Source organism: Protopterus annectens, chromosome 8.part0 (genome assembly GCF_019279795.1).
Source record: "Protopterus annectens isolate FY-2018-M chromosome 8.part0, PAN1.0, whole genome shotgun sequence".
NCBI lineage: Eukaryota > Metazoa > Chordata > Ceratodontiformes > Protopteridae > Protopterus > Protopterus annectens.
In genome coordinates this window covers 1,318,342,068-1,318,486,246 of record NC_056741.1, presented here as the reverse complement: position 1 = coordinate 1,318,486,246, position 144,179 = coordinate 1,318,342,068, and the positions used below count along the sequence as shown (strand labels likewise).

At 40.3% G+C, this 144,179-nt stretch overlaps 1 protein-coding gene across 1 annotated transcript; it reads left to right on the top strand.

Annotated features, from left to right (window-relative positions):
- The first annotated feature begins 33,589 nt into the window (after positions 1-33,589).
- Positions 33,590-140,721, top strand: LOC122809382 (myb-related transcription factor, partner of profilin-like). The gene is made up of 4 exons (XM_044080837.1): positions 33,590-33,673; positions 48,168-48,633; positions 122,057-122,446; positions 140,154-140,721. The coding sequence occupies exons 2-4, from the start codon at positions 48,192-48,194 to the stop codon at positions 140,582-140,584; spliced, it is 1,263 nt and encodes a 420-aa protein (XP_043936772.1). The 5' UTR covers positions 33,590-33,673; positions 48,168-48,191; the 3' UTR covers positions 140,585-140,721.
- The last annotated feature ends 3,458 nt before the right edge of the window (positions 140,722-144,179 follow it).

Here is a 144,179-nt window from a genome sequence, read left to right as displayed (position 1 = left end):
CTTTGTTTGTCGGTAAAAATTTAGTAAATGATTTTTAATGCATAAAAACTGCTTAAGCTCTACACATATAAAATACTTGGTGTGATAAATCACTCCACATTATGAGATTTGTCTGCATTAGTACTAACTTCAATCAGCAACTATATTAGGAATAAACTTCAGTTTGTGTCAAATTTACACATTTTTTGGGGGATGGGATATTTGTTGGTAAGTTGACTTTGAAAGGCCAGATCTTATCCACCATCAGATTATCCTGCTTCTACTTTAGGCACACAGACCTCCCTATAGTGACACATGCTTTGGTGTCCTCCTAGTTGCACTGTTAAAATACCATGTTCCGAGGGCTTCCAGACTCATACCATGATTACTTGCAGTGATGTAGAATTCCACAGCCTGGCTAGTGAATAGGGTGTCTCATTGCCAGCATATTATGCTGGTAATGTGTAGTCTGCACTGGCTATCAGTCAGATATTACATCTTCAAAGTTCTGTTTTTTTCTCTATCTAGCCCTACATGATTTAAGTCCACCTTATCTGAGAGAACTTCCAGTTGCTGATCAGACCCTAGTCTCATCCATCTTGGGGCTAGTGGTGGTTCTGGTAGCTTGGCTAAAATGATTTGATGGTCAATACTTTGCTTATCAATGGCTACACTTCTGGAATCTACTACCTGAGGGCATTATCCATATTTGGTGGTTTTAAACAGTCTTTAAAAAAAATCTTTAATAATCTAGCATTCAGTGACTGGCATTGTTCTTCTGTAAGCTGTAGTATCTGTTGCCTTACCATGTACCTTATGTTCTAGCAGATCTGTTTTTAATTCATTAGGTTTAATTCTTCCTTTAAACTTTGCATTTTAATTTTACTGTATTTTTTTCTCTACGATTTTTGCCTCTGTGCCTGTTGACCATCTAATTGGCTTTAAGCCTATTCCTTCTCCTGTACTGGGTGTCCCCAGAATGGTTGAGGGGAGTTGAAAAAAGGGCCCACCATCCAAGCAGCCATAGAGGTGGTTCATGCCCATCTTGAAAATGGAGATGTTTTTACTAGATCCCTAACCCCACAGTTGGTGGCTGAAAAGAACACCTGCATAATCTCATCATCTATGCTAATAAGGCCACTGTCACTAGTTAAGGGATTGCCAAGCCCATATCCCCATCCCTGGCCATTTTATGCTGCATAAGCACCTGCTTCTGTGGCGATGACTGGCCAGATGGAAGCCATCACTCTATTCCCCAGAATGGGTGAGCCATCATAAGCTGTTCTGTCTTCTGCCCCTGTTTAGGTCTTTCAGTACCTGAGTTGCTAGTTTCTGGATCATGATCAGGGCTTTATCCTTGTGCACAGTAAAACTTGGCTTAATTTTACTGTATTTTAATTGGTATTTATTGCATTTGTACAACACTTCTAACACTTCAACAAACCTGAATTTGAGACACAATTCACATGCAGGAATACTATGTACCATATCAGACATCCAGCAGTGCATTTCAACATAATTTCAAAGATGGACAAGCCATGTCATAGACTCTAAGCTGCACATTTAACATCATCAACAAAGTGATCAGTGCATTATTAAAAAGACCACACTTAGGAGTCAACCCCCAGATAAAGGATCATGTACATGCACAGACAGATGTAGAAAAAGAGATGTAATTATACAAATCACATGAGCATATATATGTGCATAGACAATATTGTGCATATATAAAGAGTTCCTATTAGAACGAAACCACACGGTTCAAAAACTGAAATCCTTATAACCTGCTGTTGTTTGCGTTCATGGACATCTGCTCTGGTGCTGCAATGACATGCCACTGTGGGTTGTCTTTCCTGGTGTGCAGCCTAATACGGCTAGGATTTGTATTACATCCCTTATGGAGTACAGAACCATATCAAGATGGAAATGGTGGCTCTAGAAAGGTTTAAAAAAAACAACCATTTATTTACTACCATTTGTTAACCTGGGTAGTGTGCTGCTCCCAGTGCACCATGCTGCTCCCAGGTTACACATCAACCAATAAAGACAATAATTTGAAAACATGGAAACTTTACAATCATGGCATTCATTGATACACGTAAATAATGGTCATGCAAAAGCACAGATATTTTCAATCAAGGAAAATTTACATTCATGACATTTGCTAGATATACATGAATGATAATCCAGAAAAGACAAAATGAAAGCAGTATTGCAAATCTCCACTCCTGTCTGATCATGTTCTCATATGTTGTGATGCACAGTTCTGGAAGCTGTAAAGTAGTGATAAAAACACACAAAATGAAACATGGAGATACATTTGTGTTTGTATGTGTGAGAGAGAGAGAGAGAGAGACAGACTGCAAGCATAAGCACTCTTTGTACATTCCAGCAGTACAGTTCCATAACAAGTACATAATCCACATATACAACCTTGTACAGTGCAGTGCACAAAGGTTGCCTTGCTATATGTCATTGCCCTCCCCTGTTCAAGTTGCTCATTGTTGTGAAATTCCAAACATTATGGTCAAAGGCTGTGCACCCTTGACCTATCATGTAGTGACACTTGAGAGGTCAATGTGCAGTCCATATGAAGGAAGCACAGGCTGCTACTGCTATGCAGTCCTGGTCTAACATGTAGTCCTACTGGAGTGTTCAAAGCTCAGTAAATCTGGAGATGCCAAAGGTTGTACTAATGTGTGCCTTTGGTTATACTATGAGTAATCAAAATGTTTAAATGTTCAAAAGAAAACACTGGTGCTAAACACACTGAACATTAATACAATGAAAAACCTACATAACTGCTCAAAAGAAAAACAGTGAATTTGTCCTTTGTCCCCTAGTAAACTTTAGTAATGCATGCTAACCCTAACTATAACTCTAATCCTAACCCTACACCTTACCTTAAAAAACTTACCGTAACACTGGCACTATACAAGACAAGCTGAGACATGCACACACTCACCATACTAGATCTAACCCCTTACCTAACCCCCATCTCTAACCCTAACTCTCATATACTCACATACACACACTAACGCTAACTTTTACCCTAACCTTGAAAAAACACACACTTTCCTGTACACACACACACACACACACACACACACACACACACACACACACACACACACACACACACACACACACACACACACACACACACACACTAAAGCTATCCTCTTACATAACCCTCACCCTAACCATAACAGACATAAAGTTGTACTATATATACACACACACACTCCTCCTCACATCCACATACTTACTTGTTTTGACAAAACTGCTATCCTATGTACTGAACATTCAAAATTTGAATGTTCTCTTAAAAACATTGATTTCAGCTTTCTTTGAGCAAAAGTTCCTTCAATTAAAGCACCAGTTTCTGTGCCTTATGTTACTGTAATTTTTGGCTGCTCCATAGCACCCTCTTGAGGAATGCACAGAAATTCTGTACTCTGTGTTCTGAGTTGCATATTGTCAGTGTTGATTCCTGCTGGCAGCCATAGCTATCAACCTCATAGGACAAAAAAATATGGAAAAGCCAAAAACAATGGGAGCAGAGGACAAAGCCCCCAGCATAGGGACCATTTTTAAATATTGCTGTTATAAACTTGGATAGTTGCTAGAATCAAAGGTCTTGTGTTACCATACATTTTCTGAAAGATATGAAGTCTGAAACTAAATTACCAGGCATTATGTAGTGAATTCAGTCCTCCCTGATTTGCCACAAAAATCCATAAAACCACAAATTTTATGAGGAACAGGCTAAAAAATATGAAGCAAAAATCTGGACAGTCTGCGAAAATCTGGCCGCACACAGCACACTGCACATAACTATCTATAGTTGTATACTGACCTTGGCACATCAGTCTGCACATGTGACCCTGTGGTGTACTGGGCATGCACTGACAGCCATTCCATTCTTCTTCTGAATTAAAAAGCTTTCAGTGCAATAGACTAGATGGCCTCTGTAATGCTTCTGACATGTAGTACAAGACAATCTTTGGGTGTGGCTGTCTTATTACAGAAAACAAATCACCTCATATTGCTTTTAAATAAATATTTGCATGCATAAGCTACTCTGTATGAATTATTTGAATGCTTGTTTTCCGTAACCTAAGTGATTGTTAGGAAAAATCGTTATAGAGGTATATAGAAAATGAATGTGCACATATTGGGGGTTACCATACAGCAGATACAGGCTCTCTGAAAGCATAAACAGTAAAAATAAACCAGAATAGGCACATACACCCCAAGTCAACTTCACTGAAAGAGTGACACAAAATTATGACATACTACATTACTTCTAAAAGCTAGTATCCAAAATGCACAACACTTCTCTTTTAAAACTGTCTGAATATACACTTCTCTTTTAAAACTGTCTGAAAAGTCCAATAAAGAACATAAATGAGTTTTGGGCAAATGGCTGAAGGGTATATAATTAGCCTCATGCATAATTCATTAGCTATACTTCCTGTCCTGTACTTTATAATTCATCATTTAACTGGCCCTTTCTTGATTTCTTATATTCAAAAGCATCTAATGTTATTCAAGTAGAAAATAACTTCCAGCACTATATTAATTCTTCTCAGAGAAAGCAACTGCCAAAAGCTTCTTGGCCTTCTGTTTGGAGTCCAAAGTACCAGTCAAATGCGTAGTCTCCCAGATCACTTTCTTTTGAATTTTACAACTTTTGATCAAATATGTTAAGGAGAACCTACACACCAGCTGTGAAGTACCCAGGTTTCATTTTATAACATTATAGGATAATCACTCTGTATTGTTTTGTTTAAATAATTTATATGTATAAGTTAATTCATGCAAATAAATTCCATGTACAGATTATTTCTACTGCTTTTAAGTAAATTATTTTATGCATCAGTAAACAACCCTTTATTATGGAAAATCATTCTATATTGATTAATATAAATTGTTTTATGACACAAAATTACCCTATAAAATTGTCCAGGGAAGTAAATAGTGTAGGAAGAAATAGGTTCGTAGGTTAGTACTAAGCTAACTGCCCTTGCGAGCCATTTTAAGCCTAGCCAATAATCCTTTGTGAGACTCTAACCCTGCACCTTGTGTTTGCAAGGCAAACACTTTAACCATTAGGCCACCCTCCCAACTAGCCAGGGAATTGTTATGGCTAGGCTTGTATAGGCCCTAGGGCTGATAGCCTAGTACCAACCTATGAACCTATTATATCTCACTGAATGGCATTTTTTCAGAAAGGCTTCTACTGCTGAAAGCTGCTTGGTGTATTAACAACCACTCATAAAAATTTATTTATTACATAATATATAAGTATAGGGATTCCCTTTCAAACTTGACCTAATCAGTCTATTCTAGAAGAGTCTCTTACTGTCTGATAAGTTTGATCTATACCATTATCTATTTACTTTTGCTGTTCATGTATGTATGTATGTATCTATGTAAGTATTTATTTATTTATCAGGAAAGTATGACAGGGCAATGGCCTTTTTCATTGTAGCTCCGTTTTACATTCATTCTGTAAATAATTTAGCATAAGTAATGTTTATGTTCGTATTTTTTATTGTTTGACATGAGTAAATTGAATAATTATTTGCATTTATTAATTTATTTTATATTTATCTGAATTTGTTAACCAGGGTAGAGCACTCATTACAAATGACCATTTCCAGTCCAAGTCCAGCAGAGGCCATATAATCATTATTTATACTTTTCCATAAACTCTTATGTTAAAATATGCTCTGCTATAGCCTAGAACTTTGTTAGAATTGTGACAGTACTGCTATGGCATTTTGTTTCTACCATTATAGCCCATTTTTGTTTGCTGGTAGCTCTAAGATTCCCGTTTCCCTCGTAGGTTGACCTCATCGCCTGTGGTTGTTTCCATATGTTGACTTTGATCTACTAATAATAATGTCAGTACCAGGATCCAGAGCACATTTCATCTGTCAGTTTACTGTGAGCTTATATACTGCAATGGCACAGTCAAGAAGGTATGCATTTTACATGTTCACATTCCCACTAACATTATATATGATACAAAAAAAGAATTGAAAATGTAGTAACCGGATTCCATTTAGATTATACTACATATGTATTTTGTATATTCTTTGTTTTAGTATTTAATAATATGTAAAATCTGGACAGACAACTGTTTTCATTAAATTTGTATTTTCTTATTTTTTTCCTTTGTGATTTTTATTCCCATGCCGATTGACCATCATCCCATGCCTACTGACCATCAAGACTCTCCCAGTCAGACATGGCACATTCATTTTTTTACCTGGGAACGTCACCCTGGATAGCTGTCCATAGGGGCCTTCTTCAAGCAGCTATAACAATGTTTTATGCTCTCACTGGTATCCTGGCAATTAAAACATTTTGTACTGGCCTAATCTCACCCCGGGATGGGGGAATGTATGACCTATTGTCTCTGTGGAGGCCCACAGTGCCTTCCCCAAAGAGGTACATGCTTCATTGCACCTATTTTTGAAGACTATCACCAGGCAGTGGCTTGGTGATTCTAATGCCAGCTCAGTGGCTTCACATTTGTGTCACTGCCCTCTCCCCCTAGGGACTGTGGCAGCATGTGGCTGATTCTGCCTTGCTCTTCCCCCTGCATGGCAGGCCCATCCTCCCCTGTCTGCTCCATCAGGCACCTAAGCCAATAACTGAACACAGTTCAACAGGGTCATAGTCAAGGCTTTATCCCATTAATGCCATCTGAGATGGCAGTTTTTCTTTTAGTTTGCCAACGGTACCAGCACTGCTACAGAGGACAAGATTAGGCGACCAAGCTTTATTGACATTCTGCAAATCTAGCTCAGTCAACAGCTAGATGATAGTCTGGACTTCAAGAGGTGGCACTGGGGAATCTAAGAGATAAAAGACATGTTTGACACTGAGTGAATCTAGAGAGAATTATGAGAAAGAAGACTAGGAGTAATTGTCATCATCATTATTTCTATGTTCTGTCATACAGTCCAGTGGGAGTGAAATGTGGCAAAGGCCAATAACATGCTGATTAACGTGATAACAAGAGAGAAATCAAGGGAGAAAGATATCAGTGGTCTGTAGAAAGAACACGTGGAGTACTGCATATAGCTTTGGTGACATTTTATTTTATTTTGCTTTTATTTACTAGGTTTGTCCAGCTAGGTTTAGTCAAAAACCAAAACAAAAACACTGAATGAATAACCATGTGTTCCAAATGATAAAACCACAAAAACACTAAAAGAAGACTCAAATGTAGGAAGGGGGTTTATTTCAAAGTTTCAAATGGCCGACAATTCAGTCCGTCTAACTGTTTTAACTTAGATCGCAGTAGAGTAGGGATCAGGTAATTTGCCCCTTTCCTCATTGTAGTGCGATCTCAGAGTTAGTATATATAATTAGTAGGGGGTGTGGGGGTGCAGGGGGCTTGCCCCCCACAAAAGCATTGGTTTTGTTGTTTGCAGGTGTTATTTGAGTGTATGTTATTTATCAATGGACTGAATTGTTGACCATATGGTCTTGACCATATCAGGTTTGACAATCTGGCCAGTCAATACTTTGAAATAGATCCGATGTAAATGTGTTAATGATTTAGTGTTTTTGTCCTTTTTAATGAAGAATTTCTTCAAAATGCATACAACACACCCTCAGCAACTTAAACACTTTACAAACAAGTAAAATGTGTTGTGATTGATTAATTCCTTAACCTTAATCAACTTTAACTTTTAAAACAGGTGACAAAGACACATGATAATTCAGTACTAAGGAAACATTCAAGAAAACTTGACAATTTAATTCTCTGTACAAGAGCTTGTTCTACCAATCACCCCTCATCAGACTTTTGCTGACCTCCAAAATAAAAAATAAAAACTGTTTAAAACTTTCAAATTCCAAAGACTGTCTATATATTATCCATGTTTCTAATATATAAAAGATGTTCATATATTCTTTTTCTTAAAATTTGGTCTGTTTTGCCAATGTAAAATCCTGATCACATTGAACTCAGAGCAATATAAATCACACCACTGGTACTACAATTAAATTTCTTCTGACATGCTAAAACTCTGTGAAAGACATGCACAGTCTCATTGGGCCCTACATGAATGTAATGGCAATAAGACCATTCACCATACTTAACCATGTAAGCATTAATAACACCACTGTCATGCTTGTTCTCAAAAATTCCTTTAAAATTATATGTGGGCTTATAACTAAACTTGGGCATAGGTCCCAACTTCTGGAACTCAAAATGAGTGCTATAAATAACATCCCAGTTCCTCTAAATTATGCCCCTCACCTCAGAGGTATCTGTTAGAGTGGTACATAAAGTACAGTTGTGTAAAATCAGTAGATGTCCTTCACTGCTGCAGTATTCATAACTTATGGGATTCCCTGCTATGAAGCCCATAGTCGGGCCAGTCTACTATTGCTTTAAGGTACGCTGAAGCATAGGGAATAAAGGTGATGTTCAGGCATACCATCCTCAAAACAGATTGCCCCAGTAGGAACAGCATTCCAAGGAAAACCAAGGAGAACCTGCACATCCAGGAAGGAAAAAACTAGAGTGATGGAGATGGAGCGAGGGAGTGAATACTGCAGTGGTGAAGGCAAGGACATCTACCATTATGTTAAGATTTTACACAACTGTACTATGTGCTTACATTCACCACTGCAGTATTCATAACTTATGGGAGAGTACCAAAGCTCAAGACGAAACCTGGGAGGAGGAAGTAGCAGAGAGCCCTCTAAGAAGCCATGAAGAATGGCATTAGCAAAACCAGTTCTATCTCTGGAGATACCATCCAACTGGTAATGTTTGGTAAAGGTGTGCACAGAAGTCCAGGTAGCAGCTTCAAGAATAGAATTAGCGTCTAAGCCTTTGAAAAAAGCACCAGAAGAAGTTACAGCTCTAGTAGAATGAGCCTTTACAGAAGAAGGAAGGCTCTCACCATGAAAAGTGTAACAAAAAGAAATAGCCTTTGAAATCTAAGTAGAAGTAGTTTGCTTGGAAGCAACCAATCCTAAAGACCTAGGATAAAAGGCAAGAAAAAACAACTGATCAGATTTTCTGTAGGCAAAAATTAATAGACTGATTAGGTGACAACTCATTAACCACCTTGAGCATAAAAGAAGAATTAGTATGCAAGGACATCCTGTCCTCATGAAATATCAAAAAAGGCGGACAAGCCATAAGGGCTTGCAACACAGACACCCGTATATCAGAAGTGTGAGCTAACAAAAGAACTGTCTTCCATGAACAATGTTACAAGGAACCTGAAACAGCAGGCTCAAAAGGAGCCTGAGTCAATTTCTCCAGAATGAAATTAAGATCCCAGGGAGGAGGAACAGGTTTCCTGGGAGGTCTAATATTAAGGACACCTTTTAAGAAATTCTTAGCCTCAAATCTAGACACTAACAGGGGAGTTAAAGGCAGACAAGCAGAAGGAGCTGATAAGTGGGCCTTAATAGAAGAATAGGCCAAACCAGCATTGCGCAACTCACACAAATAAGAGAGAACCAAAGGAACATCCACAGTAAGTGGGTCCAGGTCATGAGAAAGACACCAAATAGAAAAATCTCTTCCATTTAGATAAGTAGGATTTCCTAGTAGTAAGTTTCTAGGCCTCCTGTGAATACCTTGAGAGGCCCCAGAGAAAAAAAGAGGATGAAAGGCCTGAAGAGCCAGCATAAGAGCTCTCATCTCTTTGATGTTGATGTGCTCCTTCTGCTGACGAGGTGACCACACTCCCTGAACCTTCTGGGAGTCAAACGTTGCTCCCCATCCCACGTCTGAAGCTTCTGTGAACAGATCCTGAGAGGGAAGAGGAGGATGAAAAGGGAGCCATGGATTCAGAGACAACTGCTGAATCTGCCACTGAAGTTCCTTCTTGAGACAAGGTAGAAGAGGAACTGTAAAGTCTAGAGGATGCGCATGTTGAAGCCAAACACTGGAACTTCCTCATGTGGCTTCCACCATCAAACCCAGAGCTCTCAGAAACTCCTTGGCTGTAATGGAGGACAGGGGAAGAAGAGTTTGAAAGTAAGAAATGAGAGTTAAGGCATTTGGAGGAGGTAGGGATGCCAGCACTGGCACTGTCTAAATCCTGCAACCCAGAAAGACATGATCCTGAGTAAGAGTCAGAGAAGAATTTTTTAAGTTTATCATGAGCCCAGAGTTCTGAAGAACAGAAATGTTAAAATGAAGATTTTGCAAAAGGACCTCTGGAGAGGATACCTGGATCAGCAGGTCATCTAAGTAAGGAAATATTTGGATCCCTTAAAGCCTGCAAAGAGCGAGGCATTTGGTGAACACCCTTGGGGAATTAGAAAGGCCAAAGGGAAAATGCTAGGAAACAACAGAGAAATGCAAAAACATCCTGAAAATAGGATGGATTGGAATATGGAGATAAGCATCCTTGAGATGCAGAGACACCAGAAAGGCCTGAGGGAGGAAGAGAGGAAAAATGCTCTGAAGGGGCAACATCCTCAATGAGGAGCAGGAACCAAAACTCTTGAGGAGGCCTTAATGACAGTAAAGCATTAAATAACCCCTAAGTAAAGGCCTGCCACTCACTTTGTGGATCCCTAGGAGCAAAAGAAACCTGCTTAGATTTCTGTTTCTTTTTAAAGGGGACGTCCGTCCTAGAAAACTGAGAAGGCCCTGACTCAGGATGGCATTCCACAACTGTAGTAGGAGCTTCTTCCCTAACAAGAAACTGATGAACCCCCCCCCAGACCCCTCAGAAACAATAAACTGTGGTTGCCCTGAATGCCTGAAATGGATGCCTGCAAAGCTTCGTCAGATGTGCTGTCCATCAGATTCACACCGGCCTCCAACCCGGACATGGCAGAGGAATCTGACAGCACAACCAGATGAGTCTCTGGGTTTGTAATAACCTCTGGAGAAACACCTGGTAGAGGCTGGACCGTGGACGATTCCAGTCTTACCTTTTTCACCTTCTTCTTCCCTGATGGCTGACTCTCAGGGCAGGAAGTTCCGTCCATAGTATATTTAGCAAGAAGCTTAAGACGCTGGTTCTCAACATACAATGAAAGGGAAGAAAGCCCACTACACATGGTTTTTAGGACAAATGCCTGACAAATTGAACAAGATGTATGGTCGTGAGAAGCTCCTAGGCAAAAAAGGCAGTTATCATGGTGGTCTTTATGGGAAATACGTTTCTCACACTGGCATTTACCATTCCTGGATAACATTAACTGCCAAACAGCACAAACAAAATCAAGAAAAAGAATCAAAACACCAATAGGGCACTTATCTGCAATGGTGAGGACTTCAGCAAACAGGGGTAATCACCAGAATTCCAACATACAGAATAAAACGGCAAAAAAAAAATCGACAAAAGCAAACAGACTGACGTTTAAAAACAGTGTTCAGACTGGCGGCAAAGAAGTTTTGAAGATGGAATGCCTGAAAGTCACCTTTATGCACTATGCTACACGAGGAGTATTTAGGTGACATTCAGCATACCTTAAAGCAATGGTAGACTTTGTTAGACTGGCTGGATGATAGGCTTCATGGCAGAGAATCCTATAAGTTATGAATACTGCAGTGGTGAATGTAAAGACATCCATTGTTTTGCCAAGCCCTTTGTTTACCCTCTTTAAACCACTAACAATAGGCTTTAATAGGATGGGTGCGCACCTACTTCCCTTTCCATCTACCATCAAAGATATCCCTTCAGAAATTGTCAAGAGGGCAATTCTTAGCCAGAAACATTTGTTTCAAAATGTCATAGTGTTACATTTAAGTTTGATCATTTGATACCAGCCTGAACAGTCTAATGAACTGCCCTTTGATGATAATTTCCTTCTGTTCCAGGGTATGAGCACTACTAAAGTGCAAATAATTGTTGTAAAAAGTGGATTTCCTGAAAATGTCAGAATCACAGTGCCCAGAAATAATATTCTTCCACAAATTGACATCCAGAAAATATATAGACACAGAATTTCTGGTGGAAGTGAATTTAAGAAAGTCAGTAAATGGCTGAAAGTGTCCGCAAATTTATTTAATTTATCTGGATCACTTTGTCAGATAAAAAAAAATGTCATCCTGGAATCTTACACAAGGTTTTCAAGCATATAAATGTACCCACTAATACAGTGCAATGTTAGCAAAAATGGGAACACAGGATGCTTCCACTGAAACCACTCACAAAATCTGTCTGAAGTGTTCAAATTCTAATGTAAAAAAACTGTATCTCAACACTAATTCTATAAAAAAGACATAAATTGTTGACCAGAGCATTATTCAACCCAGTGTGAGGTGTAATAAATTCTCTGAACCACTCAAGGCCCTGTTCCTGGGTAATGACTTTAAACAAATTCTTGACGTCACTCATCAGTAGAATGTCCTGCTGTTCACACTTCAAACCACAATCCCATGAATCCTTCAGGATATTGGGGAAGGGGTCTACTTTTCTTGATTGAAATTTCAAAATCTTGAACAAGAAAAGTAGAAACCCACTTAAGCGAAAGTGCACTACATCGAAAGCACACTTTCGCAAAAGTCGATTCACCGAATCCAAAAAAAACAAAACAAACAAAACAAATTACTTTAAACACTATTTTGCAGGGGGGGGGGCAAGCCCCCCTGCACACCCCATGTGGGGGGCTCTACCCCCACACCTCTCCACTTAAATATACTAACTCCAAGATCACACTACAGTGTGTTTTTTAACTGTGTGGCCATTATTACCGGAATTTGGCAATCTTCCAGTATTGAGATGGGCCATTTAGGGGGTGGGGGGGTGAAGTTGGCACTGAATCGATCTGCCAGGATATTGGCAATATCCTTGGAATCAGTATATTTAATGCCATTCTGTTGTAGCTCAGAGCAGATCTGAGCATTGCCATTTAGATTCTTGACATAGTTATAGAATGCCTTGTGGTTGTCTTTGGAATCTTTGGCAATTTTATTTTCGGGACAGGTTCATAACCCAAGAGACTGCCCATGCTATGGAATAGACTTCCCATACATGTCAAGCAGAACACCTCACTGGCCCACTTCAAGAGAAATCTTGATGAGTGGATGGGAAATAGAAAATTCACCCTAGGGATCACTCCAGTGGCTTTACTCGACAGATGCACTGGGAACTAAGGTCGGGTGGCATGATGCCAAGGTAATCCTAAGGGCTAGGCTTGTAAAGGCTCCAGGGCCATTAGCCTAGTACACACCTATGAATCTATGTTTTAACTATTAATATTAATATTATTACTGTTATTAGTATAGGAAGTGATCTGGCAGTGAAAAGTGACAAGTCCTGAGAACCATCTTTATTGATTAACCTACTGTAAAATAATAGCAAAAATGGACATCATCTTAGACTCCATTTATTCTGTTGAACTTATCAACCTCATCTTCTATGCTATGTATCAGATCAGAACAAAAGGTTAATTTTTTAGAGAAATTGCCAAGCTTACAATTTGTGGGCAAAATACTAATGTGTTCCTCTTTTCTTTTATCTGCTAACCATGTAGATGGGCTGGTCTGGGAACTGTAGTGATTGGAAGACTTTGATTGCTCAAATAAGTATCAATGGCTTAGCATTTTGGAAACAGGAAGTCAGTCTGAAGAGTAGCTCAGACTCAAAGCCAAAACTGTCTGTTTCTTACTTCAAAATCTGTTTAGGAAAAAATCAGATAATCAGAATGAAGGCATTATTTATTTCATATTTTTAGCTGGGTAGGTGAGCTTGTTTAAGAGAGGACTCTTTTCAAGCATGACCCATGTACTGTAATATGCATGTATAAAGCAGTGAGTATTGGCTTTATCGGGACCTATATGCAGTGGTAGACAGTGACTTTAAAGCAAAGGGGGATTGCAGGAAGCAACTGAATGGAAAAGACTAATTGGAATGGAGTTGGGCTCTATTACAGGAGGTCAATGACCATTGTCTGTAATCAAACTACAGGTGGAGTCATTCAGTGTCATCCATTGACTCTTGTCAATATGCGCCCACCGCCCACTCATTATAGCCACTATATTGACTATATACACCTCAGATATCTGACAGCAATCAACAAGGTCAGCATTAGATGAAAGTGAGCCCTAGATAAATGACTCCCACTGCACCTCCCCACTGCTCCACCTCTGTTTTCCCCTCATTATGGCCCCACACTATCCAGACAGATTACTTCTTTCTTGTTTTTATTTCACACTTTTCTTACTTCATCACTTCTCTCCATCCTTTTAATATATTCTAATTGGCAAAGACTGTAATGTAATAAATGAGGAAGAAGTAACTGAATGAAGCTGGTGTTCTGAGAGCGCTTGGCCCCCAGAAGTCACAGGTTTCTAGATGGTCTGAAGTGCATTTTAGAGCTTTTTTGTAACATTTTTGATCTAATGATGGCCTAAGCAAAAAGAGCATGAATAAAAAAAGAGATTCAGTCTTATTTTTTTTTTCTTTCAAGGAACAATAAATTGTATATTGAGCTTAATGTTCAAAGCTAACATGCTAACAGTTCCCAATCAACTGAGAAGACAAATGCTTGCAAGGATATATAAATCCTATCTGGGAATAGTGCTTGCCTTTCTATCCTTCTCAAAAAACTACCACAGGCAGCTACTTATTGAGTACAATGCTAATATTTGACTGTGATCCTGTGATCAAAAGTGAAATATTATGGGCAACTTACTACTTTTAGATAAACTATAACACCCCCCTCGCCTCACACAGTAATTTTCATCACAGTTGGTCCTCATACTCATCAATTACAGCTACTTTACTGACTGCACACACCACAGATATCTGATTGTTTTAAAAAATAACCACTACAATATTTCACTTGGTTTCACACAAATGCTCATTAATTCTGCAAATCCAAAATAATGACTTCTTATCTTAAGAAAATGATAGATTTTCACCCACACAGACAGATCCTGTACCCTGCAATTAAGACCAGCTTTATTGACTGTGTATAATTAGATGTCAGATTGTAATACAATAAAAATATTGGCAACAATAATGTATTTTAGCCCCCCAACATATACACACACACACACACACACACACACACACACACACACACACACACACACACACACACAGAGCTAAACTTCATCACACACACGCGCACACACACACACACACACACACACACACACACACACACACACACACACACACACACACACACATAGTGTGTGTGTGTGTGTGTGTGTGTGTGTGTGTGTGTGTGTGTGTGTGTGTGTCTGTGTGTGTCTGTGCCCTGCACAGTTAAATTAAGTACTTAACCTTTTGCATGCTGGCAGTAGCAGGCATGGTGCTTGTAAAAAAATAGTAAAACAAAAAGAAAACTTGCTCCAGTGCTTGTGCCCCTGTACTTGTATGTTTCCTTATTTCCTTCTTTCACTTTCAGTCTCAGGGTGTCTCGGTTACTTAAGACAAAAGGAAGGCCTACTTGTAGCTTTGTACAGCAGCATTCCTGACTCTCTCAATGGGAATAAAGCACTGTACAGATTGATGGATTAATTGTAAAACCAGACTGTTTTAAAACGGGTTCACTACGAAATTTCGAAATCCCCAAATCTCGAGTTTCAGAATACCGAGTTCAGAATCTCGAGATCTTGGAATCTCGAAATTGTGAACTGTTAAGAGAAAAGTTTTAAAAACATACTGTTATTTGTCTTTTTCCTCTTCTTGCAAAGTAAACATGTTATTTGTTGTGATATGCCTATCAAAGATGGGCCTCATCTGTGAACAAAATGCAGCATTGCTTATAAACCTGAATAATATCTGTTTTCTGCTTTTCAGAATAAAGAGATTTGGTTATAGCTTAGTGAAGCCTGGGATAAGGACGCACGGCCGAGTAAGAGTTAATTTACTGAAGCAGGCTGTGTGTCCTGGAAAATTTGAGCTACCATTATTGAACTGAACATTCTGTACTTCTTGAACATTCTGCACTAACTGTTGGTTTGAGGTAATTTTGATAAACATGTTTACCACAGGTGTTTTTCCATAGCCAACTGTCAACGGTCAGAAATGTAACAAAAAGTTGTTTTGCTTGCAGTATAAAAGTTGATGTCAGTAAACAAGTTGACCAGAGGAGGAGATCATCTTGGCCAACATGATGTGTAATCTGGTTAGCTGCTAATAAAGAAGTTTTTCATCACCTGAGGCAGATGTGACTCATCTGAATTTTTCTTCTGACATTTTGGTCCTTCGGACCGGAAACCTCTACGAAGATACGGATAAGACCAACAGAGAGACCGAAAAACCTGTGCAGGTGAGGGTTTCTCATCTTAAGATTCCCTCGACTGAAAGCCATCCGACTGATTTGTTGTTGAAAGGAGGCCGGCTGCTCTCTGATCCCTATCCGAGGGACGGTTTCTGAACGAAAAGGGGAAGCGGAGTCTCATCTGGTTCAGGTAGGATGAAAAATAAAATTTCTTTTAATTTAATTTAACCTTGTCGACAAGGGTTTTATTTTTAGTTAAGGGTGGGTAGGATTACTTGTTAAGATTATTTTGTTAGGATCACCCGTTAAGATAGTCCCATTTTATAATAAGCCCTGTAAAATAACTTTGATACAGTCCTAAAGTAAGAAATCTAGGGGAAACATGGGCACGAGTTGCTGCAAGTGTGAGAGTGATGTCTGTTTAAATGTTGATGCTAAGTATATGAAAGGTTTAAACAAAAATAATGTTAAATTTTTGAAAAAGTGGAAGTTGAAATATGATTTTGACGGTACCCTGAATAAGAATGCCTGTGCAAAATTGGTAAGAGATTTAAAAAGAGATGCGGGAACTAGAACTAAGAAGCAAAGACAATTGGGATTTCCCCAAGCACAAAAATGGTTAGAAGAGGCAAATAAACGAGCTATAAAAGAAAAACAGTGCCAGGAAAAATCAAAAGGGATCACTGGTGCCAAGTGGAAAAGTAGCTTTATTTTTAGATAAGGAGGATGAGCATACAGTTTGTGCAGTACAAAGGCAGGCAACTGCCCCACCGTATGGGGAAATTGCTGCTGCCTTACTGGCAGAACCTCCTCAATATCAGTCTGAAGATGTGGGATCTGTACAGCAGGGTGGGTTATTGGCTGCTCAAGGAAGTGTTGTGACCCCTCCAATTTACCTGCAAATTCCCGTAGTACCCAAGATTGCTTTGCAACAGGTAGACCGATCTATGCAGTTAAGGTCGGGACCAGCAGGGCAAGGACGTTGGGCCATTAAACTTTCTGACTACTCAGAAGCTCTTCCCTTAATACAAGTTACAAACCCACAAGCAGGGGATGTTGGACAAGAACCAACTATTTTAGTTTATCGTCCCTGGGCTAGAGAGGATATAAAATGAGCTACAGATGGTATTCCTCATCCCAAGGTTAATTTTCAAAAGTTTTCTGAGGACATAGTTGGTATGCGTTTAAGTTATCATCTAAATGGTTTAGAAGTAGAACAAGTAGTGCCACAAATCCTGGGTCCAGATTGGCACTTAGTTTGTGGTACTTGGACATGTAAGGCAGATGACGGAACTACATTAAAGCATAATTCTGGGGTGTTAGACACGCGAGTCACTGATCTGTTAAAGAAAATTTCTGATAAGTGGCATCCAAGAGCAGATTGGACAGTAATAAATCAGTGCATCCAAAAACGATGATGAATCTGTAGATCACTATATTGTGAGATTGACAGAAGTGTTCAATAACCATTGTGGAATGATGATTCAGCAGGATCAGACCAATGATAGTCCGTATGAACAGGAATTGAAAAATGCTTTTCTTAAAGGTTGTAAGGCTCTGATAAGTAGTTTTATAACTAAGCATATGGTAGATCATAGAACATGTAGACTGCAACCTTTGTTTGAATATGCACGGCATGCTGAGCAACATTTCAATTTAAAAAAGAAAAAGAAAGTACAAGTGTTAGCAGTAGGGGATGATGGTGGTATATTCTTGGTACAGGACCAAAGGGGGCAAGGGCACCGTGGTGGCGTAAAAAAACATGGGGGCCCAAAATGGGACACGTTAAATGAACCGGGTGGACATTCAGAGGAATATGAGGGAAGGTTAAAACGTGGAGAATGTTTTAAGTGCGGTAGACGTGGGCACTTCGCTGCCAACTGTGAAGAGTGGCAACACCCCCCACAGCTTACGAACAAGGGCTCCGCATGACTATATGATAGTAAAGGAAGGCGCCAAATTCATTATTGTGATTATTGTAGAGAAGAAGAAAGTGAGAATGATTGTGATGATGATGAGGCAGATACTCTCTGCGATGAATGTCAGAACACTCATAAGGAAGGGCGGGATTGTGACTGTGAAGTCATAAACCTGGCAAATTTGGGTATTGCTATGCATCTAGATCAAAAACCCATGATAAAGTTTTTGGTTGAGGGACAAAAAGTGGACTTTTTTATGTGATTCAAGTGCATCGCGTACATTTTTGGGTCCAGCAGTTCTGCCTCCGAACTGCGAAACAGATGAGTTTGTCCTTGTGAAAGCGGCAAACGGGAAAATCTATAAGGAACCACTGTCTCTTCCTCTATTGTTCACAGATCCGCAAACAAACCAAACTGTTAGGTGTAGGGTAATTATATCGAAAGTTTGTCCAGTTAATTTGCTGGGAAGAGATTTGATGCATTTGTTTGGAATAGCGGCAATTCCCACACCTAATGGCATTGAGGCGAAAAAGTTAGCGGATGGCTTGGTGGTACAGCGAGTACAAGACTTGTTTTACTGGTATAGCCAGGACTTGATTTCAAATGGCCCGGGGAGGGTTGATACAGATTTGATCAACCTAGCTTTAAGTAAATCTAGGAGCGGGTCACCACAGGTTGCGGCGCACTTACATTGTACAATGCTCTACAGAAAGGCCTCTGGACCGGATAAAGAATTTGAAAGATAATTCTTTAAGCACAAACGTGCAAGGATAATTTTGAATGATATGTTTTGGGATACGCAAGGTAATACAGTAGTGACCTGTACTTTGACCAAGGAAATGAGTTCTTTATATCGCTCAGGTTATAGCCCACATATTTCAATTACTAAAGCGGTGGGGACACATTGGGTAGATTTGGCAAAAAAGGTAACGAATTGAGACACAATGTCTGAAAGTCAGTTGAAGGATCAACAGATCCAGGTACAAAGATTAAATTGGGTGACTTGGGCACAACCAAGTGTGCACTTCAGGGATGACAAAACAGAAAGGGCATGACAAATCCTCCTAACTCAAGAGGAAGATAGTGTGTTAAGTGCCTTACCTGTAGATTTATGGTCAAAACGTAAAGGGGATGTGGGACTGATGAAAACAGCAGGTGGAGTTTGTATAACTCCAAAGTCAGGTTTTAGACCTCGTAAGCACCAATACCCGCTAAGTAAACAAGCAGAGGAAGGAATTAAGCCAGTTATTGAGCAGCTAAAACAGGTAGGAATTCTTGTTGAATGCCCAGATTCACCCTGCAATACTCCGTTGTTTCCTGTAAAGAAACCGGATGGGTCATGGAGGTTGGTTCAGGATTTACAAGCAGTTAATTCGGCTGTGATCCCAAGAGCACCGGTGGTCCCTGACCCCTATACATTACTTAATGATTTACTACCTCAGAACAGATATTTTTCTGTCATAGATATAAGCAATGCTTTTTTCTCCATACCACTACATAAGGAGAGTAGATTTTGGTTTGCATTCACTTATCAAGGTAAAAGATACACCTACGCCAGATTGCCACAGGGTTATTGTGAGAGTCCGACAATATTCACACAAGAAATGGCTGCAAATTTGGCTCAGTTTGTTCCCCCAGAGGGAAGCCAGGTTCTGTTGTATGTAGATTATATTTTGTTGGCCTCACCCACGCAGGAAAGTTGTAGAAAGGATACCCTAGCCCTTCTTAGTTTTTTAGCTGAGCAAGGACATAAGGTAAATAAAGAAAAATTAACAAAAGAAAACAAGCAATTCTTGAGGCACCTATGCCCACAACTAAGCGGGAGATGATGTCCTTTTTAGGTGTGACTAATTTTTGTAGAAGTTGGATCCCTAACTATGCTGAGGAAGTAGGGCCATTGACCGCACTAATCTATGACACTCCCATGGCAGCTAAGAATAATATACAGTGGACAAATACGGCAATACAAGCATTTAATAGAATTAAGCAATTGATAGCAGGATCCTCTGTTTTGGGTTTTCCGAACTATTCTAAACCGTTTGCACAAATGGTTGATTGTAAGGGAGGATATATGACTTCGGTTCTGGTACAAGTACATGGGGATAAACAGAGACCGATAGCTTTCTACTCCTCCAGATTAGATCCTGTTGCAAGGGCATTGCCGCATTGTGTTCAAGCTGTAGTGGCAGCCGCCATGGCAGTACAAGCCTCAGCATCATTAGTTTTGTTTCACCCATTACAATTGCGGGTTCCACATTCAGTAGCTACTATACTTTTGCAAGATAAGATAACCTTTTTATCTCCTAGTCGACATTTGTCATGTATGACAGTGCTGCTAACACAGCCTCATATGACCATAGAAAGATGTACTACTCTTAATCCGGCAACACTTTTGCCGACTCCAGAAGAAGGTAATCCACACATTTGTTTAGAGAGCATTCATGACAAAGTGCTTCCCCGACCAGATTTAATGGATATTCTGTTGGTAGATTCTGATCTCGTTTTGTTTGTAGACGGATCAGCAAAGAAAGACACTTTAGGAAAAACACTAGTAGGGTATGCTGTCACCACAGAAACTGAAGTTTTGGAGGCAAAGAGATTGTCAAACATTTATTCTGCACCAGCAGCTGAGTTGGTGGCTTTGACTCGAGCTTGTACCTTAGGGGAGGGTAAAAAAGTGACAATTTATACAGATAGTCAATATGCTTTCTCCACTGTGCATGTTTTCGCTCAACAATGGAAGAATAGGGGAATGGTTACTGCCACAGGCAAACCAATAAATCACAGAGATTTAATTTTACAATTGTTAGATGCAGTGCAACTACCACTTCAGATAGCGATATGTAAATGTTCCAGACATACCAATAGAAAAGATCCTGTCTCCAGGGGAAATGCCCTTGCTGATATGGCTGCAAAAAAAGCAGCTCAAGAAAATGACTTGCTTTTACATGACAATGATTTAGAGCCCGGACACCTCTTAGACTTAGAGACACTAAAAGTAATGCAAACATTGACAACACAGAAGGAAAAATGTCGTTGGGTAAAATATGGTCTCACTCAACAGGATGGGTTGTATAGGGCATCAGATGGCAAAATGATATTACCCTCAAACCTTTTTAGGTATGCGGCATTGGTTAGCCATGGACCTGCCCATTTAGGAATACAGACAATGATTCAAATAGTGTCTAAGGTGTTTTGGTGTAAGGGGTTTTCAACTTATGCAAAGCAATTCTGTTTATCTTGTTTATTGTGTGCAAAGTATCATGCTCAGGGGGGAGTTAAAAAGTCTCAGCAGGCATTCCCCACCCCTCCATATCCATTCCACACACTCTGTATGGACTTTATTGAATTGACACCCTCAGAGGGAAAAAGGTTCTGTTTAGTCATTATTGATGCTTTTTCTAAATGGGTAGAAGCTTTTCCAGTAAAGCATCTGAATGCACAAACAGTAGCAAAGCTTTTGACTACAGAAATAATTCCCCAATTTGGTTTACCAAGACGCATTTACAGTGATAATGGGTCTTATTTTGTTAACCAGATTGTTCAGAAGTTGGGTCAAGTGTTTCAAATTGATCTCAAGTACCATTGTGCTTACCATCCCCAGTCAGCTGGACTGCTGGAAAGACACAACGGTGTCTTGAAGAGTAAACTCCACAAACTGATGGCAGAAACACATAGATCATGGACTGCGTGCCTTCCTTTGGCACTCCTGTATATGTGAATCTCACCCTCCTACAAAGGACTTACACCATTTGAACTTTTGTTTGCGAGACCATATTACGTCCCGCAGTGGCAAGGATTGTTGCCAGCGGAATGTGAGGGGGGTGAGGATCTAGCGGATTATATGAAGAAGCTGCTAAATGTCAAGTCTCTTGTAACCAATGACTCCTTTGCAGATTCTAGAAATGAAACCTTGTTAAGCGTGGCACCCGGGGACTGGGTGTGGATCCAAATTGTGAAGAGAAAGAATTGGTCATCCCCCAGGTGGGAAGGCCCATACCAAGTACTTATCTCGACACCTACGGCTGTAAAGATCGCTGAGAGGACTTCATGGATTCATATCACCCACTGTAAAAAACTCAAGACTCTTCCTTCTGCCATTGATATTGGTCAAACTCCACCGGACCTCTGAGTGCAAAGTCTGGCTACAAAGGGGGATTAGCTCAATAGGGGTTAGTTCGTCTCAAACCCAGTGAAGAAACCAATGGCGCGAGGTAGTCCTTAGGGAGGATGGCCATGTTCACCTGGTACTTGAACTGTTACATGATGATGATTTTGGTGGTGAAAGTAAATATGTCCATGTGAGAAGGAACAGTTGCAAGAGGAAAAAGGAATGGTGGTGCTGCAAGCGCAAACAGGTGTTACTACTGTGTTTAAGGTGAAACTTTGTGAAGGAATTTTGGACTGTTCTAAATGGAACAATAATGATTTCTTGACTCGTGCAAAATACTTGTGCAATAGAGACTGTACGTCCTGGTCAAATGTTTGGTGGTCAACACATGTGAATGGCAATGAGAATCCATTTCTGGAGAACCAAACTCCTAGTTTAGCAGACGTATGGTGGTTATGTGGAGACAACAAACTCAGATCAAGGCTTACGATTCCCTGGAAGGGAACTTGTGCACTTGTAAAGTTAATTCTGCCATTCTACATTTTCCCAGTTCCAGCAAGCAATTTCGTAAGAGAACAACCTGAAATAAAGCTGAAGTGGTTGAGTAGGAGAAAAAGAGAGGCACCAAAGCAATCCTTCAATACATCGATAGCACTGGCGTACCAAGAGGCGTACCTGATGAATACAAAGCAATAAACCAAATAGCAGCTGGTTTTACATCCATCTTTGTCTGGATTCAACCTAATAAGAATGTGGACTGGATCAACTACATTTACTATAACTAGCAGCGTTTTGTGAACTATACCAAAGATGCATTGAAAGGAATTGCTGAACAACTAGATGCCACTTTGCATTTGGCATGGCAGAATCGAATTGCGTTGGATATGCTCCTGGCCAAAGAAGGAGGATGTTTGGGACTTTCTGTTGTACGTACATTCCAAACAACACTGCGCCTGACGGAAGTATCACTCGAGCTTTGAAAGGTTTGGAAATGTTATCCGAAGAATTGGTAGAGAACCCTGGGGTAAATAATCCCTTTACAGACTTTCTACAAGCGTGGTTTGGAAAATGGAGTCATCTCATCAGCAGTTTCCTGGTGTCCGTTGGAGTCGCTGTGGCTATTGTGGTGGTATGTCGTTGCTGTTGTATACCCTGTATCAGAGGTCTTCTACAAAGACTGGTTGATACTGCTGTTACGAAGACGATGTACCAGCAATTGCAATAGACTGGTGAAAGTGAATACATTGAAATGTGACTTTTGCAAATGTTTTTGAAGTTTAAAAGTTTGTCTTGCCAATGAAGTAATGTATGCAAAGAAAAACTTAGTTTTTACCATATATTGCTGAAATAAAAAGACAAATAAAAGGTGTTTTCAGGGGGGGAATGTTAAGAGAAAAGTTTTAAAAACATACTGTTATTTGTCTTTTTCCTCTTCTTGCAAAGTGAACATGTTATTTGTTGGGATATGCCTATCAAAGATGGGCCTCATCTGTGAACAAAATGCAGCATTGCTTATAAACCTGAATAATATCTGTTTTCTGCTTTTCAGAATAAAGAGATTTGGTTATAGCTTAGTGAAGCCTGGGATAAGGACGCACGGCCGAGTAAGAGTTAATTTACTGAAGCAGGCTGTGTGTCCTGGAAAATTTGAGCTACCATTGTTGAACTGAACATTCTGTACTTCTTGAACATTCTGCACTAACTGTTGGTTTGAGGTAATTTTCGATAAACATGTTTACCACAGGTGTTTTTCCATAGCCAACTGTCAACGGTCAGAAATGTAACAAAAAGGTGTTTTGCTTGCAGTATAAATGTTGATGCCAGTAAACAAGTTGACCAGAGGAGGAGATCATCTTGGCCAACATGATGTGTAATCTGGTTAGCTGCTAATAAAAAAGTTTTTCATCACCTGAGGCAGATGTGACTCATCTGAATTTTTCTTCTGACATGAACCCCCTCCCGAAACACCACCCAACACTGTAAAAACATGTGTATGCAGGGGGAAAGCCCCCCTGCACCCCCCCATGTAGAGGGCTGTGCCCCCACACCTCCACAACTTAAATATGCCAACTCCGAGATCACACTACAGTGAGGAGAAGGGAAATCTTCCAGTCCGCGCTGTATGCCGATCTCCGTTCAGGATTTTGAAGTTTTAAAACTTTGAACATATGATCTTCAATCATATGAAATTTGAAGTTTTGAGCTTTGAAATTCAGAAGGTAACCCTTTAAAACAGCCCAGAGCAGACTGACCTAATTATTTTGTCTTGGATTTCCCCTGAAATTTGTGCATGTGCATACATGGAGTTCTGATCACCAACAATAAAACAGAAAGTTGGAAAGTCAACTATTATTTTTAATTTAAAAATTTTGGTAAACTTTCAGACTTTAATATTATTTTTAATTTAGGAACTGCAGACCATGAGGCAGTACCAAAAGCCAACCCTGTGAATCACACTTAATATCTCTGCTACAGTATGATTAGTGGTCATCTAAACATGGATTACTGACCTGCACACTTGTATCTTGATGCCAAGAGTGACAGTCAGGTCTATGACTGGTCTGGAGTCATGGTGGTGATAGCCACCTACACTGCTATTCCCTACATGTGTGCTTTCCTCCAGTACAATATATTATAGTGACTCCTATGTAATAATTCCTGTTATCCCTCACCAGGGTAGGTGGGGCTGACATGGACAGGATGTTCTGCACTGAACACTGTTATCTCAGCTGTGATAGATGTGAATGTGCCTTCCACTATTAGTGTTGCTGGCAGTGCCACATTGTCATTGGACTTTTCATTGGCCATGGTATCATCATCATCAGCTACCAGTGACCCGCTTGCATTAGGCATGTTCCAGCCTCTTGTGGTGTTTCTTCTATAAGTAGAACCTGTGAATGCATATGGATGACATACCTGTGGTAATGCTGGATCATATATGGGCTCCAACCACTGTGACACACCGGCTGTTTCATGGCAGTCAAATACATAGAATATGAGCAGAGATATACCATGCAAGTTGTTTATGTTGCAATCCTGATGTCCCTAAATGGCAGCTATGCATACGGTTGTTTAAGTAATCCATTCATGATTGTAAACCAATGTAGTACAGAAATGGCACATTTTTCAATTAACCTGGTGCATAGTCTACAGATACATGGGCAGTCTTCTCCAGCCCAACTTCCACTTCCAAGCCGCCAACATTTATGAGGATTCTTTTACCTAACCTGATGAGGGATGCCTCAAATTCTTCCATCTCTTTGAGATGTCTCTGTGTACTGGTCTACACAAAGTAGTCAGCCTGTTTCTGTCAGTTTCCTCTGCCCTGGCAGAGAGTAACAATCAGTGATACTGTGACACACCATTACTGTTGTTCTGCTATGGACACCTATTGCATATGTGACTTGCACTAGTCTTGGGCACACCTAGCCCCAGAATGCCTTGTCTGCTTTGCTCTTTTCAAAGATATGTATGTCATGTGTGCAGAGGGATTGCTGTAGTACCTCCACGCTCTTTTGCTGAACTTTTCCAGACATTGCCACTCTTTTGGTCCCATGACAATGTATGTACATGTGTGTGGGTTACATAGGTGGATCAGTGTGTGTTTGTATGACTGTCCATGCCATCCAACAATTGTCTCTGTACTGTCCTCAGCTTGCTTTCAGTGGCCACAGCCCTGTGTGCTATTGTGGTGTAACCATTCTGACCCTTTGCCATAGTGTAGCATCAGTAAGTATGTTAGCTGTGCTTGCTGTCCTTCAGGCCTGCATTGACAGCACAGTCTGCCCCAGGTGTATGGAGGCTTCATATCCCCTGTAGCATATCATGCATTCCATGTGAATATGGTACATTGTAGTGAAAGTACACAGCTGGACAGTGACCAGGCCAAACATGTTCCTTGTGCCCTATCAGGTTGCATCCCTCCTAACAGTAGGACTCCAGCCTGTTCTTCCCTGTACTCTGTACCTGGTCAGGTTGAAATATCCAGCAGGTGTCCTACCTGTCCTGCCCTACCCTATGTGCCTTATGAGGTTGACCCCCCCCCTCAGCATGTCAGTCTTCTGCCATGCCCTGTGTTAATTCACCCAACACACTGTCCTTCTCAGTTACTGTCTCTGATGATTCCATGCATACTTGTGTGCTCTTAGCCCTGAGTTCCATTACCAGTAGTCCTGTCAAAAATAATAGGGGGGGGGGGCAGGTACTAAGAGACAAAATCAGGGAAATCGTCTGATTCACTTAAAAATTTCATAAAACAACGGGTTTTGCATCAGCATGTCTTTTATGAAAAATAAGAAGTATGAAACTGTAATGCCTAGCATTATTGACTGATTGCAATCCTCAGGGATTTACCAGAAAATCAAGATTTTTACGAGGGACAGGGCAAAAACATGAGGAAAAACCAGGACTATTCTGCAAAATTCTGGACAGGTGAGAGTTATGATTTTAATTCTCTGAGTTGCCTGCCATAACCTAGTCTGCCAAAGTATGGCAACTGCAGTTTTTATCATGCTAAAACAGGCCTTATAATGCAGTAGTTATGCTAATGAGGTGATTTAGTACAGCTGTCTCTGAATTTTGGCTATAATTCAATGTGCTGTCAGCCATAGTTGGTGCTAAAGTGTTCATATCTGCCAATTCCCAGTCTAGGAGATCATGTAGTGTGTGTGTGTGTGTGTGTGTGTGTGTGTGTGTGTGTGTGTGTGTGTGTGTGTGTGTGTATGCACAGCCACTGTGAAATTTGGCCATACTATTTTTAATTTGCTTTGTGCTATTATACTGCTAGGCAATGCATCTCATGTAGTGTCCTGTACAGTCCTGTACATGCAACTATGCACACTAGGCTACCATTATTCACCTCATTTAGATCTAGAGAGTGGACATGGCCTTTTCAGGGACTGAGTTCAACAGAGATCCTGCAGAGTGCAACAAAAAGAGTAAAGATATTCCTACATCTACTGCAAAGTGACCAGAAGGAGCACCTGCTGGGGGATTATGAGGACCCACTATGCAAAATTGATAACTGTCACCAGCGTGCTAGGGCAGTGAATGATGTCACTGGCATCGCTTGCACTAGTGAGCAGTACAACACAAGTATTATGTGTCAAGGAGACACTACCCCAACAATCTGTACCATTGGGAAGAAGAGATTAGGGAGATGGAGACACCTACTTATTGCAAACATTCTCCACCTAGTCTGGCACTGTGCATTAGGCCTATCACACATAACTGTAATTGTCTTCTGTTGTCAGAGATATACTGCACTTATTATCATTATTGTTTGTTTTAAATTCCTATCAGCCAAGGAGGAAGAGCTTATGGAGGCATGACATGCAGTGAGGTAACTCTAGTGTATTTTTGCCCGTACTGTACTATTTTTAATAACATGTTACTACTCTGTTCTATTTGTTTCTCTTCTTTCATTGTTTTTCTTTGGTATGTTGGTATCTTTGCTTCATTTTATTTCTTTTTCTACAGGAACTAGGATGGTGTAGACTGTGGTGAGGTGGCAACCACAAATTATCTACACTGATCACTGTTCCTACTGATAGGTTATCAATGGTCCCTAGGCCAGGATGGCCCCATTGACACTCTGGAACATCTCCTTGTGCAGTTGATTGGGTTGCACTGACAGCCCTATTCATCAGGTCACCAGAGATGTTACCTGGCTATGACATCTGCTATGGAGGCTGTCTTGTGCCAGGAATCCTTCAACACTCCAGTTGGAGTCAGTGGTGCTGTGGATCACACCACCTCCCTTCCACAGGATGGACAAGGTGCCAAGTCGACATCCAGCTAGTGATCCACCTTGGTTCTCATCAATCTCAACACTTCCTGTTTGGTGACCCAAGAGGGCCCATTTGCACCACTGTCAAATGAGGATTCTTCTTCCTCTCCTGAGAGGTGACTACAAAGGCCACTATCAAGCCCTTCAGTTCACCTTCCACTATGTGACATCTGAATGGACTCCCTTCTGGGCTTCAAGAACATTACTGAAGCAATGGATGAGGGCAAATCAGTACACACTGCATATTTAGACCCAGCAAAGGCATTCAATACCATCCCACACTCAGGTATTATAGATGAACTATCCCAACTTAATGTTAATCCCTATGTAATTCACTGGATAGCAAATTGGCTCACAAGCAGAACCCAGAAAGTTAGGGTGGGCTGCTCCACCTCCTCTAAAAGTCCCATCACTAGCAATGTATCCCATGGTTCAGTCCTTGTGCCTCTCCTCTTTGGCATTTACTTCTAAGAGGTCAAAGCTACTGTTAAGGATTTATGGCTGACCAGGTTTGCACATTACTGGTAACCTGCTACCATCGTAAACTCCCCAAAGGACAACAAGAACCTCCAAGAGTGCCATTACATAACCAATAGTTGATGTCCAAACCATAGACTAAAACTAAATGCCAAGAAATCCCACATTGACAACACACCCTAAAAACTGATCCAGTTGTTAGGGACTTGGGAACTTATGTAGAGAAGGAACTGTCCATTGATCACCACATATCCACTGTTAAAAGAAAGTAATTTTGTATTACGCAACTTGCTATTGAAAATATGGTCCAGGGATGTGATCATTCCACTGTATTCTGCACTCATCAGCCTGATCACTTTGTATATTGCCCCCTTTGGTATGTACCTGTCCAAACATGTGACACAACTTGAACACCCACAATGCTTTCTTACTAAGAAAATCAAGGGCCTAAATCATAAAAAAAGACGTGGACCATCTCAACGCCTTGTCCCCCTTCTCAGTGTTGTAGTGAATATGTATTTTCTTAATGTTTGTTTTATAAAACTTCTAGCTTAAAACTGCTGCAGTGTTTTCACATATTCCTTTCTCAAAGAACAGCTTGACTTTTGTTAGAGTTCATTAGAGCTTAGAATGCAGGTGGTAAATGTTTCTTCTAATAATGCAACCTTGTAAGAAATGTATGTATCCTGTACTTTATGGAACATGTACTTGCATGGAACATAGTTGGAGATATGCTTGTTGAAAGTGGACACATAAACCATGTCAAGATAATAAACAGCATGGCAAATGTTTAAAGTCATTCTCCCATCTGTATCTGTTCACTCCTTTTACCTTGAAAAAGTGGTTATGGCTTTTATCACAGTTATGAAAGCTTTGATCCTTGTATGTTTCTTTTATTTTAGAAAATATAACAGGGTTTATATCTGTGCATATGGCTGAATTTTTGTCTGTACTGAGGTATTCTGTATCATTATACTGTTCTCATAAATAATGTGTTTGCATGTAGAATCTTTGACAGTCTGGGTATTGAACTTAATAGCTGCGTGATATTAGGTGTTGACAAATATTCCATTTCAGTGTCATATAGGCTAGCAGACTACTGTCCTGTTAGACCTACTGCACATTTGCAAGTCCATTGGAGGCATAACATGTTGGAGGATAGTTACGTAGCACATGGAAAATACCACATCCTTGGAATCTTCTTTGTGTAAAGCAAAGTACTTCTCTTAAACTATTCAAATGTAATCTAGGCGAATAGATGAGTTAGTGCAAACTCACTGCTGGTTCAGCAACCTTGTCCCTCATGGATAGGGGCTGCACGTAAATGTTTTACTCATTTCTAGGTAATTTGCATTTTAAATATAAGGGCTAAAAACTTCATGGGAATATATGACTAGGTTTGTAAAGATCCTCAAAGATCAATAGCCTAGTAAATTAAATCCATCAAAAGTATACTCTTCTCCCCACCTATCTTCCGTTGCTTTCCTTTTGTCCTTCTGTGTGTTATTCTGCTTGCTGTCCACCAGTGTCTGCCTTTCTTAGCCCCACATTTCCTTCATATTTATATGAGGATATGAGCTGCTCTCGGTACTTGTGTCATATGGCTATGAGGTACTTTGTTGCATGTGTAAATACACATAGAATTAGGAATGTCACCTTAAAATAATCTACAATTTGCATGTCAGGAATTTTGTAACTTTTCACAGGAATGGTATTGAATTATATCATGACCTGTCCAGCACAACCACAATCTAATAGGCATGTAGAGAGAGAGCGCTGTACAGATGGTCAAAAGCAGTATGACAATATGAAGAAATAATGCTCAGTCACTGGAAGGGTTGAGGCAGGGAAAGATGGGAGTGATCAGCTCTTGCTGGCTTGTGCATCTGGTGGGGCGGGTGTTGATTTGCCATATCACTGAATCGAATAGAAAGCTGAGGGACTGCTGGTAGCCACTACTGGACTGAATGGGTCATGCCACATAAAATCCAGGGAGAACTATTCCAAAACATGGGGAGTCATGCATAGGGAGCCTTTCTGAACACTGGCTTCAGCAGAGGTTACCAACCACCATGGGGAAGGGAGTCACTTATGTGGAGAGTGGGGACACCGCATATAAATAAAGTCCTGCTGGCTCCAGAATCTTGCCTCCAAAGGGGGAACAAATGGACTGAGAAGCACTCTCCCCAGTCAGGAAACTAATGAGCTGTAGGGTTCTTGCCTTGACTAAGAAAAGACTAGGGTAACAGTTGCCCTGAAGGGTGGTAATAAATATGTTGAAAGGGGCTTGTGGGAGAGGGCAGAAGGAAAGGGAGTGAAAAGCTGGGTTATCATCTTCAAAGATGTTCATGGAGAGAAGTGTGAAGTTAAAGTTGTCAACTTCATTGGTACTATTACAGCCAGAGCAATCTACCAAATGTTAGATCAGCTTGGCAAAAAGCTCCACAAAAGCAAATGTATTACTATGATAAGGTAGCTAGGAAATTGTCTACACTTCTTCCAAGAGTGCAAAGCTCAAATGACAACACACTGAGGTAAGGAAGAAGCCGCTGTCATCAAATCAACAGATACCCCAGGATCCTACATAACAAAGACTAAGGAAGGACATCTTCAGAGATGGAACAGGAGACAGTTCTGTAAAACAAGACTGTTTTCATTTCAGTGCTCTCAGTGCTCCCAAAAGCTGTCACTGTATGACATGATAGGTTTACACCAAGAGTTGACACAAGTGCCTGACAGTCAGACTGTGCCTGATTTGCAAGATTATTCACAACATGACATACTTGTATGTGTTACTAGATTTAGAAGACTATTCAAGATGCTTAGACAATGGAAAGACTATATTAGCTATTATGGTAATTAATACATAAGTTCAACTGCAATATATAATTGAATACATAATGAATGCTTAATTGATGATACGCCCCACTGTGTGGATTGAAGTCTACATGACAATCCTCGTAGAGTACAGTAGTGTTAGTACTTTTTATAAGTTGTGCAAGTAAAATATGTAGCTTAAAGTGATTTTTTGATGTTTTCTAATCTTACCTTAGTACCACGGCATGTTGTGCAAAAACTGCTGAACAGCTCCTTTACCTGTTAGGGAGCATTTTTCTTCTTGTTTTTTTAACAAGAAAGCACTTTAAAGAAATATGATTTCCATACACTGATGTCACTCAGGAAAAACAGTAAACCTTAACCATAGTGATAGCAATGTAGGGAAAATGTGTATTGCATCCATAGGCTTTAATGAGAGCACCATGCGGGAAGATGGCCCATTACAGTCTAAGGATGCAACATACGTTACCCCAAGTTAACATCACAGTAGGAAATGCTAAACTTATTTGGGCTGTCATTTAATAAAAAGTTCATGAAGTTTTTTTTATTAAACAATATTCCAAATACATAACTATACACAAGTGTAAAAATACATAGTGGCACTTGATTCATCCTAACATCAGAAAACTCCCTTTTAGGGAGGGATGTAATGTATATCACAGTGAGAACCACTTTAAATTGCAGTACCCAGGCTAGCCTGTGTGTTAGGTGTTACATGGTTCTTACTTGTTCAGCAGCTGCTACCATTACAATAAATGATAAGGACATATAACTGGGTACGGTTTGTCTTTGTTACAACCTGTTGCAGGGGTACAATTAGCACTAAAAAACTACATATATATATATATATATATATATATATATATATATATATATATATATATAAATATATATATACATACAGAAATGGAACAGTAAAGACATAAAAGTGGAAAAGTGGGAAAAAAAAGGAGTTATCAACAGTGTCCAAGCACATTATTTAGAATTTGAGAAATGTTTTAATCAAAGAGTAACAAAATTTGAGTATGGTGAAGTCATTGGGCATCAGATATTTGAAACAGGTGTTAGAAGGATACTACATTGATGGTGGGTTAGTGTCAGATGAGTTCAGATAGCTGAAAGTTTGGGGTTAGTAGGGTCTTGAAATGGGAGCTAGGTATAGAATCAAAGAAAAGAAAAGATGTATTGAACCAAATAGATCAGGAAATAGTCACTGTATTATGATATCAGAAGAAGAGAAGGTAGAGGAAAGAGAGCTGATAAGGGTCTACACTGACACATCAAAATTTATTAATTTCACATTTCAGTGTATCGACCCAATAAATTGAAAGACTCAAAACATTGACAAAAATAAGAATAAATAAATAAATAAATTGTGCAAGGGGCAAGCCCTTCTTCCCCCACACCTCCTGCTAATTGAATATACTAACTCCAAGATCACAGAACAGTGGGGAATAAGGAAAAAACTCCTTTACCCTATTGTCAGCGATCTCACACTACTATTAGCGATCTCACACTACTTGCCAACAACTCACACACACACACACACACACACACACACACACACACACACACACACACACACACACACACACACACACACACACACACACATTCACTTATGTACATATAAAACACATTCAAACACAGAAGCAAATAATTCATTTTAACATTGTTCTACATTCACCGACCAAACAAGATGCAATACAGCATGATAAAATGAACTCTGACAAAATGATCAGCTCCCACACTTAATATTAAAATAAGGCAAACATTGTCTAAATATGCTTTTTCAATAAAGCACTTGAAAGGGTGTCAGTTTTTCTGTTCAGTCAACCAAATTATATTTGTTTAGTAAGAGAGGACACACACACACACACACACACACACACAAACACACATAATTTAGGCTAGAGCAAGATCTTGGTGCTATTAAAGAGCTGAAGATCTAAATATGAATAATAAAACCATTAGCTTTGGATATAAAAGTTAATGTGAACATTTTTTTCTGAGTCCCTGTCAAACTACAAATAATTTGAATAAATTGCTTTTATTATATAAAGAAATAAAGAGTGCTATGTCAGAAATAATTGCATAATAACTTGGTGAGAATATACTTTTTATAATTACATATGAACATGAGACTGTCAGCTTTGCAGTATGTTATTGCCTGCTGAGATTTTAAAAGGCCTTAGTATACAGTAACTACATTTCCCATCAGACATTTTGCAGTGAGGTAGTTCTCTTGGATTGTCATCATTTTCTCTCCCCACCCATCCACCCACCCACGACACTGACACCCAGGCCTGCCCCTTGTGATGTCAAGTCTGTGAGACATGAAACTGTGTAGCTGGCAGGCACTGCAAGTTGGTGAGTCTAAGTTAAAAGATTCGTCTTCTCTGTTTTTTTAATCTGCAGAAAGCAGGGGGTTAAAGGGGAAGTAGCACTGTTTTAATAGATGGAACAGGGAGGGGTGAGAGAAAGATAAGCTGCATGAATGTCTCAGCAGGGGAATGAGTTCAGCGGAAGAGAAGGCTCAGCTGATCAGAGTAGGAAAAGCCAGTCCACACAGAGCAAACATGTGAAATGAGGTTAGCTGCTTTGAACTGCATGAAAGGTGTCGTGCTTCAGTCAGACTAGAGTAAGAGTAGAGATGCCCTGATGCTTCCTGGACCTATTGATGAGGCAGGAGGCTTGGCCTGTGCTGCACTGGGGGGGGGGGGGTATTGAGGTAGGGTGCAACACATATATGATCACATGGAAATAACAGGACACTGTGGTGGGTGGGGTGCTACAAAGGTGAGAGGTGAACCAGGAAGAAAAAAGAATTATAACTGGCTTGTCAGTATATTTAAAGAAAAGCATGTTACAGCTGCATACCCCTTCTCTTTCACCAGCTCTGTGTGAATACTGCAACAGTGGAGGTGAAGCAGAAAGTATTGTGAAGAATGTGCAGGAAGAGGCTACAAATGATCAGTTTTGTTTATTTGCCTTCAGTTTGAGAACTGTGTAAAATCAATGTGCTGCAGCACAGGCAGATAATAAAGAAAGCACAGCAACAGGAAATCTGTTGTAAGCTCACTACAGGTATTAGTTTGAAAATAGTTTTCATTAGCTAACATTCTCTGCTTCAGGTGTAACACACTTGAGCAGAGCTGTTCTTCGTGAAAACCTGTCTGAAAAACAGTATTGCTAACCCATCAAATATTGTCACTTGAATTCACTGATATTTTATATTGATTGCTGAACAAAACTACTGCTGCTCTAATTGTAAGTGTGTAATGTTGGATTTACAGGATGGGGGCGGTTTTGCAGTGGTCTTGGAACACTGCTGTTCTTGAGCAATAGGCTCTCTCTCTCATGCTGTCATGTGGCAGTCTCCTAACCCTGGCATGTATCCCCTGATGCTCTGATCCAGTCCTTGTAATATCCTGCTATAAGGCACAAATGGCAGAAGTTGCCACCTTGATGGTACATTTGGACAGTCTCCTGCCCCCCAAAACACACACACATACTATATTTTGGTCATTTGTCTTACAGTTGCCCCCTGTGGTAGAATTAGGGGGCTTGCTTAGAGTGAGTGAAGTGAGTTCAAAAGCATTGACATGTTTTGTATGTGTGAATGTGTGTGTGTGTGTGTGTGTGTGTGTGTGTGTGTGTGTGTGTGTGTGTGTGTGTGTGTGTGTAGCCCTGAGGGATAGCACTGTGCAAAGATTAAGTGCCTGAACTGTATTATTTGAAATTACTAGTATAGGAATGCACACCAATAATTAAGTCCTTTGCTCTAGTACAAAATGCAAATTTGTAGTTACAGCCACCAAACATGTACATCACGATGGTGTGTGTCTGTTCTTTTATACTGAAACTTGTTCAGTGCATTCCTTAGGTTTCTGTGCTGAACATTTCTGAATTATTATTCCTCGTGATACCTGTCCTGTGCACTTCATAGGTCTCTGCTGAGCCTCTCTAGTGGAGGTGACATTCCCTAGGGCTTTTACAAAACTTTAAGCTGAAAGGGAGGCAAATTTAAAACCCTTGCTATTGCTCTTGCAGAGTGTTGGCTAAATATATTCTAATGGAAGAAATAATTTGGTATATGTTTTTGCTTTCTGGGTGATTGTGTGACAGGGGTGTTTTTAGGAGTAGCGACTGTCCATGAATTATTTGGATGGTGTATTTAGAAAGTGCTTTCAGTGCTCATGAGTGACAACTGAGTACACTGAACTACAGTTATATTAAGGGAAAAAAAACATGTGTAAAAACAAATTAAAGACTGCTGAAACAAGGAACTGAATAAAATGTACAGTTGTATACCCTGTTCTGAATGCTCAATATTTATCATTCTCCTTTGCATACTAAGCTATAAAAATGAACTCTTCAGTGTGTGTATGTTGCACATCATTCAACAAGAGACTGTTGGAAGTAATGTTTAGGTCCAATGCAGTATAATTCAGCATGCTGGGTACCTTCTATAAATTGTGGGAACTGGGAATCAACCTCACGTCAAATGAAGGTACCACACTTACTCACTGCTTCCTATTGCCAATCCCTTAACCAAGGCCTCTGTCATATATTTTGGATGCTAATCATAAAGGAGCATCTGTGCTTTTTGCCTCAGCTGTCAAGATGTGGTGAACTGTAAAAGTCAAAGCACATGTTGCATAGTGCATTTCTACTTCCAGGCTGTTATAACTGTAAATACTGGTTGTTTGTCATGGTGATCCTAAAAAAAATGAAACATGGGGTATAGTTGCAGTTACAGAGTCTTGCCTTACCTAAGCATAGATGGCATTTCATTTTGTCTGAATGTCTCAGTATAGCATACAATTTCTGTTTGTGATTCTGTTTTCAGTATTTGATCCTTGTGCAGTGTTGTGAGGGGGAGCTGTGTGTGTATACTGCTTTTCTCGCTACTTATTTCCTTTAATGCATAAATGATTAAGGTAGCTATATGGTATGATGACCTCTCTCCCCTCTCCATCTGTATATATAGTGGAGACCTTACCATGCCTGACCCACTACAGGCAATGTTTCATGCATTTTGCAGATGGCTGCAGTTGGGTGAGTATGTGACAATGACTGGTTGTACATACCTCATTATTGATTATATACCATGTTCTGTCCATATTATCTGTTTATGTCTTTGAAGTGGAATATTGCAGTGGCACAGTGACTTTTTTATCCATGTGATAGGGATGCAAGGACATGAGGTTGGCTGTAAAAGCAACTGCGCTGCTAATATTGCAGAATAATAAATGTCACTCTGCTGCTGGTGCAGTGCCTTGCTGTGTGTTAGTTGGCTGTGTGTGAATACCTCATCACTGCTGATTCAATCCCCTTTGTGTGTGCCTTTGATGGGGATACTATGTTGTGTGTCAGTGCTTGAACTCTTCTCCAGCTGTCTGCTACGTCTTTAAAGGGAATACATAGTTGGATCTGTGTAGAGATGGCTTTTTTAAAATATAGTGAGAGCTTCTGCTGTTAATATTCATCATGGCAATCTGTACATTTGCCAACTGTTTATAAAACCCATGTGCTGCTTATGAATATTTTCTTTTTTGGCATTTATGATGGTGGTTACTTAATGGGAGATTGTTATTGTATTTCCAGTTTAGGTTGTCTCCATTATTTAGGATGGAGGAACTTGGGAAAGGGACTTACTTCTGTAAATTCCTTAATTATTAAGTCCGTTCTGAACATAGCATGTATGAAGTAACACTGGAGTTGGTGAGGTTCTGTTTACTTTTATCACCCATGCCACACCCAGTGCCCTTGTAGGATATAATGCCTTTCCTGATTGTTAGAGTGAAAAATGTTGCAGAATATTTCTTTCACTATTGTCACTTCTTTAAAAAATAACTTTATGGTGGTGACACATTAGTGCTCAATAAGAGTCCATCCTCACAGTCTTTGGTTGCTGGGTCACATGGTCAGCCTCAGTCTGACAGCCTTATTGAAGCCCCACATCACTACAGCTTGGCTTCTACGGGATACTGTGAATTTTTGAAGCTTTGCCTGAGTTAAAAAACAGAAGCCCCCCCTTCTGTTTTTCTCTTTCCCTCCCTCTGTGTGTGTGTGTGTGTGTGTGTATATATATATATATATATATATATATATATATATAATTAGATGCACAAATCAGGTTATCCATTTTGTGTTGATAAATCAACAGCAAATAAAAATGTGTCATAAAAGTGAAGCACCCCGTATCTTAAGAGATCTCAGTTGTGAAATGTCTGCTTCTCAGTGTACACGTGTCTGTGTATATATAAATATGCAAGTGACAGAGTGTGTGTGTGTGTTTGTGTGTGTGTGTGTATAAATCTGTGTGTGCCGACTTGTGTGTGACTGTCTATGTATATGTATGTATGTAAGTAAATGTATATGTACATCTCAAACAGTAAAGAAGAAAGGAAATTTATTAGGCTGTTTTCCTTTTGCCGATCATTCAAGAGCTTAGAGCAGCAGTTCCTAAGCCTTGTGCCATAGTACCACTTCAGGGTGATTTGGTAAAGTGATGAATTTGTTTTTTTGAATTTTTTTCTTTTTATCCTTTTACTACCACTGTGTAGTTATGTGGTAAAATTGTCTGTGAAAAGTACAGCTTTCTCACTCTGTGATGCGATGCATTCAAATCTGAGCTGTAGTCTTGAGGTCAAACTTACATGTGCTTCATAGTAGGGGAGAAGTTTGTTGATTTCCTCTGCATAGCTACATAGCAGTGGTATCTTTATCTACGTTACCTTCATCAACTAGCCATCAGTCATAGTTTAGCATGGGAAACCCAACCATGAGAGGTAGCTGGTTGGTGTAGCCTTAAATTATAGAAAGGCATGGCAAGTTTCAGTTTTCTGTGCCTCATTGTAAGTTGTTGTCTCTTGTTTAGTATCTTTACATTCTTTGTTAACTGAACAAGTAGACTAATCTAAGGTAGACCTCACAGGTTCATACTTCATAGTTATATGCTAGGCTAATGACCACTAGGGCCTTTATAAGCCTAGCCATGCAATCCAACCCAATTGTGTCCCTGTGTATCATGGACATTTATTAGGAGGGGATATGTTAGTTAGTACGTTTCTAGATATTATGTGGGGTATGTTAGTTTGGACATTACTGCCTACCTCTGTCTATTAAAGACTTGGGGGCCAGACTCAGGTGAATTTCCAATTTCTCATCCATTGAGCAAGGTTACACTTAAGTAGGGTCAGTGATGAACTCTGCTTCACACAGATGAGAAGCCTGTTCCAGAGCATGGGGATCCTCTGAGACATATATTTGTATTGCCAACATGTCTTATTTATGTCACAAGCCAGATTTAATTATTCAGATCTAGTGGTTCTGATGCTATTTGTTTTGTGGCTGTACAAAAGGTCCATCAGAGCTGGATCCGAGGATGCCTTGTATGCCAGGCATAGACTGCCTGTCAGTAACATTTAGGCGGTAGAGTATAGAGATAGGACTTTAAGGTGATCTGTATAGGACAATATATTTATACTCTGGATCCTTCTGGTAAGGAACTTTTGTGGTCATTCCAGCTGTTCCATATCTCTGGTCAGGTAAATGCAGAAGGGGGCATTATACTCAATGACTGGTCTGATGAAGGCCGAATAAAGTGGCTGTATAGCTTCCTTGGATCTGGATGCCATGCCCTTACTTATAAGCTGGGCAACATACAATAATTTTCTTACTACCTTGGCCACATGTTGGTCAAAGGCCAGATTACTGTCTACGTATGCTCCCAGATCCCTTACTACTGGTTCAACATTTAGGGGTGTCTTATTGATGGAGCAATTAGCCTGTGTAACAATTTTCCCAAAAGGCACTTTAATGCATTTCTTGGCATTGAGTTTTAGTCTGTGACTTTGGCAGTAGTCATTGTCTGTGTTAAAAGCTCTTGTAAGATGTTTGTGTCTTGGGGGGAATCTATGATAGCTCCCAGTTTGCAGTTAGCCTTTACCTCTGAGAAGTAGATTCCAAATAGGAGCTGTCTCCGTGTGGAGCCCTGAGGTATTCTGCTGGTGACTGGTCTCTTAGTGGAAGTGGTATCACCAATCCTGACTTGCTGGGTCCTGTCTTTGAGCCAGCTGGCAATAAGGTGAGTTATATAGGAGGTTTATGCTCAGTTCTGTGAGTTTCTCACCTATACCTGAGTGGGGTATTGTACTGAATGCCTTAGCCAGGTCACGGTATGTAGTATGTGCCATTTTCCCCTTATCCATTGCCTTGGTGACCACAAAGAAGTCCACGAGGTTTAGTAGGCATAAGTTTCCCTTGACAAAGCCAAACTGGATTGGGTCCAGTGTATTAATAAAGTTCAGGAATTGTTGTGCCTATTGAGTCAGTGTATGTTTCCCAGTCTATAGAGGGATAGTTAAAGTCTCTCATGAATAGGGTATTTGGTTTAATGGTGAGTGTCTCCAGTAGGCCTAGGTATGAGCTGTGGGATTCTATGAACATAGAGGGTGACCTATAACTTGCTAGGATTTTGTATGCGACTTTGTCTATGGTGATTTGCATATGGATAATTTCCATGGCATCGTCATGTTTAACCAACTTAGAGTTATGCTTGTTGCTAATATAGATTGAAACTCCTCCACCATTTGTCTGTGTCTGTGCAGCTGATGGTCTAACTGTGTGGAAGGCAGTGAAGCCTTGCACTGCCATAGTACTTTCTGTGTATTTAAACCATGTGTCAGTAATGGCAGAGATGTCTATATTCTCCAGAGTGAGGAGAGCTTGTAAGGTGTGGTGTTTCTTGTCTAGGCTCCTAGCATTGAGCAGTAATACCTTTAGGTTTCTTTGGGTTTTATTTGCTGTGTCGGTAGGTTTGTAAATTTGGCATTGACTAAAAAGGCTCTAAGGGGTGAATGAAGTTTTAGCCAATATTAAGAAGCCAAGGGGATACATGCAGACCATCCTTTACAAAGGAACATGGTCTGTTAACCATGTTCTTCCATGCTGACAGATATTGAATCCCTGTGGAAAGACACCAGAAACTCAGCCAGTTATTGAATTCAGTCATCCTTAGTGAAGGTAGAATGCTAGTCAATGCAAGGCACATATTTGCCTGAGAAACATATTCAGAGAGATCAACAATGTCTTCCATCATATAGTCCAGGGAAGTACATCTCAGGACATTAATGTCCACGTGAGTGACAGTCATACTGGCACCTGTGATGTAGTGACTTGAGTGTATGTATAACTCAGTGGATCCTGGCTCCAGATAAGCAGCTAATCATCATCATCTCCTTGTTCAGTCTGGTTAGTGGGGCATGTGCGTGTCATACAATGGACTTCCCTATTGGCTTGCCTTCTGGGCTTTGCACTTGGGGCTCCACTGGGTGTAGGAGTAAGCGTGGTGTTTGGTGTTACTTTTGGTGAGTGCTTTAGAGATGGCTGAGGAGAGCTTTTACCATTTTGTAGGCTTAGGAGGTCTTTGAGGTTTGGGAAGATTGCTGTTTAGTGCCTCAGAATAGGTTGGTTTATGTGTGTGGTGAACATTGTGTGGTGGATGTAGTGTGTGTGTGCTCTTACAACCTTGTTTGTATGCGAGATTATTCCTCTGGTGAAATTGTATGTGTCCATCTCTTGCATACTGTATTTATTTTTTTAGGGATTAAATGGTTGTCTGTAAACATGAGGCAATTGTTAGATTGTCTCAGGATGCCCATATCTACCAAGCTGGCTATGGGCTGGGCTACTATAGTTTGTGGACTGCATCATATAGAGGTTTTATGGTGTGGTCTCTGGATCTTACCACTAGACTAGGCTAGATTGTGCTAAGGTTTGATAGTAGTGCTGTTTAATGTGCAAACTAGCTGCTGTAAGCTTGTCTCTGGACAATGGCTATGTTTTAGCTGGAATAAGTTATAGGTTTTAGTTATAAGGGAAGTTTTATAGATAAAATTTACTTTCTGGGTATTTGTGTCCGTACGGGACATTGCTAACCTCTTGATGTAATAACACCAAGAAAGATTTCTTGTGAGTGTAATGTTACATCAAAACAACTTAAACAAACTACCTTGACAAGGCAGTTTCAAGTATTAGAGACCTTTAGAATGATTTAAAGACAAAATCAACAAATAAAGCTGAAATAAAGTATCACTTAAACAGTTAACTGAAGTGTAAAACAATAAAGTAAATATTTTGTCCATGAAGGATGGAGCAGGATTAACTCAAGACCCCCTCAGAGTATGGCTGAGATGCCAAGCAGATGGGAGATCTGGGAAAATAGAGCAGGAGACAATTTTAAGTATGGAAGGTTTGCTCAAGTACAATACTGGTTTGCTGGGTGGGAACTTAGTATTATGGTTATATGGAAAACAATGGCTGGGAAAGTACTTTAATAGGTTACACAACAGACAATGAAAGAGGGGATGGAGGGACTTTGGAGGTCAAATTACCATAAGGACGGAAGCCAGAGACAGACAGGCTGGAGCTAAATTCCTGTGGTTAGGATTTGAGAAACTTTTGGCTTAATGCCTTAGTGGGAGGTGGGGCAGACTCAAATAACAGGAAAAAAACAGTAGCAAGGTAAACAGAAATGCACCCAGGTCATGTCTTGCAAGACATGACCTGGGTACTTGGCAACTAGATGTGTGGAGTGTATTTAAACTTAGCCAGTTGTGAAATTGTAAATAAATAAATAAAAACAGTAATACTACAAAGAGGTAGAATTTGTCTTATTTAAGTTTAAAACTATCATATTTACCTAATCTAAACGTCATAAGTAGCATAGAGATGTTATTTGGTCATTAATGAGTGCATTGATGTTAAGGCTCTCATATGTAAAGAAGGGGGAATATTTTTGTGAGTTGAAAAATGATTACATTCAGGTATTAAAGTACGTTCTGAAAGGCTAAAAGAAGATCCATTAGCCACATATAACATTTCTTTTCAGTTTAATTGAATTCTATGCCATTCATTACACTGGAATAACAAGCAATATCAGTCATTATGGCTGGAACTAGGGTAGAAGACTGGCTGAGGAAGCAGGTTACCAACTAAAGTGTTTGCTTATATTATTTAAAGACTACAACAGGCTCAGCTCTGCTGTTTGATTATGTTATGTTTTGGAAGAAGGAATATTGGTGTTGCAAAACAGAATAACTGTGATACGAGCTAAGGACAGGTTACGCTGAGACAAATTGATACAGGGATTAAGATGAACTGATAGAAGTCTGGCTAAGATCTTAACAAGCTGAGTTTCTTCTTCTTTCCTGTCCGTCTAGCATTTCTTCCTGCACAAAAATGCTGTACCTCTTCCCTTAGTGTGGCAGTCAACATTAAACACACTACTGTACCCCTCTCTCTCTGCAGCAATCAGTGTTAAACACACTGCATCACTCTCTGTACGTAGCAGTCCATGTTAAACACGCATTTGAGCATTTAACATGGGCTTTGTTTTTTATTTTTTTTTACATTTTACATTCCTTTCTCTTAATTTTATTAACTGCATCAAAAGGCTGGGGGAAATTCTAAGATGCAATACAGGCTTTATAGTCTGTATTTGACAGTGTGTTTACTGAAACTTGAGTGCCTTATGCAACTGTTTTCTGGGGAGATGGTTAGGATTTTGCAGGAGATGCAGAAGTTTGACACCAGTAAGTCATACGTATTTGAGTATAAAAGATTCCTTTAGTGATGCCCTGTGGAAGGTTTTGCAATTGGTCTGCTTGACTGTGGTTTAAGTGTGTTTGATACACTTGCTGGGTCAGAATGTATTCTTCTATAAAGGTACATACTTCTGATTTCTTGCCTTGTTTTTCACTGGAGACATGCTTTACTCTCCTTCCCTAACAGTTTATCTGTTTTTGAGGAGAATGTCACATCTTAAGCCTTACATTGTTTAATGAAATTTTGGAGTCAGAGGATGCCTGAGGAGTGGAGAAAAAGTGTTTTGGTACCTTTCTTTAAGAATAAGGGTGATGTGTAGAGCTGCATTAACTACATAGGGATAAAATTGATCAGTCACAGCTTGAAGTTATGGGAAAGAGTAGTAGAAGCTAGGTTAAGAAGGGAGGTGATGATTAGTGATCAGCAGTATGGTTTCATGCCAGGCAAGAGCACTACAGATGCAATGTTTGCTCTGAGAGTGTTATTGGAGAAATACAGAGAAGGTCAGAAGGAGTTGCATTGTGTCTTTGTAGACTTAGAGAAAGCATATGACAGGGTGCCTAGAGAAGAGTTGTGGTATTGTATGAGGAAGTCGGGAGTGGCACAGAAGTATGTAAGAGTGGTACAGGATATGTACGAGGGTAGTATGACAGTGGTGAGGACTGCAGTGGGAGTGACAGATCCATTTAAGGTGGAGGTGGGATTACATCAAGGATCAGCTCTGAGTTCTTTCTTATTTGCAGTGGTGATGGACAGGTTGACAGATAAGATCAGACAGGACGCTCCGCGGACTATGATGTTTGCAGATGACATTGTGATCTGTAGTGAGAGTAGGAATCAGGTTGAGGAGACTCTGGAGAGGTGAAGATATGCTCTAGAGAGCAGAGGAATGAAGGTCAGCAGGGCTAAGACAGAATATATATGTATAAATGAGAGGGAGGGTAGAGGAATGGTGAGGATGCAGGGAGTAAAGTTGGTAAAGGTGGACGTGTTTAAGTACTTCGGATCAACAAGTCAGAGTAATGGTGAATGTGGAAGAGAGGTGAAGAAGAGAGTACAGGCAGGGTGGAATGAGTGGAGAAGAGTGTCAGGAGTGATTTGTGACAGATGGGTACCAGTAAGAGTGAAAGGGAAGGTCTACAAGAGGGTAGTGAGATCAGCTATGTTATATGGGTTGGAGACGTGGCATTGACAAAAAGGCAGGAGTCAGAGCTGGATGTGGCAGAGTTAAAGATGTTAAGATTTGCACTTGGTGTGACTAGGATGGATAGGATTAGGAATCAGTATATTAGAGGGTCAGCTCATGTTGGACAGTTTGGAGACAAAGCAAGAGAGACGAGATTGCATTGGTTTGGATATGTGCTGAGGAGGGTTGATGGGTATATTGGGAAAAAGATGCTAAGGATGGAGCTGCCAGGTAAGAGGAAAAGAGGAAGGCCTAAGATAAGGTTTATGGACGTGGTGAGAGAGGACATGCAGGCGGTTGGTGTGACAGAGCAAGATGCAGAGGATAGGAAGAAATGGAAAGAGATGATCCGCTGTGGCGACCCCTAACGGGAAAAGCCGAAAGATGATGATGTCACATCTTAAGCCTTACAAAGTTTTCATCCCTCAGTGTAACTTCTCCAAGTGTTGTGGGCTTCCAGTACCATTATGGGAATGGATCCATTCCATATCAGGGTATGATTAAAGTTCATTAAATCAGTTTTACTTCAGTCTTTAATGTTTGTCAGAAGTGTACTTCTCGGCAGCTGAAATGTGCCCAGAATTACCTCTTTCTGTAGTTCATAAGGGTTACACATATCGGGGGATGTTTAAGTATAATATTGTTTAAGTAAATTTTATTTTTTTAGTCCATCCTGTTTTTCCTATTAGTACTGGAACTGTCTGGGTATCTTTCTTTCACAATGATCTAATGTTTGCTTGTAAATCCAAATGTTTAAGACTTTGTGTCTCTTGGTATGTAAAACACTGTACAGGGTGGGTTTAGTATTTTGTGGGATCAACACTCCCTTTGTCTTTTTTCTTGGGCTACTCTATCTGGTTTTCTTGCATCTATTTTTGAACTGTCGGTAATGGGTGATCCCATGTGATATAAACATCATTGTCAATATTGCTTTGTGGCTCATGTTTCCAGTGCTTCTCAGTTACTTCTATTTTGTAGCGTTTGCACAATCCCCAGTGCAGGAGTCTTGCCACATTATTTTGCTTCAAAGTATACAGATCCTCAGCCATTACTGTATCATACTCAGCAATGAGACGTGCACCTGCTTTCTGTTATGTTTTACAGAATGTGTATTTGTCTGTTCCTCCCACTTTTGCCGTAGACTTTGTAAACCAGTATGTATGCAGCCCACTATCTTGGGCTGCCATTATTAACCTTTCATCTTTTGGTTGTGTTCCACTTCCACCGCTCCTTGACCATTCCTGCATCAAATCCTGATCAGCATGAGGTTGTTTTCTATACTTGCCACTGTATTTGTGGACTTTCGTATTTTCTTTCCTTTTCTTCTTGCCCTTTCCAGTATGTTCTTTTTTTTGCACTTTCAGTTGCTGTCTGATTTTTGTCAACTTCTAGTTTGATTTCCATTCCCACTTTCTACAAAAATACTTCTGCTAAACTAAGCAAAGATGTCATTTGCACATTTCTCAGAACCAAATGTTGGTCTTATATTATCTGAAACAAAACAGTGTAAGAAACTTCTCTGTGTGGAAGATTTTCAGTCCATATATCTAGTGTTAATCACTGTATATTAATCAGATCAGACAATAGTAGTAGAAGTAGTGAACTTAAACTCGTCTTAGTAAAATAAATAATAAAAAGTATATAATTGTACAGAATTACTAAGTATTCGAAAGTAATTCAAGCATGGCTGGCAGTCTGTTTCCAGTGGAAAATCCTTTATTAAGCACATAGACCACCATAGGTAGGTACTAGGCTATTGGTCCTAGGGCCTATATAAGCCTGTAAAAACACGAAACGACTAGGCGATTTAAATGAACCACCGATTTATTTAAACAAAAATAAAAACTTTAAGCGCTTTTTGTGTGGTTATATACATACAGACTTCTTCAGAAGGTACCATTACATAAACTAAGCCCTGTTTAAATACTCAGCAGCTGAAAAAGTGCGGGAAAATTAGTGACATCTATTAGATCTACTTAATATAGTCAGACATGAACATTGATCCTTATATGAAAAACAATAAAACTGTACATAGCCTGTACATGATTATATATACTTAAAATCAGAACTGTTTAAAGATGTCAAATACACATAATGATATTGCATACTAAAACAGTGAGACACAATTATTTACTATGTAAACATTTTACTCATAAATATTGAATATCATCTGAATGTTTATGTTTGCAAGCTTTTAAGCTTTAATATGCTCCTAATAGAGCTGCTCTTGACAATTGGATGGGAAATAGGAAATTCACCCTGAGGATCACTTCTGCAACTCTGTTAGACAGGTGCACAGGAAAATAACTTTCTTGGGTGACAAAAGCCAGGGAACTTTTTTGGCTAGACTTATATAGGCCCCAGGGCCGATAGACTAGTACCTACCTATGAACACCCCCCGCTATTTAAATATACCAACTCCGAGATCGCACTACATTGCGGTAAAGGGAAGTCTTCCCATTCCACGCTCTATGGAGATCCCCATTCAGACCGTTCAAACTTTTAAAAGTTCGATCATATGGTCTCGGCCATATGAAAGTCGAGCTTTTAAAAGTTCGACCATCTGAAGGGACCCATATATATATATATATATATATATATATATATATATATATATGTGTGTGTGTGTATTTTTTTTCTGCTTGCTCCCCTTGGACTGCTTATTCATCCCCACTTACCTGCTGTTTCACAAAGTTCCACAAATTTATATACATGTAAGTGTGTGTGTGTGTGTGTGTGTGTGTGTATTTGAATGGACGGGTGCCTGTCTGTTATCTTTTTCAGCTTGTGCAGTACATAACTGGAAAATGAGTAAATTTATAAATAAGTGAGTGGTCCAAGACAGGAGGCAGAGAAGTATGTGAGTCATCGGAAGGAGCATTAGGTGTATGTATGTAATGTGGTAGGTCAAGTACAAAGCCAGTAAAAACATGATCACTTGTGCAGCAAGAATTGCACAAAAATGTGACTGTGCAAAATCTACTAATACTAGTGGCTAGGAAGACATGATGAGCAAACTGCTGAATGTGTCACAATGGAGGGCAGTCTTCCATTTGTTTAATCTTTAGAGTCAAGTTATAGAGTGAAATGTTGCAAATTTGTCATCTCTTCAGTAGAAAAGCTGCCCATTTTACAATTCCATGGAGTAACAAATAAAAGTAGTAGTGTATTTCAGCAGTGGTTATGTAAGTGATTAATGCAGGCACAGTCTACTCATTATTCAGCAAGGAGGCAGACTGCTTTTATCTCTCTATTGGCCCATGAAGGGTGTCTCTTACAATGTGCCATTTTCTTCCAACACACCCTACTCTTTCCTTCGTACTAGCTCACCTGTCAGGTGTCTTTGTAAATTACTTGTTTTAATGCAAAAATGGCAAAAGGAATGTAAAGGCAAAAGTAATAATCTGAATAAGTGAGCATACTTTTGTTTCCTTTGACTTATTAGAAGTGTGTTGGTTTCTTATAAAAGCATTAACCTGGATTGTGAATAACTGAATAAGTGGATTGGAGGAACAGCGTTCCTTAACATTTATTTCATATGTGAAGTGTAGGTTGTGATTTGTATTGCTTTAACAGATTTTCTGTAGAAAAAGAGGAGGAGGAGAAGGACTTGATGGTATGTCTATATTCTGAAGCTCCCACACAGGGATGGTGAAGTCTTGGTACAGGTTTATAGTCTGAAGTCCCCACACAACATGGCACCATGCTCAGAATAGTGGCCGAGGGTATGGAGCAGAAAGGGTGGAGGGGCAGTTGATGGGTGTAAGTTTAGCTTTGTCGTTAGGCTCAGATATATAAATAACTCCAACCCAGTGATGCTGCAGTTCCTCCTAGCATGGCTGATTGGTCAGAGCACACAAGGTAAAGCTACACATCTTAGGAGTAAAGGCATGAGGACAGAGGATATAGAACTTGAAGGTGGGTTGTTTTAGCTTGGTGGGACTTCAGGAATGGGCAGGTGACACTGACAGAAATTAATGGGGCTCCTTAGTGTAATGACAGACTGAACACTTAAAAAAATAAAAACATTGGCTTGCTTTTCCTTTCCCTTCTTGTCTACAGCTGAGCGGTGAGGCACTGGCAGTCATGTCACAGTTGCAGAGGCATGCTCGACACCCTTTGAAGAACTCCATTTGTGCTGAAAGGACTGTGTGCTCAAAAGAGGGGATCCCAGCTTCAGTGCACTTTCATTGTGTGGAGGGAGAGGAGTCCCCTTCATTGAGATCAACATACTGTAGTGAGAAGGAGGTCTGTGACTTGGTCCCTTTGTCTGGCAAACCTGAGGTGTACGGGCTGGAACCTGTACATGTCAAGGAGGAGACTCCTGAGCTGTCAACTGCTAAAATCAAAGAAGAAGTCTTTGATTTGGATCCAGGACATGTACGAGTTTCAGAGCTGGACTCTATCCATATTAAGAAAGAAGTTTGTGATCTAGAATCTCTCTATATAAAAGATGGAGTCCTGGAGCGGTTGCCAATGAGCTGTGAAGAAAGAGTTCACTCTATTCAAACCACAAAGCCTAGATCAGGTAAGAAGTGTGGCACTTTCAGTAGGAATTTGTAGTAATTTTGCTACCACCTCATGATATTGCTTGTTTATTATTTATAGTTTCTATGTGTTTGCTTTTGTATCTGACATTTATTTATCTGTTTATTCACTGCTTTCTTCTGCCGTGTAGGATTCATGACTCATAAAGGGATTACCTGAGATGTGCAGTCCTGTGTTAATGGAACTACTCATTACCTCTTTTTGGCCTACTGAAAGAGCAGTCGATTTATTTTTACTTTATGCACCACTGATCTACTTATCCATTTTTGTCACTGTGGTAATGACCTTAGTGTTGATTCTCAGATGCCTGGCTTAGTGTGGGAGTCTCCTAACTGTGGAATTCCTGTTGGCCTGGCTCAAAGCAGAAATGACCTTATTTTGCTACCACCTCATGATATTGCTTGTTTACTGTTTACTCACTGCTTTCTTCTGCTATGACCTCATTGTGGAAGCCTAGCTTAGTATGTCACTGTGGATTCCTAGCTGCCTGGGTCACCATGAGAATGACCTCAGCATAGAGTCTGGCTCATTGTGGGAAGAAGCTCTCTGCACATGTTTAGCTGGCTGCCTCATAAAATGAAGGAGATTATTGTGGAAGCCTGGCTTCCCGGGGGGGGGGGGGGGTGGAGATGTTAAAAGAATTATAAGCAGAACTGGGAGACAGAGGAAAAAGGATTTCCATCATATTAAGGAGAATTAAGCTTTCTTTGAGTAAATTTTGAGATGCCCATTTCCAGGATATGGCTGTAGATTTATTTTTATTTATTTATTTACATTTGTTGACCGGGAGTGTCCGACTGGACGTAGCTCCATTTTCAGTGGAGGCCTGGGGAGAAAAGCACCACAGTTAAAATAAACAGACAGTAGTTACATTGGATTACATAGCGATTAACGATTTAACACAGCAATTACTTACAACATATTTACAGATGAAGAACATAGTACATCAGTAGACAACTAGAATCTTTATCCATGGAGTTCATAACAGACATTAACAAATGTTACAATAAGAAGTTCCTGCTGTATAATAAGTACTAGGCTTATGAGAATCTGAGCTTGCTATAATCAAGGTAGTTAGTGGAGTCGAAAGAAAGGTAGTGGTAGTAGATGTAACTGCTGGAACTACAATTGTAAGTATAACTGAAGTTAGTCAGGAGGCCATTTTGTGAAAGTAATGTACTAGTGCTACTCTTCACCAGGGGGGCAAGAATTACAAGAATACAGTTGGAGAGTTTGGTGTAGAAGAGTAATTACACCACTTTGTAGTTTGCGGTGTCTAACGTCAGGACAATTTTAAAAGGACACAAAGAAAGGAGTTTAATTATGGATTTTGATCTGTTAGGCAAGCATGAAGCACTGTATGAGAAGGGAAGGGATTGCAATAAACTGGTGGAACATACTTGACAGGACTACATAAAGCACTAGGGGTAAAGTATCAGTAAAAAGAGGCAACGTAGTAGGTAGAGGTGAACTGACTTGCCTGAAGAACATGAGGGGGGCTGTAAAAGTAGACAGAAGAATGAGATGGATGGGGAAGCAAACTGAGGGAAAGAATACCTCTCAAATGTACAGATTTTCATTATGGTTTTAGGAAATATCAATGTGGATTTAAAAAAAAACAGTTCAGTGGAAGATAGCAGGTGATCATAAAAGGCTGTTTAGATTTGTAAAGGAAAGAACTCGGCAAATAATTTGCAGGTTGGAAGCAAGAGAGACTAGGGAATGAAGAAGCCAGAACAAAGGTACCCAATATATTCTTCTTTTTCCACAAAACACAGACAGGGCAGGGTTATAATAATGGGAAAAGGGTTTAGGTAGGAATATAAAGAGGATGCTAGACATACATACAGACAGACCAGGGACTATGTCACAGCAGAAAAATTAGGTAAATTGACAATTCCTGACAAGGTAAAAGTTTGAGTGAATTGCCACTTTAGATACTTAACTGTTTGAAGTTCTTGACTGAACCTCACTCAGCAAGATTTTTTAGACTCTGTTTAGGTCAGAGTGTCATACTGAAAAACTAGAAGATGCCTATGGTATTGCAACTGCATAACAGGAAATGGAGTGAAAAGACTGGGAAGAAATAACAATGTAATTCAAGAAAGAGCCAGGCACAGGCATGCTAGCTTCACTTTTATGCCTGGAAATGTGACATAAAATGAAGGATTGTTAAGTCTAATAAACAGTTTCTCACCTGATTACAAATGGGACATTTTAAATTTAATACTATGAAAAGACTTCATCAAGGTTCATGATGCCTTGGTGCCACACAGAAGGATGCTGGTGCATAAACCCCCATAGACCTCTTCAGGTAGCTAAGCACCTGGTTATTAAATAGGAAACTGAAGGTAAAAACTAGAGGGGAGTAGACTAGTGAAAGCCAGTAACCTAATGGATACTGCAAGGCTCAATGCTGGGTCCAGTTTTGTTTTCAGTACTTTTATTATTTCTAAATAATAAAGGGAGCATAGACCAGGCACATTACACCTTCTTCAACAGGTTAGAGGAAACAAATAACACAACTGCAGTGAAAGTCCCTACCAGTCAAGGGGATGAAATACCACATCTCAAACCTACTGATGTTAGAAGAACTCTACGCAGGGTTAACTGAAGGAAGGCGGCTGAACTGACAACATCCTGTGATGGGTGCTCAGAAAATGCACTGACCAACTGACACATGTTCTTACAGATATCTACAGCATCTCACTAAGTCTGACTATCGTACCCAAATGCTTTATAACTATAAGACCTGTCCCAAAGAAGTCCACACCATTGGACCTAAATGACTGTCGCCCCATAGCACCACCTCGGTAGTAATGAAGTGCTTTGAGAGGCTGGTCTAGGACCATATGACATCCAGTCTCCTTGCATCCCTTGATCTATTCCAATTTGCATATCGACCAAATTTCTCCACAGAAGGTGCTATCTCAATGGCGCCACAAGTATCTATGGCCCATCTGGAAAACAAGAATTGTTACGCATGAATGTTGTTTATTGACTTTAGCTCTGCCTTCAACGCAGTGATCCCCCAACACCTGATAATAAAGCTTGGCCAACTGGGAATAAACACACCCCCTATGCAACTGGATACTGGACTTCCTCAAACAGCAGGTGTTGGAAATAGCACCTCCGAGAGTATCACTATGAAGGGTCTATATTACAACGTCGAACTTGTAAAAGTTCAAACGTTGTAATATTGAACCTGAAAGTCTGAAATCCAAAAATAGCGAAGCCATGGCGCATCAATTTTTTTCCCAGGGAAAAAAATTGGTGATCTGTTTTTGGGCTTTGCTATTTCCTCCACTGTGGTGCGATCTTGGAGTTGGTATATTTAAGTAGGGGGGATGTGGGGGGCACACTTTAGTTTAAGTTTAAGGTTTAATTTTTTGTTTGTTACGGAACAGCAATTTTTTCCCCTGGGAAAAAAAATCGCTGTTCTGTGTTTTCGTTATTCTTGGGTTTCGGACTTTAGGGTTCGAGATTACAACGCTCAACTTATGTTAGTTCGACATTGTGATATAGTCCCCACTATGAATACAGGGGTTCCTCAGGGCTGTGTACTGAGCCCTCTGTTGTTCACCTTGTTAACTCAAGAGTACACAGTCAAGTTTAACTCGAACCAAATAATCAAGTTTGCAGATGACACAACTGTTGTAGGTCTCATCAGCAACAGTGACGAATCAGCCTGTAGAGAGGAAGTTAGTCAACTCATTGTTTGATGCGACAACAACAATCTCTCATTAAATGTGAACAAACCAAAGAGATCATTGTTGACTTCAGAAGAAGGCATAAAAAACACTCTCCACTAACAATCCACAATGAAATAGTAGAGAGTGGAAAGCATAAAATTCTTGGAGGTACATATCACGGATGGCATAACATCGAGCATAAATACTACTGTCATTATAAAGAAAGTGCAGCAACGTCTTCATTTCCTGTGAAAGATGAGAAAGGCAAACCTCCCCTCTCCAGTCCTTATTATCTTTTACAGAGGTACCATAGAGAGTATACTAACCAATGGTCTCCCACTTGGTCCAGTAACTGTTCCACCTCGGACAATAAGGCCCATAGCAGAGAAAAATCATTGGAACCACATTCCCTGCCATTCAAGAAATATACCTGTCATGATGTGTCAGTAGGGCCAACAAGATTATCAGAGACACTACCCACCCTGCCCATGGACTGTTCACCTATTTATCTTCTCGTAAATGTTACCGCAGTACGAGATGCAAAACAGCCAGATACAACAAGAGTTTTTTTCCACAGGCCATCAGACTACTAAACTCATACTAACTCCACACTGCTGAACTCTGAACTCTGAAAAGGCTGTTGGAATTTCCAACCATAGTATTGCATATTTTTGTGCAATAACTTTGATGAAATAATCCCACTGGAATTCTCTTAATTCATATTCTTATGCAATCCTAAATGTGCAATAATAATTACAGCAATGCTAAATGTGCAATAATGATTACAGCAATCCTAATTGTGCAATGATTACAGCAAGCCTAAATGTTCAGTAATAATTACAGCAAAAAGTTCCCCCTTTCTGTGCAATTTTTATGTATAGAGTCTAAGACCATAATGTGTGTCACGTCAGTAGTAGCTGTTGTAATACAGATTGTCTATATGTGAAAATGCCTCTACTTTGAGAAGGATTAATGAAATTTTGTTCAGTGATGCACAGGTTGTATAATCTGAATGACAATAAAGTTTACTTTGACTTTGATATTATGTTTGCTGATGGCATAGATATTGGAACAACACTTTAGTGGCCTCCAAAAGACATGCTTGAATGGGCATGCTTTCGCTGAAGGTTGGGCTGGCAACTTGGCATCTTAAAAATCTACTGCCAATCATTAGTGGACCGTAGTTCCGCTGTGGCTACCCCTAACCGGGAAAAGCCGAAAAGACAAACAACAACTCATGGATGGGAGGGGTGATAGGAAGCAGCTTGCAACAAGATCTTCAAAAACTGGCAATGTGGAAAGGTAGCGACATAAACCAATCTCGCTGGAGGTCCTCATCCTGCCCCCACCTGAAACAAAAAGACCACAGTGAAAAACTTCTCAAAAGCCGATTTCACACTTCTAAAAACTAGTGTGGTCTCCTTTAAGGCCCCTGAGCCAGTGGTAAACATTACTCAAACCGCTGAATCACTTACAAATGCCTTCTACCAGCACCTACAGGACTGCATGGATCAGGCAATCCCAAACAAAACTAAGACTCTCTGTACCAAAGGCAAGCATCCAGTCTGGTGGACCCCAGCCATAAACAAGCTCTACAACAAAAGGAGGAAGCTACTACAAGACAGAGCAAAATCCTTGAAAGGTAAGACACCTTTGATCATTATAAGTAAAAAACTAAGAGCTCTCATAAAATCATCCAAGGCAAATTTTGAGAGAAAAATCGCCAAGGACTCTAAAGAGAATCATAAGGCCTTCTTTAGCTATGTTAGAAACCTAGGAGGAAACTCCCAGATATGCTCAGAATTAGTTCAAATGATGTGAAAATTACTGAACCTACACACATTGCCAACATACTGGCTGACAGGTTCAGTGCAAACTTCTCCCCCCCGCCTCCTCAAAAGGAGAGATATCTATTTCAGAGGATTGTAGCCCCCCAAACATCTCCAACGCCCAGGTGAGGACTGGCCTCACTAAGGCAAAAAACACAGCATCCATGGGACCGGATGGTGTCCCCGGCTGTGTGCTTCATGAACTCAATGAGGAATTAAACCCACAGTTAGGACAGCTGTTTAATCTTAGCCTCACCTCAGGATACGTGCCCAAGGAGTGGCGACGGCGACTGTGGTCCCACTTCATAAGGGCGGTGCCTCCACAGACCCTGGAAATTACCGCCCATTAGCTTGACAAGCCTTATCTGCAAAGCCATGGAGAGGATCATAATGGAACTCATAAATAAAGACATAGGAACTTGCAGACTTTGGATCCAACTCAGTTTGGCTTTGTCAAAGGCAGATCCTGCCTCTTAAACTTGGTTGACTTTTTGAGACAGTCACCAAGGCCATTGATGAGGGAAAGGCAGTCCATACAGCCTACCTCGACCTGGCAAAGGCCTTGACACAATACCCCACTCAGGTATCATCGAAAAACTCATCAGCTTGAATGTAAACCCATACATCACAAGATGGGTTGCAAACTGGCTAAGTGACAGAACCCACAGGGTCAGAGTTGCTGGAGCCATGTCAGACTCAAAGCCTGTCACAAGTGGTGTCCCACAGGGCTCAGTCCTGGGTCCACTCTTGTTCGGCATCTACTTTTCTGAAGTACAAGCAAACACAGGAGGGTTATGGCTGACAAAGTTTGCAGATGACTGCAAACTGGGCGCCATAGTCGAAAACACATCTGACACAGATATCCTCCAGAAGGGCCTCACAGAAATGGATAACTGGTGCCAGAGCCATGGCCTGAAGTTAAACGCCAAAAATGCATAGTCATACCCTTTGGGAAAAACAAGGCTACCCTAGCTACCATATAGGTGGCAATCCACTGAGCACAGAAAAAGTCATCAGAGATCTGGGGACCCAGGTTGACAGTAGCCTTTCGCTTGACACTCATGTTGCTAAAGTAGTTAGGAAAACCTTCTATATCACCCACCTGATCATGAAGGGATTCACATCTAGATCAAGGGAGGTCATCGTCCCCTGTACTCATCACTTATTAGACCTATGATTGAGTACAATGCCCCGCTCGGAATGTATCTGACCAGACACCTGCTGCAGCTTGAAAGGCCCCAAAAGTTCCTCACCAAAAGGATAAAGGGTCTCAAAATATGTCTTATGCTGCCCGACTGAAAGAACTCCAGCTCTATTCAGTCTCATACCGCTTGCTCAGAGGTGACCTGTGCCTGACATATAAGGCCATGTCAAACCCAGATTTGATGAATATGCTTCACCTCAAAAATCTAGATCCCTCAGAACCACAAGGGCGGAGACTTAAACCTTGACACGGTTATAAATAGAACGTGCTGGAGGGACAGATTCATCACCCAGAGACTCCCTATGCTGTGGAACAAAATCCCGGTACATGTGAGGCAGAGCACCTCTCTGGTCTTGTTCAAGAGGAATCTTGACCAATGGATGGGAGATTGCAGATATACCCCAGGGATTACTTCAGCGTCACTGCTTGACAGAGGCACAGCAAAATGATAGGCATAGTTTTTATTCAAACTAAAGGGGTGGCGAAAGCCACATAACTATGGGCTAGGCTTATAAATGCCCTTGGGCAGATAGCCTAGTATGAACCTATGAACCTATGAACCTATGAATATAAAGAGGATGCTAGACATACATACAGACAGACCAGGGACTATGTCACAGCAGAAAAATTAGGTAAATTGACAATTCCTGACAAGGTAAAAGTTTGAGTGAATTGCCACTTTAGATACTTAACTGTTTGAAGTTCTTGACTGAACCTCACTCAGCAAGATTTTTTAGACTCTGTTTAGGTCAGAGTGTCATACTGAAAAACTAGAAGATGCCTATGGTATTGCAACTGCATAACAGGAAATGGAGTGAAAAGACTGGGAAGAAATAACAATGTAATTCAAGAAAGAGCCAGGCACAGGCATGCTAGCTTCACTTTTATGCCTGGAAATGTGACATAAAATGAAGGATTGTTAAGTCTAATAAACAGTTTCTCACCTGATTACAAATGGGACATTTTAAATTTAATACTATGAAAAGACTTCATCAAGGTCTGCGATGCCTTGGTGCCACACAGAAGGATGCTGGGGTGCATAAACCCCCATAGACCTCTTCAGGTAGCTAAGCACCTGGTTATTAAATAGGAAACTGAAGGTAAAAACTAGAGGGGAGTAGACTAGTGAAAGCCAGTAACCTAATGGATACTGCAAGGCTCAATGCTGGGTCCAGTTTTTGTTTTCAGTACTTTTATTATTTCTAAATAATAAAGGGAGCATAGACCAGGCACATTACACCTTCTTCAACAGGTTAGAGGAAACAAATAACACAACTGCAGTGAAAGTCCCTACCAGTCAAGGGGATGAAATACCACATCTCAAACCTACTGATGTTAGAAGAACTCTACGCAGGGTTAACTGAAGGAAGGCGGCTGAATCCGACAACATCCTGTGATGGGTGCTCAGAAAATGCACTGACCAACTGACACATGTTCTTACAGATATCTACAGCATCTCACTAAGTCTGACTATCGTACCCAAATGCTTTATAACTATAAGACCTGTCCCAAAGAAGTCCACACCATTGGACCTAAATGACTGTCGCCCCATAGCACCACCTCGGTAGTAATGAAGTGCTTTGAGAGGCTGGTCTAGGACCATATGACATCCAGTCTCCTTGCATCCCTTGATCTATTCCAATTTGCATATCGACCAAATTTCTCCACAGAAGGTGCTATCTCAATGGCGCTTCAAGTATCTATGGCCCATCTGGAAAACAAGAATTGTTACGCATGAATGTTGTTTATTGACTTTAGCTCTGCCTTCAACGCAGTGATCCCCCAACACCTGATAATAAAGCTTGGCCAACTGGGAATAAACACACCCCCTATGCAACTGGATACTGGACTTCCTCAAACAGCAGGTGTTGGAAATAGCACCTCCGAGAGTATCACTATGAAGGGTCTATATTACAACGTCGAACTTGTAAAAGTTCAAATGTTGTAATATTGAACCTGAAAGTCTGAAATCCAAAAATAGCGAAGCCATGGCGCATCAATTTTTTTCCCAGGGAAAAAAATTGGTGATCTGTTTTTGGGCTTTGCTATTTCCTCCACTGTGGTGCGATCTTGGAGTTGGTATATTTAAGTAGGGGGGATGTGGGGGGCACACTTTAGTTTAAGTTTAAGGTTTAATTTTTTGTTTGTTACGGAACAGCAATTTTTTCCCCTGGGAAAAAAAAATCGCTGTTCTGTGTTTTCGTTATTCTTGGGTTTCGGACTTTAGGGTTCAATATTACAACGTTCGAACTTATGTTAGTTCGACATTGTGATATAGTCCCCACTATGAATACAGGGGTTCCTCAGGGCTGTGTACCGAGCCCTCTGTTGTTCACCTTGTTGACTCAAGAGTACACAGTCAAGTTTAACTCGAACCAAATAATCAAGTTTGCAGATGACACAACTGTTGTAGGTCTCATCAGCAACAGTGACGAATCAGCCTGTAGAGAGGAAGTTAGTCAACTCATTGTTTGATGCGACAACAACAATCTCTCATTAAATGTGAACAAACCAAAGAGATCATTGTTGACTTCAGAAGAAGGCATAAAAAACACTCTCCACTAACAATCCACAATGAAATAGTAGAGAGTGGAAAGCATAAAATTCTTGGAGGTACATATCACGGATGGCATAACATCGAGCATAAATACTACTGTCATTATAAAGAAAGTGCAGCAACGTCTTCATTTCCTGTGAAAGATGAGAAAGGCAAACCTCCCCTCTCCAGTCCTTATTATCTTTTACAGAGGTACCATAGAGAGTATACTAACCAATGGTCTCCCACTTGGTCCAGTAACTGTTCCACCTCGGACAATAAGGCCCATAGCAGAGAAAAATCATTGGAACCACATTCCCTGCCATCCAAGAAATATACCTGTCATGATGTGTCAGTAGGGCCAACTAGATTATCAGAGACACTACCCACCCTGCCCATGGACTGTTCACCTATTTATCTTCTCGTAAATGTTACCGCAGTACGAGATGCAAAACAGCCAGATACAACAAGAGTTTTTTTCCACAGGCCATCAGACTACTAAACTCATACTAACTCCACACTGCTGAACTCTGAACTCTGAAAAGGCTGTTGGAATTTCCAACCATAGTATTGCATATTTTTGTGCAATAACTTTGATGAAATAATCCCACTGGAATTCTCTTAATTCATATTCTTATGCAATCCTAAATGTGCAATAATAATTACAGCAATGCTAAATGTGCAATAATGATTACAGCAATCCTAGTTGTGCAATGATTACAGCAAGCCTAAATGTTCAGTAATAATTACAGCAAAAAGTTCCCCCTTTCTGTGCAATTTTTATGTATAGAGTCTAAGACCATAATGTGTGTCACGTCAGTAGTAGCTGTTGTAATACAGATTGTCTATATGTGAAAATGCCTCTATTTTGAGAAGGATTAATGAAATTTTGTTCAGTGATGCACAGGTTGTATAATCTGAATGACAATAAAGTTTACTTTGACTTTGATATTATGTTTGCTGATGGCATAGATATTGGAACAACACTTTAGTGGCCTCCGAAAGACATGCTTGAATGGGCATGCTTTCGCTGAAGGTTGGGCTGGCAACTTGGCATCTTAAAAATCTACTGCCAATCATTAGTGGACCGTAGTTCCGCTGTGGCTACCCCTAACCGGGAAAAGCCGAAAAGACAAACAACAACTCATGGATGGGAGGGGTGATAGGAAGCAGCTTGCAACAAGATCTTCAAAAACTGGCAATGTGGAAAGGTAGCATCTAACTTTGTTGAAAAGAACATCATAATCATGCAGTTCATGACGAGTGGCTCTGGAATTTAGTGCAGGGTAGAGGAACAGATCTTGAAAAGACTGAGGGAAAAAGGCTTTGCCTGATTATCCCATTATCCCATGTGAATTCACTGCTGCAGAACAATTCATGTTAATGAAAGTGATAAGGTGATCTTGTATTGTATGACATGTATGGGTTAGAGGCACAAAAACATGCTTTTCTTCCACTGTTCTGCACTACTAAGGCATACTTGGAGTTGTAGCTACAGTTCTGTGCGGAGTGGGAGGCTCACATGAAATTTAAGGAAACATAGAAATTAGGCTTTGTAAAAATGCTGCAAGCACTGTGCAGGTCCACCGTGGTTTAAGGAAAGAAACATAATATGAATTCTGCTTTAACTTGTGAGAGTGGTCATATGATAGGCTGGAGTTCAGATGAATGGGCATATGGAATTGAGGAGACACAAGTAGGAGGTTAAATGTGTAGCAGAGAATATATTACTAATTCTGTAGTACTGGCAGTCAGTAGCAGTGATGGGAAAGGAGAGCAGTAGTGGACTGAACTGGTGTTGGTGCTCAGAAAAATAATTGCTAAGTAAAACTAAAGAATAATTGATAATTAATGTTAGAAGTAAGGCTAACAGAGTCTTGATGGTTGTTACTTCTATTACACCAGAGCTCTGTTAGTGTTGTTTGAGTGACCTTGAAGGCCCATTGTTTGGCATTATAGATTTGACACATGGCAGAGGAACAGTGTACACTCGCCATCACTTTCACAGAAGTCCAAATGTGGAAAGATGAACTAGACTATACAAGCAGCCGAAAAATGTTGAAATCATTCTTTGACAAATGTTGGATACGTGTGAGTTAGTACTGTTATGCTGGAGGGTATTTGTCAGTGTTCTGATGTGTACATTAGCCCCTTCTACACTACCACAGCAAAGATGTAAAACAGAAATATATTTTTGGATTTGATGGCCAGTATGTGAGAAAACAGTGAATATATGCTAACAAGCTCCCCAACTTCTGACTCTCTTGCTGTTCAGTATTCTGACTTCACTGTTGCTGGACTTCAGAGTTTGAGGACGAGAGATAACTGGTTCTGTTGGAAAACAAAGTATTTAATTTTCCCTGAGACTGTGCATCCAAAGGGCAGGAATATTTAGGTGAGAGTGGCGCTGGCAGGATCAGGCCACACAAAAAAAAAAAAATATTATATGGGCTGTTAGATTTCAGTAGTTAGTTTTAGTTGAGTGTTTTTATCCTACTCTTTGAGATCTTGTCTATGATTTTATAGCTTTCCCATTTGCTAATATTGGCTTTTCCATTCAGGATTGTATGGAATAAGGCTATAAATGTCAGGCTAGTCCCATTTTTCCCAGCTGGTAGGCTATCCGAAGACCCAACTTCACAAAGGCATGTTCAGCTGTGTGGAAGTTCCATTGTAATTTCTTAAGCACAGTAATACCGCACTTCTTCATGCTTTTGCACTCAGATTTAAGAAAATTCTTTTTATAAGGTTGGTTAGCCCAGCAAATGAATTCAAGAAATTCCTAGATGAAGCACAGCATAGCTGTATAGGGAGCTTGCTATAATATGCAGCTTCACAGAACCATTTGTTTTCTGTAGCATCTCCCTATGTTTGTATCAGCTCACTGTGGAGGTTTCCTCCCTGGCTTAGTCCATGTGTTAGCTCATTATATGGCTCTGTGGCTGAGTCTGTGACAGAGCTTGATGAGGACATCACTTGGTATAAGTCTACATTTTCTGAGATTGTATGATTTCCTTACTTAGTACACAAGTAAGGAGTCTAAGAACACGCTGGAGGTGTAACTGCTTTGCTTAGCATAGAATTAAGCTTGAAGCATTTGCAGAGTTTTCTGTTTTTGTGCTGAAGCTAAACCACTGTGACTTCCTGGTTTCTTTTTTCAGCACAGGAATGAGCTGTCTGCAGATTTTTATTTTTTTTATTGTTGGAAGGAGTTCATTAGGGAGATTTAGAGTCAATATTCAGAATAGGAATGAGCTTGCTTTGAAGACCTGGCTAAGCACACGAATGAGATTGCTATGGAGATATGACTTAGTGTGTGTGTGTGTGTGTGTGTGTGTGTGTGGGGGGGGGGGGGGGGGGGCAGGATACTTACTTCAGCAAAGGAATGAACTAGCTGTGGAAGCCTGGCTCTGTTATGAGGTAGGCTTTAACAGAGACCTGGCATTAGATAGTAAATGTCTAGCTCCATAACTTAGTGCAAGAATAGATTCACACAGAGCATGTCTAATTCTCACTCTTCTCTCTCTTTGTGGGAATAAGCTTGTTATGGTGACTGGCTGAAGTGGCTATCTAAATTATGTAAGGAAGTTGTTTATTTGCATGTGTGTGTGTGTGTGTGTGTGTGTGTGTGTGTGTGTGTGGGGGGGGTTCAAGATCCAGAATCTCTTACATGGGCATAGTTGCTAGCCAAACTGTATAAGATGAGTTAGTGGAATTGGCTATTACGTGATGTCATAAATGACAATACCAATTTGCTATTACTAAGTTCATGTTTGTGTTATAAAAACAACTCTTTCATTCCTTCCTTCTTTTGAGAGAAAAGTAGAGCAACTCTTTGTGTAGAGGTTCGTGTCACCACACTGTCTATTGTTGACAGCTAGGACAGTAATTTCAGTCCCACCAGGGCCCAAATCCCATCTTTCAGATGCACAAATAAAACTCGGCATTAAGCAGCTAGCAGTATGTTATTTATTTCTTCATTGTGGTGTAGACCTTGTTCTTTAAAGGTCTGATACAGCATCAGCTTTATGGTAATGAAGTATTCCTCTGGTGTCTTCAGAAACCGGCCATAATGTCACATGGCCTGGCATATAATGTCACATGGCCTGGCATATAATGTCACATGGCCTGATCTTGCATTGACATAGAGACTTTGTTTAAAAAGTGGCCCTGTAGGTTTAGACTGTATTTAAGCCTGATGATGTAATTAACATTTGACAAATGCAGAATGATGTGATTTATAATTAACATTTGACAAATGCAGAATGATGTGATTTATAATTAACATTTGACAAATGCAGAATGATGTGATTTATAATTAACATTTGATAAATGCAGAATGATGTGATTTACCTTCCATTATTACAAGGGGGATGTGAACTTCTGCTTCAGTGGTATTTTTTTTTATTTTACTTGTATCATTCTTTTAAGTCATTCTAGTTAAATGTGACTGAGCCTATTTTATTGGGACAAAAGAGGTCAAGCCTGCATAGTGAGAAAGACCTACAAGTGCAAGTAGTCTGAAGGTATGGCTAGTTAAGAAAGGAGTCTAGAGGCCTGGCAATGCTGTCTTAATATGGAACACAGTGGAGGGGCTTAAGTAATGCAGCAGGGAGAGAAATGTAGCTAATGCTTCTGACAATGAAGCGTAGATTGGCATCGTGGCTAAGCACAATTATTGGTTGGTTGGTCGGTAATATTGCTGAAGCCAGAAAGTCAAGGCTTGATAATCAAATTTGTACAGACTTCTTAGAAACTGTTGTAAGACTCTCATCAAGTAATGTAAAAGAAGATTCTTCCAGAAAAGCAATCTAATTCATCAGTCAAAGAACTTTTAAAGATACAATGCTGCCAGACTTTGTAGGATATTTCCTATGGTTGGCTCATCTTGCTGGAGATGTAGGGCGTGTGATCATGCTGATTAGGTACATGTGTTCTGGGACCATACAACACTGGATAACTTTCAGAGTGAGAGAGGTACGAAGCCTGTGCTACTATCTGGTTTTTGAATACTTTGTAGTTTTTAAGCCCAGTTTTTAATTAGATGGCCACCAGACTTGGGAGCAAGCAGCTGAAAAGTAAAGCTTTTGAACTTCTTCTTGTTACCAACAAAAAAGGCCTGCATAAAATTTTGGAAGTGTCATCAACCCCCTCAGATTTCAGAAGTCACTGCTGTGATGAATGAGATTAGGGAACTAGAGATGACATATCTCTGAAAATCACTTGAATCAAAAGGCCATAGAGAAATGGTGTGCTTGGTCTCTTCATTTTAATAATCAAACGTCTTTCCTTAGGGGATATTAACATCAGTTTTGGTCCAGAGTTTTTGTTTTCTCTATATGTTTTACTGTTACTATTACTGTTTTATATATTGTAGTCTTTTGCATGTAATTCTGCACTCTGGTATATTGAAACACTTCAATTGAACACTGGCAATATTGATATGTTTATGTGTACTATGTGTTTGTTAAATTGTTCATTAATAAAGGCTTTGTTTAAAACAAATAGTTTTGGAGAAGTATTTATAAACTCAATAACCCTGGCCATTTAGTGAGATTATCTCCACTACCCATACCTCTCAACGGTCTGTTCCTCATAAAATTTCTGGTTATCTGTCAAATGACTGGGATGATCTGAGGACTGAAGTGACTAAATAATATGCATTTGAATTTCAGACTTCAGATCCTTCAAAAAATGTATGTTAACACAAAATCTGTTATTGTATCACCTTACTAAGTTTATGAGTAATATTTAAAATGTGTTGCTAGTTTTGTTCCTTTGTCCCCCCATTTAGTCAGACTTTGTCCAGATTTCTTACACTAAGAGGTTAAGAGGCATGCCATTCCATCTACCCCCCCCCCCGGATTTTCACAATGGACCCCATTTCATGCACCTCATTGGCTCATTTGTTCCTTCCTTGGAAGCAGGAACCAGGTATCCCCAGACAGAATGAGAAACAGCCAATTCATTCTATAGCTGTAGTGAATTATATTACTTTTTCTTCTTCTGGGATGCAAGAGTGTGGTGGGGTGGTAGGGAGTGAACTAGAAGAGCCCACATAATTTCCATCCAGCTTAACCCCACCCCTATACACAGCTGGCAGACTGAATGGCTGCCACTCAGGGAGAAATATGCATGCTACCAATATTTTTCCCCTGACATCTCACTCAGTGCAAGTGTACTTGGCTGCTTGTGCAAGCGGTCATCTACCCTTCAATAGGCTTTGCTAATGTAATGAGCTGAATCACCTCTCTCCCACCATGAGGGTTTTATAGTGTATTTCAGCTAGGTATTAGTATCGTACCGTACTATTTCTTTCTCTTTATTGTTTGGTGTTTACAACTCCTAAAGCGAATGTTTGTTACATTTTTATTTGCTGTGCACTGTAGCATCCAAGGTATCTGGATGGTCCTCTTTTACCATTCATATACCAGTGTCTATTTATTGAGTTATCTTTGAATTCTCCCTAGATTATTACTAATTTTCTTAAAGTACGGGTGCCATACTATGTCTCCAGACTGCGTAATGGGCAGCACCCATATGGTATACAGGAAGCCATGACCTGGGGAAGTATATGTTTAATGTAAGTGGGTGTGACAGTCTTTCTAGACTTTTTAAGCATCTTTGTCACTGACAAAGGTTCCCTCCTGGCTAAATGCATATCTGGAGAGTAATTGTGGGCATTCCTACACTATGTGCGGTAGTGCAGTGTTTGCTTGTCGCCTCACAGCAAGAGGTTGTCTGGTTCAATTCATGGCTGGGGTGTATTCTGTGCAGAGTCTGCACGTTCTCCTGCATTAATTTGTGTTTTCTCCAGGTGCTCTGGTTTCCTCCCATGTTTCAAAGACGTGTCTGGAGCATTTCTCCCCTTGCCTCCACTGAGGAGTCACTTACTTAGAAGACAGACAAACAGAGCTGAGTGGGAGTATACCTTGTTTTACATATGCTGTGTTAAGAGGTATGCAGCAAGGTTTGCTGATGGAACCCCTTTTGTTCACTTGGTAAGCAGCGCAGTTATCATGGCAAGCTTCTTGTGTTGTACTATGCAGACGAATTTACTTTCCTTGCATTTGATAGTACTGTTTCTAATATCAGAGAGGAACTGAGGAAAGGTATCATAACCTGAAGCATCATTTGAAAGTCTCTGGTCTGCACATTAATACTGCAAAAACTAAGGTTATGGCGTTCTCCAGCAAACACCTTAGAGAACTAATCATACATATGTATTTCCTATATCCTCTCTTAAAGGCAAGTCCCTTGAGCTCTTTAGCTCACTTGGCTAACTCACCATTTGACTGAGCAATTGCCTGTATTTTGAAGAACATGTTTCTTATGTGGTTAAAAACATAAACATTAAGCTGTCTTGGATGGCTGAGTCCATACATACTGAATTCATGTATCAAGCTGATCGTCAGTGTCTTATTTGCAGGGTTTTATCAAGCTTCCAACTGTACTCAGATATGTCAGCTGGGCTGCTGGGAAAACTAGAAATTACCCATTACAAGGCATCAATACTTGTTAACAAGTCTGGCTCACAGCTGCATTGCTCTGAAATTCTGGGATGGACTGAATTTAGAAGCTGCTAATACTGTATGATGACCTTACATTTACTGCAGCAGTATTCTCAACAGATAGGATTCCCTTCCATGGAAGACTGAATGTCCGGCCAGCCTACCAAAGACTACTTGTTGCTTTTAAAAGGTACACTGAACCTCACCCAAGAGCTTTTTGCATAGTGTAGGGCATAAAGGTGGCATTCAGGCCTACCATAATCAGAACTTCTTTTCAGCCAGTCTGAACTTATCTTTTTACCATCAGTCTGTTTACATGCTCTGTTTTCTGCCAGTTGAATGCATTTTCATTCTCCAATGACTACCTATGCCTGTTTGCTGACTTCTTTTGCAGTTGCAGATAAGTGTCCCATTGGGGATTTTGTTTTTTTCTTACTTTTCTGTGCTCCTTGGGGTTAATGTCATCTAGGAAGGGTAAATGCCAGTGTGGGAGACAGATTCCCCATAAAGACTTCCACGATAAGTGTCTTTTTTGTGTAGGAGCTTCTTATGACCATACATCTTGTTCTATTTGTCAAGCGTTTGTCCCAAAAGCCCTTCGCAGTAGACTTTCTTCCCTTTCCTTGTATCTTGAGAAGCAGCGCCTTAAGCTTCTCACTAAGGATACAATGGAAGGAATCTCCTGCCCAGAGGATCAGCCACTAGGGAAGAAGAAGGTGAAAAGGTATCACCAGAATTTTCCACTTTCCAGCCTCTGCCAGGTGTTTCTCCTGAGGTCATTACAAACCCAAAGGCTCGCCCAGCTGTGTTGTCGGATTTCTCTGCTGTGACAGTGCCAGAGGCTGGTGAGGGTCTGGCTGGCAGCACATCCGAAGAGGCTTTGCAGGCATCCACCTCAGATGTTCAGGGGAACCATGGCTGATGTTTTTCCCCGAGGGGCCTAGGGGAGTTCCTCAGTTTTTGTTTGGGGGAGAAGTTCCTATTACGGTTCTCAACTGCTATCCTTGGTCTGAGTCTTCTCAACTTTCTGGAGGGTATGTTCCCTTAAAGAAGAAACAAAAAGTTAAACATGTTTTTTCTGCTCCTAGGGATCCACAAAGTGAGTGGCAGGCTTTCACTCAGGGGCTGTTTGCAGCTTAATGTCCTTACAGCTTCCTCAAGGGGTTTCAGTTTCTGCTCCTCCTTGGTCCTCTACTCCCCTTAAAAGGCCTAGAGTACAGGATTCTTCTGAGGCTAGGTTGGATTCAGATAATGAATCCCTGACTTATTTTCCTCAAATTCTTCCTCCTTTAGACTACAGGTCAGTGGAGGAGGAATCAATTAGTCCAGATGTTCCTCTTCAACAAATTTCCTTTGGGGACACACTCTCTAGGATGATGGATTTTTAAGTGGGATTGTGCTGAAGTCTCTGATATCCATAAGAGGTACTATGAGTTGCTGCAGTTGGACTTCCCTAAACCTGTGGCTCTTCCTCCTGTTTGGCTGCTTTGCTGGATGCTTTTTTCAATGCCTTTCACATGCTTGATTCTCTGCCCTCTGCTCCCAAGAAGCCTGACAAGTTTTATAGGGTGTCTGAGGAATGTTCTTTCCTATATAAATGTCCTGCTGCTGACCCCTCTCTTGTGTCTGTACCCTCTGATAAGCTCTCTCAGTTGCTTCCTTCGCCCAAGTTATTGCCTTCTGACCAGGATAGCAGAACTATGGAAGATTTGGATAAGAAGGTTTACACTTCTGCTACCGTAGCTTTCAAGGCTATTACTTATCAGACCCATTTGTCTAGGTATGTGTTGACTTTTATTTTCTCAGGCCTGTCAACTTATTTCTGATTTTCTACACTCTGAGGGTACAAGTTCTATTCTTTCCTTGCTAGGGACTTCCCTCAAGTCATTCATCATTCTATTAAACGTAGTTTTGATGCAGCCTCATGTAGGATTGCTATTTTTGGTTCAGTGCTGAGGAGGTATTCTTGGTTTACGCTTCAACCTCTACCTGATGATATTAAGGCTAGGCTGATGGATGCTCCTCTGGATTCTAAACTTTTGTTTGGAGAAGTTACTGATGGTCTGTTTAAGTCCCTTTAGGATAAGGGTAAGGCTTTGCAAGATCTTAAACGTGTTTGTTTCTCCTGTGAAAAATTTCAGAGAAACTACCCTGCTAAACCTGCCTTTGCTCGTAGGCAATCCTGCTCTTCTATTAAAGGTAGGAAGAGTGGCAAACAGGCTCCTGTTGCTAATGCTTCTCAGTTTTCAGGGACTCTGAATCGTTTCTTTCCAGACAAACCAGGAACTGTACGACTCTCCATCTCTTCCCTGCCACATTCCTCTTTCTCTTCGCCTTTCTCTTTCTCTTCCTGTTTGGCTTCAGATCACTCAGGATTCTTGGATTCTATCAATTATTTGTCGGGGGTACTTCATGGTGTAGAAATCCCATCTTCCTTTTTTGGGCATTCCATGGCCTCCTCAGGAACAACCTTTTTCACAGAGGTTCTTTAAAATCTCTTGACTCAGGGTACTATTCAAGAAGTGCCTGTGTTCCAAATGGGGGGAGGGTTCTACTCCAGACTGGCTTACTTCTGCCAGATGGGTGTCTGAGTTGCAGGCCCTTATGGCTTGTACTCCTTTTGGTCTTTCATGAGGACAGGGTGTCCTTGTGCACTAGCCCTTCTTTTATGGCTAAGATGGTTAATGAGCTATCACTTAATCAGTCTATTAATCTTCCTACTTTTTCCCCTCTTTTTCACCCATCTGACAGTGAGAGGGTGCTGCATACTTTGGTCATGTATAGGCAACTCAGGGTTTATTTGGATAAGACTAAGGCTATTAGAAAATCTCATCAGTTATATGTTTTTTTCCGTCCTAGATCTTTGGGACTTGCTGTATCCAAACAAAGTATTACTTCTTGGATTTCTGAGGCTCTTTCCTTTTGTTATTCTTTTCCAGGCAAGGACCTTCCTTCTTCAGTTAATGTTCATTCTACTGGAGCTGTGGCATCATCGGGTGCTTTTTTTTAAGGACTAAGATACTAATTCTGTTCTTGAGGCAGCTACCTGGACTTCTATGCATACCTTTATTAAGCACTACATGTTAGATGGCATTTGTAGAGCTAGGGCTGGTTTTGCTAGTGCCATTCTTCATGTCTTTTTAGAGGGCTCTTCTGTGCCTTCCCCCTCCCAAGTTTCCTCTTGAGCTTTAGCACTCTCCCATCTGTTAAGAATACTGCAGCAGTGAGTGTAAGGACATTGTACAGCTGTGTGAAATCTTACCACAATGGTAGAGGCCCTTGCCTTCACTGCTGCATTTGCTCCCTGTCTCCATCCCCCTAGTTTTTTGCGTTCCTGGATGTACAGGTTATTTCTTGGATTTCTTGGACTGTGCTCCTACTGGGGCATTCATTTCTGATTTGTGGTAGGCCTGAACATCCCCTTTAAAAACAACAAGTAGTCTCTGGTAGGCTGGAAGGACGTTCGGCTTCCACAACAGAGAATCCCATCTGTTCAGAATACTGCAGCAGTGAAGGCAAAGACATCTATTATTATGGTAAGATTTTACACAACTGTATTTTCTTGTTTTTGGAGATATCTCCCCAGGACTCCACTGAAAATGGCACTTCTCATCTGGACATAAACTTTGCATTCTAACTTCTACACAGTGATAGCAGGTCCTCTTTAACCAGTTGTACATACTTGTGATCTTTACTCTTAAAACATTTGTCCATAGTGGAAACTCCATGAGGGATTGTTCTATGATTACTTGGCTAAAATGTTGATTCCTTACAATGTAAAAATCACTTGGAATTTAAGGCAAAGAGCAAAATTTGATTTTATAGTAGTTAGTTTTACGGTTTTTGTTATAACCTGACATTTCTTCTTTCTATATAGACTGAGGACTTCCTCCTGTTTACAGATTTTGCTTATAGTTAGATATAAACCCCAAACATTTATTGCTTTTCTTGCTGTCCATTATATATTCTTTTTATTTTTGTTTCCTATTTGTCAAGTCTTCCTGTTGTGTATTTCCTCTGCTTCAATTCTAGTCATTTAACTGTTTGTATAGCAAAGTTCAAAACCATGCTACTATTAACCTTTATTTGCTTTTTGTGTGCCTGGCAGCAGAAATTCTTAACCTTATGGCTAATTAAATTCATAGGTATGTACTAGGCTAATAGTCCTGGAGCCTTTACAAGGCTAGCCCATAGGATTACTCTGACATCGTGCCACCCGACCTTAGTTTCCAGTGCCTCTGTCGAGTAGAACCACTGGAGTGATCCCCGGGGTGAATTTTCTATTTCCCATTCACTCATCAAGATTTCTCTTGAAGAGAGCCAGTGAGGTGCTGTGTGTGACATGTATAGGATGTCTATTCCATAGCATGGGCAGTCTCTGGGTTATGAATCTCTCTCTCCAGCACGTTCTGTTGATTGTGATAATGAGGTTGAGGTCTATGGAGCAGTAGTGTGGAGGGATTGGGATTTCTTTAGATGTAGCATTTTTAACAGAGCTAGGTCAGACATGGCTTTATAAGTCAAGCAGGGATCGCTTCTAAGTAGGCGATATGAGACAGAGAATAGTTGCAGTTTTTTTGAGTCTGTCCATATAGGACAAGTGTTTCAAGGCCTAGGATCCTCTTTGTGAGGTACTTCTGTGGCCTCTCCATTTGTTACAGGTGTCTAGTGAGGTACATGCCAAATGGGGCATTGTACTCGATGACGGGCTTAATGAGGGAAGAGTAGAGGGAGACAATGACCTCTCTTCCTGGATGCAAAACCCTTAGTAATGAGATGTGCCACATAGAAGGACTTTCTGACCACAGTGGCAGTGTGGTGGTCAAAAGAGAGGTTGCTGTCAACCTGTGTTCCCAGATCTCTTATAAGGCCTTCTGTGTTCAGTAGACTACCATCGATGTGCTAGTTCATGGGAACTGGGTTTTTCCCAAAGGGGATGACGACACATTTTTTGGCATTGAGCTTAAGGCCATGGTTCTGACACCAGTCGTTGGTCTCAGTGAGGCCTTTCTGTAGGATGTCAACATCACTTGGGGAGTTAATAATGGCTTCCAACTTACAATCATTTGTGAACTTTGTCAGCCAGAGTCCCTTCATGTTGGACTGGACTTCTGAGAAGTAGATAACAAACAGGAGAGGACTCAGGATGGATCCCTGTGGGACTCCACTCTTGACTGGTCGGCAGTCTGACTTGGAGTCAGCTACTTTCACACTGTGGGTTCTGTCTGTGAGCCAGTTTGCAACCCACCTAGTGATTTGAGGTTTATGCCTAGCTTAGTGAGTTTTTCTATGATTCCTGAGTTGGGAATGGTATCAAAGGCCTTGGCCAGATCAAGGTAGGCTGTATGAACCACCTTGCCTTCATCCACAGCTCTGGTGACTGACTCAAAGAAGTCGACCAAGTTGAGCAGGTATGATCCACCCTTCACAAAACCAAACTGTGTGGGATCCAGAGTTTGGAGATTCCCTATATCCTTGTTTATCAGGTCCATGATGATGCATTTCAAAGCTTTGCATATCAGACTTATCAGGCTAATGGGGGCGATAGTTCCCAGCGTCTGTAGTCGCTCCTCCTTTGCGGAGAGGGATGACTATAGCAGTGCACCATTCGGTAGGGACAAAGCCTGAGATGAGGCTGTGATTGAACAGGGCACACAGGTGAGGTGCCAGTTCACTCTGTAGTTCATGTAGAACACAGCCAGGGATATTGTCAGGTCCCATAGAAGCTGTATTCTTGGTCTTGGACAGTGCTGTTTTAACCTGTGCAGCAGCAATACTGGGTGCCTGGCAATCTACTGGTATTGTTATTGCTCCTATGGGGGAGAGGGGTAAAGTTGGCACTGAATCTGTCAGCCAGTATATTGACAATATCTGTTGTCTTGGTATAGGAGGTAACATTGTGCAGTAGCTCAGAGCAAATTTGGGTATTGCCGTGTAGGTTCTTTACATAACTATAGAAGGCCTTGTGGTTGTCTTTACTATCTGCTGAAATTCTGTTTTCATAGCTAGCTTTAGAGGATTTGATGAGGGATCTCAACTTTTTGTTGAGGCTGATAAGGGAGCTTTTCCATTCTTGGGACTTCACCTCATTCTGCATCAGTTTCCTCCTTCTGTTGTAGGGTTTGTTTATGCCAGGGGACCAGACTGGCTTTCTTTTTTTGGAAGAGAGCGTCTTGGTTCTATTGGGTATGGTGAGATCCATGTATTTGTGTACATGTTTGTACAGTGCATTGGTGTATGATTCGGCGGTCATGCAGCTATTCTCCATTTGCATGGGTGCCTTGAAGTTTGCCACCTCTGTTCTTAGGAACCCAAAGTTAGCTTTGGAGAAGTTTTTCGTGGTAGTTACCTTTGTGGGGGTGGGAGGGATGTGGCTTTCCAAGGTGATTAGTTTGTGGTCGGATCTAACCAGGGAGGAGTTGACTATTGGTGTAGAACAATCGCCCATGTTAGTAATGACTAGGTCAAGGATGTTGCTACCTCTAGTGGGGGTAAGAATGATCTGGTCCAGGGCATTGGAATTAATGAATTCCAGGAAACGTTGGGCAAGTGTATTGGTACATGAGTAGTTTTCCCAGTTAATGGAGGGGTAGTTGAAATCACCCAGTATGAGAGTGTTAGGTTGGACCCTAATATTCTCCAGGGTGCTTAGGAACATGGAGTGTGAGTCTTGGGACATGGTTGTGGACCTACAGCAGGCTACGACCTGAATTGCTGTCTTACCCAGTGTTAGCTGCACCTGAAGTGTCTCAAATTCTTTATGTTGGTCTACCAGTCTGGAGGTGTGCGCATCCTTTATGAATATGGAAACACCAACGCCTTTGGCGCTTTGGTCCAAGTTCAGGGGTGCTTTCTGCTGCCTTGAACCAGGTCTCTGTTACAGGACAAATGTCAATGTTGTCCATTTTAAGGAGTGCTTCAAGCGAGTGCATTTTGAGAGTTAGACTTCTAGTGTTGAGCAGCATGACCCTCAGATTGCATTTGTTTGTAGCTGTTACGGTCATAATGGTCTTTGGAACACTGCCTAAAAAAGGCACTATAGGGGTGGCAAAAGCCTTGGCCAGGATCCGGAAGCCCAGGCGTGACAGATGCAGGACATCTCTGGCAAAGCATCGAGGTCTGTCAATCATGTCATCCCAGGCAGACAGATACTGGATCCCCTTAGAATAACACCAGAAACCTAGCTAATTGTTTAAATCAATCATTTTCTGCTTGTACTGTGGTATTATTCTGGGTGATGGTAGGATGCTGCTCAGGGCTAGGGTTGTACCCACCATAATCTGAGAGCTCCTCCATGTCTCTTTTCATGTAGTCCAGGGAGGTACATTTCAGGTTATTCACACCCACATGTACACTGACAGAGTAATATTTGAAACTGTTGTTGAGGGACCTGAGTGTGTGCTTTATATGGTGGATCCTGGCACCTAATAGGCAGCTGACTGTTACTTTCTCTTTATTCAACGTAGTGAGTGGGACATCAGTGTGCCACACTATCGAGTCACCTATGACTAGTGTGCTGGGCATGCTGTTTTGCCTTAGGGCCTTTGGTTGAGTGGCACACTGTTTAGGAGAGTTATGTGTCTCATGATTATTGTTGTGTTGTAGTGGTTGAGTGCGTTTCTGCCTTGGAGGTCTCTGCTTGTTGGGTAGATTTTTATTGAGAGCCTCAGCAAAGGTGGGTGTGTGGTTTGTGTTTTTATGAGAAGGCAGTGCTGGTGTGTGTTCTGGAGGGCTATATGTTCCATGTGGTGTGGTGCAAGCATTGACCTCTTGACCAGCTATTCCGTTCTTGGCTGGATAGTGCGTGGCTTCCAATTTGGATATATAAGTGCATCTCTCACAAGTCTGAGTGTTGGGCGGTAAGAGGAGATGGTTGTCGGTGTACATGAGGCAGTTGCTACACTGCTTCAGGATGCCCAAGTTCACCAGGTTAACAGGAGAAAGCACAGGGAACTGACCTTTAGACATGCCTAGAGAGGTGGGTATTAATAATAAGTACTGGAGGTGTTTCCTTGCATAACGTTTAGTGCTGGTAGCACTTTTGTGTACTACAATAATTGCTACAAGAAATCTGGTATGGTAAAGTGCTAGACTAATAAGCTAGTAAAATTGCAAGAGAGGAGGGAACTAGCAGATCTAAGGGAAAATTGAAGACCAGACTTTGGCACCTCTCAGAAGCTTACAAACAGTTCTGGATACAGCAAATCTGTATCTGGACTAGACTAGTTACAGGAAAGTAAATAAATATTTGTGTTATTAGTTGTCATTTACTCTGTACAATTACTGTTAAGACATTTATTTATTTTATCCTAATTTTGATTGGATTGTCAGTGATACAGTTTCTATAGTAGGCTGCATAACTGATTTTGAACAAAGATCTATTCAGATATATAAATATAATATTGTGTTGTGTGGCAGGTTAATGCAGTAGTCTGCAGGTGCAATGGTCTTGGGTTCGAACTATGGGACAGGTGTTTATTTGTCTTGTGGTCATCTGCAATAAATAAACTCTATAATGAAAGGAAAAAAATTGCTGTCCAGGACCAAGAAGCAGCAGGTGCCTAATTGGAAGCAATCTGTCCTTAGCCTGAACAAGCAAATAAGAGCACAAATGAAATCCTCCAAAGCAAACTTCGAATCCAAACTGGCCACATATACTAAAGACAATCATAAGGCCTTATTCGCATATGCCCGCAGTCTCAAAGGAAGCACCTAGATCTGCTCAGAACTGATGGTCAAGAATACCACATACATAAATGCAACAAATACAGCCAACTTGCTGGCAGACAGGTTCAGTGAAAACTTCACCCCTCTGTCCCCCCATCAGTAAAGCAGGACATCCCCAGCATCTGCCTCCCTCCCCTTATCTCTAGGGAGCAAGTCATCGCTGTCCTTTCAAAGTCAAAAAATACAGCCTCCATGGGACCTGATAACATCCCAGACTGCATCCTATATGATCTCAGGCAGGAACTTGCAGCACCATTAGGCATCCTATTGAATCAAAGCCTGAGTACTGGCTTCATCCCAGCCAAGTGGAGGACAGCCATTGTCATCCCTTTGCACAAAGTTGGAGCATCCACCGATCCAGGAAATTATAGACCTATCAGCCTAACTAGCCTGATCTGCAAGGCCGTGGAGCAGATTATCATGGACCTCTTTAACAAGGACATTGGCAACCTCCAAACACTCAATCCCACACAGTTTGGTTTTGTCAAGGGGAGGTCATGCCTGTTAAATTTGGTCGACTACTTTGAGACAGTCACCAAAGCCATGGACAAGGGGAAGACTATGCACACTGCCTACCTTGACCTGGCCAAAGCCTTCGATACTATTCCCCACTCAGGTATAATAGATAAACTCTGTCAACTGGGCATCAATCCATATGTTACCAGATGGGTAGCAAACTGGCTCACTGATAGAACCCACCAAATCAGAATAGGGGAAGCCACCTCAAACAGTAGACCTATAATGAGCAGTGTACTCCAGGGATCGGTCTTGGGGCCTCTGTTATTTGGGATATACTTTTTCTGAGGTACAGGCCAAAATCAATGGGCTATGGCTGGCCAAGTTTGCAGATGACTGCAAGCTGGGTGCTGTCATCAATTCCCCTAGTGATGTGGACATCCTCCAAGAGGGTCGTACCTAAACAAATGACTGGTGCCAGAAACATGGCCTCAAACTGAATGCCAAAAAATGCATCATCACCCCCTTTGGGGAGAGTGACATCCCCACAAATTATCACATTAATAATAAGGCTGTAAACATGCAATCAGTCGTGAGGGACTTGGGCAGTCAGGTTGATAGCAAACTGACTTTTGACCACCATATTGCCTCTGTAGTACAGAAACCTTTCTACATGGCCCATCTCATTAGTAAGGGTATCTCATCCATGGACAAGGTGGTCATAACATCCCTGTATTCTTCCCTTATAATATCCATTACTGTGTACAATTCCTCTTTCAGCATGTACCTCACAAAGCACATACAGCAGCTGGAGAGACCACAGAGGTTCCTCACCAGGAGAATCCAGGGCCTTAAACATCTACCCTACACAGATAGGCTAAAGGTCCTGTCCCTCTACTCAGTCTCCTACAGACTCCTCAGAGGTGACCTCTGTCTGGCATACAAAGAATTCTCAGACCCCGCATTGATGGGACTGCTGCATATTTACAAGTCAAGCTCCACTCAGGTAACCCGCCCCTGCGACCTCAACCTGGTCTCTGATATCAATAGGACTTGTTGGTGGGACAGATTTGTGTCCAAGAGACTCCCCCTTTTGTGGAATAGACTCCCTCTCCATGTCAAGCAGAGTACCTTACTAAACCTTTTTAAGTGCAACCTGAATAACTGGATGGGGAACAGAAAATACACCCCTGGGATTCCACCTGTGTCCCTGCTGGACAGTGGCATTGAGTGCTGACTTGTTGGAACATGGGCCCAATTCTTGGCTAGGCTTGTAAAGGCCTCAGGGCCAATAGCCTAGTAACTTCCTATGCTCCTATATGGTGCTCCGGGTGCAGTTCTTTCTTTTAAGATGTTAGATGCTGCAGGCTTGAATGTAAAGATAAAGACCATTTGCATAAACGGCATGAGCTGAACTTAGCTTTTTCCACCATAGTGAGGTCAGCCCTGAAACACATTTTTGGAGAAAATGTCTATTGGGCACTGCAGTACTGTATTCTACTAATTAGAGGGAACAGTGACATCACTGGAGCGCTTGCCTGTCATGTGGTTGACTTTGTGGTAACCATTTGAAATGTCAGGACCTGCTAGAGTGATTCCTGAAACACGGAGTCTAAATAGCCAAAAAAACAGACTTGCATATACTACGTCTGAACTTGCCATTTCATGGAATATTCCCTTAGGTTCATAGGTGAATACCAAGCTAACTGCCATAAAAGGGACATTTTAAGCCTCACTAATAACCTGAGATCAGAATCAAACCCTATACTTTGTACCTATGAGGCAAATACCTTAACCATTATGCCAAACCCCTCCTCAAAAGCTCTACTTGAATGAAGATTGTGTTACCCTAGATAGGACTTGAACCCACAATCCCAGACCTAGGAGATCAATGCCTTATCCTTGAGGCCACTGGGACCTGACACTGTGGGGAAAAGTACCTTCATTTTCTCCAGTATATGACTATCTCTGAGTTGGTATATCTATATAAGTTTTGGTGGTGTTGGGGGGCTTGCTGTCTTGCAAAAAATAAGTTTAAAGGAAAAAAGTGAAGATTCTCTCTTCTCCTGGATTTTCAGTTTTTTTGGTCTGTTGGCACTCTTTTTACAAGTGCCAACATTTCAACAGGGAGCCTAGTTTTGTTAGGAGTATCTCACAAAGCCTTGCCAGTTCAGTTGTTTCCTACTTAAAAGCTACCTTTCTAGTTAGCTATGAACAGCAAAACTAATTTTGTTATGTGGAATTTGACTTTGCTCTTCTTGATGGAATGGTGTTTGTACACCAAGAGAGCTATGTAAAGAAATCTTCATTCTGTTTTCATGCAGCCATTGGGGTAGTGGAGTACGATTTTTCCCTTCATCTACGCAGATAACCTTGTGTCAGAAATAGGACAAATTCCCTGGACTGCCAGGTAAAGCAGATCACTTGTTCCCTTTGATGCTTCCTGTTTTGGTGCTCAGAATAGAGCATGACACTTTACAGACTGTTTATGAAACAAACAAGATTGTCTGGAATATCCATTCTGCAAACATACCTCTAAAATTTCAGTTGCTGGAGCAGGCAGTTAGTGCAGTAGCTTAAGTTGTTGAGCTAATTTTGAGTTCCTCAGCCTGTGTGCGCCTGCTCTTTGACTCTGAACAAGTCACTTAACCAGCCAATGCTGTGGGACATTTAGGAAATTGTACTAGACTCTGCAATGGTCTCCTGGACTGCATACCTAATAACTATCTATGAACCTGTAATGATGATTCCCTGAAACTAGTTGTCCTCAGTGATGCTTCACCTGGAAACATACTTGATGGCAGTACCCAATTGATTACTTTCATGAGAGGACAAAGAAAACTCTCACCCCTGTGATGACAGTCAAACAGAATTAGAAGTGGGGTATGCAGTACTCTCACAGTAGAAACTCCTGCCATGTGCATCAGTAGTGCAATTTTACTAACTACCCTCTGTTCTGAACATAACGCTGTTGACCCAAAGCATGATGCATTAATATGTGCAGCCTCACCAACAAATAAGCTCCAAGACATTACCCAAAAATCTTTTTCCTCTGTAGAAACCTGGCTCTACGACTCAAACCTTCTACTCTACCTCAAGAAAACAAAGTTAATGCTTTTTACCCCAAAAAGTTACCAAAATCAAAAGCAATTTTTTACCATAAAGTCAGCAAATCATACTGCCATTGAAACTGTAACTCAGATTAAACTTCTAGGCATTATAATAGATGACAATCTCAAATATGACAAACATATACTGCACACCATTAAATCTACACGCCAAAAACTAGGCTTCCTTTTTTTAATTTCTACGTCTGTTGGGTTTTTAATACCATGATGGGAATGGACCCCATTCCTAAGTCAAAGTATGATTAAAGCTCAGGAGAGTAGTATTGTTTCTGTCTTTGATGTTAGCCAGAAGTGCTGTTTGCAGCACCCACAATGTGTCCAATAATGACTTCTGCAATTCGTACGGAGTTACATGTATCGGTAACATATCTAAATATGATCGTAGATTCTTTTTTATAAGACCAGTTGCTCCTAATACTACTGGAACTATCTGGGTATATTTCTTCCACATTGCTCTCATTTCTGCCTGCAAATCCTGATATTTTATTACTTTGTGTCTCTGTGTATGCAAGACACTGTAGTCACTGGGTATAGTGATTTCAATGATCAATGCTACTTTTGTCTTCTTTTCATGAACATCTGATTTTCTCGCACCTGTCTTTTGAACTGTTGGTAATGGGTGATCCCATGTGATGTAGACTTCATCATTTTATATGATGCTTTGTGGCTCATGTTTCCAGTGATTTTCAACCACTTCAATACCATAATGTTTATACAATCCCCAGTGCAACAATCTTGCCACATTATTATGCTTTCAGTATACAGTCCTTCTGCCATTAGTATGTCACAACCAGTAATGAGGTGTGCAACTTGTACATAGCCCATTATCTTCAGCTGCCAGTATTAACCTTTCATCTTTTGAATGTGAATCTCCTTAACCATGCCTGCATTCGATCCTAATCGACACGAGGTTGTTCCAGGAGTTTTCTCTACTTGCAACTATATTTACACATTTCCCACATTTCTTGCCTTCTCATCTGATCCTTCACCTTATATTCTTTTTGTTTTTTGACACATTCAGTTGTTGCCTGATTTTTATCTACTTCTGGTTTGATTTCCATTCCTGCTTAACGCTATGTTTCTGCTAAACTAAGCAGAGAAGTTATCTTAGACTTGCTCTCCTCATGTTTCAAAACTTTCACTACATTTGGGTCTTGTGAGGTCAGCAGATATGTATGCAGTCCCACTATTGCTGATCTGTACATCTAATCAGTTTCGAGTAGGCCCATAGCTACTTCAAAATGGGGAATCTGTAGTTTTGGTATGCACTAATTTTTATAAATCATTTGATGAGCATGAAGCATCCTTCTTGTTTTCTTGTCCAAACTATCCAACACCTTTTGGTGCCAGTCAATCACTCCAAAACTGTAAGCTAGGTCAAGCGAGCATATTGGTTTATAGCTTGGACTTTACTCCTAGATCTGAGTGCTGCTTTTAGTATTAATTTAAGCCTTGTAAAATATTCCTTACTGAGTTTTATTTGCATTTGTTCATGTTTTGCTGTTGATCCTTCATCCATTCCCAAATATTTATACACTCCCTCTGGCTTGAGTTCTTTTATAGCACATTCTTGTCCCAAATTGATGTTTACTTGGTGCTGCAGCTTTCCTGCTTTAAACGCTGCTTTTGCACATTTATCAAAACCAAATGACATTCCTATATCATCTGAAAAAGTTTTGACCGCTTGCAGTTGTGCTTTCAGTTCTTCGTCTGATGAACTATATGGTTTTAAATCATCTACAAAAAGAAGATGAGAAGTCTTTATACTTTGTTGCTTTCTGGGAGCCAAATTATAGCCATGACCTAATCTCTTAAGTAGACAGCTTAATGGGTTAAGTGCAAGATGAAAGAGCAACGGTGAAAGAAAGTCAGCTTGGAATATCCCCCTTTGAAATTTTATCCCTGGAATAACCATTTGTCCTTTATCATGGCTTAACTGTAGAGTGGTTTGCCACTGTTTCATGGTCAATGCAATGTAATCGATCAGTGTAGGGTGTATCTTATACATTTTTAAACACTCTTTTATCCATGAATGTGGGATACTATCAAATGCTTTTTTTGTAGCCTATTCATGCCATATTTATTCTTCCCCTTTTTACAGTTCTCCACTATGACTTGATTTGACATCAAAATCTTTTGTTCCATACGACTTTCTTTAATTACCCTTTTACTCTATTGACATGATTGAGTTTTCTTCTAAATGACTATAATCTCTGTCGGGATCAATTACAGTGTACAGTTTTTATGTCGTCGGAAGGCAAGTTGTTGGTCTATAGTTTTTAGGGTAGCTTGCAGGTTCACTCTTAAGTAGGAGTATTGTTTTTCCTGTTGTTAACCAGGCTGATGTCTGTTCAGGGTGTGCATATAAATAGTTCTTGCTCATGGCTAAATCTTCTGCAAAGATGTTAATATTTTTAGCCAGAGGTTAAGTACTGCATCTGGGCCTGGGGTTTTTCAGTTAGGAGCTTTTCTTAACTTTGTTTCGATCTCTCTGGTCGTTGTCATCCCATTGCTTATCGTGTTCATTTGAACTTCTTATTCCTCCTTTTATTTCTTCTACCATTTAGCATCTTTGTTATGTTCCACATCATCTTTGTAAATATTTCTCCAAAATGTGTCTAATTGTTCATTTTTTGGTGGTGTTTTGATTCCTTTTGCCTTGTTTCCCAATTCTCTATAAAACTTTTTGGGTCATCAATAAATTGCTTATTTTGTACTTTTCCTTTATATTTATCTACATATCTTCTAAGTTTTTCTGCCTGTGCTTATATTTTTAGTTTATTATTTGCGATAGTGCACGATAGATCCTGATTTGTTCTGATCCTGATTTGTTGTGATACTGCCCATTGCTTTTATTACATCTATCTTTCTGAGTATTTTTGTTGATCTGTTCCCTCTTCTATAGTCTTCTAACAGTGACACTTCTTGTTTTAATTTGTTTATAGTTTTCTCTATTCAATATTTCCATGATGGCATTAGATGTCTCTCCGTCCTTTCCCTTACTACCCTGTGTTCTTGTGGTAGGACTTTATCTGTTATTAATTTGGCTGCACAGTAATATATCCTATTTACTTCTGTTATATCGCATCAATCTCTATGGACAGTCCTAATTACTGTGTTCATTTGTTTTATGAAACTTCTAACTTTTTGGGTTTTAATGACCTTCTGCAGTCTATTTCTTTCATTGGTCCTATTATGTCTATCCATCTCTATTAAATCAAGCAACTCTTCTCTTAGATCTTTTTCTTCTAAACTCCAGAGAATCTACCTGTGCCACATTCTCTTCAGTTTTGCCCTGTGTCATTCATTGCTCTTTCATATGGGAGCGCACTGGCCTATCACTCCATGACATTGACTGTGTCAGAGTTGCCACAGTTTCCTCTTCTTTCCCTTATTGTATAGCTCCAACTGAACGGTTGTACTTGTTTCATATGGGGGGCTCCAAAGTATCTTCATATGTCAACTGATTAGATGCTTCCCACTCTACTGGTTTCTCCCTAATTTGGGTGTCCATTATTGTATCCTGTGTTGATGTTATCTGAGGTAAATTTTCTACACTGAATCCTTCACTTTGCAGGTAATCTATAATCTCAATTTCTATTTCTTTAACTTGTCCATTACTAATCCTCTTCTCTATGTTACCTCTTTGTTTTTTTTTTTTTGTATTGTAAAATTTTCCACATCCAGATGTGTTTGCCTGTATTGCTTTTCAAATGTCTTTGGTGCTACTCTTTCTCCATTGATTTAGTTTTGTTTCTCCTTTGTATGAATATTAAATCTCCTTTTCTTTCCCATGTCCATACTTCTTCTTCAGACGTCTCCTGCTCCTCTTGTTTCTCCTTACTTTGGGGACTCATTCCATCATGCTGTGATATAACCTGTGTTCGACTTTCTACACTGAATCCAACACTTCACAAATATTCCATAACTTCAGCTTCTATTTTTTTTTTTTACTTCTACTTGACTAATCTTCTGTTCTACATCCAATCTTTGTGATCTTATTTTTTGTTGTGAAAGTTTTCATGTCTGGATGCCTTTGTCTGTATTTCTCTTTGAATATATTTGGGGCTGACTTTTTTGTGTTGATTAATTATTTGGCTTTCTCCTTTGCATAAATATTGCACCATATTAGATCTATCTTTCTTTCCCATGTCCAGATTTCTTTTTTCTACCCTTCAAAGTCTCTAAATTTTGTTCTTTAAAATTTGGTACTTCCTCAGTCGTTTCTTTTTCCAAACTGCACAAGGTTTCTTGGTCTATATAGCGTTTTTCATGAATATGGTGTATTATTTATTTCACATTTGTTAACTGGGTTAGTCCAACTGAGTTTGAAAACAAACCCATTCTCAGTGGACACCTGAGGGGAAAAGCCCCAGCAAACATAAGTAAAGATAAAGTGACACTATACAAATATTAAATAACAATCACAATACAAAATAATTGTAAAAAGAAAAGGTTATTAGCTATTTGCATTGCCTTGATAGTAAGCAACCCATTTTCAGTGAAGACCCGAGGGGAAAGAGCCCCAAAGCAAAGGTAAACATACAGGACAAAAACTATTAAAAACAATTCAAATAGAAAATTAATTATAAAGAGAAAAACAAAAGAAAAAATTATGAACATTAAGGGTTGCACTGATAGCAGTGGTCAAAATGTACTACTATGAGAATAAAAACAAAAGATAATCGTTGTTCAAAAGAAGGACAATGTATAGACATCAATAGGAAGCAGGGGAAAAGATAAATAGCATGGAGAATGGAAGGGGGAGAGAAAGGACTATAGCAGGGCTACAGTAGTAGAGATGAGGGTTTAGGAGGTTAGTTTAAGCAGAAGTTACTAACAGAGAAAGAAACTTAGGAGATGCAACAGGTTATACAGTAGGTCAGACTAAGACTACATGTGGTCAAGGCAACGGCATAATTTCAAGTTTAGTAGGTGGGATTTAAGCTCCTTTTTAAAACAGGGAAAAGGAAAAGTTGGATCTAATATGGAGTGGGAGTTTTTTCCAATTTAGTGAGACAGAGTGTTTGTAAAGTAATTTGCCAATATTCCTTTTGAGTTTATAAAGTGAGAGAAGATGCTGATCAGTACTCTGGAGATGCCGGGTGGGAGAGTACAGAGTAACATGGGAGGCAAGAGTAGGGCAGGCAGAGGGGTTGTTGAGTATGGAAAAGATAGTGTGGAGTTGCAATTGTAGGAGTAGGTGCGGAAATTCCAACCACTGAAGTTTGTTTAGTGAGAGTCAATGATGTAAAGAGAGTGGTTGGTTTAGAATAAATATGGCAATTTTGCTGTATGTTTGTTCCAGTTTCTGCATCAAGGTAGTTTGGATATTGATAAGGATGGGAGAAGTGTATAGAAGACTAGGTATGAGAAATGCCTGTGTAAGAGTACATTTAGTGGCAGTAGTGAGGAATATTTTGTTTGTATAAAGTAGTCCAAGTTTTTGGTGGGGTTTTTTGATGGCCTGTTGTATGTGCAAGTCAAATTTTAGTCGGTCATCAGTTATTACCTCAAGGAGAGGTAAGGTGTGTGAGGCAGGGGAGACAGTAGTGCCATCTAGGGAGGAAAGAGAAAAATTGGATTTAAGGTGAGAGAGTGTCTGAGGGAGGAAGAGAAGGAGTTGAGTTTTCTTAGGGTTAAGGATTAGTTGATTGTATCTGAGCCATTTTTCAACAGAGATAAATGAATTCTGTGTTAGTGTGTGTAGTTCAGAGATAGTATTGGAGATAGATAAGAGAGTAGAGTCATCTGCGTATTGTATTACAGATGAGAGACTGCAGGATGAATGTAGGTTGTTGGTAAAAATGTTGAAAAGGAGCGGTCCAAGTATGAAGCCTTGGGGTACTCCTGTTTGAACATCAAGGATGGGATGAGACACAGTGTCGAAGGCTTTATAGAGATCAAGGAATAGATAGGAGACAAGGAGGTTGTTGTCCCTAGCTTCTGCAACCTTTTGAGTAAAGGATAGTAAGGCAGTCGAGGTACTGTGTTTAGGGCAGAAACCATATTGCGATGGGATGAAGAGATTTTTGTGAATGAGATAGGACAGTAGTTGAGTATGTATACATTTTTCAAGGATCTTCGAGAGCGGTGAGAAAATAGCGATTGGTCTATAGTTAGAGGGTTCAACAGAATTGCCTTTTGTGCAGAGGAGTCATATAGATGGATTTCCATATTTCCAGTACGGTAGATTTCTGAATGGAGCGCTTGATTAAGATAGATACAGGGTATGCAATAGAGTGAGCAGCAATTTTCAGAAATTGAGGGGGGAGTTTATCAGTGGAGGGAGAGTTTAAGAAGCAGGGATTGGATATATTTAGTAGAAACAGGTCGCAAGGTAAAAGGCTTAGAGACAGAGGAGCATAGAGGTTTAGGGGGAGGTGAGGGTGACAGAGAAGAGTTGGGATGAGCAGAGTTACCAGAGGGTAGGAGGTTAGAGATGCTGTCTATGAAGTGTTTGTTGAGTAAGTCTGCAGTTTCAGAGGGAGAGTGATAGAGGAAAGGGTTAGGGATGGTAGGAGAACCAGTGTGGAGCAGGGAGTTGATAGTACTCCACAATTTTTTGGGGTCATTTGGGCGAGAGTTTTTTTTACATGATTTCTGAGTTGCTTATAACCTTGGAGAAAGGTGAGGGTTTTAGTGGTTTGCCATTTTTTCCATAGAGCATCTCTTTCATGCATCAAAGCATAAGTAGCTTTGGAGAGCCAGGGTGCAAAATTAAATTTGATTCTGATTTTCCAAGTTGGAGCAAGAGAGTTTAGGACATCAAGGAGCATGTGGTTGAATTTAGTAACAGCATCACTGAGTGGGAGAGTTTTTAGGAAAGACCAGTTGATGGCAGAGAGTCTATAGTTAAAGGTTTCCTACAATCTCTGTAGAGATGGGGCTTAGAGAGATGAGGAGAGTGCCTTAAGATACAGATGGCAGAATGGTCACTAATAGAGTCAGGGAAGGTAGAAGGGTTACAATAGTTGTTTGGAGAGTTGGTCAAGATCCAGTCAATTGTGGAACCAGTGGCGTTTTTACTGTAGAGGGTAGGGGTAGTGATCAGTTGTGAGAATCCATACAGGTTTATGAAATGTTGGGGTGAACACAAATTTTTATTTGAAGTTTCTGACAGTTTTCCTTGTTGAAGTATTTTTCTTTCCTCTAATTTCTCTCTTAATCTTTTTGTATATCTTTTGTCTGGAAATTCTGGGCTTCTTGCATAATAGTAGCAATACACAATCTCTTTCTTATCCTCAATAGTCCACTCTGTCATCTGTATGGCTCTTTTTTGGCCAGTCAGTTTTTGTGATTTTTGTGGACTGCTACTTCCTTCTACAACAGGGGGGTGGGGGCACCCACCCCCTGGGCCTGACCTAGTCCCATTGTAGGAATATTTCCATGTCTTGAGGATTCTGCACTGTCATTTTTGCCAGTCCTGGCACCAGTGCGCCTATCAGGATTCGGCATTTTTTTTATTCTGGGACTTGTGCACCTAGCTGTCTTCATTTTTTAACCTATGTCTGTCCATGATATATGCTATGTAAAATACAGTCTATATATCAGTGTCATATTGGTGAGATTTTATGAAAAACAGGGTTCCACCTCATGAAGGTACTCACCAAGACTTGCGGATGAATTTGGTTCCAGCAATACTTCTCTCCTTTTGCTAATTTTATCATCTCTTCATTCGGACCCCTCCCACCCTTTATTGGATTAATGGATTCCTTACAGATGCTGCAAGAAAAACTCTAGGCACCACCTTCTTATTGGCATTTAATTGCATTCTACTCAGTATGAACTTTAATGTGAATCCTTCTAGCTAAAGAATTGCATTTTCCACTATTATGTATCTGTTACTTGCTATCAATGTGGCAATGCCTAAAGGCCTGTTTGTATGTCAGCTCCTGTCATGTCTGTAATTGATAGATCTGTATCTTTTTTACATGTTTGTTAACTCTAATTTGCTGCACCTAGAGCTTTTCTCTCTGGGCCTCCGCTGAAAAAGGACCTATGTCCATTTGGACTTTCCCTGTAAACAAATGTAAAATAAAATAAATAACTCTCTTGTATGCCACTCCTATCCTAACAAACTTAAACGATACTCAAAGAAAGAAACTTGTCATATGCTACAATTAAATATTTAAATTTGCCACCAATCTCCCACATACAACCCATCACTGTAATAGCTTAAAGCGATTAAGCTGACTTGAACTACACAACTACCTATCATATTCACAGTTAACTACAGCACACAAACTCATTTATCATCCAGAAAAATGCCCTACACTACATAACTTATTACTGACCTACTGTCCAGCAAGGGACCTCCACTCTATTAACAAATTTGTTATTACTTACAAATAAGTCAAATAATGTTGCAGGAGACTCTCTTTACTCCCAATATATTGCTAAACTCTGGAATAGTATCCCCACACAAGTAACACTCTCCGACAAACTCAGTAGTTTTAAACCACTGCTTAAACAACATCTAAACCAATCCTGGTCCTGCACATGCTCATGTGTTCACAGTACGATACTCTCCAAATACTGTCCTTAAACAGAATACACTCAACTTCTCACTGAAATGACAAAACAATTTTTATACATAACTGCTGACTGTACAATCCACTAAGTTGCACATGGGCTTTCTCTTTAGTAACTTCCACCTCTGTAAAATCTTAGAATGTATAAATGTAACAACTGTTTGTGTATAAATGTAAACAGAAATGTAACTGCTGTTTGTGTATAAATGTAAATAAAAATGTATCTACTCTGTGTTTAACTGGAACTTAGTATAATGCAATGTAAGCAAATGGAGCTTTTCTCCCTGGGCCTCTGTTGAAAATGGGTATTACCCAGTTGGACTTTCCTGGTAAACAAAGACAAACAAACAAACAAATAAATAATCTGTGCCACAAATAATTATTATTTGGTTGAGATAGTTAACTCTGCAAACGTTTTCACAGAAAAAAAGACGTCATCTGGAAATCATGAATTAAAACAAGTAACATCTTGTACGTTAATCATATCCCCTTTCCCTGTGCTGTTGTCTATTAAAAATAAGTTTATCTGTTCCAAATGCTGTTCGTATTCTGTCCTGTCCATGTTCCTGCAAGTCCTGCTTTTAGACTTCATCCATCCTTAGCCACTGCTTTCTATCCCTACCCCCTGTCTGTCTAGGCTCCCTCCTTCTCTGGTACTGCACTTTCACACCAGCTTCCTAAATTCCTTTATGTCTCAGTCCAACCTTCCTGTCCTCCTGCATGATACATGTCTCTTCCCCACCAAAAAGTAACAAAAACACCTTGCCATCTTACACTGGGGGCACCTCACCTATTTGCTCTTCACCTCTTGTCTTACAACCTCTGGTAACCATAGTAGTCTCTCTCACATGCTAATGAAGGCAGGTCTTGTTGAGTCTAGTCGGGGTTGACACTTGTTTACCACTTCACTGTGTCCTTATTTTGGTAAATCAATCCTCAGACAAGCTCCTGTCTAACCTGTACTAGAAGAGTTTTTGTTTTTAAGTACGTGCTACTTTTACCTGTTTGAATGTTGGTGTGTATTGCTTTTGATGGATCCTGTTTTACCTGATTGAATGTTATGTTATTGCTTTTGGTGTTTATTTTATTTGTACTAATGTGACCCATTTCTTTGATCCTATTTTACATGTCTGTGCTAAGCACTGGTACTGTTTGGTTCCCAGATATTGAATTAGAATTAAAATGGGTCTGCTTATACAATCTGTGGGGCCAATCACCACTGGAGCTGTTAACATGGCTGAAAGAGTTAGATGTTAATAAGTAGATTTCAGCACTAGGTTAAAAGTGAGTTTTATAAATCTCATCAGTTAATATCTGAGTATATTCCTCTGTATTCTGTTCACTTTGTGACCATCTGGTGTTCTGAGACCATAACAGGTTATTTTATACACACAAGTCATTTTCTACTAAACCGTTTTCTTTTTTGCACAATATAGAGTTCCGCTTTCAGACGTACAAGACAAGAGCATAGCTCTGTGCCTACATAAAACCAGCACTCGGCCTTCTTGTTTTGTTAAGAGCATGCACTGAGCAATTTGTATTTGCATGATTACTGTGTGTGTGTGTGTGTGTGTGTGTGTGTGTGTGTGTGTGTGTGTGTGTGTGTGTGTGTGTGTGTGTGTGTGTGTGTTAGAGAGACCAGTTAGCAAAGGCTGCAGTTTTACCTGTGGTAAGAGGTTATTAAAAGTCATAGTAGCACAACGTGCTGCTACTTCCTCTTTCAGCTCACTTTTTTTTTTTTTAATTTTTAAAGCAACAGTGCAGTTGATATATGTCCAAATGTAATTCTAGCTACTTAATAAATTAACTTATAATAGAAAATTGTTTTTCAAAGTAAGCCAATAGCTTGTTAATCAGTGTTACTTGTTACAGCTCATCCTTACCTAATGTATTATTCTTGACGTTAAAATTTGTATTTATAGAATTTGTATTTTCCTTTTTGTAAGTCTTGCTGTGCCTAAAATTGTTGCCAAATTAAAAGTGGCTTTATTGTGCTTTTCAGAAATCATGGCTTTCAGGAAAAAATGCTAGAACCCTTTTTTACAAGATTGATTGTACTGTTGTTTTAAATTGAGAATTACTACATTCTTTAATGTTTCAGTTCTGCTATTGCCAGGTATTTTTAACACATTTGGTTGTGCTTATCAACTTCTCCCTCTTCCCCAAAACATACAAAAACATGCACAACCCTTGAACATATCTATCTTATGTCTAAGGCCTGTTTTTCCGCCTTCTCCATCTACATGTCATGACCTGCCTTTATATAGATATGTTTTTATGGTCTTCCCTTTCCTGGGGCTGTTTCCATATGCAGCATTTGTTGCATATTTGCATGGCATAACATTATTGTGCATACATTTGATAAATACACAGAGCCAAACCCATAATACCTGCGCCATTTAATTAACTACTGCAGGAGTTTCAATGGTGTGCTAGCATTTGTGCATGTGTTTCATAGGATCATAGGAAGTTACAAGGCTATTGCCCTGAGGCCCTTATAAGCCTAGCCAAGAGTTTAGCCCATGCACAGACAAAAAAAGTTCTTGTTTCCCGCCTTTCTAAGCTAGTATAGTCCAGTTTTCAGGCTAGTGCTGAATTCAGGGCTGTGTTAGAAGTTTCAGAGTTACCCATACCTTACTTGGATAGAGGGAAGTTTCTCTGTTCACCTGTGAGAGAGGGGAACTTTGAGCAGCCATCTGTTCCTGGAGGAGTAGTTCCAGCCCAGAAGTTAGTAGTTTAAAAAATGCATTTGTACGGTTTTGTGCGCCAGGCAGCACCGGTTAGCTAGGGTTAAATTATTCCCGGCTCCACTAAATCTCCTCTTCAGTTTTTCACTTGAAACTAGTCTAGCTCTCAACCTAAGTACTCAAAAAGCATCCTACAGTCCAGCACTTGCTCAGACCTAATAGCAAGCACTAATATAGCCCGACACTTGACTGCCCAGCAGGGCAAGGCTCTTTATCCACCCCTCACCAACCAAGCGACTAAGCAGCTCACCCTACTATTCAGGGATGACCAAAGGGCAACTTCATGTGTACTCTCCAGTCCAGCTGGTGAATCTGGGTAAACTGAGGCAATGTTACAACTGCCTCATGTACACAGACAGCCCTCTCCTCCTATCACAAAACACTAATATATGCGAGAGATGCAATTATACAGCCAAACTGAAGGCTAAGGTCTCTCCACACAGGACTGGAACAGACAGTCATGAGGAGAAGGTTAACACTTGCACCACACCTCCAGCCTCACATAGACCTACTAAACCAGCACTGGCAAAAAATACACATAAATACATGAAATCATACTCGGAGGCTCGAAATAAAAACCTGCAAAAGCATCAGAGAGCTCCAAAGCAGACACCCACAAAACCTGCACCTCTCGTCACAAACCTGACAACACATAAAACACAAAATCAATGTGCCGCACAATCAAGCCCTTAAGGCGAAATAACATACCTAACACACTAGTAATAGGTGACTCAATAGTCAGGCACACTGATGCCCCACTTACTAGGCTGGACAAGGAGAAGGTTACTGTTAGCTGCCTGTCGGGAGCCAGAATCCGCCACATAACGCAAGCACTCAGGTCACTCCAGAACAAGTACAAATATGATTCTGTCATTGTTCATGTTGGTGTGAATGACCTGAGACGTACCTCCCTGGACTACATGAAAAGAGACATAGAAGAGCTCTCTGATCATGTAGCCCAGGCAGGTATGACCCTGACCCTGAGTAGCATCCTACCCTCACCAAGAATGATATCTCAGTATAAAGAAAAAAATTATCAATTTCAACAATTGGCTAAGCTTCTGGTGTCATTCAAAGGGGATCCATTGTCTGTCAGCCTGGGATGACATGCTCGACAAGCCGCGTTGCTTCGCAAGAGACAGATTGCACCTGTCACTCCTTGGCTTTCGAATACTGGCCAAGGCTCTTGCTGCCCCCATAGTGCCTTTTTTAGGCAAGGCTCAAAATTCAAACTCACCTCCATAAACAGCACAAGTAAAAAAATGAGGGTTTGATACTCAACGGCAGGAGTTTAAATCTCAAAATGCATGTGCTCGAAGCAATCCTAAGTATGGAGAAAGTCGACATCTGTGCAGTAACTGAAACCTGGTTCAAGGCTCCAGGGAGCACTCCAGCACTACTGGGCTATAACTCATACCACACATTTCGGCCACAGAACACGGACCGAAACACAAAAGGAGGGGGTGTATCCATATTTATCAAGGATACCCACACCTCCAGGTTAGTGGCGCAGCATGATACATCTGAGATCATCCATGTGCAGCTAACATCGGGCAAATCTGCAATGCAAATTGGGGCCTGTTACAGATCACCCTCCATGACCCAGGACCACCACTCCGCCTTTCTGGAGACACTGGAAAACATGAAGGTCCTACTGAACACCCTGATATTGAGCGATTTCAATTACCCTACCATTAAATGGAAAAACTACTTGAGTACAAACTCCCAGGCTCAGCGGTTCCTGGAATTTATCAACTCAAATGCCCTGGATCAGCTAGTAAACTCCCCTACCAGAGGCCACAACATATTGGACCTGGTCATCACCAACATGGGCGAAAGGTGTTCTGTACCAGAGGTCAACCCGTCACTGGTTAGATCAGACCATAAACTAATCACCCTGGATGTCCACACCCCACCACCACCCCCCGACCAAGGAAACCACAGTGAAAAACTTTTCTAAAGCAAACTTCACCTTACTTAAGGCAGAGGTGGTAAGTTTCACAGCCCCCACGCTAAAGGATAACACTGCCCAAGATGCAGAATCCTTTACAATTGCACTCTATGAGCACCTACAAGGATGCATGGATCGTGCCAACCCTAGCAAAACCAAGACTCACTCCCCTAAGAAAAGGAAACCAGTCTGGTGGATCCCTGCCATAAACAGGTTCTACAACAAAAGGAGGAAACTAGTTCAGAAAAAAAGCAAATCCTAAGAAGGAAAGACATCCCTGATCAGTATCAGTAAGAAACTAAGGTCCCTCATAAAATCATCCAAGGCTAACTTCGAAAGAAAAATAGCCAAGGATTTGAAAGATAATCACAAAGCCTTCTTTAACTATGTCAAGAATATAAGTAGCAACTTGCAGATATGCTCTGAGCTAGTGCAAAATAGCACAAAATGTACTGAACCTATATTGCCAACATCCTGGCAGATAGATTCAGTGCAAACTTCATTTCCCTCTCACATTCAAAAGGGCCCACAACAATACCGGAAAAGTGTAGTGTCCCAGAAATCACAGACGCACAGGTGAAAACAGTCCTTTCAAAAGCCAAAAACACAGCATCAGTGGGGCCAGATGGTGTCCCAGGCTGCATCCTGCACGAACTACAGAATGAACTAACGCCCCACCTAAACACGCTGTTCAACCTCAGCCCCTCCACAGGGTATGTGCCCATAGAATGGCACACAGCAACGGTTATTCCACTCCACAAAGGAGGGGCCACAACTGACCCTGGTAACTATTGCCCCATAAGCCTGACTAGCCTGGTCTGCAAGGCTATGAAGCGCATCATCATGGAACTCATTAACAAAGACATTGGGAACCTTCAAACACTTGACTTGACCCAGTTTGGCTTTGTTAAGGGCAGATCATGCCTACTAAACCTGGTTGACTTCTTTGAGACAGTCACCAAGGCCATAGATGAGGGAGAGGTGGTCCACACAGCCTACCTTGATTTTGCCAAGGCGTTTGACACCATTCCTCACTCGGGTATTATAGAAAAACTCACCAGCCTGAACATAAACCCCTACGTCACAAGATGGGTTGCCATCTGGCTTACAGACAGAACTCACACGGTAAGAATAGCGGGCTCCAGGTCCGACTCTAAACCAGGCACAAGTGGTGTCCCGCAAGGCTCTGTTCTGGGACCCCTACTGTTCGGCATATATTTCTCAGAAGTACAGGCAAACACAGGAGGACTGTGGCTAACCAAGTTCACCGATGACTGCAAACTGGGAGCCATAATTGACTCTCTGGCTGACACGGACATCCTCCAAAAGGGCCTTACTGAGACGGACACCTGGTGTCAAAGTCATGGCCTCAAGCTAAATGCCAAAAAATGCATAGTCATCCTGTTTGGGAAAAACAAAACACCCACGAATTACCACATAGGCGGCAGCCCCCTTAATACAGAAGAGGTAGTAAGAGATCTGGGGACCCAGGTAGATAGTAATCTCTCCTTTAACAATATTGCCAAAGTAGTTAGGAAATCCTTCTATGTGGTCCATCTAATCACTAAGGGGTTTGCATCTAGAAATAAAGAGGTTATAGTGCCCCTCTACTCGTCACTCATCAGACCCATCATAGAGTACAATGCCCCAGAAAATACACCCCTGGGATCACTTCATTGGCTCTGCTTGACAGAGGCTCAGTTAGTTCATCAGTGGGCAGTGAAAGACGACACACTCTGGCTAGGCTTAAACATGACCTTGGGCAGATAGCCTAGTACCTACCTATGAACCTAAATCAGCACCTGATGCCCCTGCCCAGCAGGGACACGGATAGAATCCCAGGGAATGTATTTTCTATTTCCCATCCAGTTATCCAGGTTGCGCATAAAAAAGGGTAAAGATTTACTCTGCTTGACGTGGAGAAGGAATCTGTTCCATAGATGGGGGAGTCTCTGGGACACAAATCTGTCCTGCCAGCAGGTCTTGTTGATGTCACAGACCAGGTTGAGGTTGTGTGTGCAGGTTACTCAAGTGGAGCTTGACTTGCAGATATGCAGCAGTCCCATCAAGCCAGGGTCTGAGATCATCTTGTATGCCAGACAGATGTCCCCTCTGAGGAGTCTGTATGAAACAAAGTAGAGGGATAGGGCTTTTAGCCTATCTGTGTATGGTAGATTTTTGAGGCCCTGGATTCTCCTGGTGAGGAACCTCTGTGGTCTCTCCAACTGCTGCATGTACTTTGTGAGATACATGCTTAATGGGGCGTTGCACTCAATAATGTTCCTTATAAAGGAAGAATACAAGGATGTTATGACCTCCTTGTCCCTGGATGAGATACCCTTACTTATGAGGTGGGCCATGTAGAAAGCTTTCCATACAATGGAAGTAACATAGTGGTCAAAAGTCAGGTTGCAATCAATTTAGGTGCCCAAATCCCTCACGACTGACTGCGTGCATGGGACATTGTTATTAATGTGATAATTTGTGGGGACGTCACTCTCCCCAAAGGGGATGATGATGCATTTTTTTGTATTCAGCTTGAGGCCATGTTTCTAGCACCAATCATTTGCTTGGGTGAGACCTTCTTGGAGGATGTCCACGTCACTAGGGGAATTGATGACAGCTTCCAGCTTGCAGGGAATTGATGACAGCTCCCAGCTTGCAGTCATCTGCAAACTTGGTCAGCCATAGCCCACTGGTTTTGGCCTGCACTTCAGAAAAGTGTATTCCAAATAAGAGAGGCCCCAAGACCAAACCCTGGGGTACGCCACTCGATATGGGTCTACTGCTTGAGGTGGCTTCCCCTATTTTGACTAGGTGGGTTCTATCAGTGAGCCAATTAGCTACCCATCTGGTAACATACGGATTGATGCCTAGTTGAGAGAGTTTGTCTGTTATGCCTGAGTGGGGAATAGTGTCGAAGGCTTTGCCAGGTCAAGGTAGGTGGTGTGCACTGTCTTCCCCTCATCCATGGCTTTGGTGACTGTCTCAAAAAAGTCGACCAAATTTAACAGACATGACCTCCCCTTGATGAAGCCAAACTGTGTGGGATTGAGTGTTTGGAGGTTGCCAATGTCCTAGTTAATGATGTCCATGATAATTTGTTCCATGGCCTTGTCGCTCAGGCTAGTTAGGCTGATGGGTCTATAATTTTCTGGATCAGTGGGCACTCCACCTTTGTGTACAGGGATAACAGCGGCTGTCCTCCATTCAGCTGGTACTCAGGCTTTGGTTGAATAGGACGCCTAATGGTGCTGCAAGTTCCTGCCTGAGTTCATGTAGGATGCAGCCTGGGATGTTATCATGTCCCATGGAGGCTGTATTTTTTGCTTTTGAGAGAGCAGTAATGAGCTGATCCCTAGATATAAGGGGAAGGGGAGGCAGGTACTGTGAATGTCCTGATTTATTGATGGGGGGACAGGAGGACAGAGGGGTGAAATTTTTGCTGAATCTGATAGTCAGCAAGTTTGCTATATCTACGGCATTTGTATATGTGGTGTCCTTGACCACCATTTCTGAACAGGTCTGGGTGCTACCTTTGAGATTACAGACATATGTGAAGAAGGCCTTATGATTGTCTTTAGTAGATGTGGTGAATTTGGACTTGGTTTGCTTTGAAGAATTTCACTAGTGCTCTTATTTGCTTGTTCAGGCTAAGGAGAGATTGCTTCCACTACCTGCTACTTCTTGGTCCTGGACAGCAATTTTTTTCTTTTGGTATAAAGTTTATTTTTTTGCAGATGTCCACCAGACAGGTTTACTGTTCCTTGCGGAGGATGATTTAGTCCTGTCAGGTATACCTGATTCCATGCATCTATATAAATGTTTGTGTAGTAATTTGGTATAGTTTTGGATACTGGTGCCAGTTCCCAGAGAGGGGGAGGGGGCTGTGAAGCTGTTTACACCATCCCTCATGAGGCTGTAATCAGCCTTAGAGAAGTTTTTTTGTTTCACCCTGGCTAGAGGGGGTCAGGGGAGATGGTGACTTTGAACGTGACCGCTTTATGGTCAGATCTTACAAGGGAGGATGATACTGCAGGGGTGCTGCAGTGGTTACTCATGTTGGCTAATACCAAGTCCAAGATATTATCAACATTGACAAAATCGAGGAATCTCTGGGCACTTGTGTTCTGGCATGAGTAGTTCTTCCAGTCTATGTTTGGGAAGTTAAAGTCACCCAGGATGAGGGTATAGGGTTGAATCTTGGTAGATTAGAAGAGGTCTAGATAGGCAGTTTGGGCATCTTGGGTCAGATTTGGGGGCCAGTAGCTAGCTATGATTTGTATAGGGGTCTTATCAATGGTTAACTGCACCTGGAGTGTCTCCTGTGTATTGTACTGTTTGACCAGCCTGGAGATGTGTATGTCTTTAATATATATTGAAACTCCACCTGCTCTGGCTTTACTACCCCCCAGTATGTATGTTAGGATGAGTAACCAGGTATGGCTGGGGTGCTCTCCGCAGCTTTGAACCAGGTTTCTGTGACTGTGCAGATGTCAGCATTTTCCAGGGTTAAGAAAGCTTGCAATGAGTGCAGTTTCTTGTTTAGACTCCTAGCATTTAGAAACATGAATTTTAATCTAGGTTTTGTTGAAACTTTTATGTTGGTAGTTTTAACCTCATCGCTCTTTCTTTTCTAAAAAGGGCACTATGGGGGAGGCAAGTGCCTTTGCCAGAAGCCTGAAGCCCAAGTGAGACGGATGCAGGCCATCTCTGCCTCATGGTCTGTCGATCATATCTTCCCTGGCTGTCAGGTACTGGATTCCCCTGGAATGACACCACAAACTAAGCCAATTGTTAAAGTCATTCATTTCCTGTTTGTATTGAGGCAACATTCTGGGTGATGGCAGAATGCTCCTTAAGGCTAGGGACATACCTGCCTGGGACACATGTTCAACAAGTTCAATCATGTCTCTCTTCATATAGTCCAGGGATGTACATCTCAAATCATTCACACAAACATGGACTTTGACAGAGTCATAACAGTACCTGTTGTTGAGAGACTTGAGTGTGTGTGTGATATGGCAGATTCTGGCCCCTGACAGACAACTAACCTTGACTTTCTCCTTATTCAGCATGGTGAGAGGCACGTTCAGTTTGTTTTTGCTACATTTCCTCTCACTTCAGATGTTCATCGTGTTACCCTGCTGCAGTTATCACACTTGGGTTATCCTGCCATCAGGCGGTCCCACAGTCGGCCTGAGTTCCAAAGTCTTGGTCCGGAGTTGGTTCTTCCCTGACGTCAGTGCACCAGGTGTATGCAGGAGGCATCTGACGCCATTTTCCCCAGTCTTTCTTGTCGTGCGGTGCCCAAAGCAGAAGCAGTTCGCAAGTGCCGGTCGGCCGACACCTGAGATTTTCAAATCGAATTTCAGTCTGAAGTCTTCAGTAAAGCTAAGTACCCCATTGGGGAACCTTTTCTTGCCTCAGTCCAATGTCAGAAAAAGTTAACAATTGCATTTCTTGTGGGAAGCAAATACCTCATAAGGAAATCCATTCTTATTGTATTCCTTGCCTAGGCCCAGACCACGATGTCACAGGTTGTCGGTTTTGTGCTATGTTTAATAAACGAACTATCAAACGCCGTTTTGACTTTGCACGACATTACTTTGGTAGGAAATTTAATTATATCATGACCGGCATGCATAAAAAATTCAAGGATAAGGACCGGCAGCCAGGAACAAGCCAGACTCTGAGGCCTCTGCTGGGCCTGTCGCCGGTTCTCCAGTTTTCAGTGAGGCGCCTACGCAGCCCCTGACGACCGCAGAATTGGAACCCCAGACAGCTGTGGATTCTCAAGCGGAGTGTACTAGGCCATCGCAGCCATCTTCTTTAGGCCCTTCCGACACCGGAGCAGAAGGATATCCCAGTGCAGTAGAAACACCCTTGGTTGCAGAAGGTGTCTTCAGACTGACTACACTCACCATTAAATCTTATGCTAAGCTTAAAACTCCATTAAAACCAAAAAAGGCTGTACATCAGTCTACAGTTCAAGGCCCCATGCCTAAGAAACAGATGCTTAAGATGGCTGAAGATTTGATTACCCTAATCAGGGGTTCCCATCCCCCTCCAGATAAAAGACTAAGACAAGAGGAGGATTATGCTTCCTCTGACCAGGTTTCAATTTCCTCAGATTCTTCTGAGGAACAGGATTACACTTTTCCCCCTTATGAAGACTCTGATGCTGAAGACTCTATTCCCTCAGCATCTCCCCTTGAAGACTACTCCTTTGGGGAAACTTTACATACCATGAGGGAACATTTCCACTGGGAAGGCCAGGACTACTCAGATTCTAAGAAAAGGCCCCGAGAGTTCTTTTTACTACCCAGCACAGACCACTTGCTATCCCTCCAGTTTTAGACATTGTGGATGATGTTTACTTGGAGTCTAGTCTAAATACCGACTCTCTACCTCCTGCTCCAGCCAAACCAGACAGATACTACAGAGTAACTGACTCACACAAATTCCTTTATAAAAGCCCTGTAGCTGACCCGGAAACAATTTCCCAGTGTCCCAAAGGGGCTAAAGCTTCTATGGCTAAAAATCCTGTGCCCTCTGAAAGGGATTCCAGAGCCCTAGACAGATGGGGAAAGAAGATGTATACCTCAGCTACTCTGGCTATGAGAGCATTAAATTGTCAGTTTCACATGCTGAAGTATCAGCAATTCCTAATGTCTCAATTAAAACAAAAAATGAGCACACATTCTGAAGAGTCTGAATTCAAGGAAATGCAGGATCTGTTGCATGCAGCTGAACAGGTGGGCAAACATACTTTACAATGTGGATTTGATTCATTGGAAGCTTCCTGTAGAGCAGCTGTTATTGGGTCTGTCATACGTAGACATGCTTGGTTAAAAGAACAAACCCTACCTGATCATGTTAAAGTAAAATTACTGGATGCACCTTTACAGCAGGATGTATTATTTGGTGTCAAAGCAGAAGAGGTTTTAAAGAAAATGGAGGATAAGGCAAAGTCTATGCAGACGGTCAAGGATTTTTTTACAGGTGCAACCCCCTCGTTTCAGCAGAAATTGGCCAACAAAAAACTGGTCTTTTCCAGCTTCTGACAGATCACGGAGGGGCAAATACAGATGCCCAAGGGGCAGAGGTCAGTCACAAGGCCCTTACAAACCTCGCCAATGGGGTACTGCTACCCAGAAAGGAGGAGAAGACAGGCCCCAAGCTAGCAGAAGACAAACACAATGAATCAATCCTCAAACTACCAAGCAAATCTCTCTTGGCAGCTCCCTTGGGAGGAAAATTAGCACTCTTTGCAGACAACTGACACATCATCACAAAAGACAAATGGGTCCTAAACATTGTCTCACAAGGATACAGATTCCACTTTCATACCTTGCCAAGGATAAAAGGAATGCCAAACCTGCCACCAAATCAATGGGCAGAGGCACAAAAACAAATTACAGCTCTCATGGACATGAGAGCCATTCAGCAGGTACCTACACAGGAGCAAGGACAAGGATTTTACTCAAGACTCTTTCTAGTCCCAAGTAAAGACAAAGCATGGAGACCCATTCTGGATCTTTCAGTTCTGAACACCTATCTACAAGTACCAAAATTCAAGATGCTAACACTACAGCAGCTTCTTTCCATGCTGGGTAAGAATGCTTGGCTAGTAACATTGGACCTCAAGGAGGCATACCTGCATTTCCCGATCAAACAAAATTGCAGAAGATACCTCCGCTTCATTGCAGGTTCAACCCATTATCAATTCTCTGCACTGCCCTTTGGCTTATCTACTGCATCCAGGGTCTTCACAAAATGCCTGGCACCAGTAATTGCATACTGCAGACAAAGAGGAATTCAAATATACCCATACCTGGACGACTGCCTTATTCAAGCAGAAGGCAAGGGCATTCTTTTAAAGCATCTGGCATTTGTCAAACACCTTCTAAGTTGCCTAGGGTACACAGTAAATGAAAAGAAATCAAAACTAGTGCCCTCACAAAACATAATATTCCTGGGTGCCAGCTTGAATACAACGGCCCAGATGGCTTATCTCACGCCAGACAAGCAACAACAGCTGACTCAGTACTTCAAAATAATGGCAACAAAGACCCAACTCCCTGTAAGAAAAATTCTGCAGGCCTTGGGATTCATGGCATCTTGCATACTACTAATACCATTTGCAAAACTGCATATGAGGAAATTACAATGGTACCTGAAAAGCGTATGGACTCAGCACAGCCACAGCTTGGAAACAATGATACCGCTCATTCCCTGCCTTCAACAGGAGTTTCTATGGTGGGCACAGGCATGTCACCTCAACAAGGGTCAGCCTTTCGCCTTACCCACAGCCAGGCAAACTATTACAACAGATGCATTGGACTATGCCTGGGGAGCACACATGGCAGGACAGTGCATTCAGGGCAAATGGACTACAGATCAAAGGCATCTGCATGTCAATCACAAAGAAATGCTAGCAGTACAGAATGCCCTAACAGCTTTCAAGGAACTCTTACACTCAGGGCAACTAATAATAAAGATGGACAATACCACAGTAATGTGGTACATAAACAAGCAAGGGGGCACACATTCCTACCCTCTATGCAGGCAAGCAATGAACTTGTGGAACACAGCACTGTCTTACCAGGTTCAATTACAAGCACAATTCCTGCCAGGAAAGAAAAACACATTGGCAGACGACCTAAGCAGAAACATCATGGATCCCCATGAGTGGAAACTAGATCCACAAGTATTTGCAATGATAACTCAAAAATGGGGACGCCCAGACATAGATCTGTTTGCCAACCCCCAAAACTACCAACTTCAAAAATTTTGCACAAGGACATTCCATCCACAAGCTTGGAAAGTGGACGCCCTCTCATTCAGTTGGAAAACATTAACAGTGTATGCCTTTCCTCCACTGCCTCTTCTAGCAAAGGTACTGCTGAAAGTCAGATTAGAGAGGGCACCAGACTGGCCATGCCAGCACTGGTATCCAGTTCTAAGGAACATGGCCCACGGCCCACCATGGATTTTACCACAAATTCCTCACCTGCTCACACAGCGAGACAATCAGATTCTACACAGCCAGCTCAAGACTTTAAACCTGGCTGCATGGCAAATTACCTAAACAACCAGCTAACACCTCTATCCAAAGCTGTTATGGATGTCATTCTGGAGGCCAGGAGGCCCAGCACCAGGAAAACCTATTCAGACAAATGGAAAAGATTTTGCGCCTGGAACCAGGCTAAAGGCAAAAATCCCCTTGATCCAAACATTCCTCAGATTCTACAATATTTAACTGAGATGTTGCACAAAGGACTTTCCTTTTCGTCTATTAAGATCCACGCCTCAGCAATTTCAGCTCATTACAACATGGATCCTCCTTTATTTTCACATCCACTCCTAAGACAGTACCTCAGAGGGGCTAAGAACATAAGACCGCCCAGGAGAGCACCAACACCTACCTGGGATCTCAACTTTGTTCTGGAAAAGCTTACACTGCTGCCCTTTGAACCAGTTTTTTCAGCTGATTTAAATTTTTTTTCATGGAAAACCGCCCTGCTACTAGCAATAACTTCAGCTAGAAGAGTCTCAGAGCTACAGGCACTAATGGCAGTGGAGCCTTTCCTCATTTTTCATCAAGACAGAGTCTCTCCACGAACTAATCCTTCCTTTATGCCAAAGGTGGCATCCAGTGTGGCCCTAAACCAAATCATTAATTTGCCCACCTTTTTCCCAAATCCCCAGAACAAAGGAGAAAGACTCCTGCACTCTTTGGACATTCATAGGCAATTACGTTACTACTTGGATAAAACTAAGGCTTTCAGAAAATCTGACCAGCTCTTTGTAGCCTATGCTGCAGGATCACAAGGAAAAGCTATCTCGAAACAGCCCATTTCAAAATGGATAGGGCATTGCATCCGTTTCTGCTACACGCATCATGGGAAACCGGTACCTGCTAACATTAGGTCCCACTCCACCAGGGCTACAGCTAAATCAGCAGCCTTTCTCAGGGGGGTGCCAACCAAGGATATTCTGGAAGCTGCAACCTGGAGTTCAGTGCACACCTTCACCAAACACTATCACTTACCTCTATATTCTAAGACTAGAGCTGGTTTGCCACTGCAGTTTTGCAGGGCCTACTAGCTTCTTCTAACCCTGTTTAACTCCACCACCCATCCTTAGCTTTGGGATTCAACCCAAGTGTGATGACTGCAGCAGGGTAACATGATGAACATAGTACAGTTTTGTACCTACCATAAATGTAGATGTTCGAGTGTTCACCCTGCTGCAGTCCAGGTTACCCTCCCTCCATCCCCTCTGAACTAGCTGGACTTATCTATACCACTCTATCCTATACAACCTCTGTGGTGTATTTGCTTGTGCCTGAAGGTATTGTTTTATTTTTATATGTACTTTTTGATGTAGCAATATATATATATTGCCTACCTATTGGGGCACCTGACATCTGGGGCAAGAAAAACTGAAGAAAATGGTGTTGGATGCCTCTTATATACCCCTGGCACACTGACGTCAGGGAAGAAGCGACAGCAACCGACACCGGACCAAGACTTTGGAACTCAGGCCGACTGCGGGACCGCCTGACGACAGGATAACCCAAGTGTGATGACTGCAGCAGGGTGAACACTCGAACGTCTACATTTATGGTAGGTACAAAACTGTACTTTTTTATCCTTGAAGTTTAGCACACACACACAAGTAGCAGTAGGTCTATTTCTTAATGCTAACCATCTCATTATATACTTTCTAGGGACAGGTACTGTAGAGATTGAGTTGTTGGTGTTATTGTATGTGAGTCACAGGCAGTTTCATGTCAATGTATTTATTACTGTTAGTAGTAGTATCAGTGTTCCTACTACTGCTACTACTTCTGTTTTTCAAGTATACACTACAGATAGATTGCTCATTACTGCATTATGTTATTATCAATAACAATTTGTGAAATACATCAGTTGCACTTGTAGGTATTTTCTTTAATCATGTACATATTCTCCCTCTGAAGTGGTGTTCTTGGGTACACAGATAGCTTGTTGTGGCCTCCACTGGGTTTAGAACATTAACCTTAATAGGCTTTTCCAGTATTTCTTCTATTGTAGTTCCTGTGGTACCAGCCTACTGATTATTGAATAGTGTGGAATTAATTTGGCTCTCCATGGCTCTCTTTTTAAAGGTCTGTTTGATATCTCTTTTGGGTTGCAAAACTGGTCAGTTATTTCCTTCTGAAAATGCTTTTGCTCATCATGTATTCTTTGGCCAAAAAAATGGTTAGCTGTCCATCTCAGAGTATGGCTTCTGTTTTCATTGGGTCTATATTATATCATCAAACACTTAAAAAAGCGAACAATGAATAATCAACCCCATGTAAGAGAAAGCTTACAATCTTGAAAGCTCAGAACAGCGATTTTTTTCCAAAGGAAAAAAAATCATTGTTCCAAAAAAAAAAAAATTGAAAGAATACATAAATTGGGGGGCTTTGCCCCCCCTACTTAAATGTACCAACTCCGAGATCGCACTATAATGCCGAAAATGGCAAAGTAACGGAAGCAGCCAAGCAAATTCTTTCCCTGGGAAAGAATTTGCTTAAAAGCCGCTTCGCTATTTTGCCTTTTCGTTGCTTTAAGTTCAACCAAGACGCATTCGATAGAATGCATCTTCGGTCATCTAATAAGAACCGTTTTCATTTACCCTGCCAAAGGGTTGGGTGGTGGTCTTTACTTCCTTCACCATTATATTCACCAAGTGATGCTTCAGGACTCATTTATCTAGCAGCTGTCTACAGACTGTCTCTTTACTGACTGTTTTGTTACCCATCTATATGTCCTTCCCATGTACCATGCTCTATATCAGCAGGATTATTTGGATGCTCCGACCATGAGAGTTTTTGGCCCATTTGCCATTTATCAGTTCTGTAGTCTTTGGCTAGCACTTGCTGGCTGTTGGCAATAATGGCCTTTTGTTTATATTTCTAAACTGTATGTGCAGCACTTAGCATTCCTGCTTTACAGTAGTTGTTTGGTGCTCCAACTTGATTCTTGGCTAGGCTGTCTTTTGTGTATCGTCTGCATGTCCTTTGTTTGTCCGTGTGGGTTTTCATGTACTGTTGTGGTTTTATTCCCATTACAAAGATATGCCAGAGGTGAATAAGTGATCCTTCATATTGTCTTATGGTGTGTATGTCTGTGTATCTGTCTGTTTCCATCTCTACCTTCTTTTCAGTAGACTGGTGTCCTATCCAGTATTAGTTTCTCTGCCTTTAACTCACTGGAGTTCTAAGATAGGCTGTGACTTCCCCACAGTCCTGACCTGGATAAACTGGTTAACTGGTGAGGAAATAAATGAATGAGTGAGTATTGTATACATAGGTGTAACTCTAGCTTCATTAGTTATATTTATTTTTTTTACTAAATTAATTCCGCCAGTACAGGGGGTCTCTTTTTGTCCCTTGACCTACTCAACATTGAATAAAAGTAGTGTTACAAACAGGAATAACTATGGAAATCATAATTAAAGGTTGAGTTATGCAAATGTATCCATCTTTGTAATAAATGAGAGTGGAGTATGCTGTAGAGAAATGTAAATAAATCCATCATATGTTGAATTTTCAATAACATACACTCAATGAAGTCATGTTGTCACCATGTTCAGGTATTCAAAACTAATACAAGAATGAGCTATGTACCAGGTAAATCAAGAATGGATCTGTTTAGTTCGTAACATTATGTACTATCAGGATTTTAGCAGTCTTTACATTAGTGAATAAATCAGATTTTAACCTTGGTTTACATTTACTCCTAGTAATGGAGAGTCATACAAATAGGAAGATGACATTCCAATTCCACTGATCAAAACTGGGTTCAGTTAGCAGTTCAGGTGGCTGATGGAGTGGGCTTGTCCATCCTGCATGGAAGGGTGCTTGTCGATGACTCTCCTTAAGGGGGAGACATGGTCAGTTGTAGGAGTTGCCCTCAGACCTGGTCGAAAAACAAGGAAAGGGACAGACAGAGCAAAGACAGCTAAGCCCCTGGGATGCTGTTATGATCCTTGACCAGTCCCAGCAATTCTGGAACAAGTCCATGGAGTAGGAGACTAGCTGGTAGACACTACATGGAAGTGGGGCACTGGGGGTCAGGCCAGTAAGAGTGATGTGCAAGGGGGAGACAAAAGCAAATGAAGAAAACTTTGGTACTACTTTTTAGTGAGTACTGTAGTGTGGTAACAGCTAGGAAAGGCTGAAGAGGAGCACAGGAATCTGCTTGTTAGTTGAAGTTTAAGAGTTGTGGCTATTGATGGACAGGAGCCCATGTTTAGAACTTTGTACATTAGAGCTTAGTTCTCTGTTAGTCATCTGGCCTTTTACATGGTAACTCAGTGATGTTTTACTCTAGGTGAGGAGTTCACAAATCTGCAAATTTTGTATAAACTATTTTGAAGCTTACTTTTGTTGGTGAATGAGTAAATAGTTATCTGGGTTTGTGTGTATTCCACACACTCGAGGGCTGTATTGCATGGTGGGATTTGTGTGTGCTCAGGTTGTTGATTTGGTTGTCCTGCTTCTCATCTTTGTGTTGCTTACCCAGAATGACTTGGTGCACATCACCATCTGTACCCTTGGAAAGCTCTGTATGCAAGATACTGGGGTACTTTCAGTCGCAGCTCAGGTAGCTGCTGACACTTCTACAACAAATAATTGTAGGGAGATCTGGATATCAGACCTTCTGCTAATGTAGCTTTAAGGATATGTTCAACATACAGCAAGCATAGCAGTTTTTCTCCAGGCTGTATATCGCTAACACTTTTGCCTTAGAGATGATGTTAGTATGGTGCATAAAGCAATAAAGAAGCTAAATGCCTTTTGCACACAAGGTGCAGTTTCATATCAGCTTTCTAGCTTTCTGTGGTAGTCTTGACACTGAATGTTCTCAGCTGTGTTTACTTGCCCAAGCACACAGTAATCACATTGGTTTGCTTACACGGTGTCTGTCAGTGATCCTCTAAAACCTACAGTTTAGCTATGCAATAAGTCTATTCTATATAATCAGTGATAAAGATTAGAATTAAAGCTCCTAAAGGGCTGAGGTCAGAAGGTCATGTGCTGATAACAGCTGGCAGGCTGTTGTGGCTCTACTCCTTTGGATAGGACGTACTGTGATTACTGTTACATTTTAACGTTGTAGTTAGTGGTGATACTTCTTTTCAATAAGATGTGCTGTGGGTGTATGACGTTTTGTTAGTAACTGTGAGAAAGCAGGCAAGGAAACCTATTCATGCCCATGGAAGTGGTGCTTTATACCTTAGACATGGTTGCAACAGTTTGGTATTAGGTGACACATGGAGATTTTGCAGACTGGGTGATGTAGAGGAAGTACTTTATGTAGTTCAGCACAACAAAATATCCTTTCAACTGTATTGTTTATTGCAACACACTGTGCTCCTTATAGTATATTTACTTTTTGCTCCTTTCTTGGCCTTAAAACTGTACTTTATTAACTTTAGACTCTCTATTGAACTTTATTAACATGTGTATTGTATTTAGTATATTTGTGGAGCATTTCTCCCCGGGCCTCCTCTGAAAATGGGATCCATGCCCAGTCGGATTTCCCAGTAAACAAATGTAAAATAAGTAAGTAAATAAATAGTTCATTGCTAAAGTCTGACATAAATTTAAATGCAAGGATTTTGTCAGTATGCTCAGTTTTAAAAAGACTGTACTGTTTCATTGGCCTCACGGGCACTAGAGTCCTAGTAATTAGCTTTGATTTTCCTGTTATAACTGGCTCATAGGAGGCATTTATTTCATTGTTTTCAAAACTATTTTGGCTAGCTTAAATCTGGTTTTGTTAGTCACTGAGGAACATGCATTGGGGCAGGATTGTAGCCATTTCTTTTTGTTGTATACTTTGTTAATTATGTGAATCTACCACCATGGCTTACTGTTGAATTTCTCCCATACTTGTATAAAATGCAGTTCATAGGTATCACTTGTTGATATACTGTGCTTCTTTAAAGTGTAGTCCCAGTTTGTGTTGGCAAATATCTTATTTACTTTAGGTTGAATATTTGTCAATATGTGTAAAAATGGATATATTGTCCATTAGGTTGGGTTTGGTTCTTTTGATAAATGTGACTACCCATAGTCTGATTTCACAAAGAGAGTTAAGAAGGTTGGGGTAGAACAAATGGATGTCATGTTAGTTGGTTTGCTGGCTAGTATATTATTTCCCCTTGTAGGAGGGGGTTACTAACTGTGTTAAACCACTTGTGTTGGCAAGGTCAAAGAGGTATTGTCTGTATTTGTTTTTTGTTCAGTAGTTATTCCAGTTGACTGTGGAGTAATGGAAACCCCTTGCAGTCGTGTTAGTTTTTATTATTGGTTCATCAAGCTTTTAAATGATTTTTTTAGCTCCCCTTTATTTTCCAGCTGATTAGCTGAAACTTTTCTCTCAAATTGCTCCTAATACAGAGCTCTGGTGGTGGTGCTGCGGTAGCGTTGTCGCCTCACAATAAGACGTTGTCCTGTTCATTTCTCAGCTAAAGTATCTTCTGTGTGGAGACATGCGTGAATAGGCGTACCTTCGTTGAAGGTTGTATGTCAGGGCTGGCAACTCAGTATGTAAAAATCTACTGCCAATCATTAGCGGACCAGAGTTCCGCTGTGGCAACCCCTAACCGGGAAAAGCCGAAAGATACAACAGCAGAGCTCCCAGTATTACCATCCCCCTAGAGCTGAGATTGCTTCACCCGATGGGTTGGACTGTGGAAATGAAAATGTGGAGCAGAGTTTCTAGAAGTGTCAAATATGCTGTCATGTATTTTTTTTTGTTATACCTTAAGTGGGTGGAGATGCTGACATCACAAATGTCTTTTCATTTAATGTCAATTAATTCCATCTTTAACTTTGCTTTGCAATTACAGCACAACACCATCACCGGGGGAGTTCCAGGTCCCAGATGGAAATATCAAACCTTCCCTCCCAGAGTGGGTGAGCTGACAAAATGCCACTGCTTCCCAGTCTACCCCCACCCTTCTCCAGAACCAAAGCTGATAATCTGCCTCTGGTTATATGGATCATTGTTAGTGTTCCATCCTCTGAAATGAAATGTTTATGCTCCTTAAAGGTGATGGAGGGGGATCTGTATCACCCAGTTACATGGCATTTAGTATGATTTATGGCTACCTAGACAGCCAGTATATCTCTCTAGATTGGTTTGTCTAGACTATAGATTTTTATTGGTAAAGACATACACTACCAGTTTTGGTGATCATGGACGGAGCTCTGTAACACTCAGTTGCATGGTATTTAGTATGATTTATGGCTATCTACACAGCCAATATCTCTCTGTAGGTCTGTAGGTTGATTTGTCTAGATTATAGATTTTAATTGGTGAAGGTAAACACTCTGCTAGCTTTGTCAGATCTGAGTGAATGCTAAGCATTAAGCTCTGTGATATAGGGAGTGCTTGATAGGTCTTTCTACCAGGCTTTGTTGGAGTTGCAGGCCTCCGAACACCTCTAGGGACAGGAAAGCATCTAGATTGCACACACCTTTATTTAGGATTCTGGGATTAGTGAGAACTATTTTCACATTGGTTTGCTCTTTGGATACCAGTTTATAATGTCTGTCAGTTTTGCAGCTCCATTGGCCCATTTACTGCCCAGCGGTTGGGGTAAGTGTGAGGCCTAAAGTCCATTTATTATTCACACTAGGGACAAGTTACAGGAGTGGTCCTTTATCATTTGGAAAATTGGTGGGAGAAGTTGATGTAAACCCTGTCTGTTCCCATTGCACATTCCCAGTAGCATGCTCAGGATTCAGTATACAGTGGGCTTTAACAAGGGTGAGATATGTGCTTTTGTGAGTGAAGTAACCCCAAAACTTCATAGTATCATTAAAACTAGTGCTTTTGTGAGGTTTCTGGTCTGGGGATTTTGTCTTAGAATGTGTAGCATGGACATGTGCACCCTCCCCTCTGTGAAGGGAGATCAGGTGTTGCCTTACCACCTCTCTCCCTCTCATTTCTCTATTTTGCCAGTTCCTTCAACACTTAGGCCACTATTGACCCTGGGATGTCTGAGTGGAACATTCCTGGTTAACAAATGTACTAAAAAGGGAAAACAATAATGGCTTTTCAAAGTAGTTTTTGTAGTCAGGCATAATCCAGCTGCATCTCTGAGTTACCACTGAAGTGTTCAATGGGAGCCATGACAATGTGGTATATTAGGACTTCAGTAAGACTTTGACAGTGTGCCATCACAGCAGATTGATGAGGAAATTACTAGTTTTAGTACTAGATACCAAAACAGCGAGGTGGATACAAGGCTAGCTGACTGACTGAAAGTAGGTCATGGCAGTTGAATGGATGCATACTGAAGAAAGATGAATGATCATTGAAGTGCTGTAGAATTCAATATTGGTACTAGTCAAGTGTGCAGTCTTTATGCCTATTATCAGACTTTGGATGGAGTTCAAGATTAGTCCATTTTTTGATGAAACTAAGACCGAAGCAATGGCAAATGATGGAGAGGTTGGTCAGGGTCCTCCTCCTTGCATGGTTGGCATATAGTGGCAGATTGAACTTAATGGAAGAAGATTTATGTTTATGCAGTTTGGTGGATGAATTTAGTGAAAAACATATTTGAAGGGGTGTCCTTTGACAGAACAAAAGAGGAAAATGTCATAATCATCTCTAGAGTAAATGTAAGGGCAGTGAAGGAGGTCAGCAAGCTGATGTAGTACTTAGCTAAGAGAGTGGATTTCAGAGATGCTGAAGTCATTGTGCCATTGTACAGGGTATAAATATAGAGCGCTACATCTGGAGTACCATGTCCAGTGCAAGCTGCCATAAACAGAAATGGAGCTTAGACTGAAAAAAACATGTAGTGCACTTTCCAAAATGGAAAGAAGAATGGTGAAGATTAATGTTGACCCAAAGGCCTCCTGTTCTTCTGTGAATATCAGATTGGTGTCCTTTCCAGTGTTCAATCAACAGACAGTACTCATTTGGCCTCCAAGACCCCACCTGCTCATGTATCTGCCACCTCCTCTCCTACAGTCAGCCTGTTCATAAGCTAATGAATAGGTCTGAAGTTTCCATCCTCTTTGTTTAACAGAGCCATCAGGTTATCAACCTTGATGTTCACACAAGCCAGTTTATGTCAAAGGTTCTGATATGAGCCTGGCTGCCACTAACTGTTCCTGCCAGAGGCACCGCTTCACTAGTTTTTGTTTCTCCAGATCCTGCCTGTTGCATCCCAGAGATTAATCTAGTTAGCTACACCTAAAAGTACTCTCAGGTTCATGCTGATCTGCTATTGGTGACCCATTTGGCACATTACTTCCTCAGTCACCATAGGCAGTATCAACATTTGGTATGTTTTTTACCTGTGTAGACTTCCAAGGGCCCTCTTCTATTTCTAGGCCACTGATGTCAACCATGGCTGGTGTTTGTTTTCTCACTCAGGGCTAACTGTGGCTTTTATCTCAGCATCTCAGCCTTTGGTTCTTGCATCAAATTTCCCCCTCTGTATGTCAGCCTCCACCAGTGCCCCCTACAAGATACTGGACCTGGTGCTATGATTCCTGGCATTGGCTGTTGCCAGGTTTGCAGTCTCCCTTTGAGTGCCCTGTGTCATAATTGCTTCCATCAGGGTTTACCTTCTGTTATCAACTCATATAAGGTTTTCATTTCTGGTGGTTAGCATACAGTATGTCCAACCATTTTCTTTGCTGGGAATGTTTAGATTGATTTATTTGCAACCTCTGTTTTCCCAAGCTGTGGTCTGTCCTCAGCTGCCATGTCCACACAAAGAGTCCCCGTGTATTAGATGATCACAATATATGTCTGGACTTGAGGTCTCTACTCTAAAGCACTATTCTTTTACATAGAAAACAATGAAAACAAGTTGTTAAACCAGTTTTCTACAGAATGTGGTGACAAGATGCAATCCTCCCAGGAGGATGCGCTCCAGATGTGGATGACAAAAGAGGACCAAGAAAGAAAAGCGAGTGTCCCCTAATAATAGTCCATCCTTCACATTATGCTCCAGAGCAGACCCCATTGTGTAGTCCTCATTAGTTCCTGCCTTTAAAGACATCATCTGGATGTTCCACAGCATTGTTGCTTTTCTTTGATGTCCAAAAAAGCAGGCCTAGTGTTTACTTACCAGATGTCACAGTCACAGGTGTAGTAGTAAGAAGGAATCCGGAACTCTTGTCTGTAAAGGTCCCTATATCAGATAAGGAATCCAAGGATGTGGGCCACTTAAGGAAGTGAATGCTTTTATTCAACATGTTGACCATAAGGATATTGTACTCTCTTACAAATGTGGTATGATTTCTGTCTAGTATCTTAGAAAGGACAGTTGCATTGTATAGCTAGCTTCCTGAGATTTAGTTAAAAGCCACCTTAAGTTCCAGCTGGGGACCTTATAAGTTCATAGGTGTTTACTAGGCTAATGACCACAAGAATCTTTTTAAGCCTAGCCATGCAATGTTCTGGTACCCTTGATAAGTGTAAGCGGGGGCTTAGGAGATGAACCATTTACAGGTTGTCTCTGTCCTTTAGAGACAGAGGTGGCAGATGACCTGTTTAGCAGCCCATTTACATGTGATCTTAGCAGTTCTGAGCTGTTATGTAATGAGCTAGGCAGTTACGTACTGATGTTCTTGTGCTCCTCAAACACAGCCCCCACCAAGTACATCAGCTATCCTTTTTTGACTCCCATTCTATGGACCTTGCCTTCTAGCTCTGACATTAATGCTTTTCTGGCCAAAACAAAAAACAAACACAACAAAAGGCCAGGGCTTTTATGCTGCGGTTGTTGTTTTTCATAACTCATAATGGTGCTTTCAGAGCCTATAAAAGAGTCCGTGGAGAGTTTGGTTTTCTCATCTTCAGAAAGAACAGCAAAGACAAGAGCAGAATGTGTCAGCACAGCTTTTCAGGCAAGCAGCAGTTTGGGCAATTATGACCTACAATTAGTCCTATGTGACTACAGTTCTACTTTTGTCATCTCCTGATTCAGATGGTGGAGGAATGTTCTTCCACTAGTTAGCTGGTTCCACCTTACTGGGAAAGAATCATTTAGTAAGATCATTATTTATTGCTGTAACTTGCAGGTTTATTCCCATCTCTGTAAAACCCTATTTCATAGACTCTGCTTCCCATGTCACAGAAATCATGAGTACCACCCTATAAAGCCATTCAGACCATCCAAGAAGACCATTAGGGTCTGAGCTGGGTTACATTTGAGCATGAGTTCTCTAAACCCACACTGCAGAAATCAAACCAGTGTTATCCATTATGAATCAAATGTAGGCTGACAGGATGCTTTTCTCAAAATTTTAAAACTTTTATTTTTTGTGGGATGCAAAGTCACCCACACCTGCCATGCAAGAGGATGTGTCTTCTGTGCTACTTAAGTCTTGAAGTCAGTAAGCCTTAGAGAAAGAGGAAATAGCCTGGTTACAGTAACCTTATATCAGTGTACTTATCTCATGTATGTACGTATGCATTTATTTATATATATATATATATATATATATATATATATATATATATGTGTGTGTGTATGTATGTGTGTGTATGGGCACACACACACACACACACACACACACACACACACACACACACACACACACACACACACACACACACACACACACACACACACACACAGTGAGGGAGAGAATGTGTATATTTTGGATATGAAAGACACAAAACCCAAACCACTAATGATTGATTTAAAAAGATAAAAACATAGGTTCATACATGTGTACTAGGCTAATGACCACTAGGTCCTTTTAAAGCTTAGCCATGCATCCCAAATCTCTGACAAGTTTTGGTACCCTTGGTAGTGTAAACAGGTTAATGAGAGATGAAACTTCACAAGCAAGGGTCTGGGAGATGAACCATTTGCAGGCTGCATGTGTTCACTGGAAACATAGGTGCCAAACTAGAGGTAAATTTATGGTTCTCCATCCAGTTGTCCAAGTTACACTTAAATTCGTTTAGGGAGAAACTGTTTCTCATGGACAAAGAGTCTAGTCCAGAGAAGGGTAGAATTTGGGCTACATACCTGTCTCTCCAGCAGGTCATATTTATATCACATACTTGGTTTCAGTCTTTAGAATGGGTAATTCTGGTGTTGTTTGTTTTGTGGATATGAAGGAGGTTCATCAGAGTGGGGTTTGAAGATACCTTGTATGCCAGGCATAGATCCTCCCTGCACAGCATGTAGCAAACATAAAACTGGGATATGGCTTTGAGGCATTCTGTATAGGACATGTTATTTATGTCCTGCATTCTTTTACACAGGAACCTTTGTGGACATTCCAGCTGTTGGATGTGCCTGGTTGGGTATATACCAAACGTGGCATTGTACTTAATGATAGGTCTGATGAGCACCTACTATAGTAGAACAATGATCTCCTTGGACCTAGGTGGCATACATTTGTTTATAAGTTGCACAGGATAGAGTGATTTCCTCACTATGTAGACATGTGATGGTCAAACACTAGATTACTGTCTGTGTGAGTCTCCAAGTCCCTGGCTACTGGGTCGACTCTTAGGGATGAGTTGTTGTTATGGTAGCTGACTTACCAAAGGATATAATTATGCATTTCTTGGCATTTAGGTTTAGTCAGTGGCTCTGACACCAGTTATTTGTGTGTGTCAGCCCTTTTTAGAGAACATTAGTATTGGCAGAGGATTCTGTGACTACTCCTAATTTGCAATTGTCTGTAAGTTTGGTCAGCCAGAGGCCCTTGACATTGGCCATGACTTCAGAGAAGTGGATACCAAAAAGGAGCAGTCCCAGGACCAATAACTGAATGACCCCGCTAGTGACTGGCCTCTTTGTAGAGGTGGACTCCACAATTCTGACTTCGTGGGTCCTGTTTGTGAACCAGCTGGCTGTCTACCAGCTGAAATAAGGGTTTATTCCTAGCCTCTTAAGTTTGTCAGCAATGCTTGAGTGTGGTATTGTGTCAAATGCCTTGGCAAGATGAAGGTAGGAAGTGTGAACCATTCTGCCCTTGTCCATTGCTTTGTTGGCCTTCTCAAAGAAATCTACGAGGTTGAGTAGACAAAACCTTCCTGTGACGAAACCAGTTTGGGTTGAGCTCAGTGTCTAGAGGTTTCCTATATCACTATAGGCCATTTCCATGATAATTCTTTCCATCGCTTTTCATAGTGAAACTTAAGGGTCTGTAATTTCTAGGGTCCATAGATGGCCTGCCTTTCTGAAGAAAGATGACTGTTGCTGTTCTCTATTCATGAGGCACAAAGCCTGTGTGGAGGCTGTAGTTAAATAGTGATTCCAAAGGTCCTGATTGGGTTTCATGCTAATTAGAAAGCATCCTGGGATATTATTAGGGCTCATTTATGCAGTGTTCTTGGCGTTAAGAGAGAGCATTGAGGACCTCTTCCCTAGTCATACTTGAGAGACAGTTATATTTGTTGGTATTTCCTGAGGGGAAGCTGTGAAGGTAAAGCTGAATTTGTCTACCAGTAGGCTTGTTATAGCTTCTGGCTCAGTATAGGTGGCTCCATTAACAATGAGCTCTGCACACAATTGGATATTGCTTTTGAGGATGTAGACATAGCTAAAGAAAGCCTTATGACTGTTCTTGGCCCGGGAGGCCAGATGTACCTCAAACTTGGCTTTGGTAGACTTATTTGTTTATTTAGTTTGAGAGTGCTTTTATCCTGCTGGGCTCTACACCTCCAAAATTTTGCCATGATTTTATTTCCTTCTGTTATACAGCCTACTGATGTGATTTCCAGGATGGCTTGTTTGAGATAGTTCTGTAGTTATTCCAGGTGGGTTCAACTGCATCTATGCAGCTGTTAATGTGCTTCCATAGGCAGCAGTGATCTCAGGATTTAGGAAGGCTTGAAGTTTTGCCAGGTTATCACTTAATAGTAGGAAGTAGTTCCTGAACATTCCAATATTAGCTGGGGTTCCAGGTTTTATTTTTACTTCAAAGGAGACCTTTTTGGTGCCTGACCTTACCAGGGAGGGCATTACACTAGAGGCTGTGTAGTGCTTTCACATATCAGTGATGACCAGATCCAGTATGTTTGCACCCTTGTTTGGCATATTGACAGTGTGGTCCAGGGAATTTGTGTTTACAAAGTCCAGGAATCTCTGTGCCTAAAAAATTAATCCAGTCACCTGGATTGGGAAAAGAACCCATATATTTCATATCTTCTAACACCAAAGGCAAATGTGCTACCTGTTGAACTGCTTCCACCAGCTCTACAAATGAGAAAATCATACCTCTCAACTGTACAGATTTTTTGCAGAATGTCCAGTTTTTTTGCCTCATATTTTTGGTCTGTTTTTTCATAAAATTGTAGTTTTCTGTCAAATCATTCACAAATTATCAATCATTGAAGTCAGTAAATAATGACAGACATTTGAGTTTCAGAATTCATACCCATAAGAAAATTCATGCTAATGCAAAACCTGCTATTCTGTCAACTTTCTATGTTTGTAAGAGCAATATTTAAAAATTGTCTCTTTTTTGTCCCTCCATTATTTATGGCTTTGTCCAGATTTCTTGCTCTAAGAGTTTGAGAGGTATGGTGAAAATTCATAAAGTGGCCAGAAGAGCTTGTTTCTTAAAAGGCACCCAGCTTTTTGTTTTGTCTTGCCAGAAGCAGAGGTGGTAACATAAGTACCTAGTGTTTTTCTAAATGGCTAACAGATCATATGCTGCTCTTCTTTATCAAACAGGATATCCAAGGCCTTCCCCGCTAAGAATGTGGCTACATCCTTTTCTTGTTTTAACATTATTTCCACTTATTTATATTTGTGCAAGATTCATATGTTCTATTTTACATATTTATTTATTTAACATTTGTTTACTGGGAAAGTCCAACTTGAAATAAAGCTAATTTTCAGTGGAGGCCCAGGGAGAAATATTCCAGAAGCATGTCTTTGTAACGTGGGACGAAACCGGAGCACCCGGAGAAGACCCACACGAACGCAGGGAGGAAATGCAGACTCTGCACAGAAGGCAGTCCAGTCGAGAATCGAACTGGAGAACCTCTTGCTGTGAGGCAACAACACTATTGCTGCACCACTGTGCCATATGCAAGGTGAAAACTATTTCTGGATGTGTTGTATTTTTTTTTTCGATGTCCTCAATGATATTTTTCCTTTGACGAGCACACAAGGAGTGTGCATCCTGCCACCTTTTCTCTTGTGATGGTACTGTTTCCTGCCTGCTGATATTATTGTATCATTCTGTGCCAACAAGTGCAAATGTTTATGGGATGTATTAGTTTAACACAGTCATGCATGCTTTAGGGGTTTAAAATGGTCAGAATTGAAGGGAAAAGAAAGACCACCCAGATTTAAGTTGTTGCTGACAGCGGGGGGGGGGGGTGGAAGAATAGTGAAGAAAGGATAGCAGAATTACCAGTACGAATGAGCCCAGAAAGCCCACCCTGGTGCCAGAATTTCATTTCAACATTCCAAAGTTATGGTGACTGCCTCATTTAATTTTTGTTTAGGCATAAAGAAAGGAATATGTGTAAATATTCATTTACAACAATACTAGACACATAACTACTACATAAATATATAATTTGCACATACTAACACACTCCTGCTACCAATTCTAGACATCAACACTGTTTATTCCAGCTTTCAAAATGTAGCAAACAACTTATTGTTCTTCAGAAGATTTCTACTCAGATTTAAATGAAGAGGATGATAACTCATTTGAGCTCAGAGAAGAAGCTTTTGTGATCGACAAATGGAAGGACAAAAAACAAGGTTTTGATGACTGATGCCTCTCTCACAAAGTAAACTGAGAATCTAGACAACTGAAAAGGACAACCGGATTTCAATGAAGCTGGCCTTGGAGATTAAACATGTTAAGGCATGGGAGGAGGTAAACAAAATGTTCAACAAGGGGGAGATTGGATCTATGTTGTGGCCATACCTCTCAGCTGTCCAGATTTTTGCCTCATATTTTTCGTTGTTCCTCATAAAATTTGTGGTTTTCTGGCAAGTCACTGGGATGATCTGAGGACTGAAGTCAGCAAATAATAACATACATTTGAGTTTCAGCCTTCATATCCTTCAGAAAATGTATGTTAAGACAATTCCTGTTACTCTAGCAACTTTCCAAGTTTATAAGAGCAATATTTAAAATCTGGCCCTATTTTTCGGCCTTTGACCCCACCATTTTGTCAGGCTTTGTCCAGATTTCTTGCAGCTAAGAGGTTGAGTGGTATGGTTGTGGTGCATGTGGGTATCCTTGATCTATCAGAAGAGTCAGCTGAAGTAGTTCCAAGCATGACCAGGGAGCTGGTAGAGAAATGCCAGGAAATGAGGTTGGAAGTAGCTTTTTCAGAAGTGTTACCTCTATCAACATCCAGCAAACTGAGGAAGGAGAGGATTAGGGTGTATAATCGGCTGTAGCACTGCACAAGGGAGAAAGACATGAGACTGTTAGGTGGATGGGGAAGACCTGGCTGATATACCATCTATGTGCAGACAGTGGTCTCCATCCTAGCTCACCAGGGGCAACAGTGTCTAATGCTAGGTGGAATGATCACCTAAAAGACTGTGTCTTTAAACTAAGCTGAAAGGGGAGGGACTGTGACAGAGGCAGAAAGGTGGGTATATCTTTGGATAGTAGAAAGAAGTTAAAATGAATGCAGAACAGAGCAGAGGAGCAAACAAGAGTGATTTGGATCATGGTTGTGCAGTATTACTATGAGGTGTAAGGAGTCTTGGTAGGAAGATGGTGGAGCTGCAGGCTGTAATGTGGGGCAGAGGTCAGTGACAAGAGCAGTGTTTCCTGGAGGTGCCTGGGTGTAGTTGTTCTGGAATGCCAGAAAAGGGAGGAATGGAAGTAGAGTAGCGAACTACATACAGGAGTGCATCAGACGTGAGGTCAAACAGGAGGAGGAGGAACATCATCCTCTTGAAGGGGGCTGAGGAAGAGAAAGGGTCACAACCTAGATAGGTGCCTTGGCCATTAAGGTACAGGAAAGGGTGTGATGCTGGTGAATGGATATAATGCAGTGACCCTCAGACAAGTAAAAGAAGGAAGATTAGAGACTGGAAGAGAGATAAAGGAGCAATGTAGGAGGAGAAGAGTTAGATTAATGGGATTTGAATTTCCCAGTTGCAGACTGACAGATTATGAGCTTCAGTGCAGAGAGGAAACAGGAGTTACTTGACTGCTATGAGGGGTTCAGACAACTGATGTGTGAGACTGTACAGGAAGCAGCAGAATTCTGAATGTGGTCTTAGCCATGGTGGAGGGGCATCAGGGATGTCTGCATGATAGGACTAATTCCCAGTAATGATCATGCACTGTTTAGCTTAGAGTAGGGGGTGGAGATAAGAACACTGAGACAGGGACAATGGTGTGGGATTTTGGTAGAGTAAATTATGCTGAAATGGGGAAGAGGGACAAATCTGATTTAGGGGACTGGTGGCAAACTGAGAGTGTGAATGCTGTGTGGATGTTGCAGAGGTGCAGTACTCAGGGCTCATGACAAGGACTTGTGGAAGGGCTTGCTGTGAGTATACAAGATCATATCATGGAGTTGTGAATGGGGTCATCATAAACATGGAGACCAAAAGGGTGAGAAGGTGCACATGCAGCAGATTTTAAGGCCCCAAGTGTTCTTTGGATCTGCAAAAGTACTTCAAGGACGAGGTTAAGGACTCATGGATTAGATTGCCAGAAAGATTGTTGGAGAAGGAATCCACAGAAGCATTTAAAGGGCAAGCATGCCGCAAGAACATTTCCTCACACCAGAGTGCATTTCCTCCATATAGAATTAGCCTCATACTTCCATGTATTGAAAAAGTGTGGCTTAGCAGTTTCTTCTCCTTTGTGGCATTTTATTTCCTTGTCAGCTTCCTCAGTGCAGATCATGTTGGGACTTCTTGAAATCGCATGATACTTTCTTTAATAATTGAGCTCTCTTGCATTAAATATAATTTCAGCTATCACACCTGAAAGTTTCTTAATAAGGAGAAAAATGCACAGCAAGGAATTTGTGCTTCTGTTTTGCTGTTTACATCGTCTAGGGTGGTAGGTAGTAGGTAGTTTCTAGACATGCATTCCAGGAGATCATTAATGAACCTAGCCTATTCTGACTTAAAGATTCACTTTTGCATTTTTCCTTCCTTGGGGGCTGTAAACCTCTTGAGCCTTTATTTAGTTCTAAATGTTATGTATATCTGTAAAATAATGCTTAATTTAAACATCTGGGAATATATGCTAAGTAAAGCAATAGTCATAGAAAGTAAAGTGGCACATTTTAAGTTACTGGGTTGGTCACTGTTCGGAACTACACAAAAACATCCGATTGTTATGTAAAGCTCTGTGTGATATGAGACAGTTCACCTGCTGCTAAAGGTTATTACTGTGCAACGATGTTTGAGTGAGGACCAAATATGCATTTCAAATTGTATATTTTACTGGGTGCATTCAAGGGATACATTGCTCTACATGCACTCGGGATTCATAAATGCAGCGTCTAATTTAGTGTCAAAAGTGCTGCAAAATGAAGAAATATGTAAAATATAAATTAATAGCTTTGCTGGCAGGACTAGGCAGTATGATTGACTTTTACTACTGTGTAATTAGGTAAAATTTCTTAAGGCAGTAAGTAGCATACTCTGGGTAAGTTTGGGGAGGGCTATGGGGGTGGAAACTGAAACCCAAATTTGTATGTTACTTCAATGTTTTGCTAACACTTCAATGAGTGCTTTTCAAAGAAGATGTAACACATGTAAGAAGTTAAATCTTTAGTGTCACAGCAAATCAGTCAAGAACAATCCAGTAAGGATTCTAATACATAGCACTGTTTTTTGCTACTTCCATTCTAAGTAAACATAATTGTGCTCTGACAATAGAGACTAGGACATTACGCATGTCATCTGTTCCCTCACAGTCCATTGTGGATCAGAAATAGCTCTTCGAGAAAAGGAGATTAGTTCAGCATGTCTGCCCCAATGAAGGCATTCAAGGCGAGAAAAAAATAACTAAAATTAATAGTAAGAAGTTATTGTGCTGTTGATAGTCGTGGACTGTGTAGAACTTCATGAAATATACATTTTCTTTTCAGTTTCTACCCATAAGAAAGCATGGACAGATGGCAGAGTCGAGGGCATAGTAAGGAGAGGAGGTAGAATGTTTCACAGACTAGGTACTTTTATCGCTTGTTTTCACCATTAAACAAATTAGGTTTAATATAAAGTTGTACATGCTTTGGTCTCATTATGGGTGGATTACGCTAATGCCATTTACCTTAGGCTATATATCTGAAATCTCAGGTCTTCTTAAGCAGACTGTACTTTCATATGTTCATAGCCTCTGCAAGGCTCGAACCCAGGACCCTGCACATTATAGCCAAAGTGATTTACCACTAAGCCATGTCAGATATGTGTGCTCTCTCTTTCTTTCTTCCCCTCCCTCCCTCTTGAGGGAAGTTTCTTGTAATAAGATAATGACTGTGATTCATAGAGAATGCCTATGAAAGGTCTGTATTAATGCTTACTTCTTTAATAGGTCAGAGAATGACATTTGCCTTCCATGCCCAGGCTTGTTACTGATTATCTAATCCCGTACTCATTATTTATAGCTTAAAATGAAAGGGTCAGTGAGGAAAAATAATATATATATATATATATATATATATATATATATATATATATATATATATATATGGGTCTAGGACTATTCACTGAAAGCACATTTCACTGAAACACATTTGACTGTGCACAATTCACTGAAAACACATTTCACTGAAAGTTATATATGGCCTTTTCCCCACTGTAGTGTGACCCTGGAGTTAGAATATATAGTAAGGGGGGGTGTGGGGGGCACCGCCCCCCACATTGGGAGGTGTGGGGGTTGTAGCCCCCCACCTATTTTAAATATTTTGAACTATACACATGAATACTTGCAATTTCAATAAGTTACTCTTTTCTAAACTTAATATATATCCAAACTATATATATATATATATATATATATATATATATATATATATATATATATATATATATATATATATATATATATATATATATATATATATATATTTCCTGTCGATGTCAAAAGAGGAGTGATGCAAAAAACCTAGCATGTTAACAACCATGTTTATTTTCATTATAGCTGTTGTATAAAAGTATTCTCTGACCTTCAGTTCCACTGAATGGGGATTGATGTGCTATACATAGAAACTTTTCCTGGTGGCTTTCAAATCAGATTTTACATAAGAAAAAGAAACACCTTACCTTCACGTTTGACCTGACAACCACCCTTGCAATTAACCTGCCTAAAAATGTTTGCCTAGAGAAGAAGAGAACCGTCTTCCCAACAGCATAGTCTGTTTCAAAATGTACTCTTTCTTGACCAGGTTATTCCTACTAGGCCAGTGGCCTAACCCATATAACTATTTTACTATTTTTTTCTCTTCATGTACAACTCTTATTAGACCTCATAAGTTTCCCAGCTTTACTTGATTTGTAAGCCATTCTGTATTGTTGTATAACTAAAACAAGTTTTGAATTTCCCATATCAGTTAACAATAAACTATTTTAACGTCTTCCTGAACTATCAACTAAATTATTTAATATAATGATTCAGACTCATTTTTTCATTAAAGTTGAATGTGTTAATCTGAACTTATAAATAGTTTTTTACACATAGTAATGTTGTCTCTTCTGTCATTTAACTACCTCTCTGAACTCTTATGTAGCACACTGAGACAGAATCGACAAATTAGAACTTCCTGCCTCTAATTAATTTTCCCTTTTTTAAGAATGGAAATCACATGTGCATTCATTTCTTTGGGTATTTACCTTTGTGCCAAAATTTACTAAAAAGTCTAATCATGCAGCTGTTTGGATGGTGAGCAGTTAAATTGTCTGCACATATTTATTTGTTTATTTACCTTTGTTAACTTGGTAAGTAAACTGGCCCAAAGACCATTTTCTGCCATGATTTGGGTCAAGGGGCAGTAACAACATTTCAGAACAAAATTTAAGAAAACAGATTACCTTCAAAGTTACATTTCAAACCAGCTGGCAGAGCTTGAGTAGTGTCTGTTGTGTGCTTCCCCATTGATGGACACCAAGGGGTCCAGCATGTGCACTGGATTACAAATACCATTGCACAGTCATTGTCTTAGTAGAGGCCTGCAATTAGTAGCATACATATGTGTCCATATGCTGATGCATTGTGTGTCAGGTGCTGGGATGTTAGGGCATCAGAAAGGCAGCCTTGGTCATCCAGAGTATAACTACTCCAACAATTCACTCTCAAGTTTGCACCCTCCTCCATAGGAAGTGGAACAAGGGTACGGTGATGGGTATGGGGAGGTGCAGATGAATGCAAAAATGTTACTCAGAGGTGTAATTGGTTCTCTGCTCATTTTTTAAAGGAATTTTCAATTAATTCCATTAGGCCCCTTTGCCTTCTCAACCTTTAGTTATACAATTATCTATCTTTCTTCTGTGAAGGGTCTGATATAAACCCACAAAACAGACTGTTTTTAGTGATTTAATGTGAACTCCTACCTGTTTAATTTTCCTTGTGTCTGTATATTTTCAGTATGTTTTCCCACATTACTCTTCACTTGCATAAATCTCATAATTGCTTTGTTTGTTTTTTTTTTACATTCTTAATGTACCAATGAAAGTATTACCTCCCTTTTGTATGATTGGCCTGTATTTGTCTCCATCTACTCATTTTCCTATTTAGTCTTCTCCCCTTATTTTGCTTTAACTGGTACAAGCACCTTATTCTCAGTGGTCAAGTGTGCAGTGAAATTGTAAAGATGAGATGCTGAATTTTGTCTCTGGGTTACATATTTTTCTTTTTTTTTCAAAATGTGACACAAGTTACTCAGTCTCAGTGCATAACTACGGGTTGTTTAGCTAGTGAATGCTAATACCGTGTGAATGTTTTGGCTGTGTATTTCTTAAATTATTGTTGAATCTACCATGTTGGGTGAGCACGATACAGTATTTTCTCTATTTTTCTTTTTTCTTTCACTAAATCATGAGCTGTTAACAGATGCCAACCCACTACTTTTTACGGAATACTACAGATGCCTGCAAAATGACGGAGAGAAAGAGAGAGAGGAAATTTGCAGAAGAAGAAATCAATATCCTAGTGTCTGAAGTGACGCGGAATGAACACCAGTTGTTTGGGAGGGGCAGAATTGGACTGACCCAACAGGAGAGGGATCGTATCTGGGAGGCCATTTCTCACAAAATGGAGGCTATCACTAAAGTGCCACGAACAGTTAAGCAGCTTAAGAGGAGATGGGATGACCTCAAGCGACGGCAGCAAGAGAAGCTGGCCTTCCTAAAACGCAGCCTGTCGGAGGATTCCAGTGGGGAAGACTGGCCCTCAGTTCGAAGACACAGGAGAGAAACTGGCCTAATTCTAGTAGAAGGCAAGGAAGGAGTTGCTGTTGGTTTTCCTTATCCTGCCGGTAAGTTGAGTTCCCTGATGTGTATGTTTTACCATCTTCTTTGCGCCAGGTGATTTGCTAAATGTTTATCTATATGTTGCATGTGTTGCTGTGCTGATAAGAACTTTAATGAGCATTTCAGAAACAAAGTAACATGAATTCTGCAAAATATTTCAGAAAGGTCACATATTAACATAGATTTATACCGATCACAAGCGAGTGTGAGATTGCAGGTCAGAGTACCAGCAGCAAGGTGAAAAAAGAAAATCTGGGCACAATATACTATTAGACTGCTTACCTTCATGATGTTTTGACAGGTAAGACCCCCCCCCCCCAAAAAAAAAAGCAGTCTTTTTCTGACTGGGAGGATCATCTAACAATTGCCTTCATAAGCACTTTGACTTTGTAAGTAGTCACCAGACATAATGCAGATGAGTCTGTTCTGATTTTTTTTTTTTTTTTGCTTTTAATTCTGTTTCCCTAATCATACTTGACCATCACTGCCCACTCTCTAATGTTATTTTGCTCTGTTTGTTCTTTCTATTTACCTTGATCTGTAGCACCCCACAGTACTCTTTGGGGTGGGTCGCTTCCTTCTGGACTTTTCAGTTGTCCTGTCTTATTTTTTTTTCAGGCTGTGGGGGTGAGAGTTGATTCTTGTGTTTGCAGTCATCTACTACAAACATAGTTTGTTGCTATTTATCCTGTCTCTTTCCTTGACAGCTGGCTTGGTCCCCTGTGCTCCATCTCCAATGGATTTATTTACATGCACTGTGCACTGAAGCTGCTTGTCCCTTGTCCGCTGCTGCAGGTTGTGTACCTGTTTTAATAAAATGCTGGCACTGCAGTGGCCCAGACCCCTTTACTGCCACCAGAAGGGTAAGGTGACATTGGCAACTCCCTCAGTAGGTGCTACAGTCCATGGTTTGCTATTCAAACTCTGGCCATCTACCTTACAGTTGTAGTTTCATCCCTGTGTGCTACAGAGGTATCTTACTTACATGATCTTGTCTTAACCTTGCATTTGAAGCCTTGACTGCAGACACATGTAGAATGCTAGCTTTGCTCTGAGGGAGCAGTTGGGTATTATCCATATTATTAATAATACATTTTCCCAATGAAATGGCTCACTTGAAAACATCCTTTCTTGGCTTCTTTTCTTCTGGTGACCATTTTCAGGAACAAAAGAAAACTAGAACCAAACTAAAGCAGTACTCATAAGGCAATAAGAAATCAAAAAGAAAATGAACACAATAATATACCAAAAGCTTTCAAGTAAAAATAAACTTCATCAATGCTAAAAACATTGTGTATTCCACATTTATATACCATCATTAAAACAACACACACAATAAAAATCCTTTCACAATTAATTAATTAGAAGAGAGCAAAAATGATTCAGTATTAAAGGTACAACAAATAAATTACTTAAGACATGCCTGTTGAAACCTGAGGATAGGATTTAATGTAACAGTTTGGTTAATACCTGGTGGAACATCAGCCTGAAGTTGCAGAATCCACTTATATTCCCTAACCTCAAGTTTATTATTTATATCACCTCTCCTAATACCTTTACTAATAATATCTGCAACCCTGAAAACAAAATTATGTGATGGACCAGCTTCCTCAAAATGTTTAGCCAGGGAATTAGTCACTATTTTCCATCTAATATCTGAATTGTGCTCAATAATTCTATCTTAAAACCTTCTTACCGATTTTAAAAACTGGTACATGTTTTGCAAGTGGTGAGATATATTACACAACTGGTATTACAAGTTGCAAAGCCTTTAAAGGTATATATTTTATTTGTGAAGGGGGTGTATGAACGATGAATTCTGTTCAATAAAACGACAACAGCAGCAATTGTGGCATGGGAACGTACCAGTTTTAGCTGATTGTTTAGTTGAGATATGCCTGAAAAATTATATAACGTTTTCTGTTGGTTCCTTGCTGTTACATTTGCATTTACATGCCAAATTATATTTAGCTATTTATTGTGATCAACTAGTCTTATTACTGTATTGTACTGAGTACAAAAAATATACAGAGACACCGCTTCAGTTAATACGCTTTACTGTTACATTTTCCTTTCGGATCTACAAGCATGCAGCACAGATGCTGTCAGCCCTCTATGGGAAATTCCCAAAGCTTGTTTGCACACACTCATATTAATACCAAAAAGTCTGATATTTTTCTCAAAGTCTGATGTATAACAGCTCTTTCTTTGTATAACAGTTTTCCTTTGTTCTTCTAATTTATGATTTGTCCTTGATTCTTTGAAGTTTGGTGGTCCAAGGAAACTCAGTTGTCTGAAACGTAATGTTCCAGTACTATCTGTAACCTGATGTTCTAGCTTTATCTTACTTGATGTTACAGCTCTTTACTTCATTGATGTCCTTCCAGCTGCCATCTGCGCAGTTATTTTTACAGACTTTGTTTCTCAGTAACATACTCCTTTACATGAATGCCAATATCTAATTAAGCTATATATACTTGCCAGCACACTTACTATTTTTCTGCATTTTATACAATTTCTAAATTAAGCCTTTATATTTCATATCATTTTTGCAGCTTTTTATTCAAGCTAATAATCATGCTAGCAACAGTTACTATTATTCTTTCAGGTCCCCCTTATTTTATTTTTTTTTGAGGAATGGACTAAACTTTAGTTAAAGAAATTTCTGTATTTGTTTTGTCAGCATTGCTATTTACAGTATTTACTATGACTTGTTGAGTTATTGCAACTCTTTGTAACCTGCAGCATATAAAACAATTTTAAGCTGTCGTTATTATTATGACCCCCAAAACTACTAACACAGGATGTATTAACCAATTTAGCAATTTGGTCCTAGATGACTATCATCTTGTGAATATGCCCCACCAATTACGGGCAGTGTCAGTTTCTGTTTTTGTCTTTTACTATTAACGCTGGGTTAATCTGAAACCACACATACAAACTGTGGTGCCACTTTAACAAACATTTTGAAATTTGAAGGCAATATTGTCCATTTACACAATATTTTGTTCAATTTACAAATTTAGATACATTAGTACTAAATTGTAATCTGTCTGTTAAAGATACTTGTAATGACTTACTTTCGTTGTGCTTGTAAATGTACAATTTGTGAGATATCTAGTTTTACTAGTTTTCATACTAGCCAGAAAAATAGAGCCGGCACAACATGGTTTAGAGGCAAGAATTTATTCCATCAAATGGCAAAAAAACAGACCGGTTTCGGCAGTCGTACAATGCCTTCCTCAGTGTAAAGAAAATTTCACAAACAGCCATATTTATTACATAATGAGTAGAGCAACTGTAATTGATTGGCTGGTCATACTTGCTCTTTGAGCCCTGGTGGAAACAAACCTCCTCGCCTGATTATCCATCTTTTTTCTTTCTGATTCAGTATAGTATGCCGGCCTTTCCTTTGTCACCATATATAATATCAGTAACTGTAAACCTAAAGGTTGCAGTTGGATGAGTTAATACATGTTTGTAAAGAGCATTACTAATGCTTTTGCGTTTGATGTTACTCAGGTGTTCGCCAATGCGATATTGGACTGGTCTGGATGTCGTATGCCTTTTTGAGCTGTGCACCTGCTGTACTTGCAGGGGTTTCATTTGGATTGCGAGTTTTCATACCAAGCTCTTTTAAATCTGCAAAACTTGGAAATGTAATATTGAAGTGCAATATTATTTTTTGGTATTGTTGTCCTATCATAGTACAAGTGGATGGTATTTTTACCATTTGATCTGTATGAAGTAGTGGCCTGTTACCCAAAATGGGAAGTATTTTAACCCATGGTTACTGTGCTGTTTTATACATTGTGACATTTTTGCATGATGTCTTCTCTTGTCAGAACTGTTACATGTGTGAGGTATTGTACAGCATCTAATAGAAATAGAGCTGTTTACTGAAATGTTTATGTCAGTCTTTGATTGTTTCTCTACTTTTATGTATGCCTGACCTTGTTTGGATAACCATGCTGTTATATTTGTGTTAAATGTTATCCTCCCAAATGTACATGCTGTATGCTTTTTACAACTGAAAATGTCTTGTGTTCTATTTTGTGTAGCATTTTCCTAAGTTTTATTCGTGAAATATTGTAATTACCTCTGTTTTGATGTTCAGAATGATGCAAATGAAATGCAGATGACTGTGTTGAATGCTGCATGCCTTGCAGCTGCATTTTTATCTATAGTCCTTGAAGCATGTTCCAGACACTGAACATTCAGCTTGTCTCAAGCTGTACCAGAATATATGTATGCTAGCAAACAGAAATACATGTATTTAACTAACTGTATTATTTCTACATATATTATAGCAACAGATGTGTATATGCATCTAACTAGCAAATAGATGTGCACATGCATTTATACATTTTATACCTTTTTAAACATATCTATCACTGCATACATTCCCTCTGTTTTATTTTAAATCAAAAACTGTCTATATTAGTATGTACTTTTTAGTCAAGTTATATTGCTACTAACTAGAAACACACTGGGAAACAAAACTTTTAGTTTTCTTTTAATACAGTAAGTTAATACAGTTTAATATTGTCAACACAGTGATGACAACCATTACTATTAGAACTGGATTAATCTGCATATGACTCTATACAGTAATTTATTGACAATGCTTGAGGATTTTATTGCAAAGGCATTGCAGTCTTGTTTTTTGAAAAAAAAACACATATATCACAAATGTCAAGCTTTGGCTTGATATTCTATTTACATAGATAAACCATTTACTATATACTGTACAGAATACACTTGCTTGTACAAAGTGTTTTTTGCATTTGTATATACATGGCTGCAATGTACACTCAGTCCAGTTTACAAACTTAGCATTAAACTGAAGCCTGCTAATTATATTACTTGAAACATTAAAATGTATTTTTGGTATTACCACTTTGCACATTTATTTGAGTCCCTTTTGCAGTACTGTTTACACAGTTAGTGTAAAATTGAAAGTATGCCCTTCCCCCTGTAGTATACATCATTTTATTGCAGTATTGTTTATTTGCTTTATGCTGTGAGAACAGAATGTGTGTTTGCCCTTGTGTCTGTTACCTAAACTGTGACACATTTGGTCTTACACATTTGCTTATTTTTTTGGCCATTTTACACGTTTACTGTTACTAGTAGCTATTTGTATCCTCCCTTTTTGTAAAGGGACCTGCATGATTTATTTTAACTGCATACCATAGTCCTTGTACTGAATGTAGTTGGTGTAGTATTTACTTGCAAACAGATTGTTAATGACATGTATGCACAATTGTGACGTCTTATTACAATTACCAAACAGGATTTTTGTAGACTTTTGTGCTTTTTGCTTAATGCTGTATGTGAATACTTAACAATAATGTTTTACTAAAACGTAAGCCATTTGGCCTGGCAACCAGTCTTGTTTCCTTGTCTTTATAAAGTTCAGTACCAGTAACATTTTATGTTATGCAATATTCCTTGTAACTACCCATTCCAGCCTGGAACGATTTGAGCTCACATACTTTTTTTCTTTCCGCGCATTCCAGACGCTTAACCCATAACTCCTTCAGCACTTACTCGTACCTTCAGTCATTTGTTAATATACTTGCAACTTGATATTAGAATGCAGTTGTAATACTTGCCTAACTATACAGAATATTGTTTTTGAATACTGTTTTTGCTATTTTTTTATGCTATTATACAATTACAAAATATTGTAAGAAACAAAAGAGATATTGACTTAACTAACTCGTGCTTAAAACAAATATATTTGCATGATTTACATTTGCTGTTGTCTGCCTTTTGCTGCACTTTAGATGAAAATAAAATACATGCATGTCAGTCTTGTGACATCATGTCTTTTCTGTGTTTAACTACTCTCATTTGATTTTTATACCCTAGAACTGTTTTATGTGAAATGGTTTTAAAATCACTATTTAACTCCCTTGCTTTAACTGAATGAAAGTTTGTGCTGTGTACGCTTAACCATTTTCGAAAGGTAGAATACTACGTCATAAATTATTTCTTATCAGCTTAGTTAACTGCTGTTGCTTTAACTCTTAATAACCAGATTATATTTGTCAGTATTCTGTTCTGCTGACTTTAAAGCTTTTATGCATTTCTGAAAAAGTGTTTGCATATGTTGCCTGAACGTTTTGAACTCAGGCTGACTCTGTCTTAGAAGTTTATTAAATCTTTTTGTCAGTTCACCATGAACCACGTCTCTGTTTTTATCTGTTTTGTAATGTGCAGTGGTTTTATGCCACTTTTGTCTAGTAAGATGTACAGAAGATTTTTCTAAATAACTGACAACTGATATTGTAACTCTGAAATTAACATTTTACATGTGGTAACAGGACATTTATGACATTGCACACAGAAAGCAGTTTCATATAACTTGCACAATAAATGTTTATTGTCATACAAATGATGTTGCTGTTTAAGATACCAGTCAAACATAGATAAAGCATTGACATGAATGTTACCTAGTAAAGTACTATATGTGCTGCAGTTATGTTTATACCAATCTTTAAATTCTGACCATACATGTGCTGGATTATTATTACTGTCTACCTGAAAGGGAGTGTTACATTTCACAGTTCTTTTGTTTATGGCATCCATGCTGTAGAATGAGAAACAAAAAGAGAATTACCAGTTTCTGTGTGGAAGGTGGCCAAATCTTCCATCGAGAAATGTAGAAAGTCCTGCGTTGATTCTAGCAAAAGGTGGTCAAACACAGCTGATAGATTCAGCTATGTGAATGTACAGGACCTGGGGAACTTGAAGAGATGCACTGTTCTGCTACTGGATACTGTGCAGAAGAAGGAGGCAAATGTTTGCACTTGAACTGGACGTACTAACTGAATAAAATGAAAAAGAAGCTGTAGTTGTCACAATACGAAACCATTCAGTCCGTCACTCACCATTGAAGAATTATATGACGTCTTCCTTCTGTTGGTTTCTTGCTGTTACTTGCATTTACATGCATGCATACCCCAGTATTTATTTATTTCTTTATTGTAACCAACTAGTCTTATTACTGTATTGTACTGAGTACAATAAATGCATGGAGACAACCGCTTCAGTTAATACGTTTTACTGTTACATATTCCTTTTGGATCTACAAGCATGCAACACAGATGCTGTCAGCTCTCTATGGCAGATTCAGAAAGCTTGTTTATACACACTCATATTAATACCAAAAAGTCTGATATTTTTCTCAAAGTCTGATGTATAACAGTTCTTTCTTTGTATAACAGTTTTCCTTTGTTCTTCTAATTTATGATTTGTCCTTGATTCTTTCAAGTTTGGTGGTCCAAGGAAACTCAGTTATCTGAAATGTAATGTTCCAGCACTATCTGTAACTTGATGTTCTAACTTTATCTTTCTTGATGTTACATCTCTTTACTTCATTCATGCCCTTCCAGCTGCCATCTGCATAGTTTTATTTACAGACTTTGTTTCCCAATAACATACTCCTTTACATGGATTCCAATATCTAATTAAGCTATATATGCTTACCAGCACACTTACTATTTTTCTGCATTTTATACTATTTCTAAATTAACCCTTTATATTTCATATCATTTTTGCAGCTTTTTATTCACGCTAATAATCATGCTAGCAACAGTTACTATTATTCTTTCAATGCCCATGAAAATCTTTATAACACAACTAGTGTTTTAGTTTGGAGCAGTTTTGATAGGTGAACACAGGTCTATCAGTAACAAACCTACACAATTCAGGCATAGTAGTCAAAATGCCCCATTTATCAGAAATAATTTTCTCTATGCCCTCACTGCACCTACTATAGGTGGTAATATACCGTATAATATTGTCATCTTTTGGGATGTTTATTGAATACATTGCTGTAGAATCATCCCCAAAATAGGGTCTAGCTACAGAATTTCTTAATGTAATAACATTCTGTTTAATATTCGTTAATACTTCAGATTCATACCCCCTACTAATAAACTCTTGCATTACTTCTTCCATCTGTTGGCTACAAATGCTTAAATCAGTATTCAATCCACTTATTCACATCATTTGTCACTTGACAATCCCTTTAAATACATAAGGTACGTGCATACTCTTTCTATGTAGATATTTGTTTCTATGCATATTTTTTCTATAGACAGATGTATGTAAATTAGTACCATCGAATCGCAAGGGAATAGCTAATAATTCAATGGTATTTGGAGAGGCATGCATATAAAATCTCAAAAAAATGTACTTTTCCTTCTGTTGGATCAAATGTCTAAATTAATATTCAGTCTACTTATTTGTGTCAGTTGTCCCTTGACAATGCCTTTAAATACATAAGGTATGTGCATACTCCTTCTATGCACATTTTTTCTATAGACCCTCTATGTGACCCTTTTCAGGACCCAGAAGCTGTCTGTGACTTACCAGTCACAAATTCTGCAAAAGATGGCTTGTGTTAGTCATACTTAGGCATTTTAAGGAGTTCCAGGACAATGATACTAAGTTTTTTCTTCTTTATGTACTGTTTTCCCTTCTTACAGTTATTAAATGCTATTGCACCTTGATGTGTAACACCCTCCCCATTGTTGTAGACCATCAGTCTGTTTCCTTTGGTTGCTTAAATGGTAAGCATAATTTCAAATATTGTATCCTTCTTCCCTATATAAGGAAACCCTCTTTGGTTTACAATATCTCCATTTATACCCTTAACCTGTCCCCACATATACCTTTTCTTTAACTGTAGTCACTACCAAAAACACCATTGTACTGCCTGTGACCAGGTCCTTTTTCCCAGCCTCCTTCCACCAAGCTCACAACTATTCAGTTATACTGAAACCATTCCTGTATTTACGAAGATAGCTGAAAAATGTATTTGAACTCCAACAGCTGAACTTATTTGTCCACTCAGAGAAGGTGTGTATTTCTTTCTTTTCTCATGTGCATATACAGTACCCCCTTTTTGGTACCCCCAAGTTTTGTATGAAACTCAAGACTCATAAATCATATGTGCAGAACACATACTTTGATTGGTAGCTGTGCTTTGGATATGTGAGTTTTGGCAGTGCCTAATATCCCAAGTTAGCAGTTTGATAATGGCCATGACTATCTGTTACTACCGACTTGGTCTTGTTAAAAGGAGTTAAGATGATGACATCACACTAATGTAGGTAAATCACTGCAAGGAGGGAGTGCCCATCTGCTGGCCACAGCAGTGATTTATAACCTTCCTTCCCAGTTTTGTCTAGTTCTTTTTCTGGTTGCATTATTACTGTGTTAGTTGTTAGCTCAGGAACTCATATGAGGTCATTATGATCCCTATAACATTCTGTCTTAGTTATAAAAACGTTATCACCAAAGAAGGAATCAGTCTGCATTTTAAATTTACTCAATCTTGTTATTTTCCTAATAGCCATTGGGAGAGATTTCCATTCTCTAGTAACTCTGATCAAGAAAAAAAAATGTTGCCATTATATTTATCTACAGCTGTAAACAATTTATTTTGTATTGAAAGATTGAAACAGGCAAAACATATGCCATTATTAGCCTGCAGGAATACATTGTGGGTTTGTTTATGTGCCCAAATCATGTCAGCCATCTGTAATAAATACTGAACTGACTGTAGGTCTCAACCTTCTACCATATATGTAAATTAGACAGTTGTTCTTTGTAGAGTTTTTGAACTGTCTTCATCTTATTCACATCCTTTGTGCTGTAACTGCAAAATTTACACTCTCTGCTCTAATGCTAACCCAGTCATACTCATATAGACTGGTATGAGAACATCCACAGTATAGTTTTAATTGTACAGAAACATTTTAACAGCTTTGAAATGAGTAGATGCATCTAAATAATCAAAAAGTCCTTCAAATCAGAGCAGTTTGCTGTTATCCCTTGATTTAAGGCATGGGTGTAACTTTTATTAAAATATTCTTAGTGTATAATGTTACATTTTTGCAGTTATAGTACAATAGCTGTTCATTTTCCCATATGCATAGATGATCCATGTACAGAGGCATATATACATATCCTTTATCCTCTGTAGACATCAGAGTACTTACTAATTTAATGTTATCAGCAAATGTGGAAATCCATACTTGGTGGGTTTATATTAGTTTATCCCAATACCATTGCAAGGAACACCAATTCATCGACCCCAGTTCAGCAAAAATAGTTTCAGCGATTCGCTGAATTTACCGAGGGCAAGTAAATACTTGCCCTACGGCACAACAGATCGACAGCTACTGAAATTGAACCCATCCATGTGGGGGGGTTTCGCCCACCCCCAGCTATATATACCATTGCACTACAGTGCAGAAAAGGGCAAAGTTGTGCTGTAGGGCAAGTATTTACTTGCCCTCAGTAAATTCAGTGAGTCACTGCAATGATATTTGCTGAATTAGGGTCGATGAATAGCTCTTCGCTGCAATGGGATTACAATGAACTAATATAGACCCATATTTGGTCACTACTTGGCGTGGTAGATATGAACACATTGAAAAAGAATGGCCTCAGTGCATACATGGGGAATACCTCTACAAACTTCAGGTAGATTGGAGGTAACCCCCTCAAGCCTCCTCATTGCAATGTTTGTAACTGTATTGTATGGTTATTGTTGGCCTCATGCTGACGGCTTCATTTATCTGTGACCTACATGTGTTTTTGACCTCTGCTAGCTGCTTTTAGGATGAGTGGGGCTCTTTTCTACACTGACTAATGCTGCATTAATTTTGTATGGGTACAAGTGGCTTGATTGAATACTGCTGGCTTGTCATGACCAGAAACCTGGTGTAATGATGGCCTGTTAAAAGGACGCCAACCAAAGTGCATCGCTGAATACTGGATAGCCTCTTAAGGTGGAATAACAATCCCCCTTCAAGTCTTCCACTTAAAATCAAGTTTAGCATCCATTTTTCTTTCCATTTGTAACTATAAGGGCTCCGCACAGCTTCTACATGGTTTTGGGGATCATTTTGCCCTATATACTCTATTGCTTTGTACTGTGTCATTTGCCCTTTGCTTAGGTTAATTACTGGCTTAGCAGCTGTAAGCTGCTTTTTGGGATGTGTGGGTCTCTCTTTATGTTGTCGCCAGCTGCATTACTTTAGTCTGAGTATACAGGGCTCGACTGTTGCACTTTGCTGGCCTAGTCTGCTCTCCAGATGTCCTATTAAAAGGACGCTAATGAAAATATATCGTTGAAGGCCTTTATTTCTCCTTCAGGGTGGATCAATGGGCCTACTAGAGCCTTTAGCTTAATTACTGGCTTAGCAGCTGTTTTTCTTTTCTGTTTGTCTCTACAAGGGCACCACATGGCTTTTATATTGTTCTGAAAACTGTTTTGAAAACTGTTCAGCACAAGTCATTGCACAGCATGAACATATTGTAGTTTACTGTGTTAGTCTGTTGAGCACTATATATTGCACTGTTTAGAGATTTTATAGTATTACTTTATCATTTACCCCTTGCTTTCTGCTGCTTATATTTGGCTGTACTGCTGTATAACCCTGTCCTCTTAAACAGACTAGGGTCGCTGATAGCATGCTGAACTGCTGAATGAATGTTTTGTTCTACTTAATGGAGCCCATATTGCCTAACTTGTATTGTTCATAGCATAATGTCTGCGGCTTTCCATTGTTAATCCCCTAAACCTAATCTTCTTCTACATACTTGCTCTAGCCTCATCTAAGCATAGCCTCTCCCTACTACTGTGCTTTGTTACACCCCCCTTTCTTCTCTAAACATCCTTTACTTTCTACCTTCCCCTCTACATCTGCAATATTAACTAACTCAGTGTTGTCTCCTTCTCCTCTATAGTAATCCATCCCGGGTGCTCCCTCCCTGCTTTAAACGCAAAAGGAATACCTCCGGCCATCACCTGAAGACACCCTGAATTGGCCAGCTTGCCTGGTACTTAGAAAAATACTATTGAGAAGACCCCCCCACCAACAAGATTGTGTAAATGTTTGTTGCTTAACATTAATTAAATGTAGACTTGATGTACTATCTATAGAGTTAATCTGCCCTACTGTGTGTGCGTTCTAGCAGCCTATCGCAGACCTTTTGCCCTCTCCCCCTCCTGTTATCACTACCCTAGAATAGATTTAAACCTAAGACTGGTCCAACTATCCCTGCTGTTTGCTATTTCCTTCTACCATTAGGTGGCAGCATCTACCAATATAAATCCTAGATATTCTTTATAATCCCAACAAGTTTTAGTTTTTCACAAACAGTTGGTTATGAGTTAATATCCTTAGACTGTAAATATCTTCTCCCCCTGCTAAACCACCCTCTGTAAAGGCAGCCTTCTTTTTCTGGCTGGAAATATTTAGCTCACCTTCCAACTACAGCCTTTAAACTGCTCTTTGCTGATACTTTTTCTGCCATACTCACCTCTAGTGTTCTTTCCCGCTCCGTTCGCCCTACGGGCTCACTCCGCTTCCCTACCCTGCCCCCATTTTCCACCCGCCCCCCCAGTACTTCTAGCTTTATTCCTATCTTACCCCACCCACTCAGCCTAATTACCCAATACCAGCTCCCCCCTCATTACTCCTCCCACCTATAGCCATCCTTCTTAAACTCTGTAATCTGTACTCCACCCAATAATTATAGGCCCCTCCTCTTTCCTTAAATCTCTAGAATACCTCCATCACTTTTTAAACCCTTTCTTCTTCATAGCCTTCTCTGTTTTTCTAACCACTGATACCATTCTCTCTATGCTCCAACATGCTGTCCTCAAGTTATCACACTCTCCAGTCCCCCAGCCTCCTCTTTCTGTTCCTACTTCCCTTTTACTATGCTACCTCATATTCCACCTATGCTTGTCCAATACCACCTACAAAGACAACTACCATACAAACCCACCTTCCCCCTCACTCTTACTCCTATTTCCACTCTGTCTCCTCTTCTCTCATTCAGCCCAACCCTCTGCACTTATTCCACCCTAAAGTCTTCTCCTCTAAAGTCAAGATACTGTCACCTGCTCCTATCTACAATCTACCAAAATTCATACCTGGCAGACCAATATGGCTAAAGGATATCTCCTTCAACAACCTAGTCCAAGCTGGTGATATCCATCCTAACCCTGGTCCTACATCCTTTAGTAACAACACTCATCCCTTACCCTTATTTCTCTTATCTCAACACCCTAAAGATTTCTACAATTAATGCACAAAGTCTAAACAACAAAGTACACAAATTTCAAGCTTGGTTAAGCCATAACCAACCAGATATCTTAGCCATCTCTGAAACCTGGCTCAAGCTCTTTATCTCCGACTCTGAGATTCTGCCCCCCAAGATTTCATTGTCTCAGAAATGACCGACTAAATAAAAAAGGTGGAGCACTGCCCTAGTGTACTCTAACATTCTTACCTTAATTCCAATCCCTCAATTCCAGAACACTGAACTAACTGCTGGAATTCTAAAACTAAATAAACATAAAAATATCTGCATCATTGCCCTATATATCTCACCTGGTAACAATATCTCTGCACTCAAAAATATTCTCCTATGGACCTCTACTGAAATTAACCATGATGTGAATATTGACTGGAATAAAATCAGTTGCCTCTCTTCCTCCCTTTCCATTAACCTCTATAACTTCACTCAAATAATCCTCTGCATCACTCGACCTAACAAAATAAACCCTCCCGGATCCACTATAGATTGGATCCTAGTCTCAGATCCAAATAAAATAACCAATTCTGGCACAATTCCTGATACCTTTAGCAACCACCTCCCAGCCTTCATGCATCGCTCAACTAGTTCATCCCCACACCAGTATCAGTACATTCAAACTCTTAACCTCAGTAGCTTCAACCCAACTACTTTCTCAAATACTTTCAAACAAATGAACTGGCAAATTCTAAACATCCTTCCTCTTGGCAAGGCTATTGAATACTTCAACTCTGTCTTCCTTGATACTTTAAATTCACTAGCCCCACTAAGAAACAAAAGGATAAAGACTAAAACTGCTCCTTGGCTATCCAAAGAGACAAAACAAATTATGCACCACAGAGACAAACTATGGAAGCTTTACCAAAACAATAAACTGGACAATACCTTGCTCCAATATAAACAGCTCTGCAACCGTGCAAAACGACTAATCACCAAAGACAAAACATCCTACTATATCAAACTTCAGTACAATAACAGTAAAACCTCCAAAAAATTCTGGAACTCCATAAACTCACTCCTCATTCCAGGCTCCAAGAATAATCCCTGTCCTGACCCAAATAAATCTGATCTCAAACTAGGCTCTGAATTTAACTAATTTTTCATAGACAGTATTACTACCCTCACCAAGACATTTCTCAATAATAACTCAACTGCTGTACACTCTCCCCCTTCTAACTCACCTCATCTGTTTGAACTCAAACCCATCTCCACTAACTTTATAAAAAATCTTTTGTCCAAACTTAAACCTTGCTCTAATGCTCCCGACAATATTCCCTCTTCCTTCCTAAAATATGCTGCTGATGGCGTTGCACTCCCAATCAGCATCATTATCAACAGATCCATAAAAGAATCATATGTCCCCAAACCCTGGCACTCAGCTTATATTCTTCCTCTTCTTAAAGGAGGCAAAAATACCAGCATCTCAAACTTTTGCCCCATTGCTTTGCTCTCACCAATCTCCAAAATCCTAGAAAAATGCATCCACCTCCAACTTATGCCTTTCCTGACCCAAAACAATCTTCTCACTCCTACCCAGCATGGCTTCTGTCCAGGCCATAGCACAATTACTGCTCTATTCTCTTTCCTAGAAACTGTCAATCAAGCCCGAGATTCTGGCCACTTAGTTTCTACTGTTTTACTCGATCTGTCTAAAGCCTTTGATACTGTTTCCCACAAGCACCTTCTCTGTCATCTCTCAAACCTTAATCTCTCACATAATACTTTATCCTGGTTCTCCAGCTATCTTTCAGACAGATCACAGGCAATCAAATGGAAGAACTCCATCTCTTTCTTCCTACCTACCCCAACTGGCATACCACAGGGATCCATCCTTGGGCCAATGCTTTTTAAGATCTTCATCAATAACTTTCACACTGCTATTCCTGATGCTAAAATCATTCAATACGCAGACGATTCAACCTTAGTCTGCTCTGCCTCAAACCTCTCTGAATTGCTGACTAAAACCCAAACTGCCTTCTCAACAACTGAAAACTGGATGCGCCAAAACCACCTCTCTCTCAATGCAAATAAATCAAATATTCTACTGTTCCCTCCCAAAAAGACCCTCTCCTACGATAAAAACAACTTCAAAGTCTATAGTCAAACCAACTCACCTATAGAAGTAGTCCCCTCTGCCAAACTATTTGGCATTACTGTAGATGAGCACCTCAAGTCTGATATTCATATTCAACAAAATATTAAGAAAACCCACCAAAAGCTAGGTATGCTGTATAGGAATAATTGCTTTCTCTCCAACTCTACCAGGCAAACTCTGGCCTCGACTTATCATCTTCCTTCCTTATTATACGGAGCCCCTCTCCTAACCAACCTGTCCTCCTCTAGCACCTCTAAACTAGAAAACTGCTACAACAAAATCTCTAAATTTGCCTCTAAATCTAAAAATACCACCCATCACTGCCTAAACCTACAATCCCTGAATTGGCTTGAACTCCAAAACTTCCTAGACTATCTCCAACTCACTACTGCACATAGACTCATTTTTCACCCAACAAAATGTCCCGCTCTAGCTAACATCCTTCCCCCTTATACACCCAACAGTGCTCTCAGATCTGAAAATCAGAACTTAATTACTATCCATAAACCTAAACATCCTGCTGGCCAACTTCTCCTATCTTTCTCACTAGGCAAAAAATGGAATTCCCTTCCCTCCACACTAAGAACCATACCAAACTCAGAAAACTTCAAAACCCAACTATTCAAACACCTGTCCACTAAATGGAAATGTACCTGCCTTCTCCCAACCTAATCCAAGGAGGTTCTCGCTCTGGTTCCCAAGCTCTACAACTCTCATAGTTATCTTCCTATCAGCCTATCTAAGCTCTCAACAATTTCTATAGCTTCTCTCCAAGCTCTCACCTCCTACAGCTACCCTCACACAGCCCAACCTTGTAAATAGCATTCTACTATTGATGTGTGTATGTAAAGCGTATTTACATTTTCTTAAAAGGTTTGTATGCAAACTGTTTCCACACCTAACCCATATCTGTTTTCCTCAAATGAAACTGTGTGATCCCTGCCTTCAAGCTTAATGAATTTGTTAACTATGCATGATATTGAATGCATTTATGAGTAACTATTCTACATAAGATCTTTAATATTAACTATCATTTGTATCTAAATTGTATAATGCATCTTGGAGCTTTTCTCCCCAGGCCTCCACTGAAAATGGTTTAATTTGGCCCAGTAGACTTCCCCAGTAATCAAATTGTAAATAAATAAAATAAATAAATATTTTAACACAAGACTTGTCTAGATAACAGCCATTCTGCAACCCATTGGGTAATATGGGATTGACATCCCATATTTAAAGAGATTTATAATGCAGCCTCGTTGTGCAGCATCAGAGGCTTGACCAGAAACAGAAACACATTGTCCATTGGTGTGACACTGTCTAAGGCCTCTGCTTTATTGGAGTATCAGGTTAGTAATGCATGATCTACCTTGGACAAAACATTGTATATGCTTTACCAAAATATTTGTTGCTCAAGTACTCAGAGTAACCCTGTCAAAACATTTACTCAATGTACATAGCAAATGTATTAGTCGTACTTGTTTGGAATGTGCATATCACTCTTCTTGTATCATAGGGACATAACCCAGGGCTACAGGCAAATTAAATGTGTATGTGAAGCAAGAAGTAAACTGATCCTTACATTTATTCAGAAAATAGCTATTAACCTTGTTTTGACCAACAACAGAATTATTTTCACTTCTATTTAAAGAATCTGCTAACCAGTCCTTTTGAAAAATGTATTCTTTTAAATTAGAACCTCTCACATATTTTATGGAAATTTTCATGTTGTGGAATTTTGTTGATAATTCAGCAAAATAAATGGCTTTGTTATCTGTTATGACAAGGATTTTGTGTGTTTTTCTTAAATTTAAAAATAACTATATATTTAAATAATAAAGCATGAAAGTAGATTGTTTAGACTGTTTTTGGCATATTAGTAAAAAAGATATGCCAAAGTAAGCTATATTGATTTAAAGATTGTTCCTTCTATGTAATAAGCACAAAGTATTTGTATGGAGTTTCTTTACGTACCTTTGCATATAGCTGTCTATATTCAGCTCCTTAGAATGTCTAATTTGACTTAAAGATGAGTGTTGCATTTTTCTGTCACTTCTGTTTTAATTAGTACCAGCTGAATCACTGTTGTATTAGAATGCAGCAATCATTTTCTTAATTGTTCAGATCTTATTATGTTTTTTCTGATTTTATAACATTTTTCAGCAAAGCAAATCAGCTTCTAATTGAATAAACAGGTTTACAGATTTTAATATATGTTAACTCATAGCAAAGGGTAGTATGCTGTGCAAGGTTAAAATATGGTTGCTTTTTTCTAGGGTTTTATTTGATAACATCAAACCAGTTTTTGATGTGTGTCAGTAGAAGTAAAATACTTTAATTTCTAATGATCTTATTTAAGTTGAAATTACTCTTGATTCATATAGTATGCATTAAGGGCTTCAATTTTTTAAAGAAATATTTAGAATCTGAATTCATTGCAGAATACTCCAGAGTCTTTATTATGACTTTTCTAAAATCTTTTCTAGTCCCAGAGCATGTTATTGAAGGGCCATCTCGACCACCTCCAACACCCCCTACAATCTCTCCAGAAGACTGGGAAATACGCAGCCCTCCTGAGCCTTCCGAGGACACATCAGGAGAAGACGGTGGCAGAGGACTTCCATGTCCCAGTGCAAGGACCTCATTGACACTATTTGAACGATGCTTACTGGATGCTCATATCCAGCAGACCCAGGTCCTGAACAGAGTTTTCCAGGAACTTGTTGAAGCTGAAAATCGTGTGGCAAGCAGTATGGAGCGCATAAGTGAGCAGCTGCAGGGCTTCCACCACCAGATGGGCACTATGGTGCAAACCCTGTCAATTATAAAAGAGGACATCCACGCTGTGCGTGCTGGTCTGGGCCAAAATACAGTCCAACAGTTCACCACAAGACCATCGGGATCCAGTGGGCAATAAGCCTGCTGGAGTTGGGGTGGGGGAATAGATCTTTCATTTAAGAAGTTTTTTATATTACCTTATTATAATACATTTGAAAATGTGTATTTATTATATTATTTTGAAAGATGGGAAGTTTGTATATTTTTGTTTGATTTTTATATTAAAATGCATTTGTTTCTTGAAAAGAATTTGACTGATCAATTTACAACTGTTTAGCCTTTTTAAAGTATTTACAATGAGCTGCAGTGGATACTTTATTGGAAAATTGCTCTGGATGTTATAGAATGCTGTCTCAAAGGATTTTACTCTTTCTCTGTCTTCTTATTTAATTTATTTTTCCTTTCTTTCCCTTCTTTTCCAGCAGCATCCTTATTGATTACATAGGAAGATAAACTAGCTGAGTTTTTTTAGCAACATCTCAAAGTAGCAGCAGTCTTTGATAAACATGATATAGACTATATACTAGTTCATGAAACATTATATCTTATGCTTGAATGCAAATATAATTGAATTACTATGTTTGTCCTCCAAGACTTTAGATGTTTGAGTGTTTCACTGTTGCAGTACTAACCTTTGGGATTTCCTACAATGGAAGCTGTTGGCTGGCCTGAATACCAGAGACCTGATTCCTTCCTCCAGGCCGGGTAGACCCACACATCCGTTTTGTGGATATCCTACAATAAAGAGTCAATGGCCAGCACCATTACCTCATTTCTTTCTTGCCATCCGAGCCTAAGTAGCCCGCATTGCCAGTGTGTTGGTTGGTCCAAGGCAACAGATGGAGCTTCAAAGAATAAGCGCCTCATTGAAGAACTTTTTCTTTTGTTATTTTATTGTTAGATGTCTGTTAAGTCTAATGTTTGCCAAGAGTGACACCAGTGGCTGAGACCTCTGGTGCAACCTGTAGGGAAGCCGCAATGTTGCTGGCCCCACCAAATACAAACCAGACCAAGACCTCTTGGTTTTTGGATCAATTAAGAGCTGCTAGGTAGGCACTGGCTTCTAACTCCCACTTATGAACTGCTGTGTGTGTGGGAGGTGGAAGTATTCCCCACACTAGTGCCCAAGGGGATCGCAGCAGGCAGGATGCATGTTATGGCCTCTTGCTTGTGCACCAGACCCTACTGAAGACACACCCAAGAATGTGTCCAGGCCAAAACATAAGAAGACTACTGTTGGCTTGCCCTAGCCTGCACCACTTTGGGCTTCAGCCCCCTCCCATGCCTATCCACAGGTTAGCTGAGGATCTAATTGAGGTTATGAGATCCAAAGAGCTAGACCCTGATGGAGAAGCTGCTCCAGGAACTTCTCCTGATAAAAGAAAAAGGGACCTTCTCCTGCAGGAGTCCACAGATTCCTATGATTCTGATGAAGATGAGGTGATGTATGTGGACCAGATTTCTACTGGTTCACATGCCTCCTCTGAGTCAGAAGACACTATTGCCTCATCCTTCCCATATGAGTATTTATCTTTTGGGGTGACTCTGCGTAAGATGAGAGAATCATTTAGGTGGGAAACTCAAGATTAGCTTTAGTCCATGAAGGGGTCAAGATGCTTCTCAGTCTGCCTAAGCATAAGCCTATATGTATTCTTCCAGTTTTAGAGATAGAGGGTGATATTATACAAGACACATACCTGCAGCCTGATTCCCAACCACTTGTCCCCAGGAAACCTGACTGATTCTGTAGAGTCTTGGACTCTCACAAACACAGGTATAGGAGCACTGTTGCAGATCTTGAGGTGGTCTAACTACGGTCCAAGGGAGACAAGGGCCTGCCCCCTAAGAATCCCTTACTGAATGATAAGAAGAATAAAACTCTGCACAGATTTATTAGGAAACTTTATATGTCAGACCATTTAAGTTGTCAGTTTCACATGGTCAAATTCTAAGAATCTCTCCTAGACCATAGGAAACCAAAACTTGAGGGGATAGAAGACAAGGCTGTCCAAAAAGAGTTGTTTGATATATGCAATAATACTTCTCAGGTTGCTAAACACTCTGCAGTGTGGCTTTCATGCTCTAGAAGTATCAAGCAGAGCAGCTACCACAGGGTCAGTCATTAGAAGGCATGCCTTGTTGATTGAGCAGTCCCTGCCTCACCCTTTTAAAGCAGCAATTCTGGATGCCGTTTTAGACCAAGATATTCTGTTTGGGCCCTGAGCCCAAAGTTTTTTCAAGAGACTGCAGGAAAAGGCTAAAGACTATGCAGACAGTCAAGAACTTTCTGCAAGTAATCACCTAAATTTGGTAGAAAGACTTGGCCTTTTCCTGCCTATCAACTAAAGTCCAAGAGCAGGAGAACTAGAACAGACAAACAAAAGGAGGTGGTAAACCAACCCTAAGATCATGCCTGGAGTGTCTCAACAATAGCCACCCAGCAGAGAGCAGATATGACTCAGACAAGCACTGCTGTGACCCCCTCCTATCCCTACATAACCCCCTGCTTCCCCTACAAGTCTGGGAGTAGGGTGTCCCTCTCTAAACATTTGGTTAGATATCACTCAAGGCAGGTGAGTTCTTAGCATCATAAGGTCAAGGAACAGAATACAATCCTTCTTTCCTCACAAAAGGTTCGCAGGCATACTACGAGTCCCAAAAGGACAGCTTCAGAAGGCCTATTTCCAATGTCAGGCTGTATTAGAACAAGGCTACATAGAACATGTCTCCTTAAAAGACGTAGGTACAAGGTTCTACTCCAGGATCCTATTCATTCAGTCCATCCGATCTGACGTATGAGTCCTTGAGCCACTGCTTGGATCCTGTCTGGGAAATTTAGTGCTCTAGTCTCAAATCCTTCAAGATGGTTCCTTCCCATAATGCCCTTCTCCCCCCTGACTAACTCAGATCTTGTTTGCTGCCTTCTGAGTAGCAGCAAGATCCTGACAGATAAGTGCTTTGCCTCATTAGACAGTGTTTTTTGACATAATTTTATATTGTTATTCTAAATTTTAGATAAATAGTACAGTTTTCCTTAGAGTTCTTTACATTTCTTCACTTTTTATAACATTCCTGTCAGTTGAGCCACTTTTTGTTGGCATTTTTTTCACCATCTTTTTTTATCTTCCTTCCCACCTTTAGTGTTTTACGTTTATATTTTCTTTGACAGTGTGTTTCTTGTTTAATATTGTGGTTAAGCTGTCATTTAATGTTGTAGCTATATTATCGGTATTCAAGTGTGTGTTTAATTAGTGTAGTGTGTAATTTTCAGTAGTAGAGGGTGTTGTTAATTCTCTCTCTTTCTCTCTCTCTTTCTGTCTCTCTGTCTTCACTTAAAATATTGTGTGGTGGTTTTTGGTGTTGTGCTTCTGTATTTGTTGACTTCTGTTTTTTGTAGACATGGACAAGCCTAGTGACTTTAAGAAATGTGCTAAATGTGGTCGCACGATCCCTCCACAGGATCTGCATGATCTTTGTGTGTTTGGGAGTCTATCATTTAACTGTGTCCTGTGACATTTGTGGTGTATTTGAAACCAGAGCGCTGACAGACTGACAGAATAAATTGATTGTTAAAAGGTGGCTTCTTCCAGACCCAGAAACCCCGGAAACCAAAAAGTCAGACGATAAAACTTCGAAGAGCAAATACTCAGATCAGAAAAAAAGGTTGAGAGATA

What these genes read in the sequence shown, in the direction of transcription:
- LOC122809382 (XM_044080837.1), top strand. Translation starts at nt 48,192, where the DNA reads ATGTCACAGTTGCAGAGGCATGCTCGACACCCTTTGAAGAACTCCATT. An exon ending in AACCACAAAGCCTAGATCAG is followed by an intron (nt 48,634 to 122,056) that starts GTAAGAAGTGTG and finishes GGAATACTACAG; the next exon opens with ATGCCTGCAAAATGACGGAG. An exon ending in TGGTTTTCCTTATCCTGCCG is followed by an intron (nt 122,447 to 140,153) that starts GTAAGTTGAGTT and finishes AATCTTTTCTAG; the next exon opens with TCCCAGAGCATGTTATTGAA.